This window comes from Salvelinus namaycush, chromosome 15, assembly GCF_016432855.1.
Source record: "Salvelinus namaycush isolate Seneca chromosome 15, SaNama_1.0, whole genome shotgun sequence".
NCBI lineage: Eukaryota > Metazoa > Chordata > Actinopteri > Salmoniformes > Salmonidae > Salvelinus > Salvelinus namaycush.
In genome coordinates this window covers 9,715,843-9,860,021 of record NC_052321.1, presented here as the reverse complement: position 1 = coordinate 9,860,021, position 144,179 = coordinate 9,715,843, and the positions used below count along the sequence as shown (strand labels likewise).

At 43.2% G+C, this 144,179-nt stretch overlaps 6 protein-coding genes and 2 pseudogenes across 11 annotated transcripts; 4 read left to right on the top strand and 4 right to left on the bottom strand.

Annotated features, from left to right (window-relative positions):
- Positions 1-4,215, bottom strand: part of LOC120059757 — an 8,792-nt pseudogene extending 4,577 nt beyond the window's left edge.
- Positions 4,216-17,043: 12,828 nt separating this feature from the next.
- Positions 17,044-25,133, bottom strand: LOC120060178 (heterogeneous nuclear ribonucleoprotein Q). Of its 4 annotated transcripts, none has more exons than XM_039009307.1 (12): positions 24,985-25,133; positions 23,366-23,525; positions 22,625-22,743; positions 22,080-22,187; positions 21,840-21,953; positions 21,427-21,603; positions 21,184-21,319; positions 20,162-20,367; positions 19,801-19,950; positions 19,578-19,699; positions 19,020-19,384; positions 17,044-18,353 (listed from the first exon to the last, which is right to left on the bottom strand). In XM_039009307.1, exons 2-12 carry the CDS (start codon positions 23,511-23,513, stop codon positions 18,328-18,330), a joined length of 1,671 nt encoding a protein of 556 aa, XP_038865235.1. In that variant the 5' UTR covers positions 23,514-23,525; positions 24,985-25,133; the 3' UTR covers positions 17,044-18,327. The 4 variants fall into 4 exon arrangements, with proteins under 4 accessions (XP_038865235.1, XP_038865236.1, XP_038865237.1 ...); XM_039009308.1 differs by having other exon boundaries at positions 19,047-19,384; positions 24,985-25,132; XM_039009309.1 differs by lacking the exon at positions 24,985-25,133 and adding an exon at positions 22,950-23,139 and having other exon boundaries at positions 23,366-23,477.
- Positions 25,134-58,674: 33,541 nt separating this feature from the next.
- LOC120059756 lies at positions 58,675-59,731 on the top strand (annotated as a pseudogene).
- A 6,884-nt stretch (positions 59,732-66,615) lies between these two features.
- LOC120059830 (glycoprotein hormones alpha chain 1) lies at positions 66,616-68,074 on the top strand. Its single transcript, XM_039008882.1, has 4 exons — positions 66,616-66,666; positions 66,794-66,906; positions 67,146-67,333; positions 67,546-68,074. Exons 2-4 carry the CDS (start codon positions 66,813-66,815, stop codon positions 67,618-67,620), a joined length of 357 nt encoding a protein of 118 aa, XP_038864810.1. The 5' UTR covers positions 66,616-66,666; positions 66,794-66,812; the 3' UTR covers positions 67,621-68,074.
- Positions 68,075-75,384: 7,310 nt separating this feature from the next.
- Positions 75,385-87,924, top strand: LOC120059755 (zinc finger protein 292-like). The gene is made up of 8 exons (XM_039008810.1): positions 75,385-75,534; positions 78,574-78,728; positions 79,045-79,123; positions 79,371-79,506; positions 79,638-79,840; positions 80,213-80,349; positions 80,704-80,845; positions 80,947-87,924. The coding sequence occupies exons 1-8, from the start codon at positions 75,385-75,387 to the stop codon at positions 87,079-87,081; spliced, it is 7,137 nt and encodes a 2,378-aa protein (XP_038864738.1). The 3' UTR covers positions 87,082-87,924.
- Positions 87,925-88,259: 335 nt separating this feature from the next.
- orc3 (origin recognition complex, subunit 3) lies at positions 88,260-95,677 on the top strand. Its single transcript, XM_039008881.1, has 20 exons — positions 88,260-88,380; positions 88,595-88,649; positions 88,790-88,887; positions 89,155-89,299; positions 89,562-89,666; positions 89,772-89,929; positions 90,084-90,223; positions 90,565-90,724; positions 90,980-91,093; positions 91,287-91,417; positions 91,529-91,592; positions 91,698-91,814; positions 91,932-92,011; positions 92,178-92,311; positions 92,404-92,495; positions 92,643-92,740; positions 92,890-93,031; positions 93,294-93,410; positions 93,945-94,024; positions 95,501-95,677. The coding sequence occupies exons 1-20, from the start codon at positions 88,360-88,362 to the stop codon at positions 95,604-95,606; spliced, it is 2,157 nt and encodes a 718-aa protein (XP_038864809.1). The 5' UTR covers positions 88,260-88,359; the 3' UTR covers positions 95,607-95,677.
- An 8,079-nt stretch (positions 95,678-103,756) lies between these two features.
- LOC120060177 (akirin-2-like) lies at positions 103,757-106,495 on the bottom strand. 3 transcript variants are annotated; one of them, XM_039009303.1, is made up of 6 exons: positions 106,165-106,495; positions 105,844-106,042; positions 105,214-105,348; positions 104,774-104,923; positions 104,589-104,660; positions 103,757-104,422 (listed from the first exon to the last, which is right to left on the bottom strand). In XM_039009303.1, exons 2-6 carry the CDS (start codon positions 106,016-106,018, stop codon positions 104,412-104,414), a joined length of 543 nt encoding a protein of 180 aa, XP_038865231.1. In that variant the 5' UTR covers positions 106,019-106,042; positions 106,165-106,495; the 3' UTR covers positions 103,757-104,411. The 3 variants fall into 3 exon arrangements, with proteins under 3 accessions (XP_038865231.1, XP_038865233.1, XP_038865234.1); XM_039009305.1 differs by having other exon boundaries at positions 106,287-106,495; XM_039009306.1 differs by having other exon boundaries at positions 106,362-106,494.
- Positions 106,496-110,667: 4,172 nt separating this feature from the next.
- On the bottom strand, positions 110,668-112,065 carry LOC120059754 (cannabinoid receptor type 1A-like). The gene has a single exon (XM_039008808.1). It carries the CDS (start codon positions 112,063-112,065, stop codon positions 110,668-110,670), a length of 1,398 nt encoding a protein of 465 aa, XP_038864736.1.
- Positions 112,066-144,179: the final 32,114 nt, after the last annotated feature.

The following is a 144,179-nucleotide window of genomic DNA, read 5'->3' as shown; positions in this document are numbered from 1 at the left end:
TAAGAGCAACATACTGAGGTTCAAGTCCACTGAGCAATGCTGTGGGAATGATGAGGATGAAATAGTCAGAGGAAGCAGGGCAGTGGTCTCTGCCAATGAATCACACATTTGATCACACAACATTACATATTTTCTTAGCAGATACCCTTAAATGATAATCCTGCTTGAAATTAATAACAGCAAACCCAGTAACTTTGACAACTTTGTAAGTTCACTAATGATCTTGAAAGGAGTTAGTCTCAGGGCTCCTTTGAATGGATATTTCTGAATATTTTCCCCATTCACCTTATTACAAAGAAAGAAACAAATCATGGTATTGAATAAGCAAATATATAGGCCAGTAAATCAACATACGTTGTACACAACAGATCTTGAATCACTAAATTTACTGAGTGTGCCTTCCTAACTAATCCTGGATCCACACTGCCACCCAGGGGCCCCACACTGTACAACCTATCATGTCGTCCTCTGCCTCCACCAGGCCGTAGGAGGGCAACATGGCTCCCTCCATGGTGGTGGGCTTGAACAGGGTACCCCCCCCACCACCGCCCCCCCCTCCCCCGGCTGCACATTTTAGTTTTTGCCGTAGCACTACACAGCTGATTCAAATAACCAACTCCTCATCAAGCTTTGATTATTTGAATTAGCTGTGTAGTGCTAGGGTGTGTGTCCTAACCTCGTCGTTTTGGCAGAACATGGGGGTGAAGACGTTGTCCAGCAGGAACAGGAAGTGCTCGTAGGCCTTGTACAGGCAGCGTACGGTCTGCAGCTTCACCACCTGCCTGTTTGGCCCTGTCCGGGGGTATTGTCAGATGGGGCCACAGTGTCTCCCGACCACTCGTCTCAACATCCAGCATTTATGCTGCAGTAGTTTATGTGTCGGGGGGCTAGGGTCAGTCTGTTATATCTGGAGTATTTCTCCTGTCATATCCGGTGTCCTGTGTGAATTTAAGAATGCTCTCTCTAATTCTCTCTCTCGGAGGACCTGAGCCCTAGGACCATGCCTCAGGACTACCTGGCATGATGACTCCTTGCTGTCCCCAGTCCACCTGGCCGTGCTGCTGCTCCAGTTTCAACTGTTCTGCCTGCGGCTATGGAACCCTGACCTGTTCACTGGACGTGCTACCTGTCCCAGACCTGCAGTTTTCAACTCTTTAGAGACAGCAGGAGCGGTAGAGATACTCTCAATGATCGGCTATGAAAAGCCAACTGACATTTACTCCTGAGGTGCTGACCTGCTGCACCCTCGACAACTACTGTGATTATTATTATTTGATCCTGCTGGTCATCTATGAACATTTGAACATCTTGGCCATGTTCTGTTATAATCTCCACCCGGCACAGCCAGAAGAGAACTGGCCACCCCTCATAGCCTGATTCCTCTCTAGGTTCCTTCCTAGGTTTTGGCCTTTCTAGGGAGTTTTTCCTAGCCACTGTGCTTCTACACTTGCATTGCTTGCTGTTTGGGGTTTTAGGCTAGGTTTCTGTACAGAACTTTGTGACATCAGCTGATGTAACAAGGGCTTTATAAATACATTTCATTGATTGACCACCCCGGCATGAGGACCTCAGCAACTGGAGAGAGAAACGCATATCAGTATGACTTAACAAACCTGCCGTTTGTAAAAATGCTTAGAAAACTGTTCATATGGGGCTCCCGGGTGGCACAGCGGTCTAAGGCACTGCATCTGTGCTAGAGGCGTCACTACAGACCATGGTTCAATTCCAGGCTGTATCACATGATTGGGAGTCCCATAGGGCGGCACACAATTTGCCCAGCGTCGCCCGGGTTAAGGTTTGGCCGGGGTAGGCCGTCATTGTAAATAAGAATTTGTTCTTAACTGACTTGCCTAGTGAAATAAAGGTTCAATCAAATAAATAAACAGGAAGGGATTACCTGTACTTCAAAACCCATTCTTTTTTTTGCCGTTGCATAACAGTTTAAAATAACATGACCCCAGGCCTTACCAGCAGCAGACAGGCTGCTCTAGCAGACTTGTTGCACCATGTAAACCCTTCAACTTCACAGACATGTGCTCTCAGTGCCACTTGACACCAATTGACATTTTCATAAGTGTCACTTGGTGATAAGTAAGTCACCACAGACAGAGGAAGACAAGAGTGGTGAATGAGAGGGAGGAACTACAACCAGTGCTATAGCTAATTAAGGAATGTGTATACAGTGTGAAATAAATACATCTTTAATTAGCCTATTAGTGGACTAGGTGAACTCAGTACCTTATTTCCTATGTAATGAAGGGCAGAAGGGAGGGGAATCAAGACTTGGACCTGGTCCAGAAACAACCCTTCCCCCTTCGGTAAACAACCCCTTCCCATTCGGTGACTGCAGTTCTTAAGCCTTCCATTTTGACTGGAGAGTTTCTGCCATATTGCTTTCACTTATCCATTTCCTTCAGATTTCTAAACACCGAAAGAATAGAGGCTAGGGGGGTTGTTTCTGGGCCAGGACATAGTTGTCAGTCTATTGTATCTCTATCTGGGATATAGGGGAATGGCCAAAGCCTACTTACCCTCAGTGAGGCAGAACTGGATCATGTGCACTGCCCCCTCCAGCATGAGGGAGTTCATGAAGCAGAAGAGCAGGTCCTGCTGCTCCCTGATCTTCTTCAGCTCTAGCTTCAGCACTTGAGACTTGCTTTGGCAATGTAAACATGTTTCCCATGACAATAAAGCCCTTTCAATTCAAATGAATTGAGAGAGGGTTATCAGACCTAGGAGGAAATGAATTGTAGGGAAGTGCAGTATTTGGGAGAAGAGGGGAAGGAGGGAAGGGTTACTAGGCTACTTACAGAGGGCTTCTTGTCGGAAACGTCACAGTACTTGTGCAGGAAGGGAACCAAGGTTGAGCTAGGCTCTATGGCGGCCTCGGGAGGAGAGTTGTCTATGAATATGAGAAGCAAATGGTTCACGGTATCCTAAAATGGGAATGAGCATTGATTTACAATTGTCCATTTTGGCTTGTTTAAGTCCTGGGAGAGACAGCAAATCGAATCAAGCCTGAAAACAACCTTTTTCTATGTGAATCAGAATATAAATAATATCTGATGTGTCAATGAAGCATGTTACATGTTAAATATTATTAAGGTAAAAAATCTGATCACTAGAATAGCCTAAAGCCTGTTTTATCTTTTGAGTTCGCCGTACAGGCACAGCAGCAACAAAACGCAGAGTCACTCAGCTCATCCTCAAACGCCTCATCATCTGTAATATCCCTTCACTGGTGAAACCAACCAGGTCATATGTCTATGCATACATATATTTAATGCAATATGAAGCACTGCTTGCGAGGAATACAGTAACACACCTGAGGTGCGTTTAACAAGGTAAATAGTTAGCTAACATATTCCATTTGTTTTGTGTTAGCCGTTAAGTCTGAAGGGCATAGAAGATAGTGTGTGGCGAACAATGGTGTGTTCGTAAATTCACTCTGGATTGTCAGATTAAGCTCAGAGTGTGCTCTGGGTGTTTGTAAATTCACTGCGTTGTCAAATTGTCCTCAGAGGTTTTGGCTCTCAGAGTGTTCCGAACGTGCACTGGACCCTCTAGCCAAAGAGTGGGGTTGATCCGAGCATTCTGACCTCACAACGGCAGTCAATCACCCAATATAACCGGCTAAAGTTAGCTAGCTATTTCCAGACATAAATGAGAGAACACCCCACTCTGGCCATTTTTCTCACCCTAGCAGAGCTGGTTAGGCTGTTTTCATGTTATCTAATGAGTTGGTGACTGTAACTGTGCTGCTGGAAACAATTGAATTACTGTTTTTTTGCCAGAAGTTTATTGACACTGGTCATATTCAACAGGTATTGCGCATTCGTAAATTCAGTTATTGTGTACTCTTGCACACAGACGAGAGTCCTCTGAAATCGGAATAGATAGCTAGAGGGAATTTACAAACACACCCTAGTGTCTGGTTCGGGCCTAAACTTGGACTGTTCATTCAAATCATTCAACTGAAATTGTTACTCTGGCAACATGTTCACTGCAAACAGAAGCCTTTTTTAACTCGCCAGTGATCCTCTGTACCAGGGATACACAACTTTTGAAGAACCAGTTCCAGAACCTTGAAACAGAGCAAAGAAATATCACATCTTAGAACAGAACCACTTAAGAATGCACAAAATAAGGAGATTTTTTTCAATGTCCCATACCTCTGAGAGGCACACACTTGAGGGAATTTTCAAGTCCAGCCATGGTTGATAGTTCTCTAGTAGTAAGGTTGGTCTGTCAATAGATAATTATTAAGATAAATAATGCCAATTAACTCTACTTTCTGTTTTTTTAAAGTCTGTTAAATATTGATAAAACCATTAGTCCACCCTTTTGTCACATATAGCCAAATTAATAAAAGTGCTCAAGTGGGACCCTTTCAATTCCATGATTTGGCCATTGGTAGGCAGTAAAACATAAGACTGATGGTACTTTATTTATTTATTACTGTAATGCGAGAATCGATTAAAATGAACCGTAAACTCAGAGGCCTAACAGTAGGAACAATACATTCTTCATTCTCAAACTCACAGAAATACAATATGACCAACATCCTAATAGACATTCAGTCACACACTTCTTTTGTAGCAGCGGACTTACCTGTGCCTTTTATATCTTAACTAATCTCAGACTGCACAGCTACGACCAAAGGGAAACAACTCCTGCTGGTTCTGCTGTAAAGACAAATAGAAAACCACACTCAATCAACCTGGACTATAAGCATATACAGTTGAAGTCGGAAGTTTACATACACTTAGGTTGGAGTCTTTAAAACTAGTTTTTTAACCACTCCACAAATTTCCTGTTATCAAACTATTGTTTTGGCAAGTCGATTAGGACATCTACTTTGTGAATGATACAAGTAATTTTTCCAACAAATGTTTACAGACAGTTTATTTCACTGTATCACAATTCCAGTGGGTCAGAAGTTTACATACAATAAGTTGACTTTGCCTTTAAACAGCTTGGAAAATTACAGAAAATTATGTAATGGCTTTAGAAGCTTCTGATAGGCAATTGACATCATTTGAGTCAATTGGAGGTGTACCTGTGGATTTATTTCAAGGCCTACCTTCAAACTCAGAGCCTCTTTGCTTGACATCATGGGAAAGTAAAAAGAAATCAGCCAAATCTGGTTCATCCTTGGGAGCAATTTCCAAACGCCTGAAGGTACCACGTTCATCTGTACAAACAATACTACGCAAGTATAAACACCATGGGACCACGCAGCTATCATACCGCTCAGGAAGGAGACGCATTCTGTCTCCTAGAGATGAATGTACTGTGGTGCGAAAAGTGCAAATAAATCCCAGAACAGCAGCAAAGGACCTTGTGAAGATGCTGGAGGAAACAGATACAAAAGTATCTATATCCACAGTAAAACTAGTCCTATATCGACATAACCTGAAAGGCCGCTCAGCAAGGAAGAAGCCACTGCTCCAAAACCGTCTTAAAAATGCCAGACTACGATTTGCAATTGCACATGGGGCCAAAGATCGTACTTTCTGGAGAAATGTCCTCTGGTCTGATGAAACAAAAATATACCAGTTTGGCCATAATGACCATCGTTTATGTTTGGAGGAAAAAGGGGGAGGCTCGTAAGCCGAAGAATTTTCAAATGTATTTATATAGCCCTTCTTACATCAGCTGATATATCAAAGTGCTGTACAGAAACCCAGGCTAAAACCCCAAAATGCAAGCAATGCAGGTGTAGAAGCACGGTGGCTAGGAAAAACTCCCTAGAAAGGCCAAAACCTAGGAAGAAACCTAGAGAGGAACCAGGCTATGAGGGGTGGCCAGTCGTCTTCTGGCTGTGCCGGGTGGAGATTATAACAGAACATGGCCAAGATGTTCAAATGCTCATAAATGACCAGCATGGTCAAATAATAATAATCACAGTAGTTGTCGAGGGTGCAACAGGTCAGCACCTCAGGAGTAAATGTCAGTTGGCTTTTCATAGCCTATCATTGAGAGTATCTCTACCGCTCCTGCTGTCTCTAAAGAGTTGAAAACAGCAGGTCTGGAACAGGTCAGGGTTCCATAGCCGCAGGCAGAACAGTTGAAACTGGAGCAGCAGCACAGCCAGGTGGACTGGGGACAGCAAGGAGTCATCATGCCAGGTAGTCCTGAGGCATGGTCCTAGGGCTCAGGTCCTCCGAGAGAGAGAAAGAAAGAAAGAGAGAAAGAGAGAATTAGAGAGAGCATACTTAAATTCACACAGGACACCGGGTAAGACAGGAGAAATACTCCAGATATAACAGACTGACCCTAGCCCCCCGACAAATAAACTACTGCAGCATAAATACTGGAGGCTGAGACAGGAGGGGTCAGGAGACACTGTGGCCCCATCCGATGATACCCCCGGACAGGGCCAAACAGGCAGGATATAACCCCACCCACTTTGCCAAAGCACAGCCCCCACACCACTAGAGGGATATCTTCAACCACCAACTTACCATCCTGAGACAAGGTCAAGTATAGCCCACAAAGATCTCCGCCACGGCACAACCCAAGGGGGGGCACCAACCCAGACAGGAAGACCACGTCAGCGACTCAACCCACTCAAGTGATGCACCCCACCTAGGGACGGCATGGAAGAGCACCAGTAAGCCAGTGACTCAACCCCTGTAATAGGGTTAGAGGCAGAGAATCCAAGTGGAGAGAGGGGAACCGGTCAGGCAGAGACAGCAAGGGCGGTTCGATGCTCCAGAGCCTTTCCGTTCACCTTCACACTCCTGGGCCAGACTACACTCAATCATAGGACCTACTGAAGAGATGAGTCTTCAGTAAAGACTTAAAGGTTGAGACCGAGTATGCGTCTCTCACATGGGTAGGCAGACCATTCCATAAAAATGGAGCTCTATAGGATTAAGCCCTGCCTCCAGCTGTTTGCTTAGAAATTCTAGGGACAATGAGGCCTGCGTCTTGTGACCGTAGCGTACGCATGTACGGCAGGACCAAATCGGAAAGATAGGTAGGAGCAAGCCCATGTAATGCTTTGTAGGTTAGCAGTAAAACCTTGAAATCAGCCCTTGTCTTAACAGGAAGTCAGTGAAGGGAGGCTAGCACTGGAGTAATATGATAACATTTTTGGGTTAGAGTCAGGATAACTGAAGTTTATTTAGTGCTTTATCCGGGTAGCCGAAAGTAGAGCATTGCCGAGGTCCTTCAAAGTTTTATTTGAGACGACTGTACAACCATCAAGATTAATTGTCAGATTCAACAGAAGATCTCTTTGTTTCTTGGGACCTAGAACAAGCATCTCTGTTTTGTCCGAGTTTAAAAGTAGAAGGTTTGCAGCCATCCACTTCCTTATGCCTGAAACACAGGCTTCTAGGGAGGGCAATTTTGGGGCTTCACCATGTTTCATTGAAATATACAGCTGTGTGTCATCCGCATAGCAGTGAAAGTTAACATTATGTTTCTGAATGAAATCACCAAGAGGTAAAATATAGTGAAAACAATAGTGGTCCTAAAATGGAACCTTGAGGAACACCGAAATGTACAGTTGATTTGTCAGAGGACAAACCATTCAGAGACAAATTGATATCTTTCCGACAGATAAGATCTAAACCAGGCCAGAACCTGTCCGTGTAGACCAATTTGGGTTTCCAATCTCTCCAAAAGAAGAGAATGGAAAGAACACCATCCCCACCGTGAAGCACGGGGGTGGCAGCATCATTTTGTGGGGGTGCTTTGCTGCAGGAGGGACTGGTGCACTTCAAAATAAATGACATCATTAAGATGGAAAATTATGTGGATATATTGAAGCAACATCTCAAGACATCAGTCAGGAAGTTAAAGCTTGGTCGCAAATGGGTCTTCCAAATGGACAATGACCCCAAGCATACTTCCAAAGTTGTGGCAAAATGGCTTAAGGACAACAAAGTCAAGGTATTGGAGTGGCCATCACAAAGCCCTGACCTCAATCCTATAGAACATTTGTGGGCAGAACTGAAAAAGCGTATGCAAGCAAGGAGGCCTACAAACCTGATTCAGTTACACCAGCTCTGTCAGGAGGAATGGGCCAAAATTCACCCAACTTAGTGGGCAGCTTGTGGAAGGCTACCCAAAACATTGGACCCAAGTTAAACAATTTAAAAGGCAATGCTACCAAATACTAATTATGTGTATGTTAACTTCTGACCCACTGGGAATGTGATGAAATAAAACCTGAATTAAATTGTTCTCTTTACTATTATTCTGACATTTCACATTCTTAAAATATAGTGGTGATCCTAACTGACCTAAGAGAGAAAATTTTAACTAGGATTAAATGTCAGGAATTGTGAAAAGCTGAGTTTAAATGTATTTGGCTAAGGTGTATGTAAACTTCCGACTTCAACTACACTAAATGTCTTTGGCTTGAAAGACTGTTTCTTTACTGAGTTTCTGGGCCTAAATAGTATTCCTGCACCTGTCTCCAATCATTTATACAACGTGACAAACAAGGTTAGCAAGCTTACAGTTGCTAGCTCGCGTAAAAACACTAATTAGCATAACAAAGGAGTGCGTCCACAACACATGAATAGTAAGAAATAGGAACTCACATTTCTGAAAGACGCACACTGGCATTGGCTAAAACAAAGAATGCTAACTTAGGGGAATCACAGGAGATGGCTGGAACTTGTCACTTCCTTCTCCTCAGTTAGAGATCGCCCAGCATGCTCTGCTCCACATCAACAGTGGGTGGAGCAACAGTGCTCTTATGATTAACTCATATTTACTCTCAAGTCTTTTGTACAAGTAGTTAAAGTTGCTCAAATGCTAAAGTTCCGTGTTGAGATTTGTATTCGCAACCTTTTGGTTGCTAGACGTTTGCGTTATGTCCACCCATCCACCCCGACCAACTATCCTACGTTTGTTTTTGCCTTAAGTAACCATCTGTCTTATGTAACCATACCAAACGTAACATATTATACTAATTTGAGTGTCCCGGATACAAGTTTACTATGTTATGTCTAGTCTGAGACCAGGCTGCGGTATATCACCTTCCTATCCAACTTATTTGTCCCAGTGTTATCATGGAATGCCCTCCAATGCACTTAAAGTGCAACATAATCAACTTGGTTATAATTACTGGTGTACATGGTCAAACCTGACAATGGGATTGATCAATGTCTACCTGCAGATGAACAGGATAAAGCTGGACCTATTCAGAGCCAGTATCCAGACTGTTTCCTTCTACTTGTCTTGCTCTTATCCACTATTTTGTTGAACGAGTAGGTGCCAAATATGCCTATTGTATGTTTACAATGTCGGCAAATTATAGGCCTGTCTACAATAAAAGACTACTTGCCATTGCATGATGCAGGCAGCAGCATCACAACTAGGCAATATTTGCATCAGCTGAGTTTGCGTATCAATTTAGGAGTTCAAAGACCAATGACAGTCAAAAATGGGACATATTGTTACACAATGTAAGCGTATATCTTGACATGTCACATTTTTATTGAATCCACAGATATCTGCACATCATTATGGTTTTCTGGTTGTTCATGGCAGGAGTTGTTATTTCCTACTACCTAATAGGGGGTTTTAATACTCTACGCAAAAATACAACATGCCAGGAATAGGTATGGGGGAGGAGGCCCAAAACAAACATGTATACAAAAACACAGGCATGTAACCCAAACAAAAGAGCAAGGTTAGACCTCTAATAAATACACAGAATGAGACCTGTAATAACAATACACGGGACGAGACCCGAATGACAAGTGCACAACAATACACGGGACCCGTAATAACAAGTACACGCAGCACAAAAACCCGACACAATAAAGCACAGGTACTCACAAGACCAACAGACATGGGAACAATAACTGACAAAACAATGGTGAACAGAGGGCACATATATACAATTACTAATCGGGGGAATTGGAATCAGGTGTGCGTAATGAGACAGTTCAGCGATGCCTAGAGGCCGGTGACAGCAGCAGTACCGTGGGAATCCGTGACAGTTTCTGTCATCTCATTTCAGACATTTTGCATTTCAGTGTCTAGTCTTATATGCCTTGTGGTTTTATGGATGTATACTGTATAGATTATGTGGATATTTTGTTAGCTATGAGCCTTGTGGATGTAGTAATATACATTCAAGTTCATACAGTTGTGTAAGGATGATGGTGCTGCTCGGTGGTGCTGTGTAGTTGCACTTTTCTGATCATTCATTAGTGAAGTCACAGCCATGTTGTTAGGTTGTATTGCCCTGTGCAGCAGATAATCTATTCAAATCAAATAAATTGTAGCTATTGTAACCATATTAGTTATAGCTGATGTAATAGGAGGTTGCATTAACATTATAGCTGCCATTTACTATTGTATTTAATTTCCCACTTTTCAGAACCACACCCACTCTTGGTTAACACAATTGTCAAGCCATATGTTGTGCTGTGCTGTGCCATTCCTGCTCTATGTGGATCAGCATCATTAAACTACCTCAACTGGAATCCTACCGGTCTGTCATCTGTGCCCTTACAAGCACCTGGGAGAGAACACATAGTGTTAAGAAAATATACAGTCCAACAGGTCCTCTACTACACAACTACTTAGCATGTTAGCTAACACTTCCCCTAACCCTAACCTTTAACCTAACCCCTAACCTTAACCCTAACCCTTAACCCCTAACCCCTTTGCCTTGCTAATGTTAGCCACCTGGCTAGAATTCGTAACACATCATACATTTTTCTAATATGTAACATACAGTTGAGGTCGGAAGTTTACATACACCTTAGCCAAATACATTTAAACTCAGTTTTTCACAATTCCTGACATTTAATCCTCGTAAAAATTCCCTGTCTTAGGTCAGTTAGGATCACCACTTTATTTTAAGAATGTGAAATGTCAGAATAATGGTAGAGTGAATGATTTATTTCAGCTTTTATTTCTTTCATCACATTCTCAGTGGGTCAGAAGTTTACATACACTCAATTAGTATTTGGTAGCATTGCCTTTAAATTGTTTAACTTGGGTCAAACATTTTGGGTAGACTTCCACAAGCTTCCCACAATAAGTTGGGTGAATTTTGACGCATTCCTCCTGACAGAGCTGGTGTAACTGTGTCAGGTTTGTAGACCTCCTTGCTCACACATGCTTTTTCAGTTCTGCGCACACATTTTCTATGGGATTGAGGTCAGGGCTTTGTGATGGCCACTCCAATACCTTGACTTTGTTGTCCTTAAGCCATTTTGCCACAACTTTGGAAGTATGCTTGGGGTCATTGTCCATTTGGAAGACCCATTTGCGACCAAGCTTTAACTTCCTGACTGATGTCTTGAGATGTTGCTTCAATATATCCACATAAATTTCCGTCCTCATGATGCCATCTTTTTTATGAAATGCACCAGCCCCTCCTCCACCAATGCACACCCACAACATGATGCTGCCACCCCCGTGCTTCACGGTGGGGATGGTGTTCTTCGGCTTGCAAGCCTCCCCCTTTTACCTCCAAACATAACGATGGTCATTATGGGCAAACAGTTCTATTTTTGTTTTATCAGACCAGAGGACATTTCTCCAAAAAGTACAATATTTGTCCCCATGTGCAGTTGCAAACCGTAGTCTGGATTTTTTATGGCGGTTTTGGAGCAGTGGCTTCTTCCTTGCTGAGCGGCCTTTCAGGTTATGTCGATATAGGACTCGTTTTACTGTGGATATAGATACCTTTGTACCTGTTTCCTCCAGCATCTTCACAAGGTCCTTTGCTGTTGTTCTGGGATTGATTTGCACATTTCGTACCAAAGTACGTTCATCTCTAGGAGACATAACACGTCTCCATCCTGAGCGGTATGACGGCTGTGTGGTCCCATGGTATACTTGTGTAATATTGTTTGTACAGATGAACGTGGTACCTTCAGGCTTTGGTTTAGGTACTACCTTCAGGCGTTGGAAATAGACCTTGTGGAGGTCTACAATATTTTTCTGAGGTCTTGGTTGATTTCTTTTGATTTTCCCTTGATGTCAATCAAAGAGACACTGAGTTTGAAGGTAGGCCTTGAAATACATCCACAGGTACACCTCCAATTGACATCAAATCATATCAATTAGCCTATCAGAATCTTCTAAAGCCATGACATAATTTTCTGGAATTTTCCAAGCTGTTTGAAGGTGCAGTCAACTTAGTGTATGTAAACTTCTGACTCACTGGAATTGTGATATAGTGAATTATAATTGAAATAATCTGTCTGTAAACAACTGTTGGAAAAATGACTTGTGTCATGCACAAAGTGGATGTCCTAACCAACTTACCAGAACTATCGTTTGTTTACAAGAAATGTGTGGAGCGGTTGAAAAACAAGTTTTAATGCCTCCAACCTAAGTGTATGTAAACTTACGACTTCAACTGTAATACGAATTGTAATTTATAACATATGATACAAAATGGTTGATGGACATCGACAAATTATTACGTACCACACGAAACATAACATATCATACTAAATGGAGTGTCTCCGATTTACATACAGAATACGAATAAATGCTCTGAGACCAGGTTGCAGCCCAAGGCTAAGCAGGAAAAAGGTGCAAATGGATCATTTGTTGTCTATACTCACCACAATCAAAGCTGCAGAATGAGTCAAGCTAGTTGATGGAGGAATACCTACTTATCATGATAGCCAAACGTCAACATCCCCTCAGGGAAACACTATTTTCAAGCCATTTTTCGTAGCAGGTTAGGAAAACTTATGCAGCAGGTTCGGAGAATTAACGTAGCACGTTAGGATACTAAGGTTAAGGTTAGGGAAAGAGTTCGCAAAAATACTCTCCTAACCTGCGACAAAAGCGCAGCCATGGGTGGGCCTGAGAGGTCATAGGCGCACCCACTGGGTAGCCAGGCCCAGTCAATCAGAATGAGTTTTTCCCCACAAAAGGGCTTTATTACCGACATAAATAGTCCTGTTTCATCGTCTGTCCGGGTGGTTGGTCTCAGACGATCCCACAGGTGAAGAAGCTGGATTTGGAGGTCCTGGGCTGGCATGGTCTGCGGTTGTGAGGCCTGTTGGACGTATCACTAAATTCTCTAAAACCACATTGGAGGCAGCTTATGGGAGAGAAATTAACAAATTCTCTGGCAACAGCTCTAGTGGACATTCTTGCAGTCAGCATGCCAATTACATGCTCCCTCAAAACTTTAGACATCTGTGGCATTGTGTTGTGTGACAAAACTGCACATTTTAGAATGGCATTTTACTGTCCCCAGCACAAGGTGTAATGTGTAATGATTATGCTGTTTAATCAGCTTCTTGATATGCCACACCTGTCAGGTGGATGGTTTATCTTAGCAAAGAAGACTTGCTTACTAGCAGGGATGTAAACAAATGTGTGCACAACATTTTAGAGAAATAAGCTTTTTGTGCATATGGAACATTTCTGAGATCGTTTATTTCAGCACATGAAACATGGGACCAACACTTTACATGTTGTGTTTATGTTTTTGTTCAGTATACAATAAAAGAGGAAAAAAAGCTCAACCTCCAGATGAGTACGAGGTGGGAGTTTAAGTACTATTGTTACAAGCTGTTTGGCTGTTAGCTTATTCTTTAGATGTTTGGGGCTGCTGGTGAACCATGATGTGCAGACATAATCAAAGTGACACTTGACTAGTGCACTTGCCAGAGTCTTTAGGGTGTCTAAGTTCCCATCCAATTGACGACAGATTTTCATGTGAATATTCTGAAACAATATGCCATTTCAGTTCCTTTTAGAAAAATTTGGCACCGAACATGACAGGGAAGATTTTAATTTACCAGACATTTAAGAAATTTTACAGACATCCATATGCATTCAGAGTCAACCTGGCACAGCCAGCACCATCAATAAACGCAGGATGTTGGCCAAACGAGCCACATTTACATGTTCTTAAAAACAGCCTATAACAACTTACAAAAATACTCACTGTTTCTTGTGTTTCAGTGTAGCATTTGTAAAACTTTATAGCCTATTTAGGAGGGGGGGGGGGGGGGGCCTTTAGGCTACTTTTCTAATGACCTATAGGCTTAGGTGTCCACTGTATGATTGTCACAAACTTTCTCGTAGTCCGTAACAAAAAGCAAGACAATGCAGAGATCAAGGAATAACAAAAATATATTTATTAACTAAAGTGAACAATATACAATTAACAATGGTGTGTGTAGTCAGTAATCAGTAGGGTAGATGAGTGGTTGTGTGCATAGATGTGATAATGAGGGGTGTTGAGAGGGGCCAAAACAAACAAGCCACAACCAAAAATGCAGTGTGTCTGCGTGGAGAGTCTCCTCAATGAATGGGGGAAAGGTGTATTTATCCCCGGGACACACCCGAGCCCATGTATCCCATTTCGCTGACGACCCTCTTGGCTCCGCCCACCGACATCCTATTAAGGAAAAGAGCGAAGAGAAAGAATTCGGCAGAGTGGGAGGGTCGTCACCCCCCCCCCTCCCCATAAAACCGGGGACCACCAAGGACACTACACTAACCTAACATAAACAAAATACTACCCTGGTTAATACTATCCCATGGCCCAGCCAACCTCGTCCTCCCCAGACCTCAGCAGCCTTTGCGCACAGGAAGCAAACTTTTAAGAGGAAAGAAGAAAACGAGGACAGCAGCGAATAGAAAGCTATAGGACAAAATAAACAGTGGCCAGTCACGTGACTCTTTTAAGGCGGTGTCACAGTTGTGTATTGATTAGATCGGAGCGGGGCACAGATAACGGGATCACAGGAAAATACTGACAGATTTCTTTGTAACATCGTTAGCCGGTGCAGCGACCAGGTCGCCACAGCTCATGGAACGCCTCACCGCGCACGCAGAGAACACCTCTGGGAAACTGCGCGCGCTCATCCGTTCAAACGACGGCTAAGCGGAAACCACTAGAGGTGGAGACAATAGGCCAAACACGCTCACCGGCCAAGTTATTCCCCGAATCAGTCTCAGCAGAGAAGGGTAACACAGACTAACACAAACGACTCAGAGGCACCGGTGTCCCTCAGGATCGTCACTTCTTAACAGAGACAGAACACCCTCTGTAACGAAAGGTATACAATCTGGGTCAATTGGGACCTTCACTGCTGGTGAAATGGAGTGATAGGAGTGAACGGATGTGGGACCGGCGCTGCTAATGCTGTAGGCTTAGGTTTAACTTTAGCGCAAGTACTGAATTTACCCGTAGCCCTGAGAACAGGACATTCGTTTTTCCAATGACCTGAACAATGACAGTAGTGACACTTGACTTAAGTAAGCTTTACCACAGGAGCCAGGCTCAACCCTAGATGAATGAAGCGCTGCTCGTAAACCAGAGGGTCTCATTGGGCCAGGCTCAAATCTCTGAACGTCCACACTCACTCCGAATACGGGGCTCTGCAAAGCCACTTGTGTCAAAACATACTCATCCGCCAAAACCGCAGCTTCGGAGACAGTCTAAATTTTTCGATCTTTAATGTACGTGGCTATACGATCAGGGATTGTGTCCTTAAATTGCTCTAGCATAATCAGATCACACAGCCCCTGGAAAGTCGTAACCGCAGAGGCGGAACACAAGCATTTAAACTGAAGATAACTCTCGCGCAAACTCAACATGTCTGTTTATCAGCCTTTTTTATAGTTCTAAATCGTTGACGTAAGCCTCAGGAACCAATTCATAAATCTGTAACAGCCATTTTAACCTTATCATAGCTGACACTGTCAGAGATCACGGAATAACAAAAATATATTTATTAACTAAAGTAAACTATATACAATTAACAATGGTGAGTGGTTGCATGCATAGACAGTGCCAAAACAAACAAACCGCAAAATTCCACAAACAAATATACAATGTCTGCATGGAATCTCCTCAAAGAATGAGGGAAAGGTGTATTTATCCCCGGGACACGCCCGGGCCCAGGTGTGTCCCATTTCGCTGACGACCCTCCCGGCTCCGCCCACCGACATCCTATTATGAAAAAACAAGAGCAAAGAGAAAGAATTAGGCAGACAGCGTGGGAGGGGCGTCACAATGATATTATTTTAATTTATATAAGGAAGATAAACTTAATTAAGACTAACCCCAGACAGAAAGATGCCGGTGGCATGCTATGACACAGACATGCATTTCTTGTCAGATGGTTACTGGGTCTGCTATACAGATATAGGACTTACAGGAGGGTAATTTGTTAACTTTTAATCAAAATATTTGTATAGAAGTAACTCTGTCAAGTCTTAAAGAGTCTTCCTCACCTCAAGTTCAACTGTCAGAGTCAGTTGGAGAGCCAGGGCGCACTGCCTTCCTATCATAGGCCTGCAGTAACTAAAGCTTAATAATAGCCACGCCATACCAAACCTTCACAAATGTTTCTAAAATGTATTATGGTAATATCAAAAGTCAAGCTATTGTTTATAGGGAAAGTATGAGCAGAAGAGTGAATTTAAACCAGTGGGGAAAAAAACACTACCCTCCCCTGTGCCGCATCCAAAAAAGACAACCTTCCCCAAAGAAAATAAAGAAAGAAAACTCACCCCTATTTTGGAACACCCATCTCCCTTCATTAAATTTCGAGCTGTCCCTTAGCGGAAGACTTGCTTGTGTCAACAATGGCTTCACTGTCTTTATATTTATGAATATCAATCATACACCCAACATGTGTTTTCGTCATCAAAATAACGGGAGTCGGTCTTCGCCATGCTTGTCACCTCCGGTTCATTATGGGATCACGCAACATTGTTGGCCGTTATTTTTATAGCCTATATGTAGATATCACCTGCCATCACAACGATGAAGATACACACTATTCTAAAAGCAAAGCATATATTAATCTCTACAACGCTCATTTCATGTTGCAGCAGGCTGACGACAAAACCGATGTTAGTCCACTGCCAAGTACTGATCAACGTAATGGTTCAATTGAAATCACAGGACAGTACACATGTGCCTCTGGTTGAAGAATTCCTGGGATTGAGAAAATAGTGCTTACTGTGTGGTGTGAATCAGAAAGGATATGTTACAATTCTATGCTATAATCAGTGCATAACTTTGAGATGGTTCAACAGGAAGTCATACAGAGAGTAAGACACAGATAGAAATCAAAAACTTTATTACAAAAATAAGTTACACTCACCTCCATTTTACAGTATAAAACAATTTATTTGCAGGAATGCAAAAAACGTTGTTGGCCACCAACAATGGTTTAAAACTGCTAACATCTTTTCAAAAGGTGGTTGTAATGATTTTATTGAGAGGGAGTTAACTGTGTACAAAACCGGATGAATAGTTCGGTATCCTTTTTGCTATACATGGAATACAAATCATAGCTGCAGTATCCCTTTGACCACTATGACAACGATCCCCCACCCCCCTGAAACAGCTACAGGCACACATGCTCACTTTCAGGGCATTATGGCAATTCATTTCAATCAAGTGGCTTGACTAAATAGTAGCTGGCTTAGAGTTAGAGGGGGACCGTTCAAGATTTCACATGATTGGGACATTTCTTTTAAACTAAAATGGGGGGGGGGGGGGGGGTACTGATCATAATTATGTTCCATTCTTTTTTATCCATTGGAGTGGCAAAGGGACACTGCAGGGCTTTTTCAAAGGCAGTTGATGCCTTCGTTGATGTTCAAGCCTTTACAAAAGTAACATTTTCCAAACTATACAACCAGTAACTACAATAATCTGAATAAGCAAGGCAGCTAATTCAGTTGAAAATAGGATAAAAGCAGGGCTTGTTCAGGCTCATCATATGCAATTATTTTGCATGGCCAGTTTGACTGTTTGCAGTGTCAGAACTGCAACAAAATTACTATATTACATTAAGTACTTTCGGTTGTTCTGCTGCTCTTGTGCATATTTTGTAGGAAACAAGCCCTGCTTTCATCAATATAGTTTCCCTATTTACAGTACAGGCAGGGTAGTTTAATCCTCTGTACTGAGGTAGTTAACCAACCCTTTAAAAGACAAGTTCTGAAAAGAACCACTTTCCTGGAATGCCTGATTTATCCATGCCTGGTGGTTACACCCAAAACCTGCAGATGTTCTCTTCAAACATCCAAATCAAACGATTAAGATTAACATGGATATTCCGACAATAAAAATTCCAATTAGCACAAAAATATACAATAGCATCAAGCTCCTTTGAGCCACTTCAAACTAAAACTTAAAAAGTGCAAATTCTTCAATAATTATCTAAAATGGCATTGGGGGGGGTGTATCTAAATAATCTGGTGATTGTTTAGGTGGCAGTTTGGGGGAGATGCTTCTGTAAGGCTGGAATATTGGACCATTTCGCTGACTTATCCATCCGTATCCGTTGCCGCTTCTGGTGTAACCCAACACAGTAGATCAGTCTTCATAGTGACAGGTCAGGATCGGCCTCGAGTCCTTTTCCCTGTTGGCCAAGCAACAGAGACAGAATATAAACATCACTAATGACATTCAATCATTTAACATGATATAAAACTAGTTTTAGGGTAATCCTAATATATATATGCGGATCTAAATATATGCTAATCTAAATATGCAGAGGAACAGACCTTTCAGAGTTGGTGCTCTGAAAGGTGACATCAGTCAAGGCAGTTGTCTTCAAATGTTGAGAATAAGCATACTTGCCCATCAATGGACACAAATCTGAGGAAGTCTTCTAGTCATGTATATAATAACCTAAAATGTCCAATCAGATCTTAGCGGTAAACTATCAGCGTAACCAGAGTTACTCCAGGATAGAATATAAGTATTTCATCATTTGGACATAAAGCTAAACACATTTGCATACATAACATTTTTCCAATTCAATGTGAGGGACATCTAGCCCAGCTTTCAAAAGTAAAAATAAAACAGGCCCATCTGTATGACTGATTCCTTACTTTCTAGGCATAGGACTTGGGTCAATTTATGCCAAATAAGGAAGACAAATGCAGGAAAAAAATAATATTTGTTTAAAAAGGTAATTCAAGTTATGGGGGAAAAATTCCTGTCCAAATAGTATGTTTGCATTTAACGTATAGCTGATGGCAAAGATTTGCTTTGACTATTAACACAGCTAGTCCACATTTACCCAGTGCCCCATTGGTCCCCTGCACACCTCTGCTTGATCCAGGGCCACTCCCTCCTCTCTGGGAGAAACCCCCTAGTCTGCCCCTGGGCGTGACAGCTCCACGGCCCCGGGAGGATAGGGCACCACCACCACGGGCTCCGCCTCGGGATCGTCCTCGGCTGGGAGATTGGAAGTCCTCATAGCCGTAGTAGGGGTCTTCATAGCCGCCCCGGTAGTTGTGGTAGTCGTAGCCATAGTAATCGTAGTAATCCTCATAGCCGTAGTAGTCAGGGGGGTAGGAATAGCCACCACGGCCGCCGCCTCGTCCTCTGCCTCTTGTGGGAGGTGGCATCTGGGGTGGGCCATAGTAATAGTAATCGTCATACCTGTGAAGAATGGGTAGGCGAGAGGATATGCACTTGTTTAGTAACCATAAAGGACACAAGAGAATTTTATCTAGTTAGATCATGTTTTATACTTCTCTGTTCAATCACTCAAGAGAACTCAATGATGAAAGGCCGCCCAACAATGTAACTATAATGAAGGTCTCGAATAACTGCAAATCAATGGTTTGCTTACATTTGTGTTTTAGCCGCTTGCCTCTGGGCTTTGCGTTCTTTCCTCTTCTGATCAGGTGGCTTGGCGAAGACTATTTCAATGTGCTCTCCCTCCAGGTCTTTCCCATTCAGGTCGGCCAAGGCCTGTCAAGATACAAGTTTAATAACTATTCAAAAAAATGTGCGATTTTTACCACAATTTCGTGATACTCTCGTTAGAGAAATATAAAGACTCCAGCCTGTACCTTGACTGCTCCGTCTCTCTCCTCAAAGTGGATAAAGGCATAGTCTTTCAGCTTCTTCACCCGCTCCAACTTGCCAAACTGACTGAACGCCTTTTCAAGTATTTCCTCCGTTACAGTACTCGCAAGGTTCCGGACAAACAGCACTTTCACCTGGAAGGGGAAAAGTAGTGGTGGGTTATCAATCCCGTAAATCTGTTTCTGGCTCTCTCAGACATGGCTGGTTACCTCTATTCTTACTCCTTGGTCAACAGCCTCCAACACAAATCAGTGTTCTTCTACAAGTTTATGGATAGACAGAACAAAGATCAAATCACAATTTATTCACAGGCAAAATGAGCCATGTTATCTCTGCTCCCCATACCTTGGCCATGACTTCAGGATCAGGGTCTTCTATGGGGTCGGCCCACTCCACAGTCACCACATTCCCCCACACCTTGACCTTGCCACTCATCAGCCTGCGGCGGGCCTGAGCGGCAGTTTTGTGGTCTTCGTATTCCAAGAAGCAAAAGCCTCTGTTCTTTTTCTTGTCATCTGGCTGATGGTACAGTATGACATCATTAAGACCCTCTGTTGAAAGAGGGGTAGAAGGGGAAAGGCATAAAGGGTATCCTAGCTGAACAGTGACCAGTGCACCAGACAGCTCGCTCTAGCTCCATATGCAATGCCAAGTTAAAAATTGAACTCTGAGTACCTTACTGAAATGCATACAACAGTTGGCACCAGAAGAGAATATTTCACATTCAAGACTTTATGCAATCAAAGAATGTTCCCTTCAGTTTACTCAAAACATTTAGTGTCTCCTTTATTTGACACAGCTGTTCTCTTTGGACATCAGTCTCAAGAGACCATTGATTTGTGCCCAGTTAAGTGTCCAGTCAGATCTTAGCGGTAAACTATCAGCGTAACCAGAGTTACTCCATGGTAGAATATATCCATTTCATCATTTGGACACAGAACCATCACATTGGGAATTAACTATTAAATGACAAAATATAGCCCAGCTTTACATAGCATACCTCACATAACCCTTAACTCAGACTAAAAACGCAATCTAACACACTAGTGCAGGCCTGCCAATCCTTGTCCTTGAGGGCCAAAGCACTGTTTTTCATCCTCCTCAAATCAGGGACAAATTCAGACCTGGGACACCAGGTGAGTGCAATTAACTGCCAGGTAGAGACAAAAATCAGAGTTGTTTTGGCCCCCCAGGACCAGGATTGGGCAGCCCTGCTCTAGTGCTTGATCATGATTGGTGCATTCAGTAATAGTAAGGCAACGTCTACAGACGGTTGTCAAAGTTACTGCCAAGCCAAGGAAACGATCACTTTTGCCAAGACAACATGACTGGCCCTTCAAAATGTCCAGAGGATCATTCAACCTCACCTGTGACTTTAGCAAACTCTTCCACAATCTGATCTTTTGTTTTACTCTTGGGGATGGAACCAACGAACAGTCTATTATTGGCCACGGAGATGCACACGCCAATATGTTTGCCGGGCCGAATTTCATTGTTGTTACACTGTGGGGAGAGGATAAGAGAGTTCATGACATGTCATGGTTGGGCGGGCTTAAATTCTCCATTCCTACAGTTCTGTCAGGAGAGAAGTTACCACAAGTGTTTCATACCAGCTTGACAGCCTCCTGTGCCGCCTCTTTAGTGCAGAAAGTGACAAAGGCGTAACCTCTGTTGAGGCCACTGAGTGGATCCATCATCAGACGCAGGTCCCAAATGGGCCCAGCTTTCTCAAACAGAGGTACCAGCTCATCCTCAAATAGATCTCTGGGGATCTTGCCAACAAAAATCTGAGATGATAGCAAAATGGAGGTTATCTTGGTGTGAAAGGAACATTGTTAAAATAAATCTCCAAAATACAGAATTAATGTGTCCAGTCAGATCTTAGCGGTAAACCATCAGTGCAACTGAAGTCACTCCAGGAAAAAGTACATGATTTCATCATTTGGACACAGAATGCAGAAACACCATCCACACGGAGGAAAACTATTACACACTAATCAAACTATTTATTGTAGAGACATACCTCTGTACCGATCGTGGGCTGTGTCCCTGAGTGATCCGACTCCGGAGGGGGGCCTCCATACTTCCGCTGACCTGTTGTCACATCAAGTGTGTAGCCAGTTCTCTCCAGCAGGGCCTGTTCATTTAATTAACATAATAATTCAGGTCAAACACCTTTCAGAGAACTGCACATCATAAAATAACGATACCTTTATAAAATCTCTACGATCGCTTATATCAAGAATGTTTGTTAAAACTGTACTTTGATTTTGGCCTCATCTGGTCCTTTGCTGGAGTCTGAGACTTTGGTCCCCTGTTTCTCCCTCTGTCTGTATGTCTTCATAACTCCACAAAGAAAGGCACTTTTGTTCTGTTGAGTAAAAAAATACAAAAATGTAACAAAATAAAAAAGAACAATCAATACATATACTTTATAGCAGTGTTTCCCAACCCTGGTCCTCAAGTACCCACAACAGTACACATTTTCATTGTAGCCTGGACAAACACACCTCATTTAGCTCATTCAGGGCATGATGATTAGTTGAGAAGTTGAATCAGGTGTGCTACTTCAGGGTTACAATAAAAATGTGTACTGTTGGAAGTACTCAAGGACCAGGGTTGGGAAACACTGCTTTAGAGGGTGAAATGGTAGCATTTCATTTAAAGACGCACAGTGCAGTCTAATCATTTACATTTGAGTCATTTAGCAGACGCTCTTAACCAGAGCGACACAGTAGTGAGCATACATTTTCATACTAATCATGCAGCTGACCCAACTTCTACTACGCCGTCCCCCTCCAAACATACCTGGACATGTGAGAGGTCGCTGTCCTTGAACTGCAACAGAACTTGCAGAGCACCTTCTTCGTTGAACTCTTTCAGAGCCTCGATCGCTCTATCATCTAAGTCACTGTGAGATACTAAACCTGAGGAGACACCAGAAAACATCCGTTACTAGCAGGAATAGAACTACGGGATATCTTCTCAAACGGATCTAGCCACAACGCATGTTTGGAGGTATCAAAGTTCTTATTTTTAATAAGAACTGTTACTAATCACAACAGATGTGATGTAACAGTCCTCTGCACTCCTAATAAGCTTGTCCACATTCTGCTCTTGGAAGACCCATCACCTGTCCCAGCCACCGACAGCTGCTGCCATTGTTCCTGCATGCGCCCATCTGGCTGAATTCTCTGCCTGAGACTGTACAGAGAGACCTCCGCCGAACTGTGGCCTAACTCGCCGCTCATCTGTGCTGATATACTTGAATTCTTAAACACAACACTGGCCGTGTCGCCAGTGGTCTCTGCCCAGATGTACCTCTAAGACAATGGAAATGTAGACATGACATTTATTTTACCGATATTGGTGGTGTCCAAATTCTCTTTTTTCATAACACTGCAGTACCCATTTTGGTAGGAAACCACAAAAAGTTGCTTGAGGATCCCAATTCCCACATTCAAAATGTAATGCAATACATGACAGCACATGCAATAGCAAAAATTTAAATTATGTATACAAATATGCTGGGTATTCAGTGTGCCTTACCTGCTATGTAAATTTCATCTAGTTTTTCAGCAACTTTCTGTGGTAAACCAGCTTCTAATAAAGTCTGGAAGTGTTCAGAATGGGTAACTGCAGCAGTGGTATCCATTGGTTCTTCTGGACCATTTCCATTAATATGTTCTGTGGCCATGTCTCCAGAAATCTGTGCAAATGCAATGAGCCAAATTAATGCTGGGTCAAGTGCAAGGCTGTTGAGAGCTTTTGGGGGATGTCATGTGCAACAGGCACACGTGGGTCCATGTGGTCCCTTACAGTGGAATCAGGTCACATTGTAATTACAATATTTGATTTTGCATGTCTATCAAATTTGATAATGCTGACACTTATAAATACCAATGATTTTTTAAATTTTAACTGCATACGTTAATGTCATTTCCATTTGTGAGGACAGTTAGCTAGGCTACATGGTAAAATGTGTGTACACGCAATTACATATTTCCCGCCTTTGACTGGGTTTGAAGAACACGCTAGCTAACATTTACAAGGGCTTGGCCTGATTGCTAAATGATAAATTAGTCTACTGATGGCGGACTTCAGCACTAGTTAACTAACGTTAGAGTTGATACACGTGTTCCTTCGGCAGAGTGTAACTACCACCAGTTTCCGGTAGCTAGCAAGCCGGTCAACAAGCATGTGTACAGGAGTATACTACATGGTCGACTAACTATTAACAATGGTTATAACACATTTTTGATACGTTGTCTCAAGCCACTGACACTGTATTAACTAGTAAGCAAACTTAGCGAGCGTAAATGTAAGTCAAATTGAACTCCCGTTATTTCAGTTCATGCCAAGTCTTCATTGCAGCCAATATCTAACTAACGTTAATCCATTTAGCTGGGTTGCTAAGTAGTTACCTATATCAACCAAAAACCCATAGCTAGCATTGTGGCCTAACGTTAGCCAACGTCAACTAGCTAGCTGCGTTATCCAAATACTGTATATAGCCCAACAACTTAACGTTAGCTAGCTAACCAACGTTAGCTAAATAATAGCATGCGGTACTAGCTAGCTAATGATAGTACTCACGCTGTCAAGTCGCAATAACAAACCTTACTAGCTATGCATGCCAGTTTGCTACGTTGGCGGGATGATATTAAATGTTTTATTATCCAACATTGGTTAACTAAAGAACTAGCTCACGAGTTGCATGAAAACTGGCAGAAGGCAATCCTCGAAGTTTGCACGCTCACGCGTTACTAATAGCTCCTTGGCTGGCAGGGTTAGCTAACTAGCCCGTGACAATGAACATGTGTCATTCCTGATCTGACAGAATTAGCTCACTTGGCTAAATTCGCTATCTAGCAACATTAAAACCATGATAGCTCATATGTAACTTGCTTGTTGACATAATTTGGCTCGAATTTCATAGGTTGATGTTACCAGCATATTTGGTTTAACAGAGGCCTTCTTGTAGTATGCTAGCTAGCTTCGTGGTTTGTCAACGTGCCGCCACATAGGGAGAGTCCATTTTCAAAAAGCCGGTCTGTAGAACCCGTCCCAACCACCAGTTTCCACATTGTTTGAAACACCACAAGCTCACAGACTTTAGCTATACATTGTACTATGATCACGTGACCAGTTAGTAGTATTCATCATACCTGCCGATGGATCACCAACTTGTATGGTGTTGATTGTTTCGGAAGGAAAATGTGAGAATTAAAAGAGGAAAAAGTGTAAAACTCCCGGCACTGGTCCGGCTCCACTCATTCACTCTTGAGGATGTAAAATGGCTGCCACGTTCACGCGGTTTACACTAGTTACCACAGCCACAAAGTCAAAAAAAATGTCTTTCGTAAACATTAATTAAAACAAAAAAAAGATTTTTGGGCTTAATTTAAGTTTAGGGTTACACATCCGGTTAGCACTGGGGTTAGGTTTAGGTTCAAAATAACAGTTAAGATAAATTATAGAACAAGGCGGGGTTTATGACTTTGTGGCAGTGGTAACTAGTGACGACCCGTTCACGCCGCGAGTTGTGTTTCATCGATGGGGTTTCTTAGACACCCATGCACGGGCTTGCCTAGTAGAGTGGCAGATGATCAAGGTTTTGTATGGAAGGATATTCCCGCCACGATTTTTTAAAACGTCGATAGCTACTGTCTAAACATTGACATACTAACTAAAAATGTCGAGATCATTTGTAGCATTATGTGGCGATTTCCATCTATCCATGCTGCAGATATCAACACAGCAGGGCTGCCAGCAAACGAGCTGGCATATGCCCCAACACTTTGGATTCAGTTTAATACAAAATATTGACAAGCGTTGATTAAAGGGACAAACGACTGTTGAGACTGATTTGCCACATGATTTGTCAACTCGTGCACAATTAATCTGTGCTTCAGTCAATTAGCCTACTGAGAACAATCAAAGCTGCAGGTAGGCAAGAAAAGCCTTTTCGCTCCGATTGCCTCTGCCCAGGGTAAGCAAAGCAGTAACATGTATTTATAGCCCAAACGTGTATTTACAGCCTAAAATCGGCCCATTTATTTGTGTTAAGAGAAAATGTGAATGTGATCAAATTTTGTTTTGTATTCAAATGTATCAATCCGGGGCCTAGTGTTTAGAGCGTTGGGCCAGTAACCGAAAGGTTGCTGGATCGAATTCCCCGAGCTGACGAGGTAAAAATCTGTCGTTCTGCCCCTGAACAAGGCACTGTTCCCCGATATGCCATCATTGTAAATAATAATTTTTCTTAACTGACTTGCCTAGTTAAATAAAAGGTAATATTAAAAAAAATAAAAAAATGATTGGGATTAAATAAACAATAGTGATGACATACTGTGTGTAACGGATGTGAAATGGCTAGCTAGTTAGCGGGTACGCGCTAGTAGCGTTTCAATCAGTTACGTCACTTGCTCTGAAACCTAGAAGTAGTGTTGCCCCTTGCTCTGCAAGGGCCGTGGTTTTTGTGGAGCGATGGGTAACGACGCTTCGTGGGTGACTGTTGTTGATGTGTGCAGAGGGTCCCTGGTTCGCGCCCGTGTCGGGGCGAGGGGACGGTTTAAAGTTATACTGTTACATGTGTGAGCAATTTACAGCAACAAAGGCCTACAGGACTCTAACCTGCATAAAGCAAACTCGGCCATGTTAGGTCTATTTTCCAATCAGTTGTTGACAAAAATGTTTTAAACAATATGACCTGGTCAGAAATAATCTGGTCCCATCATAGCCCATATAAAACTGTTTTACAGCTGATTTATTACTATGTCCAACTTGGGTCCAGAGTTTTACTTGTTTAGGTTAGCCCAGTGCTTTTCAAATCTCTTCTCGGGGACCCCCAGACATTTCACAATTTTGTGTTAGATGTTCACCTGATTCACCTTATCAAGGGTTAGCTGACAAGTTGAATCAGGTGTGCTAGTTCTGGAATAGATCAAATACATGAACTGGCTGAGGATGCCCGAGGAGAGGTTTGAGAACCACTGGGTTAGCCTACCAGATCAGGAAAAACTCTGGGCCCCAGGACCCCCCTGTCTGCACAACACATATTGCAGGAACTATAAAATGTGAGATGATGTATCCTGACTGTTTATTGAAATACCCTCCTCCCCCACCATATCTTGGACCTCTGAAATCACACAATGTTACAAATGAAGAAACATATTCTATAAGTATGCTCTACCACCCTCAAATTCAACTCTGGACCTTGAAACCAGTTGTACCCCACTAATTAGGGACTGATTTAGACCTGGGACAACAGGTGGGTGCAATTCATTATCAGGTAAAACAGAAAACCAGCAGGCTTTGGCCCTGGTAGGGTAAGAGTTGAATACCCCTGCTTTACTCTTTCGAAATTTCAACTTAGTATCTCAACATTTTGAGATAGTATCCTGAAATGTTGACTCACGTATCTTCAAATTTCTACTTAGTATCTTGAAATGTTGAGATTGTATCGACCTAAAAAAACGACATAAAAAAAAAAGTGCTGGGAATGGGCTTCCATAGTTCTGTCTAAAAGGGATGCAGCTTTTGTCAAAATTGACTTTTCGTAGCAGGTTTAAGAGAACTTACACAGCAGGTTAGGAGAATTAACGTAGCAGATTTGGTTAGGAAAAGGGTTAGGGTTAGCTAAAAGCCCACATAAATCTATTTACGATGTCAATTTGACAAAATCTGTACCCCAAATCAAATACAAATCAAATTTTATTTGTCACATGGTGTAGACAAAAAGTGAAATGCTTACTTACAATTCCTTTTCCAACAATGCAGAGTTAAAGATAAATATAGAAAAACATTGAAATAGTGAGACTAAGAATAAATACACAGTGAATAACAAATAACAATAATGAGTAAAAATAACATGGCTACCGAGTCGATGTGCAGGGGTACGAGGTAATTGAGGTAACTATGTACGTATAGATATGGGTAAAGTGACTAGGCAACAGGATAGATAATACCCAGTAGCAGCAGCATATATAGTGAGTGTGAAAGTCTGTGTGTGTGTGTCATCTAGACATGACCGATTATCAACAGTAAATTGACCAATCCCATTACTGAAATGCATGAATTTAATAATTTAATAATCCCAATAGTTTGATACTATTGGGATGTGCTATTTTCAATTTAAATACACTTTTTTAGACATCATAGTAACTAGTGTGTGTCAGTCAGGTTTTTAAGCTACACAGTTCAGATCCTATTGAATTTCACTCAATATTTTTTTGAAGAATAAATCAGACACACTGATTTCTGCAAACCTCTGAGGTGTCGAGGCCGATATTGTTGTCTCAGTCTAACTGTCCTGGTAATGCAGGGTTGTATTCACTAGTGCAAAACTTTTTAAAAAATGTTTCGCAACAGAAAATAAAAACAATTGATTCTTATTGGACAAGTTCAGGTAAATACCTCCTGGTTTCAGTCTGTTTTCATCTATTTGGTGCCTAATGAATTACAATCCTGCTTCTAGGGAGGAGTTGAAATCATCCTTGGTTGACAGGAGAGAGAACCGTAGTAAAACATCCTTGACAATTCCCTTTTCCACCAAAGCATGTCACCCTCTTCATTGGCTTGTTCTCACAAACATCCGATGTAAACAAAGAAGTTCAACCAAACAAGCGATCAGGCAAACAGTGTTCATTCTAGAGACCGCCACTCTTATCACGAAATCCTGTATAGTTTGACTGTTTAATTCGATTTGTTGATAAATAGCTGTGATAGTCGTTGGCCCTAAAAAAGTTGGAAACAAAAGTTGCTATTCTTCTGACAACAGTCAATCAAGACAACTTGTGGTTTGGTTTTTTAAAGATTGTGCTGCTAAACCGGCAATTGTGAGCACACTTATGCTTTTAAATCCTCTTACTGAGACCTTTTCTCAGTAGGCTAATGGCTGGCTGTATCACATTTGTATCATAGCCCCTATATACTGTCATGATCACATGACATCCTCCACCACAAGCTGATCACAAACCATGAGAAGTTGACTTGAATGCCCAGAGTTCCATATTTTGCCAGAGCCATTTGAGCATGCCCTTTTCTTATTCATAAGGTGTGGAGCCTGAGCAAAGGGCATGACCAATGTCATTGTGCAGGGCCCTTGTCATTTATGAGCTCTAGGCTCACCATGAGACAGGACCCTAAGAATGATGGGTTTGTAACTAATTAATTCACTTGGCAGACGGAAGCCGGACATGCTGCATTAATTAAGCAAGCCATCTTTGTAAAATATGCTATTCTTTCTGCATATATCACCCATGGATGACTCATAATCAATTTGCGTAGCTTGAAAGGGTGGTTGGAAGAAGTTTCTGAACTTCCTAAATATGCACATAGGGCCACTGTATGTCTCCACATCTCAGTGGTAAATCTATAGGCAGGTAAAGCTGACCTTGACAGTGACCTGACTCTACAACACACGTATCTACTCAATCTCCCATTCAAGGGTCTGATTTCCACTGTCCCTCGGGAATAGGGATCCTTGCACGAATGGAGCTAAACATATGTTTGTACTACTTTAGTTATGTTTAATACTCTAGTTATTATAAAGCATTGGTACCTATGACCTAGTCATCTGTGTAGAGAAAGTGAGAGATTAACTATTTTAAAGTATTGTAGGATAAGTAGATTTGATTAATATGTTTCCCTCCAAAAATCATGATATTCTGTGTTAATAACTAGCTAGATCATTACTCTCCTTAACTTACAGTTTAGGCTGTGCATTTGTCATTTAAATGAAGATTTGGAAGAAGGGCTCTAGCTAGTTCTTTTGGTTTCTTTTCAAGTGCCCTTCGATCTTTTACATTACATTCAAAAACATAGTAGCCTGAAAGTCAAAGAGCTCAGCTCTATTACATTGAATGAATGTGTTAGCTCTGATCAGGAGCTGGGGAGGTTCCTGAGGGCCCGATTCCTTCTTCGGGCTGAAAACACCCAGAATTCATTGCCACACTCCTCCACCGGGCTGACTCCCGTGCAGTGTGTTCTGGGTTATCAGCCAGCCCTGGCTCCGTTGACTCCGAGCCAAACCGAAGCTCCTGCGGTGGATGATTGGTTCAGGCGCACAGAAGAGGTATGGAACGATACCCACGTGACTCCAGCGCGCCGTCCGCCATCAGAAGGAGCAGGCGGATTGCCACTGCAGTGAGGCTCCCATGTTTCATCCTGGTGATTGCGTCTGGCTCTCCACCAGGAACCTTCCTCTCTTCTCCTGCCCTGTAAGAAGCTGAGTCCCCGGGTTTGTGGGGCCGTTCAAAGTCCTCTGGAGGGTCAGCGAGGTAATTTACAGATTACAACTCCCCACTAACTACCGGATCTTTCATGTTTCACTCCTCAGGCCGGTGGTTCCTCATCCCCGACGACACCCCCGCACCTCCCTTGGACATCAAGGGGAGTCCCACCTATGCCATCAGATCACTCCTGGACTCCCGACGTCGTGGGGGTCGGCTCCAGTACCTGGTGGAATGGGAGGGGTACAGTCCAGAGGAGCGGTGTTGGGTTCTGGTGGACGACATTCTAGATCCCAACATCAGCCGAGATTTCCACCTTTGTCGTCCGGACCGGCCCGCTCCTCGCTCTCTGGCCCGTCCTCCTGGCCGGTGTCGTCCTGCGCCTGGAGCCGCGTGTCGGGGGGGTACTGTCACGTCCACTCCTCCGCTCCGGCGCTCGCTGTCACCGGTCTACTAACCACCGGTCCTGGCAAGCCATCTTTACACACACCTGGCAACCGTCATTATGCACACCTGCGTCACATCATCAGTCACACATCTTCATTACTCCCTTGTTTACCTACCCTTTATATTGCACTCTTTTGGTATCAATCATCACCTAGTATTGTTTGTTTCCATGTCAGATGCAATCGGCCAATATTGAGAAGTTAAAAGCCTGGCTGATAAAACATAATTGAGTCATGAGTTAATTTGGCCAAGGAAGGGGAACCCGTTTTGGGAGTGTAAGATTATAATATGGAACATATTTGGAATAGAAATTGACCAACCAGTCGGGAAAAAAATAATGTCTGGAGCAAAATAATAATCACATGCAATTATGGGGAGAGTGCATCTAGGATTTTGCATAATGACAACATAGCCAGGGGTGGACTGGCCATCTGGCATTTCGGGCAAATGCTAGATGGGCCTGTCTAACTTGGGTTTTTGAGCAAAATTATAATGGTGGTCTCAAGGAAATAAATGGGCTGTGTAGGGGCCTCAAGGGGAAAAAAATGCCAGTGTAGGGCCAATTTTTTTGTCCCAGTTTCCACTGAACATAGCCCATTGCATGTGTTTTGGACCAGATACAAGGCAGTTGTATGAATCACCAACCCCAAGCTGTCTGCTGCCTTCTGAGGCTCTGTGGGGGCATTTACTTTACAGAGCTGTGAGACTGGGAACATGGCGGAGCAGGATTTATCTAAGGTTAAAGAACCCTGTGTCAGAGGTGTGTACGGGAGGCGAAGTCAGATGCAGGAGAGCAGAGTGTAATAAACAGGCGCAGTTTAATTCCGGTCCAAAAATGACAGCACATAAGAACAATAACGTGCCAAAAACACGGAACATAGCAAAAGTATAGCGCCTGACAAAATCCACATAACAATAAACAATTACACACAAAGACATGGTGGGGAACAGAGGACTAAATACATGCAGTAATTATGGAATGAAAACCAGGTGTGTAATGGAACAAGACAAAACAAATGGATATATGAGAAATGGAGCGGCGATGGCTAGAAAGCCGGTGACGTCGATCGCCGAACGCTGCCCGAACAAGGAGAAGAGCCGACTTCGGTGGAAGTCGTGACAGTGTCCCCCCCTTTGACGCGCGGTCGACACCGGCCTCGAGGAAGACCCGGAGGGCGAGGCGACGGTGAAACTCCCGCAGCAGTTCGGGGTTCAAAACATCCGCAACCGGAACCCAGCACCTCTCCTCCGGACCGTACCCCTCCCACTCCACGAGGTACTGAAGGCCCCCTGCCTGACGCCTCGAATCCAGGATAGAACGAATGGAGTACGCCGGGACCTCCTTGATGTCCAGAGGGGGCGGAGGGACCTCCCGCACCTCAGATTCCTGGAGCGGACCAGCCACCACCGGCCTGAGGAGAGACACATGGAGCGAGGGGTTCATACGGTAATCAGAGGGAAGCTGTAATCTGTAACACACCTCGTTCACCCTCCTCAGGAATTTGAATGGCCCCACAAACCGCGGACCCAGCTTCCGACAGGGCAGGCGGGGGGGCAGGTTTCGGGTCGAGAGCCAGACCCGGTCCACCGGGGTCTCACTACGGTGACGGTCTGAATATGGGCGGCCTCCCATGTCTCCTCCGCGCGCCTGAACCAGTCGTCCACCGCAGGAGCCTCGGTCTGACCCTGATGCCACGGCGCCAGAACCGGCTGGTACCCCAATACGCACTGAAAAGGGGAGAGGTTAGTGGAGGAGTGGCAAAGCGAGTTCTGTGCCATCTCGGCCCAGGGAACGAACGCCGCCCACTCCCCCTGCCGGTCCTGGCAATAGGACCGCAGAAAATCTGCCCACATCCTGGTTGACTCTCTCTACCTGAAAACCGGAGGTAAGGCTGATCGAGACCCCCAGACGTTCCATGAACGCCTTCCAGACTCTCGAAGTGAATTGGGAACCCCGATCAGACACTATATCCTCAGGTACCCTATAGTGCCGGAAGACGTGCGTAAACAGGGCTTCCGCAGTCTGTAGGGCCGTAGGAAGACCGGGCAGAGGGAGGAGACAACAGAACTTAGAGAAACGATCCACAACGACCAGGATAGTAGTGTTTCCCTGTGAAAGAGGTAGATCGGTTAAAAAAATCTAGACAGGTGTGACCAAGGTCGTTGTGGAACGGGTAAGGGGTGTAGCTTACGTCTGGGCAGGTGTCTCAGAGCCTTACACTGGGCACACACCGAGCAGGAGGAAACATAAACCCTCACGTCCTGAGCCAAGGTGGGCCACCAGTACTTCCCAGTCAGACAGCGCACCGTCCGACCGATCCCCGGATGACCAGAGGAGGGTGACGTGTGGGCCCAATAGATCAACTGGTCACGGACAGCAGACGGAACGTACATACGCCCGACAGGACACTGGAGGGGAGCAGGCTCTGTACGCAACGCCTGCTCAATGTCTGCGTCCAGCTCCCACACGACCGGCGCTACCAGGCAAGAGGCTGGGAGTATGGGAGTCTGATCCATGGGCCGCTCCTCTGTGTCATACAGCCGGGACAGTGCGTCTGCCTTCGTATTCTGGGAACCTGGTCTGTAGGACAGGGTAAACACAAAACGGGTAAAGAACATGGCCCACCTTGCCTGACGAGGATTCAGTCTCCTCACTGCCCGGATGTACTCCAGGTTGCGGTGGTCAGTCCAGATGAGAAAAGGGTGTTTAGCCCCCTCAAGTCAATGTCTCCACGCCTTCAACACTTTAACCACAGCCAACAGCTCCCGGTCCCCCACATCATAGTTACGCTCCGCTGGGCCGAGCTTCTTCGAGAAGAAATCACAGGGGCGGAGTTTTGGTGGCTTACCCGAGCGCTGTGAGAGCACGGCTCCTATCCCAGCCTCGGACGCGTCCACCTCCACTATGAACTTCAAAGAGGGATCCGGATGGGCCAGCACGGGAGCCGAAGTAAACAGAGCTCTTAGCTGCCCAAAAGCTCTGTCCGCCTCAGCCAACCACTGAAACCGTACGGGACCCCCCTTCAGCAGTGAGGTAATGGGAGCAGCCACCTGGCCAAAACCCCGGATAAATCTCCGGTAGTAATTGGCAAACCCTAAAAATCGCTGCACCGCCTTTACCGTGGTGGGAGTCAGCCAATTACACACGGCTGCAATGCGGTCACTCTCCATCTCCACCCCTGATGTGGGAATGCGATACCCTAGGAAGGAGACGACCTGCTGAAAGAACAGGCATTTCTCGGCCTTGACGTACAGGTCATGCTCCAACAGTCGTCCAAGTACCTTGCGTACCAAGGACACATGCTCGGCGTGTGTAGCGGAGTATATCAGAATGTCATCGATATACACCACTACACCCTGCCCGTGCGGGTAACTGAAAATCTAATCTACAAAGGATTGGAAAACTGATGGCGCATTCATCAACCCGCACGGCATGACTAAGTACTCATAATGCCCTGAGGTGGTACTAAACACTGTCTTCCACTCGTCCCCCTCCCGGATACGCACCAGGTTATACGCACTCCTGAGATCCAGTTTCGTGAAGAAGCGTGCCCCATGCATTGACTCAATCGCCGTGGCGATAAGAGGTAGCGGGTAACTGTACCTCACTGTGATTTGATTGAGACCTCTATAATCAATGCACGGGCGTAGACCTCCATCCTTCTTCTATACAAAAAGAAACTTGAGGAGGCGGGTGAAGTAGAGGACCGAATGTACCCCTGACGCAGGGATTCAGAAACATATGTCTCCATAGCCACCGCCTCCGCTTGCGACAGGGGATACACGTGACTCCTGGGAAGCGCAGCGTCTGCCAGGAGATTTATCGCACAATCCCCCTGTTGATGAGGTGGTAAATGAGTCACCTTCTTTTTACAGAAGGCGAGAGCCAGATCTGCATATTCTTGGGGGATGCGCACGGTGGAGATCTGGTCTGGACTTTTCCGTAGCACCAACGGAAACCCCTACACACCTCCCCGAGCACTCTCGCGACCACCCCGTGAGAGCCCTCTGTTGCCAGGAGATAGTGGAGTTATGCTGAGCTAACCAGGGAAGGCCTAGGACCACGGGAAACGCAGGAGAGTCAATGAGGAAGAGACTGATTCTCTCCTTGTGACCCCCCTGCGTCACCATGCCCAAGGAGATGGTGGCTGCCCTGATTAGCCCGGATCCTAATGGTCGACTATCCAGAGAGTGAACCGGGAAAGGTCTAACTACAGGAATAATGGGGATCCCTAAACTAAGGGCTAACGCTCTGTCGATAAAATTCCCAGCTGCGCCTGAATCGACGAGCACCTTATGCGGGGGAAAATCAGGGAAACAAACAGGTACAAACAGGTGGTCAACAGAGGACTCTGGATGAGTGTGGTGCAGACTCACCTGGGGTGACGCCAGAGTGCCCTGCCTGTTGCCTCTACTCCCAGAGGAACCGACACGGCCCCGACCAGCAGTGTGCCCTCTGCGGCCACATATGCTGCACGTGATGGTTCCTCCTCCAGTCTCCCTACGTGCAGCCCCTCCCAACTCCATGGGCACCGGAGCGGGGTTGCTAGAAGATGGCACCGACAGAGCCCCCTCTGGACTTCCGCGGTTGACTGGATGGACAAATCCACCAGTTGGTCAAAGGAGATGGTGGCATCCCTGCAGGCATCCCTGCAGGCTGCAGTTGGACGTCCTCGCGCAGGCTGCACCGATAGTGGTCAATGAGGGCCCTGTCGTTCCAGCCTGCTCCGGCGGCCAAGGAATTCCATGGCGCTCCTCGTCCCCTGCCTCAAATGAAAGAGCGGTTCCCCCGCCGCTCTACCTTCGGGCGGATGGTCAAAGACGGCCCGGAAGCGACGGGTGAACTCCCCGAGAGGCATGAGACGAGGGCAGACACTCTCTCCCTCTCTGAGGGAGCTGGGTGCACAGTGGCCAGGTAGAGGTTCAGTTGTAACAGGAATCCCTGGCACTGTGCTGCCGTCCCATCATACTCTCTGGAAAGAGAGGGACGCATTCCACTGGGACTGGTTCCGGACGGGACGGGTAGAGGTAACCCCGGTTGCACTGGTCGAGGCACCGGGGAGACTTCCTGTCTCTCCCAGCGGTCCATAGTCTGGTCAACGCGATCCATCATGGCACCAAGATGATGTAACATAGCCGAATGTTCCTGGACGCGCTCCTCGACTCCTCTAACCGGGGTCCCTGCTCCTGCTGACTCCATGGTTCGGTGTGTAATTCTGTCAGAGGTGTAATAAACAAGCGCACTTTAATTCCGGTCCAAAAATGACAGCACATAACAATAACGTGCCAAAAACACGGAACATAGCAAAAGTATAGCGCCTGACAAAATCCACATAACAATAAACAATTACGCACAAAGACATGGTGGGGAACAGAGGACTAAATACATACAGTAGTTATGAAATGAAAACCAGGTGTGTAATGGAACAAGACAAAACAAATGGATATATGAGAAATGGAGCGGCGATGGCTAGAAAGCCGGTGACATTGATCGCCGAACGCCGCCCCGAACAAGGAGAGAAGCCGACTTCGGTGGAAGTCGTGACACCCTGGTCCATGATGCAAAAAACACCTCTTAAAAGAAGAGCTCTAACAGCGATCGAAGACATCAGGGTTTAGTTCCAGCAATTCCAAAAGCTCTGCCTACTGCTGGGCATATTAAGTTGAGGGATGACAGAGCCTGTCCTGCTTCATACTGGCAGTACCTCACTGATCAAAGAAAGTCTTTGGAAGTCTGGGAAGCCAGAGGCAGTGCTGTTGTCTCCATGTCAGGACCAGACGTTTACCCTTGCTAATGGCCAGTCCCAGGGGGGGGCACTTGTGTAATCACAGGTGACCTTAGAATTTCTTCCCAGGTGACCTTCGAATGAAAGCTCCTGGTACTTTGATGTCGATGTAATGGCCAACTGCCATCCACTATTAAATGGCACCTGGCTTTACAGGTACGAACACAACTCAAACTAGATTTCATCAGGAACAGGCTGTTCCTGGCAAGGGAAGCATATTCTCTTCTTTATCTAAAGAGGCTCTCCATGTGCTGGCAGAAAGATAGGCCACGTCATAACTCTATACTGTGTCTCCTCCACCAGTACTCAGACTCACTGGATAACATTTGGGATGTAGGGAACCATGTGTTCAACAGAACGAAGCTAAACCAGATCCATTCATCTAGCATTACTTTCACACCTCTGATGATGTCCCTGTGAGTTGGGCTGTCTTTGTATCCTTCTCCAAGCACAACATTAGCAAGCAACAAAGTTGAAGCATACCTTGTTTAGGCGATTAAAGCCTTTTTAAGATACAAGATGCGTGGTCGTGCTAATGTCCACTTCACAGTTATAGGATAAAGAGAATTTGTTCTCCATGACTTTGGCAAATATACCAATAATCCATACATGTAATTACTAATTTCATTCAGACCCAATGAGGTGAAACATGAGTAGACACTATCATTGAGCTTAGTGAAAGCTGTGATGTAGGGGACAAAAGCTTCCCTTAATTGAATTAATCACAACTCTACTTATCATCTGAAAGGACGTATGGAATTTGAGGCAAAGGCTGTTGAAACAGTTTGATGTATGAGATTTCGAATTTGAGTCCTCTACTCTCTGGCTGGAGGTGATGTAAAATTAGAGAGGTTAGCTATTTTCCCCTAACACTGACAGCCTCAATCAAGCATGGTCAAGTACATGGACACGCTATGCAGCCAACGCCTTGGAGACCTACAGATATAGGATCTTAATTTGATTACTATTTTGTTTCTGAGAATTTTCCTGTACAGCAGGAAATGGAGACTTGTAGTGTATTTGAGCTTTAAAACATTTTCTAAAGTTTGTCATTTCCACTTTGAAATTTCAAACTTGATTTGCCCTAACGAAAAATGGATCAACCCCTACAAAAATGTCCGTTAATTATAATCCACATAATCATTCAAATTTCCTGTTGCTGCAGGATTATTTTCCTACTGTCACAAAATATCTCAAATTAAGATCCTACATATGAAGCCAATGAATGAGGCCTTGGGAGAAAATCTTCGGGACGGGCAGGAGTAATCACAACATGATGATGCAGAGAGACAGGGTTTTGTAATGTTCATCATCACAATTAGCCTCATAGTAGGTGTTTATGACATGAAAGCAGACCGCGTTGAAAGTTCTCCATTTAGTCTGTTTGTTGATACTATTTATTTTCATTGAGAGGTTTATAGAACTGGGTCATTCTACAAATAGAGTGCCTTTTTGGTAGCCAAGTGTAAAAAAAAAATCTATATCATAATACCGTAAGCCTCTCACCTGCGGCAGTTTGAACTTCTAATTTTAAAAATGTACCTCTCCAGAAATAAGTCTCTCACTGTTGCCGCCTGCTATCGACCCCCCTCCGCTCCCAGCTGTGCCCTGGACACCATTTGTGAATGGATCGCCCCCCATCTAGCTTCAGAGTTCGTTCTGTTAGGTGACCTAAACTGGGATATGCTTAACACCCCGGCAGTCCTACAATCTAAGCTAGATGCCCTCAATCTCACAGAAATCATCAAGGAACTCACCAGGTACAACCCTAAATCCAACATGGGCACCCTCATAGACATTATCCTGACCAACTCGTCCTCCAAATACACCTCCGCTGTTTTCAATCAGGATCTCAGCGATCACTGCCTCATTGCCTGTATCCGCTATGGGTCCGCGGTCAAACGACCAACCCTCATCACTGTCAAACGCTCCCTAAAACACTTCTGCGAGAAGGCCTTTCTAATCGACCTGGCCCGGGTATCCTGGAAGGATATTGACCTCATCCCGTCAGTCAAGGATGCCTGGTCATTCTTTAAAAGTAATTTCCTCACCATCTTAGATAAGCATGCCCCGTTCAAAAAATGCCGAACTAAGAACAGATATAGCCCTTGGTTCACTCCAGACCTGACTGCTCTTGACCAGCACAAAAACATCCTGTGGCAGACTGCAATAGCATCGAATAGTCCCCGCGATATGCAACTGTTCAGGGAAGTCAGGAACCAATACACGCAGTCAGTCAGGAAAGCAAAGGCTAGCTTTTTTCAAGCAGAAATTCGCATCCTGTAGCTCTAACTCCAAAAAGTTTTGGGACACTGTAAAGTCCATGGAGAACAAGAGCACCTCCTCCCAGCTGCCCATTGCACTGAGGCTAGGTAACACGGTCACCACTGATAAATCCAGAATAATCGACAATTTCAATAAGCATTTCTCAACGGCTGGCCATGCCTTCCTCCTGGCTACTCCAACCCCGGCCAACAGCTTTGCCCTCCCCGCAGCTACTCGCCCAAGCCTCCCCAGCTTCTCCTTCACCCAAATCCAGACAGCAGATGTTCTGAAAGAGCTGCAAAACCTGGACCCGTTCAAATCAGCTGGGCTAGACAATCTGGACCCTCTCTTTCTAAAGCTATCCGCCGCCATTGTTGCAACCCCTATTACCAGCCTGTTCAACCTCTCTTTTGTATCATCCGAGATCCCTAAAGATTGGAAAGCTGCCGCGGTCATCCCCCTCTTCAAAGGGGGTGACACCCTAGACCCAAACTGTTACAGACCTATATCCAACCTGCCCTGCCTATCTAAAGTCTTCGAAAGCCAAGTTAATAAACAGATCACTGACCATTTCGAATCCCACCGTACCTTCTCCCCTGTGCAATCCGGTTTCCGAGCCGGTCACGGGTGCACCTCAGCCGCGCTCAAGGTACTAAACGATATCATAACCGCCATCGATAAAAGACAGTACTGTGCAGCTGTCTTCATCGACCTGGCCAAGGCTTTCGACCCTGTCAATCACCGTATTCTTATCGGCAGACTCAATAGCCTTGGCTTTTCTAATGACTGCCTCGGCTGGTTCACTAACTACTTTGCAGACAGAGTTCAGTGTGTCAAATCGGAGGGCATGTTGTCTGGACCTCTGGCAGTCTCTATGGGGTTACCACAGGGTTCAATTCTCGGGCCGACTCTTTTCTCTGTATATATCAATGATGTCGCTCTTGCTGCGGGCGATTCCCTGATCCACCTCTACGCAGATGACACCATTCTGTATACTTCTGGCCCTTCCTTGGACACTGTGCTAACTAACCTCCAAACGAGCTTCAATGCCATACAACACTCCTTCCGTGGCCTCCAACTGCTCTTAAACGCTAGTAAAACCAAATGCATGCTTTTCAACCGTTCGCTGCCCGCACCCGCCAGCCCGACTAGCATCACCACCCTGGACGGTTCCGACCTAGAATATGTGGACAACTATAAATACCTAGGTGTCTGGCTAGACTGTAAACTCTCCTTCCAGACTCATATTAAACATCTCCAATCCAAAATCAAATCTAGAATCGGCTTTCTATTTCGCAACAAAGCCTCCTTCATTCACGCTGCCAAACTTACCCTAGTAAAACTGACTATTCTACCGATCCTCGACTTCGGCGATGTCATCTACAAAATATCTTCCAATACTCTACTCAGCAAACTGGATGCAGTCTATCACAGTGCTATCTGTTTTGTTACCAAACCCCCTTATACCACCCACCACTGCAACCTGTATGCTCTAGTCGGCTGGCCCTCGCTACATATTCGTCGCCAGACCCACTGGCTCCAGGACATCTATAAGTCTATGCTAGGTAAAGCTCCGCCTTATCTCAGTTCACTGGTCACGATAACAACACCCACCCGTAGCACACGTTCCAGCAGGTATATCTCACTGATCATCCCCAAAGCCAACACCTCATTTGGCTGCCTTTCCTTCCAGTTCTCTGCTGCCTGTGACTGGAACGAATTGCAAAATTTGCTGAAGTTGGAGACTTTTATTTCCCTCACCAACTTTAAACATCAACTATCTGAGCAGCTAACCGATCGCTGCAGCTGTACATAGTCCATCTGTAAATAGCCCACCCAATCTACCTACCTCATCCCCATACTGTTTTTATTTTATTTACTTTTCTGCTCTTTTGCACACCAGTATCTCTACTTGCACATCATCATCTGCTCATTTATCACTCCAGTGTTAATCTGCTAAATTGTAATTATTAGCTCCTATGGCCTATTTCTTGCCTACCTCCTCATGCCTTTTGCACACACTGTATATAGACTTTCTTTTTTCTAATGTGTCATTGACTTGTTAATTGTGTTATTGGCTTGTTTATTGTTTACTCCATATGTAACTCTGTGTTGTTGTCTGTGTCACAATGCTTTGCTTTATCTTGGCCAGGTCGCAGTTGCAAATGAGAACTTGTTCTCAACTAGCCTACCTGGTTAAATAAAGGTGAAATATATATATATTTTTTTAAAGGATCGATTTTCTTCATTTTAGGTTCAAAAGAAGCGAGTCGTCCTCTCACATGGTACTGGCAACTTTACATTCCACTGTGTTTTGTATAATTATTGTTGTTGTTGTTGTTGTTGTTGTGTTTTGGAATGTCCGGTATCCCTGGGATACCATGCTGTCACAAAGTAAGTGATGTAAAACACATCTGTAGAATGACTTCATTACATACCTTAAGGGAACTCTGAGACGGGAGCCGTATGGTTAGTGAAGAAAGTCCCATTGCAAATGTACGGTCCCTTACCTGACGTCTTAATACGTCGCAGAAAATCGCGGACGGCGTCGGGCCGTGGGCGGCGGAGAGCTCTTTCAGGAAGTCACTCAAAAAAACGTTTCGGAATTTCGGTTTCCGTTTTATAAAAATGACAAATTTTTGACTTTTTTCTGCATTCTCGAAAATTCCCACAAGAGGGAAAATAAATCATATTGCAGGCGCACGAGCACGTGGCAAACGAGCGCGGCCTTTTCTCCTAAACTGAAAATATTTCGAAGACGAAACTCGGCGAGCGTAGGTTTGGAGTAATGGGCAGTTGGCCCCGAACAAGATGGCGTCGAGACCTCGGCGCTTTTTGAGTTATGGCCATTTTTCTGGGATTAAAGGGTTAAAACGCAAGTAGGGTGCTAATTTGACCGCTTCATGTCAAAGTACATAAGCATACGGTGTCAGGAAAAAAAGAACCAGCCATTTATCTATCGTAATTTAAGAGAAATCGTACATTGACCGTTTGGTGATGTTCACAAAGAGGATTTTTTTTTTCCAAAAAATCACAGATCCAGTTGCAGTGTGTTCAGACGTACATTTTTAAAGTGGGTCTCGAAGCTCTGCGAGAATCCTGTGATTTTATATGATTTTATGAAATAACACACACTCATTTAACCCTCTTTAAATAAGTCAGTTCTTAACATAAAGACTTAAAACTCAATATTATATAAGAGCCTACACCAAGGAGGGTATGTGTTCAATTTCAGCTTCCTATGTCAACTGGAAGTACCTTAAAATGGTGCCACAGGGTCAGGTTTGAAGGGTAATAAAGGTCAGATCTTTTCAAAACTTCACTTGTGTGATTAGACAACCCTCATGAACTGTAATCAGTCATTTTTCCCAACAGATGTCAAAGAAAATCTCTCTCACACAATCACACACACACAAAAAGGAAAGATGGAGTAAAAAAGTACGGTGCTTAACGACACACAAAGCCCACAATGGCATTACTATTATCTCTAGGCCGTGCCGAGTTCAACGAGATGCCCCGCTTGACCGTAGCTCGCTCGGTTTGAGCACAGCGACCGTTACAAGAGAACGGACACAAATGACCTTTTGACCTCAATGTCAATTTCATTTGCTTTTGGGACACAGAGAGAGAACCGTTAAGGTTAGAAACACAATTTCACCTCAGGAGTGTTCTTAAGGTCCTCCCGATCTGTGCAAGCCTAACCCTGACCTTGTGGCATTAACCCTTCACAGTTAAAAGAAGGTGTTTACATCAAATAGTTTACAATGAAATGTCTCCCCATTGGAATACATTGACTGCACCTCTAAATTCAACCTAAAGCCTATGTGGGTTATGATTGTCTTATGAACCTGTCTTTGATGTCAGTCCATCAGGCCACCATGAGGTCTACCTGTGTCGATTCTAAGCTTCCTGGAGCAACCGGAAGTGGTTAAATCACCCTAAAAGTGTTTGCCATACCCAACCTGCAGTTTGAGAGAAATAGTGCATTCAACCCTATGTAAATCAGTCAATTTTTAACATACAGACTTAAAACTCAGGATTCTGTAACAGCATACTCCAGTGATGATATGTGTTTATTTTCAGCTTCCTGTGCCAACCGGAAGTGCCATAATTGGTGTCAAATGGGCTGTTTCAAAGGGTTAAAAATGTCAAATCTTTCCAAAACTTGATATATGTGAATAGACAACCCTCCTGAACTGTAAATCAGTCATTCATCCCATCAGATTAAAAAAAAAAAATACACACCCACACAGAAATGGAGGGACACACTGAGGGGCTAAGAGGCAGACAGTGCCTGCAGTAGTTACTTTTGTTCCAACTTTTAAAGAACCGTCAGACCTAGAGTTCTGAAAATTTACAAACCTGTTCTAGACCTCAGGTCGATTGTGCACGGTGAATTATATGACTCTAGAAGGTTCTCGGATCGATAAAAAGCCTCGTGTATTTGCCATGTTTTCAATTCATTTTGACCTCAACGAAACGGACGACCTTTAGAAAAGTCCCAGAGTCTCAAGACTAGGTGCGTTGAAACCGGCTCGGCCCATAGAGACAGACCCCAACGAGCCTGTTTGATTGCTCATTCAAGGACCCCGTAGCAAGGCAATGAAAAAAGTGGAATTTCAGCACCAATTAGGGTTTTGCTCGGGCACCGAATGACCTATCGAGCCGAAACTTGGGATTCGAGGTCGCTTCACATAGGGCTAAACATAATGTGTGAACTGGACCCGCAGCTAGAACATAACTACGTATTATTTGTTTTATTATGGTTTAAATGGAAGGCGCTGTGAATTTTGGGCCTGCTCTGAAATATGTTATAGTTGGCATCTAAAGGAGTTGGAAAAAGTGAGTTTGGAGTCAGATGGTATCAGTTTGGTGTCTGAAAATATCTATTTGACTGATGGACACTGACTTGCTCGTTGACTTTTGTACATTTGCAATATGTTTCAACGGGGAGGTACCATGAGGAAAAAGCGACATGATGAAATTTCACGAAACGAGCGATGGAGAGGAACCACTATCACTGCCCGGCCATCCTGAGGTCATCAGACCGTTGACTTTTGCATTTCTAAAGTATTTAAGAGAATGTACGTTACATTTGCAATATGATTCAACATCACATCATATTGCAAATGCACGTTAGATTTGCAATATGATGTGATGTTGAATCATATTGCAAATGTAACGTGCATTCTTTAAATACTTTAGAAATACAAAAGTCAACGTCCTGATGACCTCAGGATGGCCGGGCAGTGATAGTGGTTCCTCTCCAACGCTCGTTGCGTGAAATTTCATCATGTCGATTTTGGTGATGGTACCCCCGCGTTGAAACATATTGCAAATGTACAAAAGTCGACTAGCAAGTCAACTAGCAAGTGTCAACAAAAGTCAACTAGCAAGTGTCCATCAGTCAATTGGATATTTTCAGACACCAAACTGATACCATCTGACTCCAAACTCACTTTTTACAACTCCTTTAGAAGCCAACTATCACATATTTCAGAGCAGGCCCAAAATTCACAGCGCCTTCCATGAATGCACCAAAATAGCATTCTGAAATCACCACTAAAATGACATCGCCATATTCTCCAGGCCGTGCCGAGTTCAACGGGATGCCCCGCTTGACCGTAGCTCGCTCGGTCTGAGCGCAGCGACCGTTACAAGAGAACGGACACAAATGACCTTTTGACCTCAATGTCAATTTCATTTGCTTTTGGGAGACAGAGAGAGAACCGTTAAGGTTAGAAGCACAATTTCACCTCAGGAACAATCCTAAGGTCCTCCCGATCTGTGCAAGCCTAACCTTGACCTTGTGGCATTAACCCTTCACAGTTAAAAGAAGGCGTTTACATCAAACATTTTACAATGACATTTCGCCCCATAGGAATACATTGACTGCTCCTCTAAATTCAACCTGAAGCCTATGTGGGTTATGAATGTCTTATGAACCTGTCTTTGATAACAATCCATCAGGCTACTATGAGGTCTACCTGTGTTGATTTTAAGCTACCTGGAGCAACCGGAAGTGGTTAAAATCACCCTAAAAAGTGTCCAGATATACATGACTTGCAATTTTGAAAATCACTGCATTCAACCCTATGTAGATCAGTCAATTCTTAACGTATAGACTTAAAACTCAGGATTCTGTAACAGCATACCCCAGTCAAGATATGTGTTTACCTATAGCTTCCTGTGCCAACCGGAAGTGCCTTAAAATGGTGTCATGGTGCTGTTTCGAAGGGTTAAAAAGGTCAGAACTTTTCAAAACTTCATTTGTGTGATTAGACAAGCCTCATGAACTGTAAATCAGTCATTTCCCTAAGCAGATGTCAAAGGAAAGCTCTCTCTCACACAAAAACACACACACAAAGCAATGATGGAGTGAAAAAGTACGGTGCTTAAAGACACACAAAGCCGGCAATGGCATTCCCATTATCCCTAGGCCGTGCCGAGTTCAACGAGATGCCCCGCTTGACCGTAGCTCACTTGGTCTGAGCGCAGCGACCGTTACAAGAGAACGGACACGAATGACCTTTTGACCTCAATGTCAATTTTATTTGCTTTTGGGAGACAGAGAGAGAACCGTTAAGGTTAGAAACACAATTTCACCTCAGGAATGTTCTTAAGGTCCTCCCGATCTGTGCAAGCCTATCCTTGAGCTTGTGGCATTAACCCTTCACAGTTAAAAGAAGGTGTTTACATCAAACAGTTTACAATGACATTTCGCCCCATAGGAATACATTGACTGCTCCACCAAATTCAACCTGAAGCCTATGTGGGTTATGAATGTCTTATGAACCTGTCTTTGATGACAGTCCATTAGGCCACCATGAGGTCTACCTGTGTCGATTCTAAGCTTCCTGGAGCAACCGGAAGTGGTTAAAATCACCCTAAAAGTGTTTGCAATAAGCACCCTGCAATTTGAGAGAAATAGTGCATTCAGCCCTATGTAAATCAGTCAATTTTTAACATATAGACTTAAAACTCAGGATTCTGTAACAGCATACTCCAGTGAGTATATGTCTTTACTTTCAGCTTCCTGTGCCAACCGGAAGTGCCATAATTGGTGTCAAATGGGCTGTTTTGAAGGGTTAAAAATGTCAAATCTTTCCAAAACTTCATAATTGTGATTAGGCAACCCTCCTGAACTGTAAATCAGTCATTAGTCCCATCAGATTTCAAAGAAAAATTTACACACCCAAACAGAAATGATGGAGGGACACACTGAGGGGCTAAGAGGCAGACAGTGCCTGTAGTAGTTACTTTTGTTCCAACTTTTAAAGAACCGTCAGACTTAGAGTTCTGAAACTTTACAAACCTGTTCTAGACCTCAGGTCGATTGTGCACGGTGAGTTATGTGGCTCTAGAAGGTTCTCAGACCGATAAACAGCCTCGTGTATTTGCTATGTTTTCAATTCATTTTCAGCTCAACGAAACGGACGACATTTAGAAAAGTCCCAGAGTCTCAAGACTAGGTGCATTGAAACCGGCTCGGCCCATAGAGTCAGACCCCAACGAGCCTGTTTGATTGCTCATTCAAGGACCCCGTAGCAAGGCAATGAAAAAAGTGGATTTTCAGCACCAATTAAGGTATTGCTCGGGCACCGAATGACCTATCGAGCCGAAACTTGGGATTCGAGGTCGCCTCACATAGGGCTAAACATAATGTGAGAACTGGACCCGCAGCTAGAACATAACTACGTATTATTTGTTTTATTATGGTTTAAATGGAAGGCGCTGTGAATTTTGGGCCTGCTCTGAAATATGTTATAGTTGGCTTCTAAAGGAGTTGGAAAAAGTGAGTTTAGTGTCAGATGGTATCAGTTTGGTGTCTGACAATATCCAATTGACTGATGGACACTGACTTGCTAGTTGACTTTTGTGCATTTGCAATATGTTTCAACGGGGGGGGTACCATCACCAAAATCGACATGATGAAATTACCACGCAACGAGCGATGGAGAGGAACCACTAACACTGCCCGGCCATCCTGAGGTCATCAGGACGTTCAATTTTGTATTTCTAAAGTATTTAAAGAATGCACGTTACATTTGCAATATGATTCAACACATCATATTGCAAATGTAACACTGTGTGTTATGTTTGCAATATGATTCAACACATCATATTACAAATGTAACACTGTGTGTTATGTTTGCAATATGATTCAACACATCATATTACAAATGTAACACTGTGTGTTATGTTTGCAATATGATTCAACACATCATATTGCAAATGTAACAGTGTGTGTTTGCAATATGATTCAACAGTGTGTTATGTTTGCAATATGATGTGATGTTTTTCACTGTTGAATCATATGCAAATGTAACGTGCATTCTTTAAATAAACCCTATGTGGGTTATGAATGTCTTATGAACCTGTCTTCAATGACAATCCATCAAGCCACTATGAGGTCTACCTGTGTTGATTCTAAGCTTCCTGGAGCAACCGGAAGTGATAAAATCACCCTAAAAGTGTTTTACCCAACCAGCAGTTTGTGATATATAGTGCATTCAACCCTGTGTAAATCAGTCAGTTCTTAACGTATAGACTTAAAACTCAGGATTCTGTAAAAGCATACCCCGATCAGGATAGGTCTTTACTTATAGCTTCCTGTGCCAACCGGAAGTGCCTTAAAATGGGGTCATAGGTGCTGTTTCAAAGGGTTAAAAAAGTCAGATCTCTCCAAAACTTTAAGTGTGTGATTAGGCAACCTTCATGCACTGTAAATCAGTCATTTCTCTAAACAGATGTCAAAGAAAAGCTCACATACACACACACACAGACACACACAGCAAGGATGGAATGAAAAAGTATGGTGCTTAAAGACACACAGAGCCTTAAATGCTTTTAGGGGGGATCCAGACTTCCATACCCGCTCTGGGAGCACTATACTACGGGCAAAAATCAATGGGTGCTGGCCTGAGTGATTTATGGAGGTTTTCAAAAAAAGTCAAAAAATATTGTTTTTTTTTCTTGAAAATATTTTATGTTTTTTCTTCTCGAGTCAATGACCTGAGTGATTTATGGAGTTTTTCCAAAAAACTCAAAAAATATTCTAAGTCCAAACTTTTCGTGCACCTGGTATTTTTTTTGGGTTACCAGGTGCCATGGTTGAAATTGCTTTTAGGGGGCATCCAGAATTCCATACCCGCTCTGGGAGCACTATTCTACGGACAAAAATCAATGTGTGCTGGCCTGAGTGATTTATGGAGGTTTTCAAAAAAAGTCAGAAAATATTCTATGTTTTTTCTTCTGGAATTTTTGTTTTGTTTTTTCTTCTCGAGTCAATGGGGGTCCGGCCTGAGTGATTTAAGGAGGTTTCCAAAAAAAGTCAAAAAATATTCTATGTTTTGGGTTACCAGGCGTCATTTTTCAAAACGGTTTTAAATGCTTCATTTTGGCCTTTTAAAAACAAAATGTTATTTTCGACTATGAAATCCAAAAAGCACTTTTTTAAAGGGGTTGATAAGTTTTTTCTAATTTATTCACATTTTTGACTTCATATTAAATCAGATTGCAAATGCACAAAACATATTCCTTAAGTACAAGTAAACATTTCAAAAAAAATTATGATAAAAAAATGTGACTAAAGTATTTTCATACAGTTCTTACACATGTGTAATTGACATAAAAATCGAAAGAATTTCAAAAAACGGTCCAGAAAGCACTTTTTTAAAGGAGGTTATACGTTTTTTCCAAATTTTTGACATTTTTGACTTTTGACTTTTGACTTCCTATGAAATCACATTGCAAATGCACAAAACATATTCCTTAAGTTCAAATAAACATTTACAAAAAATTATGATAATAAAATGTGACTAATGTATTTTCATACAGTTCTTATACATGTGTAATTGACCTAAAAATCGAAAGAATTTCGAAAAACGGTCCAGAAAGCACTTTTTTAAAGGGGGTGATACGTTTTTTCCAAATTTTTGACATTTTTGACTTTTGACTTTTGACTTCCTATGAAATCACATTCCAAATGCACAAAACATATACCTTAAGTGCAAATAAAATTTCAAAAAAAATTATGTTAATAAAATTTGAAAAAAGTATTTTCATATAGTTCTTACACATGTGTAATTGACATAAAACTCGAAAGAATTTCGAAAAACGGTCCAGAAAGCACTTTTTTAAGGGGGTGATAAGTTTTTGCCAAAACTTTCAAAATCTCAAAATTTTACTCTTGGGTCTTGACTTGCGTTACATAAAGCCTATGAAAAATTTAGATAGAACAAACTCGCCCACTATAGGAATTTTGGAGTGTTACACAGCTCATTTGCAATATGGCATTTGCCATCAACTTTGGATGAAACACCGCCAGAAGTAGTGTATTTGTCCATCGTGTATATGCTGCGCTCGGTGCCAATAACTTGCCATGTTATTTTGTACAATTGGGGGGGGACTTCCCTTACACCCATAATGCTCATTGACTGGACCTTCCAAGTAACCTTAGGAATTATGCATCACAATCAGTGGAGGCTGCTGAGGGGAGGACGGCTCACAATAATGGCTGGAACAGAGCAAATGGATTAGCATCAAACACATGGAAACCATGTGTTTGTTGTATTTTCTACCATTCCAGCTATTCTACTCCAATCAATCAAATTTCAATCAAATGTATTTATGAAGCCCTATTTACATCAGCCGATGTCACGTGCTATACAGAAACCCAGCCTAAAACCCCAAACAGCAAGCAATGCAGATGTACGACTGCATGGCCAAACACAACTCCAACACCATCATTAAGTTTGCTGACGACACAACAGTGATAGGCCTGATCACCGACAACGATGAGACGGCCTATAGGGAGGTCAGAGAACTGGCAGTGTGGTACCAGGACAACAACCTCTCCCTCAATGTGAGCAAGACAAAAGAGCTGATTGTGGACTACAGGAAAAGGCGGGCCGAATAGGCCCCCATTAACATCAACGGGGTTGCAGTGGAGCGGGTCGAGAGTTTCAAGTTCCTTGGTGTCCACATCACCATCGATCTATCATGGTCGGAACATACCAAGACAGTTGTGACGAGGGCACATCAAAACCTTTTCCCCCTCAGGAGGCTGAAAAGATTTGGCATGGGTCCCCAGATCCTCAAAAGGTTCTACAGCTGCACCATCGAGAGCATCCTGAATGGTTGTATTACCGCCTGGTATGGCAACTGCTCGGCATCTGACCTTAAGGCGCTACTTCGTTGGTAGTGCGAACAGCCCAGTACATCACTGGGGCCAAGCTTCCTGCCATCCAGGACTTATATAATAGGCGGTGTCAAAGGAAAGCCCATAAAATTGTCAGAGACTCCAGTCAGAGACTCCACGCACGGCAAGCGGTACCAGAGTGCCAAGTCTAGGACCAAAAGGCTCCTCAACAGCTTCTACCCCCAATCCATGAGACTGCTGAACAACAACATAAAATCGCCACCGGACAATTTACATTGACCCCCTCCCTTTTGTACACTGCTTCTACTCGCTGTTTGTTTGTTACCTATGCATAGTCACTTCGCCCCCACCTACATGTACAGATTACCTCAACTAGCCTGTACCCCCGCACACTGACTCTGTACCAGTGCCCCCTGTATATAGCCTCGTTATTCTTATTGTGTTACTTTTTATTTTAGTAAATATTTTCTTCTTTTTGAATTGCACTGTTGGTTAAGGGCTTGTAAGTAAGCATTTCATGGTAATGTCTACACTTGTTGTATTCGGCGCATGTGACAAATAAAGTTTGATTTGATTTGATGTAGAAGCACGGTGGCTAAGAAAAACCTCTTCTGGCTGTGCCGGATGGAGATTATAACAGTACATGGCCAAGATGTTCAAATGTTCATAGATGACCAGCAGGGTCAAATAATAATAATCCCTCCAGCCATTACCACAAACCCATCCTCCCCAATTAAGGTGTCACCAACCTCCTGTGATCAGAATATATAAAATTGCAACATGCAGCAATCCACGGTATCCAAGGCACAGTCATAGAAATATAATGATTATATTTCTATGGGCAGAGTAATATCCTCTCATCTGCCTTATAGCAGCCTATAGGCAGATCTCACGATCCGCTGCCGTGTTAACCCCAACTCTTAAACTAACCCTTACATCCTTTCAAATAATGCTCTCTGCATCACAATAGTAATTCTATTTCTATTGTAGGCTACTTTTCTTTTTTTTTTTTTGAGATATGGAAAAGATGGGTTCATGGTAGGTCTATCAAAACATGCACCACCAATACAGGCTGCAGCAAGCGGGCATATCGCACATATCGATTAAGTTCTGGGTCCATATATGTTAAGAGAAGAGATCAGAACCGGAACGAAGAGCTCCACTCTCTCTCTTTGCAAGTTACGGGCAAGTCTATGGGTCAAATGTCTCCTCCCCTTTCGAAATATGCTAACACCTGCGAAATTGTGATTTGTCCAATGCACCGGAACTAATGCTGCTTGTTATTTCACGCATCCTGATGTATCATGACAGATCTACGGTACCATTTATGTTTATGTAGTCTGTCCATGAGATATTACACATCTCGCTAACCTTAGTAGCGGTCCAGAAAGTCCCATGATCCCACAGGAAATATGGAATTTTTTTTAAATGCTGCAGAGTTTAAGTTAAGAATGTTGGTAGCCTATCCAGAGACCAAAAAGCTGAACAGATAAACACATATTTGATTCGCAGGAGGGTTACATTTAAGAATTACATTTAATCAAATAATACATTTCCAACGATTTACACACGTAAGGGCGAGGTGCAGCTAGTAATGATTTATTTCACTTAATTAACATTCTGTCATAAAGAGCACATGTTCAACATAACAACAAACATATTTTCCAATCTCAAGAGGTTAAATTACGAAAAATGACTATAAAAGTGACAATAAAGTGACAGGGTTGACCGTAACAGGGTTGACTGTAACAGGGTTGATGATTCATCTTATATCAGCCGTTACTCCCCTTGTGACAAGGGGACTGGAATCTTGTTGTGTGCAACAGGTAGGGGAAATTGAATGCAAGCTTAACAACAATATTTGAACCATATTAAAATGAGAGTTCAGTTCCGGTAACAGGGTTGACCTTAAACCTGAGGGGACAAATGTAAATAAATCACTGATCACATTAAACCAATATGAATCTTCAGAAATAACTTTTTCAAAGCAACAACATTTCTAGGGCTTTACAATGATGGTGAAAACTTAAACTAGGTTAAGTGTGGGTTAAAATCGTCCAATAAGTTTACATGTCAAAATGGGGATCTTCTGAGAAAACAACTAATTTATTTGAATGAAAACACATTACTTTTGGAATTGTATCATGGTTTAGTTAGATCGTAGATGTATGTGATCTAACTGTTAAATGTAACGTTTTATCAAAATGTACATAATGTCAGAGGGACATGAAAGTCACTCTATTTCTGGAACAACCCAACTGTAAGCTTACAACAGGATTTTCACTGACAATCAAATCAAATCTTATTTGTTACATGCGACGAATACAACAAGTGTAGACCTTACAGTGTAATGCTAACTTACAAGCCCTTAAACAACAATGCAGTTAAGAAAAACAAGTTAAGTAAAAAATAGATATCTAAAAAATAGAAAAGAAAAGTAACAAATAATTAAACAGCAGCAGTAAAATAAGATAATTGTGGTAATATGTACATGTAGGTAGAGTTAAAGTGACTATGCAAAGATAAACAGAGTAGCAGCAGTGTAAAAGAGGGGTCTGGGTAGCCCTTTGATTATCTGATCAGGAGTCTTATGGGTTGGGGGTAGAAGATGTTAAGCCTTTTGGACCTAGACTTGGCGCTCCGGTACTGCTTGCCATGCGGTAGCAGAGAAAACAGTCTATGACACCGCCCGGTATAGAGGTCCAGGATGGTAGGACGCTTGGCCCCAGTGGTGTACTGGGCCGTACGCACTACCCTCTGTAGTGCCTTGCGGTCGCAGGCCGAGCAGTTGCCATACCAGGCAGTGATGCAACCAGTCAGGATGCTCTCGATGGTGAAGCTGAAGAACCTTTTGAGGATCCGAGGACCGATGCCAAATCTTTTCCGTCTCCTGAGGGGGAATAGGCTTTGTCGTGCCCTCTTCACAACTGTCTTGGTGTGTTTGGACCATGATAGTTTGTTGGTGATGTGAACACCAAGGAACTTGAAGCTCTCAACCTGCTCCACTACAGCCCCGTCGATGAGACCATATGTACCAAAGTGTGAAAGACCGGGAGCTGTAGACTGGCACAGTAAACAAGTACTTTTTAGTACAATAGTTGTGTTGTTCCACCAATTAGGTCCCTTTTGAGTAGGGGGAAAACAACATTTGAACATTCTGTCATAAAGAGCACATGTTCAATTTAATAAAACATTTATAAAATAAAACCTTTTTCCACATCTCAAGAGGTTAAATAAAAAAAGGACTCTAGTAAGTGCCTATTAAGTGCCAAATAAAGTAACAGAGTTGACCCTAACACTTTATCTTAAATCAGCCATAAATCCCCTCATGACAGAGGGAATGGAAGCTGGCCGTGTGCAAGAGGGAGGGACAATTGAATGCTAGCTTCATAAACAAGTTTTTTATTGTTAAAACAATTCTAGCCTGTTGATCTATAGGTAATAGGGTTGACGTGTTATGCTCGACCTGCTCAGTTTTCCACAACAAAACACCAGAAAATTGCCAAAAAGAGTAGAACAGGCTCACCTGCTTTTACACTATGATTTGACTATTAGATGTTCAATGTCTCTTTTGAAAAAATATTTAAAAGGAATAGTTTTACCATATTAAAATAAGAGTTCAGTTGACATTTTTTTTAACCTTAAAATGAATCACTAACAACATGAAATAAATAAGAATCTTCAGAAATTACTTTGTCAAAGCAACAAAATAACTAGGGCTTTACAGTGATAGTGAAAATGAAGAAATGTTAGGGTTAAGTGGGTTAAAATCTGAATGTCAAAATGAATGTTAAATGTCAAAATGCTGAATTGTGGCACTTTATAAGTCTTTATTCATATTAAAATCTGATTTATTGAATTTTCCATGATTATATTAAAGGGAACTTAATTTAATATAACATGCTTTTATAATTCAATATTTGTGCACAATTTCTACAAACAATATCAAAGGGACGCTAAAGGCACTCATTTCGTGGAATGATCCATAAATAAGATTGATTAATGGACAGACACTTAAAGCGTCCAATCAAAATGGACAATGTTCAAAAAGGCCCCACATTTAACTACTGTATCCTCCTGACCACCAATGAGACAAGAGACAAAGATGTAAATAGATTGTATCATGTAAGGGGATGGATGTAATTATTTATCATCCTAGAGCATCTGATCGAAAACCAAGTAAAGGCTTTCAGACCCAGTGCTTATTTATGAAACACAAAAATGTATTTATTTTCGACCATATCAACATGTTTACTATTGCATTCTCTGTGACCTGACCACACACAAATCTCCCAGTGTTCATAAAAACCACAACTCTGGTCCTGTGCGTGGAAGTAAACTGGCATTCATCTGGCAAGGGAAAGTAACTACATGTAGAGGAATGATTGGGCATGCAAGACAAAAATGGCACCCTATCATGTTAGAGTGATGAATCACTAATCTCACTTGCCCTCTGGCTGTTCATGCTAATCAAGTTTTGAGTTTCAATGTCACATGCACAAGTACAATGAAATGCCTTTCTTGCAAGCTCTAACCCCAACAATGACAGAATGTTAAAACATTGTTTTCAATAACAATGTAACACTAAAAATAACAAGGTAGAACAAAAACACACAAGATATAAAAATAAGAAGAACACGATAAAGTAAGTAAGCATACTATATACAGGGTCAGTCAGTTTCAGTACCATATTTACAATGTTCAGGAATACCGGAGTGATAAAGATAGATACACTATATATACAAAGGTATGTGGACACCCCTTCAAATGAGTGGATTTGCCTATTTCAGGCACACCCGTTGCTGACAGGTGTATAAAATCGAGCAATGACATTCTAGACGATTCTGTGCTTCTAACTTTGTGGCAACAGTTTGGTGAAGGCCCTTTCCTGTTTTAACATGGCAATGCCACCGTGCACAAAGCGAGGTCCATACAGAAATGGTTTGTCGAGATCGGTGTGGAAGAACTTGACTGGCCTGCACAGAGCCCTGACCTCAACCGCATCAAATACATTTGGCATGAATCTGAACGCAGACTGCAAGCCAGGCCTAATCGCCCAACATCAGTGCCGGCCTCACTAATGCTCTTATTGCTGAATGGAAGCAAGTCCCTTCAGGAATGTTCCAACATCTAGTGGAGGCTGTTATAGCAGCAGAGGGGGACCAACTAAATATTAATACCCAATACCCACATACATTTGGTCATGAAGTGTATGTCACTTTATATTTTATGATGACTTTTTTGGGTGGCGGTACCCCCTAAACCCACTGGGCTCTGTACAGGGCACAAAACACCCACTCAGAGTTTTACAGGTTAAGAAGAGATGCTGGACTGTTCTGGAGTGGCCATCGAAGAGTCTAGGTCTGAATCACATCCATAACCTATGGCGAGATCTGAAAACAGCATTTGGGGTAGGGAACCCCTCAAATATTGAAGAGCAGTTTGTGGCTGAAAAGTGGGTCAAATTGTCAGTAGAAAGACGTACCAAGCTCATTGGTGGCTGTTTGTCTGCAGTTCTCTTGGCTAAAGGCTGTGCAACCAAGTACTAGCTCTGGGGTGCCAATCATTTCGTCCATGCAATTTGTCTTAAAAATGTAAACTCAGTTTAGACATTTATTGGTTCTGAAATTTTGAAAAATCCAGTAACAAGGTGTGGTGCCCAAAATATATATATTTTTAAATTTCAACTTATTTTAGAAGAAATGGGGAAACTCTATTCATCAAATATCCTCAGAAAACCCACATTGCAAAGAATCCCACACAAATAGGCTACTCATCCAGGGACAATTTATATCTCATTAGTGGTCGCCATATTCATTTATACAGTAGGATGCTTACTCAGGCAATTCAGACTAAGTACCTTAGCTCAAGGATACCATCTGGGAATGGAACCGCTATATCCTCTTCAACACTCCGATGTTCTGCTGACTAAGGTGGAAATGTTTTGGAAACGGACTTTCCAGGGATAGGAAAATGTATCCAATCATGTCTCCTAGCTATTAGGGAACATTAAGCATCCAGAAAGAGCCTGAATGATGGCAAGCATGAGTTCAGTGATGGCATTTATGTCATACGGAGGCAGAGGTCAAAAAAGCTAAATGTTATGTTGCTTACTGGACTCAGATATAGCGACCTCACACAGCAACATTATTTGGGGCATTGCAAAAGTACGATAATGTAGGCACTCACTATGGTAAGTGGCTCTGGATAAGATCATCTGGTAAATTACTAAAATGTAAAAATGTAAATGACGGTGACCTGAAGGGAGAAGTGTGCAATTGTGGCCTGCAATTTGGGGTGTTCCCGCATGTGGGCATTACTGCATATGCAGGAACCCCTTTTTATACTTCGTCCCTGCCTGTCCAGCACTGTTAAGGACGGTAAGGGCAGGTGTTCATGGAAGAACCAATGGGATGCTCGAGGGGGGGGGGGGGGGGGGGTTCTGCAGATGTAGGAATGCCCACATGCAGGAACACCCCAAATTTCAGGCTGCAGTTGACTGAAGAGGTTGAATCTCTTTTCTACTGCTGGGCAATAGCCAATGTGTGTTTTCATCTGAATTAGCCTGTGGGGAGTCTTTGTATGGTCATTTATAGTAATTCCATGCATGTGCGTGCACTGCGCAAAGGAACACATAGGTTACTGTATTATGCATATACTTGTATGGCATGGCGGGAAAGTTCTGTCTTTCCCCAATGCGCAAACGTGCCCATGTTGCTAACCTCCCACGCTATGGAGGAATGTCACCTTTAATTCTCCAGGAGAGAGAGAGAGAGAAAGCCTACTGTCACTCCAATCGATAAATTGCCTTCCTTATTGGCGTGCGGGCAGCAATTGGACAGTGCCAAACTCCCGCGCCGTGCGCACTCGTGCATTCCTCTGAAGCGATGGAGGTCCATCTGACCTGTCCTTAGACGATATTGCCGACTTCAGACACATTTGAGAGTTCCATCACAAAAAAACTAACATTTATTTGGATACTTTCAAAGGATGAGACGAAATGTGTTGTGATGGATAAACGATGATTGAACAATTCAGAAGGTATGTGCCCACATTTATAGCCTGATATATGTTGGTTGCCCTTTCATTATATTTGGTAGCATACCATAGGCTATAACCTATTTTGTATGTGTTTTTTTAAAGGATAGTTTCATTTTATCATACCGAGGCGATGATAGGCTATCATATTACCAAATAACATGTTGGTCATTAATAGGGACCAGCTTCCATTTTAATGCTTTTGTTTTGCTTCTTCATCTAATCTTTGAATGCATTATGGCATTGCAAGAGGAAAATTGTAACTAATAACCTCTACAAAATTAGTTTCTTGAGTTTAATGAGAGATATCAGGACACCAGGTACAGGTGCTGCAGGTGTTGCAAAGTCTATAATTGAAAAACAAGGGATGCATGCCCCAAACGTAAACTTTAAGACTATAACAAGTCAAAACAACTGTATGTTCAATATGTGCAAATGAAAAATAGTTGAGGAAAGGTCAAATAACACCCAGCACAAATATTTCATATTTATCAATGGGAGTGGGTGAACAGTGGAATAACGGACAACAGGATGAAGGGTGATGGCCTTGTATGACTGATCCCTTTAGCACAGGAATGGCTGAGTCACATGCCAGTCACTTATGGACACAATGCTCCACAGAGTATGTGGCACAGTATTACCATTATTGTTATCCCACAGACAGGTTTTGATTGATTTCCAAACTGAAACTATTTTGGTGTATAACTCAGCTCAGCCGCTACCTTGACAAAGCGAAAGTTTAAGCCACAGTATGTGATGACAGCACAGGTAGGCTATTTCTAGTCAGCTGGGTGGTTAAACTTGAAGAGCCACTAGTTGAAATGACAAAGTTATAGAAAGACACCATTAAATGATTTGAAGAACCACTGATTGCATGTGACAGATATAAATACTTAATTTGAAAAGGAAATTGCTGAACATGAAACTATTTGAATATTGTTCATATTAGGCTTCCTTCTCTCAATGGATGCACACACATCACACTAGACATTTACATTCGAGATATTTACATTTAGAAATGCTTATAATTGCCTTTCCAATGAAAAACTGTGACAGACCCGTCCCTGTGTTGTGGTTTGAGCAGGGATGGCCATGGAAGTAATGAAAAGAATGCTTTTTGTATTTCATTCCACATACATTGTATGTCCGTTGTTCAAGCATGACAAAGCCATAATACCATTTGCATAAGTAATGTAATCTGCAGCCATTTAAATAAGCCAGATTCTAGATATGTTTGTCAATTGAATTTTCTTTACATCATTTTTTTTGTATCAACAGCTGTTTGAAAGTGTCACTGACTGAAATTGGTCCTTTTTAACATGGCCTTGATGAAAAACCAATTTTCCCCTGTATGCAAAACATCCAGCTACTCCCTAGTAGGCAATAATAAAGTCTTGAGTGTTCCCTGTGCTCCTAAATTGAATTTAGGGGCAAAAGGATTACATTCAGGATTACATTTAGAGCTTCATGCTGAGTATTGACTTGATATTGATGTCATGGGGCTGCAATGACACAGTTAGAATACTATGCTGAGCATAACAGCCTCCAATATGACCGTGAATCACTGATTCCCTGATCACTTCTGCCACCGTGTGGAGAAGTTATCTACTCATTGAGAAAATTTGTCATTTTGAATACAAATAACGAAAACCTGTATCATGTTATAATATTCTCTAATCAATGTTTTGTCACACAAAAATAATAAACCAGAAATTATGTTTTATTCCCCCTTCGCAGTGGCTCCAAATATAAGGGAAAGCACAGTAGGGGTAGCATGGTAGGGAAAGTATGGTAGTAAGAGAGAGAAAAGGATCTGGATTAGGGACACAGACAACTGTAATGGAGAACGAGGAGTATGGTAGATAGTTCTGGAGCCTAAGAGTTTAAATAAACTGCATGTCAGGACCAGAAGGCTCCTTCAAAATGGAACCAGAGACTGATATGGTGTTGGTAGTGATCTTTCTCAGCATTGTGACCCTGATCACTGCCTTAATGAACAGTGCAGTCATATTGACGATCATTAACACAAAAAAACTCCACCTGCCCGCCAACTACCTGATCTGCTCTCTGGCTGTCACTGACTTCCTGGTGGCCATCTTGGTGATGCCCCTTAGCGTCCTCTACATCGCCACAAAGAAGTGGCTGCTGGGATGTGTCGTCTGTGAGGCATGGCTGAGCGTGGACATGACCTGCTGCACCTGCTCCATCCTGCATCTGTGTGCCATCGCACTGGACCGCCACTGGGCCATCACCAACGCCCTGGAATACGCCTGCAAGAGAACCCCGTGCCACGTCGCCATCATGGTTACCATCGCGTGGACCATCTCTGTCCTCATTTCAGTGCCGCCTCTGTTACGGAGGCACAGCGGGGATGACAACTTCGGCAATTACACCAAGTGTCTCATCGAGCATGACCACATCGGCTACACCATCTACTCCACCTTTGGGGCCTTCTACATCCCAATGGCCATCATCCTCATCCTCTACTACCGGATCTTCATCGCAGCCTGGACCTTGTACCACAAACGGAGCTCCTCGGGAGCCCAGTGTAAGAGGAGAGCCAGCAGCCACAACTGCCTCAGTAGCTGCCGTGTCTCTCTGTGCGTCTGAGCAGTCTGCCTCGGACCCCGCGCTAAACACAGAGCTAAATATACTCAATGGCTCCAACCTGCATAAGTCAGACAGTGGGGGACCGGGGGGGACCTGTGATGAGAGGACCCAGATCTGTGCCTCTAGAGAGAGGAAGGCTGCCCGCACACTGGGCCTCATCCTGGGGGCTTTTATCCTATGCTGGCTGCCTTTCTTTGTTAAGGAGTTACTGGTGGGCCTCCGGGTGTTTCATGCATCAGCACAGGTGTCAGACTTTCTCACGTGGCTGGGATACGTTAACTCACTCATCAACCCCCTGCTCTACACTAGCTTCAATGAGGACTTCAAGCAGGCCTTTAAGAAACTGCTCCGATGTAAAGAGTGCAAATAGCACTGCTTTCTTGGAAATGTCTGGGCTGATTGTTGATTGGCTGTAAACAATATATTAAAGAAGCCATATGTTTTTATACATGAAGAATACATTTTCTTTTGGAATAAAAGCTGGTTTCATTCTAACTGAGATAATTGTATTGTTCCTTTATCCAGAAGAGTTCTAAACAGATAATTTACAACAAGTACATACAGTGCATTTAGTTGACAATATGTTAATAAAAACATAAGTGTCACGTTCCTGACCTATTGTTCCTTTTTCTGTTATTTATTTAGTTGGTCAGGGCGTGAGTTGGGGTGGGTTGTCTTTGTGTGTTTTGTCTAGTCTAGGGGTGTTGTATGTGTATGGGGTAGAGAAGAGTGAGGTTGTCTAGTTATGTCTATGGCTGCCTAGATTGGGTCTCAATCAGAGACAGCTGTCATTCATTGTCTCTGATTGGGAGCCATATTTAAGGCAGCCATAGGCAGTAGGCTTTTGTGGGTAGTTGTCTATGTTGAACGTTTGTTGCTTGTCTGTGCACTTACGTTATTTAGCTTCACGGTCGTTTGTGGTTTTGTTAGTTTGTGTATAGTGTTCGTTTTGTGTTTTCTCTCTTCTCAATAAAAGAAGATGTATTTTCCACACGCTGCGCCTTGGTCCTCTATCTCACCCAAAGACGATCGTGACAGAACTACCCACCAAAAATGGATCAAGCAGCGTGAGCGGAACCAACAACAGCGGCAAAGTAACCAGGACTCGTGGACATGGGAGGATGTATTGGACGGCAAGGGTTGCTACACATGGGAGGAGATCCGAGCTGGAAGAGATCGCCTCCCATGGGAACAGCTGGAGGCGATTAGGAGAGCAGAGGCAACCGGAGAGAGGAACCGGAGCTATGAGGGTACGCGACTAGCAAGGAAGCCTGTGAGTAAACCCCAAAAATTTCTTGGGGGGGGGCTAAGAGGGAGAGTGGCGAAGTCAGGTAGGAAACCTGCGCCTACTCTCTGTACTTACCGTGGAGAGCGAGAGTACGGGCAGACACCGTGTTACGCAGTTGAGCGCACGGTGTCTCCTGTACGTGTGCATAGCCCGGTGAGGGTTATTCCACCTCCCCGCACTGGCAGGGCTAGATTGAGCGTTTAACCTCGATGTCATGAAGCCGGCTTTACACATCTGGCCACCAGTGCGTCTTCTCGGGCCGGCTTACATGGCACCAGCCTTACGCATGGTGTCCCCGGTTCGCCTACATAGCCCGGTGCGGGTTATTCCACCTCCCCGCACTGGTCAGGCGACGGGGAGCATACAACCAGGTAAGGTTGGGCAGGCTCAGTGCTCAAGGGAGCCAGTACGCCTGCACGGTCCGGTATTTCCGGCGCCACCTCCCCGCTCCAGCCCAGTACCACCAGTGCCTACACCACGCACCAGGCTTCCAGTGCGTCTCCAGAGCCCTGTTCCTCCTCCACGCACTCTCCCTGTGGTGCGTGTCTCCAGCCCGGTACCTCCAGTTCCGGCACCACGCACCAGGCTTTCAGGGCGTCTCCAGAGCCCTGTACGCACTGTTCCTTCTCCCCGTACTCGCTCTGATGTGCGTGCCCTCAGCCCGGTACCACCAGTGCCGGTACCACGCACCAGGCCTATAGTACGCCTTGAGAGTCCAGTGTGCCCTGTTGTTGTTCCCCGCACTAGCCTGAAGGTGCGTGTCCTTAGCCCGGTACCTCCAGTTCCGGCACCACGCACCAGGCCTACAGTGCGACTCAGCCGGCCAGAGTCTGCCGTCTGCCCAGCGGCGCCTGAACTGCCCGTCTGCCCAGCGGCGCCTGAACTGCCCGTCTGCCCAACGGCGCCTGAACTGCCCGTCTGCCCAACGGCGCCTGAACTGCCCGTCTGCCCAACAGCGCCTGAACTGCCCGTCTGCCCAAAGCCGTCTGAACTGCCCGTCTGCCCAACGGCGCCTGAACTGCCCGTCTGCCCAAAGCCGTCTGAACTGTCCGTCTGCCAAGCGCCGCATGAACTGCCCGTCTGTATTGAGCCTTCAAAGCCGCCCGTCTGCCATGAGCCTGCAAAGCCGCCCGTCTGCCATGAGCCGCTAGAGCCGTCCGCCAGACAGGAGCCGCTAGAGCCTTCCGCCAGACAGGAGCCGCTAGAGCCTTCCGCCAGACAGGAGCAGCCAAAGCCTTCCGCCAGACCGGATCAGCCAGAGCCTTCCGCCAGACCGGATCAGCCAGAGCCTTCCGCCAGACCGGATCAGCCAGAGCCTTCCGCCAGACCGGATCAGCCAGAGCCTTCCGCCAGACCGGATCAGCCAGAGCCGTCAGCGAGTCATGACCTGCCAGAGCCGTCAGCGAGCCATGACCAGCCAGAGCCGTCAGCGAGCCATGACCAGCCAGAGCCGTCAGCGAGCCATGACCAGCCAGAGCCGTCAGCGAGCCATGACCAGCCAGAGCCGTCAGCGAGCCATGACCAGCCAGAGCCGTCAGCGAGCCATGACCAGCCAGAGCCGTCAGCGAGCCATGACCAGCCAGAGCCGTCAGCGAGCCATGACCAGCCAGAGCCGTCAGCGAGCCATGACCAGCCAGAGCCGTCAGCGAGCCATGACCAGCCAGAGCCGTCATCCAGCCATGACCAGCCAGAGCCGTCATCCAGCCAGGATCCGCCAGAACCGTCATCCAGCCAGGATCCGCCAGAGCCGTCATCCAGCCAGGATCCGCCAGAGCCGTCATCCAGCCAGGATCCGCCAGAGCCGTCATCCAGCCAGGATCCGCCAGAGCCAGCCAGCCAGGATCCGCCAGAGCCAGCCAGCCAGGATCCGCCAGAGCCAGCCAGCCAGGATCCGCCAGAGCCAGCCAGCCAGGATCCGCCAGCCAGTCCGGTGCTGTCCCTCAGTCCGGAGCTGCCGTCCCTCAGTCCGGTGCTGCCCCTTATCCTGGTGCTGCCCCTTATCCTGGTGCTGCCCCTTATCCTGGTGCTGCCCCTTATCCTGGTGCTGCCCCTTATCCTGGTGCTGCCCCTTAGTCCGGTGCTGCCCCTTAGTCCGGTGCTGCCCCTTAGTCCGGTGCTGCCCCTTAGTCCAGTGGGGTTAATTTGGAGGGTGGCCATTTGGAGGAGGCTACGAAAGCGGGTAGTGACTATGGTGGGGTGGGGACCACGACCAGCGCCAGAGCCGCCACCGTGGACAGACGCCCACCCAGACCCTCCCCTAGACTTTATGCTGGTGCGCCCGGAGTTCGCACCTTAAGGGGGGGGGTTATGTCACGTTCCTGACCTATTGTTCCTTTTTCTGTTATTTATTTAGTTGGTCAGGGCGTGAGTTGGGGTGGGTTGTCTTTGTGTGTTTTGTCTAGTCTAGGGGTGTTGTATGTGTATGGGGTAGAGAAGAGTGAGGTTGTCTAGTTATGTCTATGGCTGCCTAGATTGGGTCTCAATCAGAGACAGTTGTCATTCATTGTCTCTGATTGGGAGCCATATTTAAGGCAGCCATAGGCAGTAGGCTTTTGTGGGTAGTTGTCTATGTTGAACGTTTGTTGCTTGTCTGTGCACTTACGTTATTTAGCTTCACGGTCGTTTGTGGTTTTGTTAGTTTGTGTATAGTGTTCGTTTTGTGTTTTCTCTCTTCTCAATAAAAGAAGATGTATTTTCCACACGCTGCGCCTTGGTCCTCTATCTCACCCAAAGACGATCGTGACAATAAGTAATAAAATACTAAAAGCAATTAGTCTTAATGCTTTACAGTAGCTTATAGAATTAACATTTTGAACCCAATAATACAATTACTGAGTGGAGTACAGTTATGACTCATGACATTGTTGCTGAGCTAAAAAGAGCCTTTAATGCTCAGAGATTTCATGTGCCATCCTCCATGCTTATTGAGTTACATCTGCCAGGGCCTAGTGTCCAACGCAACCAAGGCTGGGAGACTTAAAAACACAGGTAAACGGAAAGATGAAGAGATACTACCGCAACTTAAAGGGGCAATCTGCAATTTAAACAATAACAAAGCCTCACCCCACCACTGTTTCAGTAAACAGCTAAAGCTAAAGGATGGTGCTGGAGAAATGTAACCACTCAAATTCATAAACAGCAATAGATGCAAGGACTGACCATACATGATAAACATTATAGTTTTATCTATGTTTTTAGGCCATAAAGTGTTTGTTTACAATTACATTGTTAACAAACAATGGAGTATAACAAGCTTATATTTTGGGTTCTGAGTGGGTACGAAAAGTTGAGCTAAGCTCATGAGGCATGTATAAGTTATAGTCTTCAAGAATCAATGGGTATATATAATTCATTTAAAAGTCCACAATTATTTTAGCAATCACAGATTGCTCCTTTGATATACATCCTTGACATTTCCAACGTTCAGAGGTGGATAGATTGATATATTCCTGATTGTTCTTCAAGCATTCATGCATTGTCATCACCTATTGTAATTACAGTTGAAGTCGGAAGTTTACATACACTTAGTTTCTCAACCACTCCACAAATTTCTTGTTAACAAACTATAGTTTTGGCAAGTCGGTTAGGACACCTACTTTGTGCATGACACAAGTAATTTTTCCAACGATTGTTCACAGACAGATTATTTCACTGTATCACAATTCCAGTGGGTCAGAAGTTTACATACACTAAGTTGACTGTGCCTTTCAACAGCTTGGAAAATTCCAGAAAATGATGTCATGGCTTTAGAAGCTTCTGATAGGCTAATTGACATCATTTGAGTCAAGTGCAGGTGTACCTGTGGATGTATTTCAAGGCCTACCTTCAAACTCAGTGCCTCTTTGTTTGGCATCATGGGAAAATCAAAAGAAATCAGCCAAGAACTCAGAAAAAAATTGTAGACCTCCACAAGTCTGGTTCATCCTTGGGAGCAATTTCCAAACGCCTGAAGGTACCACGTTCATCTGTACAAACAATACTACGCAAGTATAAACACCATGGGACCACGCAGCCGTCATACCGCTCAGGAAGGAGACACGTTCTGTCTCCTAGAGATGAACGTACTTTTGTGCGAAAAGTGCAAATCAATCCCAGAACAACAGCAAAGGACCTTGTAAAGATGCTGGAGGAAACGGGTACAAAAGTATCTATATCCACAGTAAAACAAGTCCTATATCGACATAACCTGAAAGGCCGCTCAGCAAGGAAGATGCCACTGCTCCAAAACCGCCATAAAATATCCAGACTACGATTTGCAACTGCACATGGGGACAAAGATCGTACTTTTTGGAGAACTGTCCTATGGTCTGATTAAACAAAAATAGAACTGTTTGGCCATAATGACCATTGTTATGTTTGGAGGAAAAAGGGGGAGGCTTGCAAGCCGAAGAACACCTTCCCAACCGTGAAGCACAGGAGTGGCAGCATCATGTTGTGGGGGTGCTATGCTGCAGGAGGGGCTGGTGCACTTCACAACATAGATGGCATCATGAGGATGGAAAATTATGTGGATATATTGAAGCAACATCTCAAGACATCAGTCAGGAAGTTAAAGCTTGGTCGCAAATGGGTCTTCCAAATGGACAATGACCCCAAGCATACTTCCAAAGTTGTGGCAAAATGGCTTAAGGACAACAAAGTCAAGGTATTGGAGTGGCCATCACAAAGACCTGACCTCAATCCCATAGAAAATTTGTGGACAGAACTGAAAAAGCGTGTGCGAGCAAGGAGGCCTTACAAACCTGACTCAGTTACACCAGCTCTGTCAGGAGGAATGGGCCAAATTTCACCCAACTTATTGTGGGAAGGTTGTGGAAGGCTACCCGAAACGTTTGACCCAAGTTAAACAATTTAAAGGCAATGCTACCAAATACTAATTGAGGGTATGTAAACTTCTGACTCACTGGGAATGTGATGAAAGAAATAAAAGCTGAAATAAATCATTCTCTCTAATATTATTCTGACATTTCACATTCTTAAAATAAAATGGTGATCCTAACTGACCTAAAACAGGGAATTTTTACTAGGATTAAATGTCAGGAATTGTGAAAAATTTTGTTTAAATTTATTTGGCTAAGGTGTATGTAAACTTCTGACTTCAACTGTACCTATTTGGAAGGAAATGAAAGGTTTGTTGTTGACAAGTCAACCTGGGACAATTTGGAAGAATTACATGCATTTAGCTTTGCTTTACGTTGCCTTGAATTGAGTTCATAGAAAGTTCTAAGCAGTAACCACAATATAACCTTAATGTAGAGCACAGATGCATTAGCATACATCTAATTTAATTGAGGATACACTGAACTATATGATTCTTCACTGAATAATTAATGTAATTACATGAATATAAGCATGTAACAATAAACTGAGTTTCTGATGTAAATATCTATTTGGCTCTCTGGGAGGGTAAAATTATTTCACATACAGTATTCATTGCTTGCACACATGTTAGCACTGCCGCAGAGGATTATAGATCAGGGCCAGGGTCTAGCCCTCATGGTTTATTTTAGAAACCCTGTTTATTTCATGAGAAATCTTTCACTTTTGTGTGTACATATTTACACATTTTTGGGGTTATAATCCAGCATCAAAAGATTAATCAGATATTCAAAGTATTAAAAATGACCTTAGATGTAATGATTTACAAAGCAAAAGACCATGAACATAAGGTAAACTAATGAACCAATGATCCCGCCTCGCCCCCAATTGCATAACAACAGTTACCTAGTAACATCCCATCTGTTTAAGGGATTAGAAGCTCCCATCCATAGTCAGGATGGAAGTTTGTTTTGTCTGTCTTGTCTTTCGACGGCAGTGCAGTTTCTTTTTTCATTTCAAGGATTATGAGGCATGTAGCTAAGTGGACAATGACTCGCACAAAGAGATCACTGATAAGGTTGGAGGGGTTTACCTAATCCCAGTTGAGCACATGGACAGCAGTATAAAAGTTCATGCTGGGAGCAGTAGGCTCTTCACTGAGCACTGAACAGGCTTCCACCAAGAGACACATACAACAGGTAATGCTTTTTCCATTCAGTATGTTGTGTTTCCAATGTATATTTTACAGTTTTTTTGTGTTTATCAGTTATTAACTTCTGATATTAATATGTTGGTTTCGAATGATTTGTTAATTTTTCTTGTCAGATAATTGCCACCCGCCACTATGATGTACTTGTTGAAATCAATTGGAGTATCCCTCATCCTGTCCATACTTCTGTACATGGCAGATTCTTATCCAAACAGTGACATGACAAACGGTAAACTTTCGTTACATTACTATGAAAGTACTGTTTTTGTCCAAATGACCAGTGAGTTGTTCATGGAGATGGCCTACTGTTGTCATTAGAGAATATAAATCGGTACATAACCTCCTTTTTGCCAAAGTGTGTGTTTACAAGGATGAGAGACACACATTGGCGGTACAAGGTGCATAAAGTTTACAGATCAGATTGTTCATTCGATTTTCAATTAATTTATGTCTTCACTATCTTCACAGTGGGCTGTGAGGAATGCAAACTGAAGGAGAACAAAGTATTCTCAAACCCGGGCGCCCCTGTCTACCAGTGTACAGGCTGCTGCTTTTCCAGAGCTTATCCAACCCCACTGCAGTCTAAGAAAACCATGTTGGTCCCAAAGAACATCACCTCTGAAGCCACATGCTGCGTTGCAAAAGAAGGGAAAAGGGTAAGACAATATATTTAGCTAATTAAGTGTTGGAGTTGGAATTGATATCCTCAGCTCCAGAAAGTTTGATCATCTGACATGACGACATTCCTAGTGTCATGCACATAACGTGTAAATGTAACATTTATAAAGAACTAGAATGAACCCGAATGTGGTTTTTCAAACCATCTCTCTTTCTCTTGATTCTTCTTCTCCTTCTCCTCCTCTCTCAGGTGGTGGTGGACAACATCAAGCTGACGAACCACACAGAGTGTTGGTGCAACACCTGTTATCACCATAAGTCATAAACTGTCTGTGAGGCCAGAAATATCCTTATCGCAGAAGTTAAAGCTTAGCAACAGATACTAGGCATTTTGCACAACTTATTCCTTAAGTGTTTTAAGAGAAATCACATATTAAGAGATCATTGGCTGCGTTTAAACAAGCAGCCCAATTCTGATATTTTTTCCATTAATTGGTCTTTTGACCAAACACGTCAACTCTTTTCACATCAGATATTTTTCCAGAGTTGATCTGATTAATCAAAAGACCAATTAGTGAAAAAAATATCAGAATTGGGCTGCCTGCGTAAACCCAGCCAATGTCATCCACAAAAGGTGATAGTCTGCTGAGAATATTTATAGTGCTCTTAATATATTACTGTCACAATTATGAAGTTGTATTCCTGTAGCTTACTGTGTTGATCAAATGTAGACTTTACTATATGAATTGAATACTGATTAAAATGTTTTTCAGTATTTTACCACATGTTGTGCCCTCTGCTTCTTTTTTTGAGCAACTGATGCCCTGAAGTAAAACCAATGTTTATGGGTTTACGAAAAATAAATAAAAATTGTTTCTCTCCCAAGCCACTCAGGATTTATCTTCACACAGCTGCCTCAGGTAGGCTTAGAAGGCTGTGTTACACAGGCAGCCCAATTCTGATATTATTTTGTATTATTAATTTGTCTTTTGACCAATCAGATCAGCCCTGAAAAAGATATGATGTGAAAAGATCTGATGTGATTGGTCAAAAGATAAATTAGTGGGGGGAAAAAATAACAGAATTCGACTTTAACTGCTGTCTGTTCTTCTTCCGTGGCTTAACCCAACAAGAGAAGGTCACAAGTGTTTCCTTAAAAGCTGTCTGGGTTTAAACACCTTCTATTGTACAGAAAGTGAATAGCTTAATCAATTGATAGAGACAGAATTAGATTACTTCGCAAGCAAAGTACATTTTTTGTCTCCTCAGCTATGAAAGGTTGTAGCTCAGCTTCTGAATGTCAAAGAAACTAAACAATGATATCCTTGTTTCCAGCATAAAGCATAGTGGATCAAAGCGCTGTTATAGGTCCCTTTATATAATCAGATCCGTTTAATTTACTTCAAAATCTTAAGCTAACAAGGGGTGAGTCTGTGTTTTCTGCCATTTTCTTTAATAAAATGTAGGCCAATGGCATACCATCTCATACCCCCTCAATTCGAGTCTTGGTTTTAATTTAACAGCCCTGACACAGAGGTAGGCTATTTAAAGAGTGCATGGTGGGTGGAGGCATTGACCGCCAAATTTATGGATATAACAGCCTATAGCCTAATTTTGTCTGTCAAACAGGTAGGCCTACCTCTTATTTCTTAAATAGGAAGAGAATGGCTCCAACACAAAGACCTCTTTTTGTTAGTAAAAACTAATTAAAATGGAGATGGTTGAAATGAATAATGCCTACTGGAATTTGACAAGTTTCAGCAGCATGAACTGGCCATTTCTGATTGATTTTACGGCAGCTCCTGCTTCAAGATTGACCACCACCAGTGGCACACCGTCATTCAGGGACGGTGGGGCGGAGCCCCACCTGTTGTGAGCCCCACATTTTTAGCAATTGTTTTTACAAAAAAAAAAAAAAAAAAAGCTCTGGCCCACCTTCCCTGAATGACAGTCTGCCATTGGTGGTGGTCAATCTTGAAGCAGGAGCCGCAGCAAAATCAATCAGAAATGGGCAGTTCATGCTGCTGAAACTTGCCTGTTTTGCATGTTATTTTGACACGAATAAGTGCCATATATCAGTTGATTGGCCACAGATAAAATTACGTCAAATTGGATTCCCCCCTGCCAGTTGCAATGTGGCTATCAGAAGTTAATAGTTGTATCCCACTGGAGAAAATTACTTACCGCTTGAGGAATAAGTTAAATACATTTTACAGAATTTGGCAACCTTTTATTGACTATATGGAGAATCTCCCCCCACATCACATTGAATGAATCTCTATATTATCCTTATATAATGTTTCACACGTAACGTATAATATGTAGCCTACGGCAGGTGACCATATGATCCAATGTCTCATTATAATTTTTTTTTTTATTGTATGTCTGTATATATAATTATAATTTGTTTTATTTTTTCTTTCTTTGTTATGCTCATCTGTTATTGTCACTTTGTGCTATTGTTGTCTAATATCTTTTCACGTTTGTCTTGAATGTTGTTAATTGGAAAATGCAAAAATAAAATATATAAAAAAATAAATTAAAAAAATGACGTCAAATCACATTATATCTTCAGTAGCTTTCAAAATCTTAGCTAGCGGTCATCATCATGAATCAAGTCGACAATCTACTGGCAAATCCCTTTTAATCCTTGTCATATGAAGAGAAATTATAGATAAAACATATGCTCATCAGCCATTGGACATAAATATTACACAACAAGTTGGAAATCTCAAATTCAACAATGAGTGGTTTGGAAGGGATCAGTGGCCAACTGCAAGCATTGCAAAGCTATCATTAGCCTGCTATTCAGTGGAGTGGCTGTGTGGTCCCAAATCTTAGATTAAGGATCTGTTTTCCTAGTTTAAAATGATAAACATTCAACATTGGCCAAGCTGTCCTGAAGCATGATTTGTGCTGTGCTCAAAACAACTGTTAACTCGGAACTGCAAAATCTGACTTTAGTGAGTTCAAGACATCTGGGAACTTAGGAAAAACGAGCTACGACTGGGAAAATAGGTTTTGAACTTTCATCCAACTCGGATTGTAAATCAGGAACTCGGGCCTCTTTCTCAAGCTACGACCTGAAGATCCCTGACGTCATCATGATCCAACCTTTTTTTCCCCCTGAGTTCCCAGTTGTCTTGAAAGCACCATAAATCCAGAGAATGACAGACTTTGATGACAAAATTTTCCCACGAAGGACCGCCACGCCACCTGCTGCTGCATTAATGACGTAATATGCATACTGTTGCTAAGAAAGTAATATTAAGTGTAGTAAGCTGTTAGCAGCCCATGTGCCTCACCCTAATAATTGGGTCTATTTTCACCTCAGAACCTACTGTTCTGACTTTTTTATTTAACTAGGCAAGTCAGTTAAGAACAAATTATTATTTATAATGACAGCCTACCAGGGAACAGTAGGTTAACTTGTTCAGGGGCAGAACAACATATTTTTTACCTTGACAGCTCAGGGATTCGATCCAGCAACCTTTCATTTACTGGTCCAACACTCTAACCACTAGGCTACCTGCTGCCCCAAACTTGGTGGTGCACATGTAGCCTATAACCTGCTTTTGAGAAACGTAATCATTGACTATTGTAAGAGCTTTCATTGTCTGCTTATATGCCGCCCTTTATTTATCCTACGTCCGTCCTAGCTCGCTCATTAATGTCTTAATAGAAATTACAGATAGCCTCTTATCCGCTTGTCGTCCCCTTATGCCAGGACTGGGCAATTATTTTCTATGGAGAGCCACATTAGAATATATATTTGCCTTCGCGGGCCAGAATCATATTACAGGATTATACATCATGTGTATGACTGTGTTGACAGATATATATACTGTAAATCACATCCAGATATGCTACTTAATTTTACTTTTTTAACATGGCAAGAAATGAACCACATCCATGTTCTCCTTTTGGTAGGTATTTTCATTAAACATTCAATGAACTACACGGAGGGAAAATTACACTGTGCATTCAGCACCACGGACAGAACTCTTGTTTTAACGGGTATGCACAAAAACCCAAGAAAGAGAGAGAGCTCAACATCACATTTAATCTACGCCATCAGTGTGAGGAGTGAATTCTCTGATGGGCATTGACTAGAGCAGTGAAGTCAGGTAAAGTTTCTGAGGACACTATGTGTAACAGTATAACTTTAAACCGTCCCCTCGCCCCGACACGGGCGCGAACCAGGGACCTTCTGCACACATCAACAACAGTCACCCACGAAGCGTCGTTACCCATCGCTCCACAAAAGCCGCGGCCCTTGGAGAGCAAGGGGCAACACTACTTCTAGGTTTCAGAGCAAGTGACGTAACTGATTGAAACGCTAGTAGCGCGTACCCGCTAACTGGCTAGCCATTTCACATCCGTTACACTTGCGCAGGAAATCTGAGAGGTGAGTCAGTAAGAGATGATCTGTGCCTTGACTTGTTATATTTCATCACTGAAAATGTCTGTTCACATACATAGGTTGACCCAAACAGTACAGACATCTTCTGAGCATGACTCCTAATCTTTGGAAAGTTTTGTTCATCGAGAGATGCATAGAACCTCGTCAGTGACATTGTTTTGAATAGTTCTCCAATCACTGCATCAGACTGAAGATCAATAAGCTCAATTTGCAGGTCAGTGGGAGTGTTATCCACATTGAAGGTGAAAGGAGAGGAAACCAACAGTGTGTAATTTTCCAACACTTTGAAATCCTCAAAACGACCAGAAAACTCACCGTTCAAAGCACACAGCAGCGATGTATACTTCTCCCGCTGGTCATCTGATAGGGAACAGACTAGTAGTGTCGGAAGGTGGGTGAGATTGTTGGCTTCTACTTGGCTGGTCAGGAGGAGTAATTTTGCCTTGAAGGCTTTGACAAGGCTGTACATCTGATGTGCAAAAAGGCCCTTCCCTTGTAGTTTGGAATTCAGTTCATTCATGAAGGCCATGATGTCCACGGTGAAGGCAAAATCAGCCAATCATTCTTTATCTTGCAGTTGAGGGAAATCCACATATTTTCCTTTCATTTGCAAAAACTCAGCAATCCCTTCAGGTCCCACACCCTTTGAAGTACCTTCCCCAAACTCAGCCATCTCACCACGTTTGTGTGGTAGGGGAGATCTGCATGACCCGACTCTGTCTCTTCCAACAGTGAGACAAACTGCCTGTGGTGTAAAGATTTTGCTCTTCTGAAGTTTACCACTTTAGTGACTGTATTCACAATATGGTTCATTTTCAGAACACATTAACAGAGCACCTCCTGATGAATAATGCAATGCAGGAAAATTATTTTCTGATCTGGGTTCAGCTCAGCTACTTGATCTTGTATCCTTTTCAAAAGGCCAACGTTTTTTACTGTCAAGTTTGGGCACCCATCAGTGATCACACTGGATAACTTTTCAAAACTCAGTACCAGCTTTACCATTAACCTCCTCCAATAAATCTTTCCCTGTGGTTGTGCTCTTCATTGACTGCACTGAAGCTCCTCTCTAATTTCAAAGTCTGGGGTTATGTCTCGTCAGAATATCAACAACTGTGCCGTTTCACGGGCATCACTGCTCTCATCCAGGGCCAAGGAGAAATCCTTTACCTTGTCTCTCAATTGCTGTTCCATATTCTCTGCGATGTTCCCAACATGCCGTGTCACTGTTCGTCTTGACAGGGAACATTTTTCAAACAGCTCTTTCTTGTCGGGGCAAAGTATTGCTGCAGAGTCAATTAAACATGATTTAATGAATTCGCCCTCTCAGCAAATGGCTTACTATGTTTAGCAATTTTGTGGGACAGTACATAGCTAGCTCTCACAATTCCGTTGTTTGCTGAATGCAGTTTTGTGAAAAGTCCATGCTGCTTTTGCAACTGAGAAAGCAACTCTTTCGATGCACTTGCCCTCTGCTCAGAAGACATATTCCTATATTTCTCTGCATGCTTCGTCTGTAAATGTCTTCGTCTGGAAATGTCTGGACAAGTTGTAGTCTTTCAAGACAGCGATGCTCTCTTTGCACACTAAGCACACAGCTTTCCCTGATACCTTAATAAATAAATATTTCGATGTCCACTCTTGCTGGAACACCCTACATTCATTGTCTACTTTCCTTTTCTTTAAAATCTTCTAAAAACATTTTTTTGCGCAATTTCGAGCTAGCTACTATTTATAACTGTGACTGTGTCAGCCTGTCAGTCACTATCTGTCCTCGTGCAGTTGTTATTTATACGTGCCTTCAAAATAAATGTCCCCCAGGCGGTGGGAGTTAAATCATTGCATAAAGGCGAGTATTCATTGGGCTTTTAATTTAAATAACAAATACATTTTTCAAAATTTTTCAATCTCAAATTCTTTATGTGATCTGAGCATAATTCCACAGGCCGCATTGAATCAAGTCGCGGGCCGCGTATCGCCCCCGGACCGGCCTTTGCCCAGGCCTGCCTTATGCCATAGTTTGTACATCTCAATTGTCAGTAGAAACCACATTTGTTTAAGCAAGTCAGCCATCTCAGCTATGTTTTTTTGAAAGGTAGTAAATGAGACTGAATGAACTGTTTCGCTGCCATACAAGGCTCGGCTGATAGCCAGGTGTAGCAGTGGTAAGGTGTTGGGACTGCTGTTGGGACAGCTTTATGTAGGCCCTAACAGTTTGTGGGCACGTTTGTCACCGTTATAGTGTAATTAATGTATTGTTTAGTGTTGTGTTGTGTGTAGTGGCTTTGCTGGCATGCATCTAACATATATATATTTTTTGCCTCACCAAGATTTACATGCTAAAATTGCAACTGACCACCACAATTACAGTTACTTGAATCTGGCTTATTGTGAGGTCAATAACTGATAAATACATCATAGGCAATACACATATTGTTTTTAATAAAATAAATTATAGTAGTAGCAAGCTATCAAAGTTGACATCCAGTCTTCAGCAGCATACCACCCTGCATCCCACTGCTGGCTTGCTTCTAAAGCTAAGCAGAGTTGGTCCTGGTCAGTCCCTGGATGGGAGACCAGATGCTGCTGGAAGTGGTGTTGGAGGGATGGTAAAGAAGCACTCTTTCATCTAGACTAAAAAAATATCCCAACACCCTAGGGCAATGATTGGGGATATTGCCCTGTGTAGGCAGCTGTCTTTTGGATGGGATGATAAACAGGTGTCCTGACTCTCTGTGGTCACTAAAGATCCCATGGCATTTATTGTAAGAGTTAACCCCAGTGTCCTGGCTAAATTCCCAGTCTGGCCTTCATGGCCAGCTAACCATCCCCAGTTTACAAGTAGCTCATTCATCCTCCTGTAACTATTCCCCAGGTTGTTGCTGTTAATGAGAATGTGTTCTCAGTCAATTTACCTGGTAAAATAAGTGTTATATAAAAAATTGCTTCATGCTCTCCTCAAATTTAACAGAATATAGGCTATTTTGGGTATTAGGCCGAATCAACAACAAACAATTCTGAAGAAGCATTTGAACTGCCACCGTAGACTACACAGCCAATGGTTAGGCAGAATACAACGTTTTTGATCAGCAAGAGCAGAGCAGGCAGGGGCTCAGGGTTGGAACATCCATTGCAGTGTATAATGCAGCCCAGTTGTATTTACCAGCCTCTATCTTGGAAATATAACTTTTCACTGTGCTTCTCCAAGCATGCACTTCGTAGCTTTTGGCTATGAATCATTTGATTGAGACCACACCAATCAATAGCCTATAGGCGCAATTAATATTGCGGCCCAGTGCAGAATCAGAGGGGCAGCACCAGGCACACATCCATAAATAGCCTAATAAGCAACTCATTGTAAAACGCTGAGAAAAATCGACATTTCATCAATTACAAATGACATGACCCTCCCTTGGACAAGATTTAAAAAATAATAATACTAAACCCTCCCCTTGACTGAAAAGGAAAAAGTATGACCCTCCCCCATTTTCCTAACGGTAACCATTCGGTAAATTTCGATCCATCTCTTAGGGTTGGCGAAAAGTCACTTCGAAGTGGCGTGTTTTTAGGCAGTCCCTCGTCTCTCCCTTCCCCCCCTTTGCGTGTGCGTGTGCGATTCTGGCAGCGTAACATCTGTGCGTACGCGGTCGTGATTGTGTTGTGAAGATGGCGGAGGGAGAGACAGAGAAGGAATATGCCACAAGAAAAGCTATCGAGCGGCTCCGAGAACGGTTCCAGGAATTGACTACAACACTTAAAGAAAGCCCAGAATCACCGTCGGACGCCTCTTTGCGTTTCTGCCAGGAATTCTGCCAGGTCCGCATGTTTTTCCAACTACCCATCCTAGCTAGTTTGCAGCCTTCCATCCAGCTTCCTGGCTGATGATGCGCGTGTACGTTAGCTACAACAATGTAGCTAGCTAGCCACATCAGAACAGATATATAAACACACACCATTACTCCCTGTTTTACCGTTTGATTATTGTAGTTAGTTAAATATATACGTTAGTTTTTTCCGATATGTAGTTTAATCTATTACTTTGGCATGATATCTTATCATCACTCATTTTCCCCTGCTAGTTGACGTTAGCTAGCTGCTAGATGAATGTTGGCTAGTTAGCTAGTTGATCAGGCTCCTTCATGCTGAGAAGAGCTAGCTTGGTTTTTGTGCGGATTTGTATTCAAATGCACCGGTGTTTTAGGTTTGCACGACACGAAACGTCTTTCATCCGTGTAAATGTGCATATTTAAACTAGAAATTAAGGCCAATTAACGTTTTTCCATTCGTCCATTGTGTTAGTGGATCAATATTGAGTGTGCCTGTAAAAGTCTAATGTATAGGCCTGGCCTACCAAATAGCTAGGTAGTATTTATTTTCATGCAACTCATAGGTTAACTACGTGTGTATGGTTTTAATTGTTAGAAAAGCAATATTAACTCATCAGCCTGTCAGTGGGTAGGTTTATTCGGTTCTGTGTATTGTATGACAAACCTGCTGGGCCTAGTTTGAAACCCCTCCTGTGCGAAGTGATGAATTTATTGATTTATTTTACCAGGTAAGTTGACAGAACTCATTCTTATTTACAGCAACGACCTGGGGAATAGTTACGGGGGGACGAATCAGCCAATTGGAAGCTGGGGATGATTATGTTAGTGATGATGCATGAAGCCCAATCTCATACTATCAGGTCAAATTTGGAGTTAAAACTGCAATGGTGATTAATCATCTGACACAGATTAGTAACAATATACAACTAAGATAGCCTTGTACCCTATGTTTTCTTACTAAGAAATTTTAGACAGTTGCAGAGAAAATACTTAGTCACTTCAAGATTGTTTGTTATCAAGTGTTTATTTTTTACATGTGTTGTGCAATGCATTGAAATACCATGTTAAGTTACATTTAGCCTACATTTAGCAATAGCCACACTTTGATGGCCTAGCTACAATTTGAAAGGACGGTTATATGTGAATGCTTCCATACAGCTGTTATAGGTAGTGTTAAGCAGGGTTTCCCAAACTCGGTCCAGGGTTCTCACCTGGGTGCACGTTTTTGTTTTTTACCCTATCACTACACAGCTGATTCAAATAACCAACTCATTGTCAAGCTTTGATTATTTGAATCAGTTGCATAGTGCTAGGGTGAAAACTAAAAAGTGCAGCACCGAGTTGGTGAAACCCTGATGTTAAGCATAGTACAGAGAATTTTGGACCAACCGTGGCGATACTTTCTCAATTCCCGACATGGAAGACAATACATCTTCTAAAGTTCTATGTTTTGTTTTAAATTTAGAAAATTATTAAATTAAATAGATTTTTTTTGCTCCATGAAGTAATCCAACTGCAATGTGTATGCCGCCATCGTGTCTATTTCAAATCTTCTCACATTGATTGAGACAGGTGGGTGTCCACCCCGAAGTGCTTCATGTCATGATTACATTCGTCTGTCTCAATCAATGTGAGAAGATTTGAAATAGACATGATGGCGGCATACACATTACATTCATTTAATTTAATAACGGAGCCTCTTCTAAATTCAAATGAACCCACTGCAACTAGACATGGACGTTTAGAAGATGTGTTGTCTTCCAAGTCAGGAAGTTAGAAAGTATCGCCACGCAAAGGTTGGTCAAATTCTCTGTGCTATGCTTTACACTATCTACCTTGTAACAACTGTATGGAAGCGGTCACATATCGCCAACTTTTCAAAGAGTAGCTATAGAAGAGCCACACTCATTTGCGCAGAGATTAGGCTTCCCCTTGACTGGGAGAAGGGATGACAGACAAGGAAAATATTGTCAGTACTTGTAGTATTCAAGCTTGTCTCACTCAACTGTGAATATTAGGCCTGCATCCTACATGGGTAGCCTACTCACTACTCGGTGTGGTTTAGCCTATTATAGGCTACTGCATGGCTTCCAATTGGCACTCACTAGAGCCTTGATTCAGCAGCCCGACTTATAGAATTTAAAGCAGCGTCCCGTATACTGCTCGTCTGGCAGTGGTGGAAAAAGTACCCAATTGTCATACTTGAGTAAAAGTAAAGAAACCTTTAATAGAAAATGACTCAAGTAAAGGTCACCCAGTAAAATTTTACTTGAGTAAAAGTATTTGGTTTTAAATATACTTAAGTATCAAAAGTAAAATTATTAATAATTTCATATTCCTTCTATTAAGCAAACCAGACTGCACCATTTTCTAGTTTTTTTAAATTTATGGATAGCCAGGGGCACACAACAACATTCAGACATCATTTACAAACAAAGCATGTGTGTTTAGTGAGTCCGCCAGATCAGAGGCACTAGGGATGACCAGGGATGTTCTGTTGCTAAGTGTGTGAATTGGACCATTTTCCTGTCCTGCTAAGCATTCAACATTTTACGAGTACTTTTGGGTGTCAAGGAAAACGTATGGAGTAAAAAGTACAATATTTTCTTAATGAATGTAGTCAAATATAAATAGTAAACTACAGATACCCCCCAAAAATAACTTTAGTACTTTAAAGTATTTTTTACTTACGTACTTTACACCAGTGTCGTCTAGCTATGTTGGTTCATCTGACTTTTTTGGGGAAAAATCACAGATATAAAGAGGTTGTTAGCAGTCTAACAGTCTTCATTACATTGGTGATTGACATAAATATTCCTACCAGGAGACTGCACTAGGATTTGTATTATTAGCTGTTCTCAATTTGATATTTTAATGGAATGTAGCGTAATTTACCTAGAAGGACTAATAATTAATGCAATTGTGCAATTACACTATTTGTATGGTAAATGTTAAGGAGTTAGTTAGTTGAAAAAATACATTCATTTAACAGCAGGCACTAATCAGCTTGCCATGCTTTTGTTTGCAGATCCTTGTGGAACATGCAGGTCGATGGAAGGCTGAGGAGGAGCCACTGCCTTTACTGGAGGTGTACACAGTGGCCATACTCAGTTATGCAAAGGCCATCACCTGTCTCTCCTCCGAATGTGAAAATGTGCCACTCGTACTTGAAAACCTAGGACTGTGAGTACTCAAAGATAAAACGTCAATATCTGATTTATATGCATGAATGCTTCATGGAACCAGCTGTGCAGTTTTTCAGATGGTACTAGGCCTATGTTGTTAAATGACAGTGAGCATTCCAGTTTGATTAGCGCTAGTGACCAATACAACTGTACCTTGCCCCACTAATTTGACAAGATAAATAAATTAGGCTTCCCGTATATGAGCTGCGGCAGAAGGGGGTAGTGCTTCTTTAATTTTAGTAATCTGCACACAACTGTAGCATCATTAGCATTAACCAAAACAAACTCATTGAATGACCCTGTGTTACTTGCAGGAGCTGTGTGGAGCTCCTGCTCTCATTGCCTGAGAGTGTCCCTGGTGCCTTATGGGAGGAGTTCCAATCCTGTGTCAAGGTTAGTCTCCAGTGCTGCTCTATTTTTCTTTTGCTCTTAGAACAGCAATGTTTGTAATGAGCCTATTATGCCAATTATCTTTTGAAAAATAATGACTAGGTGACCCAATCAAAGTAAAAATATATGATATGCACATATCACAAACCCTGTTTGACATAATTAGTTAATCTAGGCCTATGTTTTGAAAAGTTTTTTTGTTTTGTTTTGTATAGCTCTAAAGTATTAAGTTATATGCTCTCCTTTACAGTCGGCACACAGCCTTCTGCAAGGACATGGGAACACACAGCTTCACATGCTATCAGCTATGGCACAGGAGCCTGGCGTGTGGACCAACACCACTCTGTGCAGCATTCTGTCTAATGAGATACCTGAAATTGACAGAGGTTCGTTTTAGCCTACCTGTGTAGTTTTTTGTTGTAAGAACATTGTACACATGAGATGACTGATTTCTAAATGTTGTGGTGACTGCTCAGTAGTGTTATCTGTAATCGTGTTCCCTTTTTCTACTCCCCAGTTCATGAGTTCCTGCAAATGGAAGGTCCCACACTCCTTAATATGCGAATAAAGCACCTTATCAAACAGAATCGAGCAGAGAAAGCAGCTGTCTTAGCGAAGATGTGCTCAGAGTATCCAGAGTACGAAGGAAAGGGGAACTTCAAGCAGACGTACCTTGTTTGCCTGTGTATGACAAAAACACAAGAACAGCTCATGCAAGAGGTGAGTGGATAGCATTTACATCAAGTCGTTTAACAGACTAGTGCCTTCAAAAAAGGGGGTTGAGCAAAGGCTTGTCTTTTTATTTTAAAAAAACAACATTTGAGTCATTTAGCAGACGCTCTTATCCAGAGCGACTTACAGTAGTGAGTGCATACAGTTTCGTGCTGGTCCCTAGTGGGAATCGAACCCGCAACCCTGGTGTTGCGAGCGCCATGCTCTACCAACTGAGCCAACCTGATGGAGATTTGATGAAGAAATGAAATGACGAACTCCAGTTGGATAATGATGAATGAAAATAACCCTGATGGAAATTCATCAACTGTGGGTGACCGTAGAATACCATAATTATGACACATGTTATCTCTGGGCCAGATCGTGCAGGTAGACTGTAAGGATGGATTGGAGATGATTTGTAACCTGGAGTCGGATGGGGATGAAAAAGGAGCCCTTTGTTTGTGCTCTGCATTCCTCGAGCGGCAGCTTCTCCAGGGAGATGTGTATTGTGCCTGGTGAGTACTGCCCTCTAATTTCCATTTTCCACTTGCTCGGTTTAATGTGGGTGTGACGTAATTTGTATTTAGTTATTTTTTCTGTGGGGGGGGGGGGGGGGGGGGGGTTACAGGTACAATATACATTTCTCTAAATATTTTTCTTGAAATTATATGAAAGGTACATATACTAAGTATTGATCATTATGATCATATTACAGAGTTAGAAAAGTAGTAATACATTTAGTATGTAAAGGAGATAAAAAGAAGTGAGCCAACCTCCTAATGGATGTCGTATGTTGACGACAAACTGTTATCTCTTGTAAAGCCCTTCATGTGTGACAGACCAACGATGATATACTTTTCTTTTTACAGGGAGCTCACACTATTCTGGAGCAAGCTTTTAATGCGGTCAGAGTCTTCAGCTGATGCATTTCTTGGTCAATGCAGAAAGTTGGTCCTGCTTTCCAGGAGCGTCTGTCATATCCTCTTCCTCATCAAGGTTATCCAATCGGAGGTGAAATTCTTGAATGTGTAAAATTGTATAGGTTACTGCTTGGATATACCATGTAGCGATTTATATTCTCATGACTGACTTTGGCTTTATTTTTTTCTCAGGTTGGAGAAGTGGGACTGCCGGTGTGCATTGAAATGTGCATTCAAGCTCTACAAATGGCATCCAGTGACAACACGGACAGCAGGACCACCATCTGCAAAACTATTTCCTGCCTTTTGCCCACTGATTTTGAGGTGAAACGGGCATGCCAACTAACAGAGTTCCTCTTTCAGCCAACTGTGGACTCATATTATGCTGTTGAAGCACTCTATAATGAACCTGATGAAAAGCGTGAGGACGAGAATCTTCCAGTACCCAACTCACTACGCTGTGAGTTACTGTTGGCCTTGAAGACACAGTGGCCTTTTGATCCAGAGTTCTGGGACTGGAGAACCTTGAAGCGCAATTGTTTGGCATTGATGGGTGAGGAGGGATCCATTGTGTCATCTATCGACACTCTCAATGACGCAGATGAGGGACTTGAGGATGATGCAGCAGAAAAAGGTCCAGAATTCAAAGACCTTGAGGACTTTATTTTGAATACTACAAATGAATTGAATGAAATTGCAGATGAAAAAGAGAAAAATAGGGAAGCTAAGAAATTAAGGGAGAAAGGGTTTGTATCTGCAAGATTTAGGAATTGGCGAGCCTATATGCAGTATTGTGTTCTATGTGATAAAGAGTTCCTTGGCCACAGGATAGTCCGCCATGCACAGAAGCATTTTAAAGATGGGGTCTACACCTGTCCAATTTGTGCTGACAGCTTTGACACTAAGGAGATTCTTGAGCCACATGTAGCATCCCACGTGAAGCAGTCTTGCAAAGAGCGACTTGCTGCTATGAAAGCAACAAGGAAATTGCCCAAGCCAACGCAATCTACCAGTAGTCATTGTAATAATTTTAAAGACGGAGCTGTGGTGAAGCTTGAGGCAGAGACCATTGTCAGTCCAAATGATGCTTATTCTTTGGATGGAAATTGCAACAGTGCTGAAACAGTCAAAGTCAGTCCTCCAAAGCCTGTACAAACTAAGGTCAGTCCTCAAAAGCCTGTACCAGCTAGACATGAAGCAGAATTTACTGAGGATTGTGTCTGCCCTGTTACATACTGTCAGAAGGTATTCAAGTTTTTTCGGAGTCTTGTAACGCATGTAAAAGCCCACAAAAATGACGAGGAAGCAACACGTTTTCTGGAGATACAACGACAGAAGGTTGTGTGTCAGTATTGCCGTCGGCAGTTTGTGAATGCCAGACATCTCAATGATCATTTGCAAATGCACTGTGGCGCTAAGCCATACTATTGCATACAGCTGAATTGCACAGCCAGCTTTCACTGCAATTCGGAACTTCTCATGCACAAAAAACAACACACTGACTTTAAGTCACAGTGTATGTTTCCTAATTGTGGAAGGATTTTCAACGAGGCCTACCTGTTGTATGATCATGAGGCACAACATTACCTTACATTCACTTGCAAAATAGCTAATTGTGGGAATATTTTCTATTCACAGTCCCAGCTAAATTTGCATCAGCAGAACCATGACACTAATGAAATGCCCGTCGCAAGTGAGAACAATCCTATACCTGAAATAGAACCTTCCACCCAGTGCTCCGCTAAGCAAGAGGAAACCTGCTCTGCCTCTGTCAATCTAGATCAGGAGACGGCACAGGATTATGTGACGGAAGAAGTGGTTAAATCAGGTTCGTCAACAGTTCCTGAGAACCCAAAAGGCCCAATGAAAATAAAACATTCAGTCGAGAGCATGTTGAGCAGTTCTGTTGTCAATCCCAGAAAGGAGTTTCGGAAGTGTTATGTTCCACTGATCAAAACTAAGCTGGGATTGGAGAATGCAAAACTATCTCCTGTCGTCACACGCCAAGAAATGATAGCAAATCATGTGGATCCCCAATATCACTGTGGAACAAATCCTTTGAAAGGGTGCCCAAAAGAGGAGCAGAATAACAGACCAACTGAAGCTGTTCAGAAAGTGTTACCACAGGCCTTTCCTCCACCAGAAATTAAGAGTGAACCCCCATTTATTCTACATCCATATCAAAACACTCCTGCAATAACTGGTAGAGATGAGGATGAGTATAGTTGTCCACTTGAAGCATGTGACCGCAAATACAGTACCTCCAAAAGTCTCTCCCGACATGTAAAGAAAAACCATCAAGACATTTTTGAAGACTGGAAACTGGCTAAGAAGTACAAGAAAGTTGTCAAAATAACTTCGAGAAAGGTTCCATCAGTGAACAAGACTTCACAGGACCCAGAGGACAAAACATTACTTCATCAAGCACCACTATGCAGAAATAGTGGATTACAGCAGTTTGAATATCCAGTGGCATGTTCAAATTTACCTGCAATTTGCCCCGTTTGGGAAACCCCCCCAAACCAGACTGGTCTAATGCAGTCCGAGATGGGTGACTCATGGACATCTACATTGAACGATTGCTATGCAGAGGTCTTCCATCTGAATGAATACCCCAATAAGAGCATAACTCCTTGGCAATCAGAACCGTATCAACTGTTAGAAAGGGGCAGAGAACATACACCAGCAAATATGCATGATAGTGCCATCCAACCCATTAAATCAGAGTCAAGTCTGATGAATCAGATGTCGGAATATGTGTCAAGCTCTCTTATGCTGGATAATGGAGGACAACACTATGGGATAACTAATTCTGGGGATAATGTTGATGTTTCCCTAATGGGAAAAAACTATTCCAGTATGTCTGCCCCAGAAAGTAACAATTTGTCAGCTGGGGGTTCCCATGCTTCATATGTTCCAAATGAATATGTCCTTAATTCAAGGGCATCAATAGACATTCCAAGCAATGCAGTGAGCCATGATGGCCAAGTAGCACCAAGAAACACAGTGGAGATGACCAACATGGAGGACGTAACTCATCTTACATCACCCAATTATGAGAATCAGATGAGCAGCTCTGTAGATGAAATGCTTCTTAGTCCGCATGCTTCTATCCAAAAAGGTTTCTCGTACAATGAGGACACTCATGCAGAATCTGAAGCTCTCCCTGCAGACGAGAAAATTGCTGATCATGATACACAGAAAGTAAAACGCTGCAGACTCAGCAAGAGAACGAAATGGCCTGCTATCATAAAGGATGGCAAAGTCATCTGCCGAAGATGCTTTAGAGAATTCTCAAGCACAAAGTCTCTCGGAGGTCATCTTTCAAAACGCTCCCAGTGCAAGCCATTAGTTGAAATGGACTTAACGGCTGATTTGCCTACGTCATTTCTCGACTTTCTCAATGACCCAAATGTTCCTGAAACTGGATCAATATACAACATACTAAATGGTGAATTCCAACAGGAAGTTGTTGGTAATCTCTCCACACCAAATCCTTCCAGTTTGTCACAAAAGGAAACCCAAAAACCACTGGATTCTCAATCATCAAACACCTTTCCTTCAGTTTCGGCCGGTAGACAATCCAAACTAGGCCCAAATAAAACAGTGTGGATAGAATTGAAAGAGTCAAAGAATTATGCTGGCAGTCAGCCGGATGGGGAGTCAAAAGGCAGTCTTGCTGAAAAAATGTCAAGTGCAACTTCCTTTGCGGCATGTCAAGATGACAAGGTTATAGAAATTCAAAATGCCCTACAAATGTTGGATTTAGTTGAAGCTGCACATGAGAAAAGTTTGCAGGAAAATTGTTCCTCAAAGTACAGTGGCAGCCAAAGCAATGCAATCTCAAGCTATAATGTCATGCAAAAAGATAATGTTCAAAGCACGACAACAAAAACGATTGTCAAGAAGGAAGACCAGATTCGTGACAATGGCCCCAAGCCGTTCAAGTGTGAAATGGATTATTGTGAATATGGGTTCATGACAAAAGAGGCATTATTCAGACACCTTGGTAGAGTTCATGATTACACCATTGAGATGATTGAGGAACTCAAGAAAACCCCAGTCAAATTCTCTCCATATCCTTGTTACATTTGCCCGAAAACATTTACCAGAACCACAGGCCTAAGAATTCATTATGAAAAAGTCCACCACCTGACGCAGGCAGAGATGAACAAGTTAAAGGTCGGAAATCGCAAAAAAAGGTCAAGCAACCCCAATATTGAAACCGAGGTAGAGAGTAGTCATGGAACTGAATCTTCAGTTGTGTCAACTTTCATCAAACAAGAGCCACTTGATATTGACACTGGCTGTCCAATTCAAAGCACAAATCAAGACGGTCATGCACAATCCTCTGAGATCATTACAGCTGGAGATGCAGTTCAAGAGGATTCCATGCATCAATTAACAGTTGAGAGAGTGCAATCACCACAAGATACCTTGGATGACTTGGACAAGTCATTTTATGAATTAGAATCACCATCAAAGACCAGATATACCAAGAATGAGACATTAATGACAGCCCCACAAATTAACCACACTCCAGTGTTGAAGCAAAAATTAGGTCAAGGTGACACTGCGGAAAGGCCAGAAGCACGTTCCGACGCCAGATCTTTTAGCCATGCAACAGAGGTGGCATCCAGTCAGGCTGTGAAACCCACACCAGAAAAAGCAAGTTGTTCAAAAAACACAATATCCAAAGACGAGGTTCATTTCCAAAGGAAAGAAAAAGTTCAGAAAAGGTTGGGGCTTCAACTTTGTGACGCTGACAATTCTTTCAGCCCATATAGGCCCTACCGTTGTGTTCATGAAGGATGCGCTGCAGCCTTTACCATCCAGCAAAATCTGATCCTTCACTCTAGGGCTATGCATCAGTCATCCCTTCCCCTGTCTTCAGGAGACCTTGATACCGAAAAGGCTGTCACTGGTGAACAAGCTGCTGAAGTTGAGAATAATGAAATCCGATGTCAAGTGAAAGACTGTTCAAGGATATTTCCAGGGATTACAACCTTGGTGCAGCATTACCTCTTGCTTCATAAATTCACCCGAGATAAAACCACTGCAATGATGTCCAGCCTCAATATAGGGACATTCCTGTGTGACCGGTCAGAATGTACACTCTCCTTCACCTCTGTGGAGAAATACATTGACCACATCAAAAACTTTCACAAGGAAATAAACATCTCTGAGAGAGGCAGTGTGGATCAGACTTTTAAGTGTGGGTATGATGGCTGTGACCGGGTCTACACTACAAAGTCAAACCTTCTTCGTCATGAGATGAAAAAGCATGATTTAATTTATATTCCCAGAACACAGCAACAGAGAACAACATGCGTCAAGCCCAACAATGGCAAAGAGAACATTGAAAACGCAGTCAAATTGAACAAGAAAAACACTAAGAAAGATGACGGATCGCTCGATCACTGGACTAACTTTGGAAAACCCTCTCTGAAATCTATGGATGAGGCATCTGCCATCTGCACCCAAAAATTATCTTTGCAATATCCATGCATGATAAAAGGCTGCGACACAGTTGAACGGATTGAACGGAATATATTCAAACATTACACCACACATGGCCTCACCGAGAAATATATAGAGGATCAGAGAAGCCAGTTTATATTCTGTAAAAAGTACCCACGATCAAGAGTCAAAGATGCAAACAAATCCGAGGGTATGTCAACAGACTCCTCTGAGGAGACGGACGCTGACGAGTGTGAGCCTGAGACTTCAGAGACCAACTGTCAGAGGCAAGAAGTGTTGGATGGTGATATTCAAGCAGAGGCTAAACTTTCAACTGATGAGATTTCTGAATCCCAGTATTTAACTTCAGAGGTCAAAAAGAGGGGTTGCCCCCGAAAATCAGAGCGGAGAGTATTAGCTTGTCCTGACAGAAGGTTGACTCTGAGAAATCGTCCGGCAGATAAAGTTCACCAGTTGACAGAGGCATTGGACCAGGGCTCCACTGCTTCTCAAGAGGAAGAAAGCAAGGGTGGTGTTGCACTGGACAGTTTCCTGAAGTTCCTGGATACTTCACCATCGACCCACACTCCCAAAAGAAAAATGAGTGGAGGTTCAAGGAGTGAGTTGCCATTAAAACGGCAGCGTACCCTTAAGCAGAAGACTGCTAATATTATGTCCGCAACACCTGATGAAGTTATTGGAGCCTGTCAAAACCTTGTAGACTTCAGAAATCCTCAAAATCTTCAATCCGTGAACAATGTGAAGATTGTAATGGACAAAACCTTTTCCGATGGTGCTGATCTTTTGCTAAAGCAACTTCAAGATATGCGACCCATGGTTATAATACAAAAGTGGCTTTATAGTTGATGGATTGCTCACAGCCTGATGCTTTTATTTTCGACTAACTCAGGATTAGAAAAGTAACATGCTGCAAACAGATCTGTTAATATTGTATCAGATATCCAATGGTAAACAGTTTTGACCATTAGACAATTGAAGATGGAGTATTTTCTACTTATGACATGTTATTGTTGATTTTAAGTTTGGATAATGTATGTTACTCATATAAGAACCAGGTAATCTGTAGGGAACATAGACTTTAGAACATGTTTGTATTTATTAGGCTTCTAGTACTAAAATTGTTTTTTGCTAAATTGATAATTTTAAGGAAAAACAAAAGTTTTTTATATCCCTATGGGATTTTATTTTTTGTTTGTATTTATTTTATTTTTTAAACACTATCTGTAATATTTACATGTCTTCCACAAAGTGTTCAATAAAATGTAACTGTTTGCTTTTATAAAAGTTGATGTACAGAACTTTGTTTTGCAAGTTTATTTATTTACATTCATTCATTATTATAAAGCAACTCTGTGGAGAGCCTATTTGGTGTTAAATGTAGCAGGTGGTTTTAAGACACATCAAGTTGAAGACCGCCATAACCCTTACTGAATCCGTAAGAGCTGACTTTTAATTTGTCATTGATGTATTTATTCAGTCACACCTGTTTTAGTTTGAACCCTGACGCATTTTGGTGTAATTTTGTTATTTTACTATCCCCTCTTGTCTCATAAACTAGCAGCCTCTACATGTTTTTCAGCGTCTTATTGTTATAAATTGTGGGCCAAATTGGGCGATCCTCTCCCCCTATCGGTCTCCTTGCAACCTGTTCAAGTTCCGCAATATATTGCAACTCACTGTTGGAAAATTGTGAGCAACATATCCCAACCGGCCGGCAGATGGCGATATTATTCATTTTACGTCTTGTCAACAATGGCAAACGATGTAAAATGAATAACAGCGCCATCTGCCGGCCGGTTGGGATATGTTGCTCACAATTTACGCAGTTCATTTGTTTGGTTTTTAATACAAAATAACTCTTAGACAGTACACCCTTGTTTGTTGGCTTGTTTTACCGATGTCCCGTCACATGAATCTTTAAACACTCAGCCAAGAATAAAATTATAATTGAATGAACTCGGTCTGTACACAAATTCATAAACGTCACAATGGCGGGAAAATAAAGGAAGTGTGGAATGGTTACATCCGGTTAACAAAGTTTTTGTTACTCTCAATCGTTAGGTCAAAGAAGAAATATATTTTACTGAAGAAAGTTTATATGGGATTGTCACATTTCTGCTGGAAATGACTTCATCGGTGTCAAAGGTAGGCTAACGACTGTAAATTGTTGAAATGCGATTTCCTTAGCGTCTTTGGAGTGAGTACTGCATTTATAATATTACCACGATGGAAGCTAGCTGGGGAGGGGCGTTCCAAGGATGCCTAATAGCAAATAACATAGTTTAAGTAATTGCTGCTGGCATGTTCATTTAAGTGTTCCAATGATCGCGTCATTATAATCTGTATATTTCCCGTTTAGGGTTGCTTTGTGTTCAAGCCCAGTGCCAAAAGGAGAAGGAATACTCCAACAGTGGGTGAGTGATCTTATAGATAACTATCTGGGTCGCTGGTCATATTTAAACAGTAATCATTAATCATATCTATACTTTGAATATTCCGTTTCAAGAAATAAAGTATCGGGTAGCATTGACTATCAGTATCGTGTGTTCTCCAGAGGATTATTTCATTCATGGCAGTGAGGACACGGAGAACAGCAAACTACGTTTCAGAAACTGTCAGACATTATGGGAGAAAATGAAGGCAGACACCGAGGTGAGAGCCTATCTGCACCCTGTTCATCATCCTCCCAACTTTGGGCATTGCAATCATTGTGCTTATGCTAGGATGCTACGGAATGTTCAGACAGACCACTGTATCGGTTTAATAATATTCTGTTTGTCATGCAGAATAGGGGATTGTGCTTGTTTTACTTGCAACATTTATCTAACGTTGTGAACATTTCACTTCAACGAATACACCCCAGATCAAAGTTACGAGCTTTTGTCAGGCATGACAGTTTACATTGTTTACTTTCTACAGCTTCTGCAGGATGAGCTGAACAGGAAAATCTTAGACAGCCTCTTGGCGTTTATCAGAAAGAGTGTCTCCACTTTTCAGCGTGGCACGGATGACTGGGCGTCGCGTATGAGAGCCCACGAGATTCCGACAGCAGCCCTAGTGCTTGGTATGTGGCTCAAAAGACGATGCACATGCAAAAATATTTTGGTATGACCTGGGCCCATGATATAGGCCTAAATGAGTATATTTTCATAAATGCCACAGTACAGACTGAGAGATGCCACTAGTATAGAGCGTTTTGGCTGGAGGGGAAAAAAAGTATAAGGCATATTTGTAACATTCTCTTTTTTTATTTAACTAGGCAAGTCAGTTAAGAACAAATTCTTATTTACAATGACGGCCTTAACTAACTAACTCTACCTGTGTAGGAGTGAATGTGCCAGATCATGATATGACCTTCCAGTGCCTCGCTGACCAGTTACAGCAGTCGGTGACTCCCTTTGTGGTCTCTGTACAAGCCACAGAGTGTGCAGGTCAGTCCTGTGTGTGTGGTACTCGAGAAATTTCCCTAATTGCTATTAGCCTTTTTGTTTTATGACGCCTTCGAATCATAATATTTTAATTTGTTCTGTCCTCAGCCCTGAATCACATGATGCAGAGGGTTCTAGAGAGACTGATAGGTACTAGTGTGTCTGTGGATAATGAAGAGCCTGAGCAGCGCAGTACCAATGTAAACCAGAAGAGGGTGCACTGCTCCCTCATCACACTCTGTAACTGGTACAAGACTGTGACAAAGGTATGTAGCTACAACAGAGAAGTAAGGACTATTATGATGCTTTTATGTACAACTGTCAAATGTATAGATGTTGACCTTACAATTTCTGCATTCTGTAAATCCTCATTACAAATCATGAATCCTGTGTAAAAAATAATTTGTTTGTACCTCTCAGAAAGCTGCCTCCGGCACCCCAAGGAAAAAGCGTACTTCCGTTGGCAAAGACATGCAACAACATCCTCCTATTGTAGTGATCTTCAAAGACCTAGAGGCTTTCAACCCTAAAGTGCTGCAAGATTTCATCCTCATCTGCAGGTAAGAGTTCTGACCTCCATCTCTGTTAGGGGCGGCAGGTAGCCTTGTAGTTAGAGCGTTGGGCCAGTAACTGAAAGGTTGCTGGATTGAATCCCCAAGCTGACAAGGTCAAAATCTATCTTTCTGACCCTGAAAAAGGCAGTTGACCCACTGTTCCCTGGTAGGCCGTCATTGTAAATAAGAATTTGTTCTTAACGGACTTGCCTAGTTAAATTAAAAAAAATATATATTGATTGAATATATACATCATCTGAAAGTACACTTGTAGTTGTGTGATGGCACCTCACATGAAAACTTTTCATGCATTACATGCTGCATAATCTCCCCGTTCTCTTCAACAGTCGGTACGTTGAACAGCTTCCGCTGATGTTCGTCTTTGGCATTGCCACATCTCCCAGCACCATTCAACACATGCTGCCCCACTCTGTGTCCTCTCTGCTGGGCATCGAGCTCTTCCAGTCCCTGTCCTGCACCCAGCACCTGGCTTCTGTCATAGACAAGGTAGGTACTTAAAAACGAGTCTGTAGCCACCATTGATCCATCCATTCAGTTGTATTGGACACATAGTGAGTATGCTTGGCTGTGCCCTTTTCCTAAAACCCAATAGGGTTCTGAAGTTGCCGTTTGCAACTTGAGATAAACGGACATTTTCACTCAAGACCCCCATTGATGATGACATGTCTTGAGTAACTGATGTTTATTTCAAGTTAGGATTCAGACTTTAGTTTGAGTATTGCTTTCCCTCTCTTTCTCCAGGTGATCCTAACTTCCCAGTTTCCCTTCAAGCCCAGTGGCAAGGTGCTGCAAGTGCTGGTCAGCATCTTCCTCTACCACGACTTCTCTGTACGCAACTTCATCAAAGGCCTGCAGGTGAGGACTGCCCTCTGATTGTTGGGGTGACTGTGTCAAATGTGTTGAAAGGGCATTCTCCTTTTAACTGATGTTTAACCCACAATGTTGGTTGTGCTCTGTACCTGCTTTCAAAGACTAACTGAGATACGCTTGCTGGATGTATTATGTTGGACTGTGAATTTGTGTGTTGATCTTGGTGGGCCCCCCTCAGTTGGCTCTGCTGGAGCACTTCCACAGCCAGCCTCTGAGCGTGCTGTGCTGTAAGAAGGAGGCCCTGGTACACGCCACTGAGCTCAGCCACAGGAATGTAGAGCGGCTCCAACAGCTGCCCTCCTTCATGAGGTGACTGTCACTCACACTCTTCTACCCATAGGATGGTGGAGAATGTTATCAGAATGTTGTGTGATTTGTCTGTATAAAAACTTGTTGGTGTTTACCTCACCTTTCACCCAGGTACGTAGAGGAGCAGGGTCCCCAGGAGCAAGTGGAGCTGTTGACCAGTGATGACCATGTGAAGGTAAATATTGAGTGCTGTTGAGAGGTTCTGAACAGTATATTGACATGAGTTATGAGCTTACCAAAAATGGTCTTGAGTGATTGCGTGTCCTGCCCATTATTTTAGGAAGTGTGTCAGAAACTACTGAAAGATCTTCGCAAATACCACAAGAACTACTACCCCATTCTGAGGTGTCTCCACATTCTGACGGCTTCTCTACCCAAATACCCTCTGGGAAAACAGGTTGGAACATTTTGTTCGTCAAGGTTGCCATTGAAATAATACATCATACGTTAAGAATGGAATTGTAGAGCATGGCACGGACTGTCTCACCTGTTCCACATATGCCTCTATTTTTAGATAAGAGAGCTGCACATATCCTGTCTGGAGAAGAATGTGTGGGAGAATGAAGAGTATGCGTCTGCCATGCAGCTTCTGAGGTGATAAAGGAGATTATGAATTTATTAGTTCCAAAATCGTTGATATAAAGGATAAACATTGCTTAGCAAAACAGTTTTATATTCAAGCTGTCATACTCTTTTACCTGCTAAGATGAAGTTCAGTTTGTTTGCTCTCCTTTTGTCAACACTCAACTTTTCACCCCAGGATGATGGCTAAAGACGAGCTCACCTCAGCGCTGCAAAAGTGTGCTGAGATCCTGAAATCTGTCAAGACAAAGAAAATGAGGGCTGCACTGCTCCAACTGGACAATTTACTCGCCAAATTTGACCAGCCAGGCGGTAAGTAGCGATGATGGCTGTAACAGTTTCCCATTTCACCAAATGCTTTTCAGACCCATTGAAATGTGCTTCTCTTGCTTCTGCACAATCAGATCTTGCTGCTGATGAGAATGCAGCAGGGGAGGACCTCACTTCTCCAGGGAAAGGCCTCCAGAAGAAAACAGACTTGTTCCAACTGCAAAAGGTAACAATTTTCTGCTATAACGGATAGTTATTTTACTCAAACGGTTTCATACACTTCTGATGTATAATGGATCTACGACTCTCTAAAAAAGGATATGTAGTGCTTGTGATATGAAGGGCCTCAGCATTTACTGTCCTCTCTGTTTAGACTCTACTGGAGATGAAGAAATCTCGAAGAACCAAGACAATGAGCCCGTTTGAGATACTCCGAGACCAAGCCCTGGAGTTCATTGACAGCCTTGTGAGGTGAGAGGTGAAGTAGTATACAGTAATGATACAACCCAATCGACTGACTCAACAGTGGCTGGATAGATTACGTTCATTCTTTTAGATGAGCTCGGTGTAAATGAATGGCACAGTATTTGACGGTGCTGCTCACCTTTGTGTGTTCTCAGATCCCACCTGGCCCCACCCGAATCCCAACCACTGTATGAGGTATGCTACTACAGCTCCTCTGCTGTCCTGAGACGCCACCTCAACGCCACGCCACGCACCTCCATCCAGACCGCCCTCAGCAACCCCTACCACTACCTGAAAGTAAATAGCTACCACTGAGAGGCAGGCTGTCTCAATAGTGTCTAGTGAACGCTGTTCTTTGTATCCTAATCTGCACCAATCTGGAAAGATTTGATGGGTGTAAACAATATGGTGGACTGCCATTATTGGCCTTTTACCTGTTCACAATTGTTTCAGATCAGTGCAGACAAAAGAAAGGGAATGCGATAAGTCTGTCTTTAGACAACTCAGCCAAAGTTTATAGTGTTAAACAGTAGCTCATACTGATGCTAATCTGGTTCAGAATGAAAATCTGCGGGCTGAGGACGGGACAGTCTCCAATGCTGCTCCTGACATCTGCATTGTGTACAAGCTACATCTGGAGTGTGGGAGACTCATCAACCTGTATGACTGGCTGGAGGTAGGTTTAATAAAGAATTCATTGAAATACTATTATTGGTATCATATTCACTGCGTGTACAAAACATTACGAACACACCTGCTCTTTCCATGAGACTGGCCAGGTGAAAGCTATGATCCTGTATTGATGTCACTTATTAAATCCTCTTCAGTCAGTGTAGATGAAGGGGAAAAGACAGGTTAAATAATACTTTTTAAGCCTTGAGACATGGATTGTGCATGTGTGCCATTGAGGGTAAAAGGGCAAGACTTGGAATTGTGATACAGTGAAATAATCTGTCTAAACAATTGTTGGAAAATGTACTTGTGTCATGAACAAAGTAGATGTCCTAACCGACTTGCCAAAACTATAGTTTGTTTACAAGAAATTTGTGGAGTGGTTGAAAAACGACTTTTAATGACTCCAACCTAAGTGTATGTAAACTTCTGACTTCAACTGTATCTATTTGGGTTTATACCTCTGTAGAAACACATGCCTTGCCTGCTGGTATATTGAATGAGAAACGGAGTGAGTTAACTTTTCATGTATTTGCAGGCTTATGCTACTGTGGTCTCGGCTGCAGAGGGCAAGGATCCTGACTCTGCGGACTTTGGCAAAGTGGACGAACTCAAACAGTATCCTTTAATTGTTGGATGTCTTAATGCTTCATGGTGACTACTTTTGAATATGTGGTAAGATGTTTAATAAACAAGTACTGCATGGGGGCGGTAGAAAAAAAATATGATTTTGCCCTTGAGCAAGGCACTTAACCCTAGTTGGATAAGAGCATCTGCTAAATGGCTAATGTAAAATACTCTGAATAGACAAGTATCCTATCATAAGCACTTTCAATTTAACTGGTATGCAACTTAATATTAGGAAGATGTTAATGTTTTGTACAGTGTATTTTCACACCAGACTATTCTCAATTTTCAATTTAATATTATTAGTAAAGACATGATATTTTATTTAGAATGTCCCGTTATCAAATGGGCAGGAACAGTGGCAGGGGGGAAAATACATGTCGTCCATATGCACTTGAATAGTGAATGGAGGCTGTCTTCCCGGTTCCTTTTTCAATCATGCCAGGTATGCTACTCTGGTTTTACAGTGGAACAATGTGTTTAATTCACAGGACGGTTGAGCTAATGTGATTAGCATGAGGTTGTAAATAACAAGAACAATTCCCAGGACATAGACAATTCTGATATTGGCAGAAAGCTTAAATTCTTGTTAATCTAACTGCACTGTTTAATTTAAAGTAGCTATTAGTGAAATAATGCCATGCTATTGAGTGCACAGTTTTGAATTTGAAAATGTATTAATAAAACAATTAGACACGTTTGGGCAGTCTTAATATAAAATTCTTAACAGAAAGCCAATGGTTCATTGGATCAGTCTAAAATTTTGCGCATACACTGCTGTCATCTAGTGGCAAATCTAAATTGCACCTGGGCTGGAATAATACATTATGGCCTTTTTTCTTGCATTTCAAAGATACAAAAACATTCGTTTTTTTTCTTGGTATTATCTTTTACCAGATCTGTGTTATTTTCCTACATTCCGTTCACATTTCTACAAACTTAAGTGTTTCCTTTCAAATGGTATCAAGAATATGCATATCCTTGCTTCAGGGCCTGAGCTACAGGCAGTTAGATCTGGGTATGTCATTTTAGGTGAAAATTGAAAAAAAGGGGCAGATCATTTTAGTAGTAGCTGAGAAATGAATATAGTAGCAACTGGGATCCTCTTTTTAGTGGCAACCATCAACTCTACTTTCACAAGTGATTGCATATAGAAATGTCTGGGCTTATAAGAACCCTTATTTCACTCAAACCACTGTTTGAGCAGCAGCCAGCCTCTTGCTGTGCGACAGGTGATATTCTATATGTCATGGGCTCTCCAACCCTGTTCCTGCAGCTACCCAATGATTAGTTTTGGAAACCAAGTGAAATCTGTCCGGGAACATCGATAGTAACATCGTTTTCACAAATTGTATTAAACTGTTGACAGCCCCTCTGTGCTCGAAAGGAATAGAAATATGTGTATGCATGTTTTGATACATTTTTTAAATATGCTTTTTCACATTGTTGTTCCTCAACTCCTACAAGTGCTCGTTTTATCCAGGCTGTTTCTGAGCTGGAGTTCCTGGGATTCATCAAATCCACCAAGCAGAAGACGGACCATGTGTCACGACTGACCTGGGGAGGCTGCTGATTCACTGTCCGGGAGCTTGTGTTGTATAGTACATGTCAATTGTTTTTGAATAAAATGTGATTTCAATTGAGTACCATTATTTGCTCATCATTGTGCTCTTAAAAGGTGTGGAAAATGCAAGTAGCTTACTCCAATAACAAACACTCTCAAAGAAGTGTATACAATATTATATGAAACACCATCAGTCTTATCAAGTAGCCAGGGGTGCATTCATTTGTAAAGATGCAGTGGGAACAGATGGGTCCTCATGGGTGACAACTGCTGTGAGGCGATCATTCCACCACTTCAGGGCTAAATCAAAGATGAAGTGTTAACTGGGACTTGGTAACTGCATAGTGCTGGCAGGGAGCCAAGTTGTGGCGCAATGCCAGAATTGACTTGAGTTGACATCTCATTGATATAGGAATTTTATCTACTTGAATACTCATATTAGCTTTTTAACATCAAATCAAACTTTATTTGCCACATGTGTTGAATACAAGTGTAGACTACTATGAAATGCTTGCAAGCCCTTAACCAACAATGCAGTTCAAGAAGAAAATAAAAAGTAAGAATAACAATATACAGGGGGCACCGGTACCGAGTCAGTGTGCAGGTGTACAGGCTAGTTGAGGTAATCTGTACATGTAGGTGAAGTGACTATGCATAGGTAACAAACAAACAGCGAGTAGCAGTAGTGTACAAGAGGGGGGTCAATGTAAATTGTCCGGTGGCGATTTTTATGAATTGTTCAGCAGTCACTGCTTGGGGGTAGAAGCTGTTGAGGAGCCTTTTGGTCCTAGACTTGGCGCTCCGGTACTGCTTGCTGTGCGGTAGCAGAGAAAACAGTCTATAACTTGGGTGACTGGAGTCTCTGACAATTTTATGGGCTTTCCTCTGACACTGCCTATTTTATAGGTCCTGGATGGCAGGAAGCTTGGCCCCAGTGATGTACTGGGCCGTTCGCACTACCTTCTGTAGCGCCTTACGGTCAGATGCCGAGCAGTTGCCATACCAGGCGGTGATGCAACCGGTCAGGATGCTCTCGATGGTGTAGCAGTAGAACCTTTTGAGGATCTGGGGGCCCATGACAAATCTTTTCAGTGTCCTGGGGGGGAAAAGGTTTTGTCGTGCCCTCTTCGCGACTGTTTTGGTATGTTTGGACCATGATAGTTTGTTGGTTATGTGGACACCAAGGAACTTGAAACTCTCGACCTGCTCCACTACAGCCCCGTCGATGTTAATGGGGGCCTGTTCGGCCCGCCTTTTCCTGTAGTCCAACATCAGCTCCTTTGTCTTGCTCACATTGAGGGAGAGGTTGTTGTCCTGGCACTACACTGCCAGTTCTCTGACCTCCTCCCTATAGGCCATCTCATCGTTGTCAGTGATCAGGCCTATCACTTTTGTATCGTCAGCAAACTTAATGATGGTGTTGGAGTCGTGTTTGGCCACGCAGTCGTGGGTGAACAAGGAATACAGGAGGGGACTAAGTACACACCCCCGAGGGGCCCCAGTGTTAAGGATCAGCGTGGCAGACATGTTGTTGCCTACTCTTACCACCTGGGGGCAGCCCGTCAGGAAGTCCATGATCCAGTTGCAGAGGGAAGTGTTTAGTCCCAGAGTCCTGAGCTTCGTGGGCACTATGGTGTTGAACGCTGAGCTGTAGTCGATGAACAGCATTCTCACATAGGTGTTCCTTTTGTCCAGGTGAGAAAGGGTGGTGTGGAGTGTGATTGAGATTGCGTCATCTGTGGATCTGTTGGGGCGGTATGTGAATTGGAGTGGGTCTAGGGTGTCCGGGAGGATGCTGTTGATGTGAGCTATGACCAGCCTTTCAAAGCACATAATGGCTACCGACGTGAGTGCTACAGGGCAGTAATCATTTAGGCAGGTTACCTTCGCTTCCTTGGGCACATGGACTATGATGTTCTGCTTGAAACATGTTGGTATTACAGACTCGGTCAGGGAGCGGGATAGGCGTCCCGCTAGCGGGACACAAGCCGGCAACATCCAGTGAAATTGGTTGGCGCGCAATTCAAGTAAATAATTGTAATATTAAACATTCATGAACATACAAATATCTTATATCATTTAAAAGCTTAAATTCTTGATACTCTAACTGCGTTGTCTGATTTACAATAGGCTTTACGGCGAAAGCATACAATGCAATTGTCTGAGGACGGCGCCCCACATCAACATATTTTTCAAGCAGTACAGGCTTTATAAAATCACAAATAGCGATTAAATAAATCTCTTACTTTTGACGATCTTCCTTTGTTTGCAATCCCAAGGGTCCCAGCTACAACATGAATGGTCATTTTGTTAGATAAAATCCTTTCTATCCCAAAATGTCAGTTTAGTTGGCACCATCGATTTCAGTAATCCACTCGTTCAATATGCAGACAAAGGAGTCCAAAAACCTACTGCTAAACTTTGTCCAAACAAGTCAAACAACGTTTCTAATTAATCCTCAGGTACTCTAAAATGTAAAAAACTATAATATTTCATACAGAAAGTAGTATGTTCAATAGGAAAGCAAAATTAGTAAGTGCGCGCACTCTCCCTCACGCGCCAAAAGACTGATATTGTTCCGGTGCTCTTCTCACCAAAACTCAAAATTCTTGCTTCTTTTTCAAAAAACAAGCCTGAAACCTTGAATAAAGACTGTTGACATCTAGTGGAAGCCATAGGAATTGCAATCTGGGAGACGCATTTACATAGTAACAATAGGTTTCCATTATAAGAGCCTGGGACCTCAAAAAAAAAAAAAATTCCGGTTGGTTTTTCTTCGGATTTTATTCTGCCATATCAATTCTGTTATAGTCTCAGACATTATTTTTAACAGTTTTAGAAACTTCAAATTGTTTTCTATCCAATGCTACCAATTATATGCATATCCTGGCTTCTGGGCCTGAGTAACAGGCAGTTTACTTTGGGCACGTCAGTCAGGCGGAAACTAGACTATCGCTAAGAAGTGTTAACAGTTGGTCCGCCATGCTATGTGTACACGTCCTGGTAATCTGTCTGGCCTAGCGGATTTGTGAATGTTGACCTTTTTAAAGGTTTTGTTCATATCGGCTACCTAGAGCGTTATCACACAGTCATCCAGAACAGCTAGTGCTCTCGTGCATGCTTCAGTGTTGCTTGCCTCGAAGCGAACATAAAGGCATCATAAAATTAGCTCGTTTGGTAGGCTCGTGTCATTCGGCAGCTCGCGTCTGGGTTTCCCTTTGTAGTCCTTAATAGTTTTCAAGCCCTGCAATGTCCGACGAGCGTCAGAGCCGGTGTAGTAGGATTCAATCTTAATCCTGTATTGGCGCTTTGCTTGTTTGATGGTTCGTTTGATGGTTCATCTCAGGGCATAGCGGGATTTCTTATAAACGTCCGCATTAGTCTCCCGCTCCTTGAAAGCGGCAGCTCTAGCCTTTAGCTCGATGTGGATGTTGCCTGTAATCCATGGCTTCTGGTTGGGGTATGTACGTACAGTCACTGTGGGGACAACGTCATCGATGCACTTATTGAAGAAGCCGATGACTGAGGTGGTGTATTCCTCAATGTCATTGGATGAATCCTAGAACATATTCCAGTCTGTGCTAGCAAAACAGTCCTGTAGTGTAGCATCCGCGTATTCTGACCACTTCCGTATTGAGCTAGTCACTGGTACTTCCTGCTTTAGTTTGTGCTTGTAAGCAGGAATCAGGAGGATAGAATTGTGGTCTGATTTGCCAAATGGAGGGCGGGGAGAGCTTTGTATGCATCTGGAATAAAGGTGGTCTAGGATTTTTTTTCCACCTGGTTGCACATGTGACAAGTTAATTGCAGTTTCAAAGCTAATTTCCTGCAATTCTACACATTTTGCCATGGGGCAGAGAGAACATATGCAGTTTTAAAGCAAATTTCCTGCAATTATACACATTTAGCCTTGTTCTTATGCTATATTAGTGACTCAAACATAACAATCAATGGGGGCCCCATGCCATTTTTTGGTGATTGTCAGTTCTCAAAAATGTTGTTCCATTTAAAAATAATTGCTCCATTATCTGTTCTACATATTTTATCTGGTTTTAGTCGTTTAAGTTTACACTGAAAACATTTTACCATCCCAAAAATGTTTTCAACAATTAAATGTTGTATTGCTTTGTCCCCTTTTCTTTAAAGAGCCGCTGCACATGTCGATTGGCGTGTTTTTCTGTTGCTCATTAGAAAAAAACGAGATGTCAGTCTTGAAGGTGTGTTTCCTGACCGATTCCATGTTTGGTTAATGAGGTTTCACCTCAAATGTTATTGGTCACATACACATTTTTAGCAGATGTTATTGCGGGTGTTATTGTAGTGAAATGCTTGTGTTCCTAGCTCTAACAGTGCAGTAGTATCTAACAATTCACAACAATACACACATCTAAAAGTAAAATAATGGAATTAAGAAATAATACGGTACCAGTCAAAAGTTTGGACACACCTACTCATTCAAGGGTTTTTCTTAATTTTGTCTATTTTCTACATTGTAGAAGACATCAACACTATGAAATAACACATGGAATCATGTAGTAAACAAAAAGGTGTTTAACAAATCAAAATATTTGATATTCTTAAAAGTAGCCACCCTTTTCCTTGATGACAGCTTTGCACACTCTTGGCATTCTCTAAACCAGCTTCATGAGGTAGTCACCTGGAATGCTTTTCCAACAGTCTTCGAGTTCCACATATGCTGAGCACTTGTTGGCTGCTTTTCCTTCACTCTGCTGTCCAACTCATCCTGAACCATCTCAATTGGGTTGAGGTTTGGTGATTGTGGATGCCAGGTCATCTGATGCAGTGCTCCATCACTCTCCTTCTTGGTCAAATAGCCCTTACACAGCCCGAAGGTGTGTTTTGGGGTCAATGTCCTGTTGAAAAACAAATTATAGTCCCACTAAGCGCAAACCAGATAGGATGGCGTATCGCTGCAGAATGCTGTTCAAGTGTTCAAGTGTTCAAGTGTGCCTTGAATTCTAAATAAATCACTGACAGTGTCACCAGCAAAGCACCATCACACCTCCATGCTTCACGGTGGGAGCCACACATGCAGAGATCATCTGTTCACCTACTCTGCGTCTCACAAAGACAAGGCTGTTGAACCAGAAATTTGGAATCATCAGACCAAAGGACAGATTTCCACCGGTCTAATGTCCATTGCTCGTGTTTCTTATTGGTGTTTTTTAGTAGTGGTTACTTTGCAGAAATTTGACCACGAAGGCCTGATTCACGCAGTCTCCTCTGAACAGTTGATGTTGAGATGTGTCTGTTACTTGAACTCTGTGAAATGTTTATTTGGGCTGCAATCTGAGGTGCAGTTAATTGCTGATTTCTGAGGCTGGTAACAAATGAACTTATCCTCTGCAGCAGAGGTAACTCTGGGTCTTCCTTTCCTGTGGCGGTCCTCATGAGAGCCAGTTTCATCATAGCGCTTGATGGTTTTTGCAACTGCACTTGAAGTTCTTGACATTTTCCAGATTGACTGACCTTCATGTCTTATAGTAATGATGGACTGTCGTTTCTCTTTGCTTATTTGAGCTGTTCTTGCCATAATATGGACTTGGTATTTTACCAAATAGGGCTATCTTCTGTATACAACCCCTACCATGTCACAACACAACAGATTGGCTCAAACACATTAAGGAAAGAAATTCCACAAATTAACAAGGCACACCTGTTAATTGGAATGCATTCCAGGTGACTGCCTCATGAAGCTGGTTGAGAGAATGCCAAGAGTGTGCAAAGCTGACATCAAGGCAAAGGGTGGCTACATTGAATAATCTCAAATATAAAATATATTTTGATTATTTGTTTAACACCTTTGGTTTACTACATGATTCCATATGTGTTATTTCATAGTTTTGATGTCTTCAATATTATTCTACAATGTAGAAAATTGTACAAATAAAGAAAAACCCTTGAATGAGTAGGTGTGTCCGAACTTTTGACCGATACTGTATATATTAGGACAAGCAATGTCGGAGTGGCATTGACTAAAATACAGTAGAATAGAATACAGTATATACATATGAGATGAGAAAAGTAGTATGTAAACATTATTAAAGTAACTAGTGTTACATTATTAAAGTGACCAGTGATTCGATGTCTATGTATATGTATATAGAGCAACAGCCTCTAAGGTGCAGGGTGGAGTGACCGGGTGGTAGCTGGCTAGTGTTGGCTATTTAAGTGTCTGATGACCTTGAGATAGAAGCTGTTTTTCAGTCTCTCGGTCCCAGCTTTGATGCACCTGTACTGACTTTGCCTTCTGGATAATGGCGGGGTGAACAGGCTGTGGCTCGGGTGAGGGATGTCCTTGATGATCTTTTTGGCCTTCCTGAGACATTAGGTTCTGTGGGTGTCCTGGAGGGAAGACAGTGTGCCACCGGTGATGCGTTGGGCAGACCGCACCACCCTCTGGAGAGCCCTGCAGTTGTGGGAAGTGCAGTTGCCTTAACAGTCTGTGATACAGCCTGACAGGATGCTCTCAATTGTGCATCTGTTAAAGTTCGTGAGGGCCTTAGGGGCCAAGACAAATTTCTTCAGCTTCCTGAGATTGAAGAGCCGCTGTTGTGCCTTCTTCACCACACTGTGTGGGTGGACCATTTCAGATGGTCAGTGATGTGTACGCTGAGGAACTTGAAGCTTTCCACCTTCTCCACTGCAGTCCCGTCGATGTGGATAGGGACGTGCTCCCTCTGCTGTTTCATGAAGTCAACAATCAGCTCCTTCATTTTGTTGACGTTGAGTGAGAGGTTATTTTCCTGTTACCACTCCGCCAGGGCCCTCACCTCCTCCCTGTAGGCTGTCTCGTCATTGTTGGTAATCAGGCCTACTACTGTTGTGTCGTCTGCAAACTTGATGATTGAGTTGGAGGCGTGCGTGGCCAAGGAGTCTTGGGTGAACAGGGAGTACAGGAGGGGGCTCAGCATGTACACTTGTGGGGTCCCTGTGTTGAGGATCAGCGAAGTGGGTGGTGTTGTTTTCTACCTTCACCACCTGGGGGCAGCCCATCAGGAAGTCCAGGACCCAGTTGCACAGGGCAGGGTTCAGACCCATTGCCCTCTAGCTTGGTGGGTACTATGGTGTTGAAGACTGAGCTATATTAAATTAACTGCATTCTTACGTAGGTATTCCTCTTGTCCAGATGGGTTAGGGTAGTGTGCAGTGCGATTGCATCGTCTGTGGATCTATTGGGGCGGTAAGCAAATTGCAGTGGGTCTAGGGTGTCAGGTAAGGTAGAGGTGATATGATCCTTACTAGCCTCTTAAAGCACTTCATGGTGACAGAAGTGAGTGCTACAGAGCAATAGTCATTTAGTTCAGTTACCTTTGCTTTCTTGGGTACAGGAACAATGGTGGACATATTGAAGCAAGTGGGGACAGCAGACTGGGATAGGGAGAGATTGAATATGTCTGTAAACACTCCAGCCAGATGGTCTGCGCATGCTCTGAGGACGCTGCTAGGGATGCCATCTGCCTGGCGAGGGTTAACACGCTTAAAATGTCTTAGGTCGGCCACTGAGAATGAGAACCCACAGACCTTGGGAGCAGGCCGCGTCAGTGGCACCGTGTTATCCTCAAAGCGGGCGAAGGGAGCAAGACGTCAGTGTCTGACCCCCAGAATGAATTTAAGAGAACTCAATCTGTAATTAATTTTGACATTTTAGTAGCACAATTTTACATTAACTAAGGTGTTTGGTGCAGTATTTCTCAAGTAAAAAAAGTGTGCAACATGTTGTCTTATGTAAACAGTTGGAGCTGCTGTGCAGGTCTTTCATACTGTCTATGCTATTGGATAGAGAGCCATTAACACAACTGTTCACCCCATGTTAGTGGGCAAATAGACATCGTCAAATCAAAACCTAACCTTAATTTACCCGGTGTGGCGCACAGATGTTCCAAACTCCCGTTTTAGACGAGACTTTATGACCAAATGATCCTATTTACACGTAGTCTTTGGATCTAGAATAACGGTTTCTGATTAATTTCGAGGCCACGTTGGCCGTTTTCAAAGGCATTCATGGTTTTAAAGACAGTTGCACTTTAATTTGCAGTGGCGTCACAATTTAGCAGCGGCGGTGGGCCGTATAGGGGAAACACTGGTAGTACTTGACTTAGAGCATTACCCTGTTGTGACAGCATGAAACTTTGAAATCATAAGCCTTAAAACATTTTATTGTTTGCTTTTCCACTAAGTACATAGGTTTGAAAGTAATACCAGGAAAACAAAAATGATAAAATAAACATTGAGAGAAAAAAAACAAAAAACATTTGTATAGGACTTTACAAAGTGTGACTGGTGCATCCGCATATTCTCTCCAAACTGTACTAACCTGCATCTTCCACCAGCTCATAGATTGACCAGCAAACCTTACATGGATTTCTACATTGCTTTATCATATATATATATATATATATATATATATATATATATATATATATATATATATATATATATATATATATATATATATATATATATATATACATACATACATACATGTAACAAAGAAATAAAACGATGAATAAAGCTTGGAAATCCTTGTAAGAGTGAGGCCTTATCAATACAAGTACAGCAGGAGAAACGTAGGCCACTGGTAGAGGGCCTATACATTTACATTAGGAAGCACCTAGCTGCTTGCGAGGGAGAGTGATAACCACTGACAACGGCTTATAAACCTTTGCCCAAAGGAGAAATATGGCACAGTAAGAAAAGTTTCAATAAACCAAATTAATCTCTTGTGGTGATTTCCCAAGATTTAAACTCGATAGCTTGCAGCAACAGGTCACCTGGCAGACTGGGACGCTTTCAGGAAACATCTGGTAAAGAAGGGATAAAAATAGATAAAAACAGAAAAGCAGCCATGTTACCATAACCTTTAGAGGTTTTCCATTCAGGTGTAACGGTAGCCTTCTTGCATTCAACAATGGGATGGTACATGCACTGAGAATCTTATATAAAAAAGGAGAGAAAAATAAAACTCACAGCTTGCAGGTTGCTCTCCAAATCTTCGCATCAACTGGTCATGTGTAAACTTCACAAAAGTGTCATATTGTTCTGTAATAGAAACGTGGGAGGAAAGGGAGGGAGGGGTTTAATAAGTCTAACTGTAAAAATCACATACCACCTTATGTTGCACTTTCTGAATCCTGTATTTTGACAGTCCACACCTGCCAACTTGGAAGTCATGGTCTCCTCATATTCCTCCCGAACTTTATCTTCACGCTCCTTCAGTAGACGTTCACAAATAATTCCAACTTGTCTAAGAGTAAATAAGGGCTGTTCTTTCCTTGATGGAGAAGAACCTCCAGCCGATGTGCCTGCAGAGGACACAAGGTGAGAAATTAGGTCATTTGCATGTTGAGGGGGGAGGTCTAGTTCATCCTGCACTCTGGGTCTCCCCTCCTCACCAAGGTTTAGGGTCTGATCTGTTCAATTCCAGTCCTGGAGGGCCAAAACACTTCTGTTTTTTGTTTCTACCTGGTAGTTAATTGGACTCACCTGGTGTCCCAGGTCTGAATTAGTCCCTCAGAAGCAGAAGATGAAAACAAGAAGTGTTTTTGGCCACCGACATTGAACCTGGCTAGGCTAACAGTACACTACAACAAACCTGGCATACTGGATCCACCGAGAGGGGGTGGAGACTCTGGGGAGTAGCAACCCTCTGTCTGTTGGTAAACTCCATCGATGTGTTTTCTCTTCTGAATGCGCTTGTACTCCTGCTTGATGTTGTTCAGAATTTGCTCTTGAATGAGATAGTACACAGCATGAGTCAAAATCATTCAGGGTCGAAGTTAGTCAAACAACTTGTCACATCTAATGGAGGCCTCACGTTATAGTGCAATCCTTATAGCTCCTCTTATGGTGTGTAACACAAAAAGGGCCAAGATGACACCATGAGAAGATCTCACTTGCATACACCTAGCGTCCTCTCTCCTCAAAACCCATTGGATGAGAAAGTCTGCGGTTTCAGAGGTTGCAAGAAGTATGCAATTGACATCTTCCCAATGTCAACATCATGTTATCTTTTCAAGATAGTTACTCATGTTATTGCAGCATGTTATTGCAGCATATCTACCTAACTATTGGCTAACATCTAGTGTGGTCTTGGAAAATAGTATGCTAAGTTAAGGGTTAGCTGGCAATGCAGAAAGCTAGCACACTGGCCTGGGTAGCTAACATTAGATGTATGGTACCAAATTGGGTTTATCCGGTAAATTAGTTAACTAACGTTAATTACCAGCTGATAGTCTTGACGACACCTCTCCAAATGGTGACGGTTCCATGCGAAGGTATTTCCGTGGGGATGAGGAGGATGATGGGGAAACCGGGATACACCTTCTCCTTTTAGGCGACGTCGGACTCATCAATGGATCAAACTCCATGGTTCTTTTCAGGGTCGCTCCACACGCCATGATTTTAATTTAAGGAGGGTCCAGCTACAAAGAACGAACGAGTAACAGTGTATAGTAGCTAATGCGAAACACAAAAGAAAATGGCTTTCGAGATAGGAAGGAGCTTATTATTCTGATTATGTCTTTTCAGCTAGCTGGCTAGTTACCTAGCTTTGCAACTTCGACAAGTCCAGGAAGGAGTCTTGCGACTGTTGTTGGCTAACGTACAGTAACGTTATTAGGTTAAGCTAGCGTTAGCCAACCAAATCAAATGAAAACAAATCCCCACCTTTCCGGGAAAAGTTGCCCTCCGTTCCTATCCGACGCTCGTGTATCTTTGACGTTTGTTTCACTTATATCTTACCTCTATTTTAATGTCCTTCGCTACGTTATAAATTCAGACGAAGCTATAACAACCTGTCTACCAGCTTGAAAGCCAGCTAGCTTCTTGTTTTTGATCTCCGAGCCGTCTGGTTCTAGGGTTGAAGACGTCAAAAAAATTAGAGCTCATGCCGGTGGGCATGCGCTGATGATGGTGGGATTTGTAGTGCAGTCAAGACAGAATTGGTAGTTTGTGTGGTTCGGAATAACATTTCATCATTTTCGCTGCTATAATTTTTTGGTGCTGCCATGATTTTGCGCTGCTATATCTATATACATTAGCAGTAGGCCTGTTCTTCATTCACATTATTGTTACATTCTTGGAAATTAATGTATTATGTTAGCCTTTGCCACTTTATTTTGTTCTGCAAATGCATGGGCCCATAATGTAAAATTGATTGTTACACTTATACGTTTTTTGCCTTTTCTGTTACAGTTTTTTCACTTGGGGTAAAAATGTTGTGGTTTTTACCTTTCCAACCAGCCCCATCATACTATACTCTGATTCCACAAGAGGGCAGTACACAACACACGGCACATCGTCCCATGTGCCACTGCCACCTCTTTCTCCTCCTCCAGAGACTTAAAAACCTACCACCAAAGCCCATATCTGATATAAGGGAAAGGGGGATCCTAGTCAGTTGTACAACTGAATGCCTTCAATTGAAATGTGTCTTCCACATTTAACCCAACCCCTCTGAATCAGAGAGGTGCGGGGTTGCCTTAATCAACATCCACGTCTTCGGCGCCCGGGGAACAGTGGGTTAACTCATGGGCAGAACGACAGATTTTTACCTTGTCAGCTCGGGGTTATCCTACATGCCTTATGAGTATTGTGAAAATTTGACTTTATTCAGAAGCTTGGAAACCAAACCACACACAGATGTTTGAATGGGGAAACCACAATACCTTTCAATATAAATTATACATGCAATATTTGCTCATTTTAATCTTAGCAGCGACAACTGAAAAATTCCAATTCCTCTGGTTCTATACTTACTTAGAGATCTTCTGTTGATTTGACAGTTCTTGTTTGGTGAAACACTATATATACAAAAGTATGTGGACACCCTTTCAAATTAGTGGATTTGGCTATTTCAGCCACACCAGTTGCTGACAGGTGTATACAATCAAAGAGCTCAGTGATTTTCAACGTGGCACCATCACAGGATGCCACCTTTCTAGCAAGTCAGTTTGTCAAATTTCTGCCCTGCTAGAGCTGCCCTGGTCAAGTCTAGGAGAAACAACGAGAAGTGGTAGGCCACACAAGCTCACAGAACAGGACCACCAAGTGCTGAAGCGTGTAGCGTGTAAAAATCATCTGTCCCCTGTAAATTGTCTGTCCTCGGTTGGATCAGAAGCAACATCAGCACAATAACTGTTTGTCGGGAGTTTCATGAAATGGGTTTCCATGGCCGAGCAGCTCCACACACAAGCCTAAGATCACCATGCGCAAAGCGTTGGCTGGAGTGGTGTAACGCTCACCGCCATTGGACTCTGGAGCAGTGGAAACCCATTCTCGTTCTCTGGAGTGATGAATCATGCTTCACCATCTGACAGTTCAAAGGATGTATCTGGGTTTGGCGGATGCCAGGAGAACGCTACCTGCCCGAATGCATAGTGCCAGCTGTAAATGTTGGTGGAAGAGGAATAATGGTCTGGGGATGTTTTTCATGGTTCGGGCTAGGCCCCTAAGTTCCAGTGATGGGAAATCTTTACACTACAATAAAATTCTAGACGATTCTGTGCTTCCAACTTTGTGGCATCAGTTTGGGGAAGGCTCTTTCCTATTTCAGCAAGACAATGCCCCCATGCACAAATCGAGGTCCATACAGAAATGGTTTGTCGAGATCGGTGTGGAAGAGCTTGACTGGCCTGCACAAAGTCCTGACCTCAACCCGATCGAACACCTTTGGGATAAATTGTAACGCCAACTGCAAGCCAGGCCTAATCGCCCAACATCAGTGCCGACCTCATTAATGCTCTTATTGCTGAATGGAAGCAAGTCCCCTCAGGAATGTTCCAACATCTAGTGGAGGCTGTTATAGCAGCAGAGCCCCCCGACCAACTAAATATTAATACCCATGATTTTGGAATGAGATGTTCGAAGAGCAGTTGTCCACATACTTTTGGCAATGTAGTGTAGATGATGCCATTTTTGCTGTAAGTACAGCTGCAATAGAAGACAATGGCTATTGTTTTTCTATTTATGTGTCCAGATGAAAGCATTTGTGTACATGATATACATACATTTCTTATTGCTAAATTAGTCTGGTCTTAAATAAGATGAGTAGCTACACAAATACAATATGTTTTTTCTCTCTCTGGAGATTTATGAGATAAGTTCACAAGGTGCTTTCCTGAATATTTTTATTTAATTAAAACAGAAATTAAGATGTTCATTCACAGAAAAATACTTAACATATATGAAGAGATGGAGGGGGGGATGTATTTAATACATTACATGTCTTTAGGGTTGCTGTTCTTCTTTGGGGAAATCTGTCTCCCCGTTAGTTGAAATAATGTGAATCATTGAAAAGATGTACATTATCTACTCTTGTATGGAATAACATGACCCTCAATTATACATCATTCAAAAAATAAGGCAATCAAAACAGTTTCACAAAACATACTTTATGACAAGAGCTACAAACCATCACAATGTACTAATTTACAGTATAATTTACAGTGGAAAGAGCAGCCAATTTCACCTAGAAGCATTTTAACGGCTCAAACCATACAGTCAGGGCAGATCAGCATGACACTAAACACACAACTGTACAGTTTAACAATGCGTATTGTCACTATTTCCCTATGAAAATAAATTAATGAAGTGGTTCTGAAAACATTGAATTACGCTGAACAAAAATATAAATACAACATACAACAATTTCAAAGATATTACTAAGTTACAGGTCATATAAGTAAATCAGTCAATTGAAATAAATAAATTAGGCCCTAATCTATGGACTTCACATGACTGGGAATACAGATATGCATCTGTTGGTCACAGATGCTTTAAAAAAAAGGAAGGGGTGTGGATCCGAAAACCAGTCCGTATCTGCTTTGACCACCATTTGCCTCATGTAGAGCGACACATCTCCTTCGCGTAGAGTTTGTCAGGCTGTTGATTGTGTCCTGTGGAATGTTGTCTCACTCCTCTTCAATGGCTGTGCGAAGTTGCTGGATATTGGCAGGAACTTGAACATGCTGTCGATCCAGAGCGTCCCAAACATGCTCAATGGGTGACATGTCTGGTGAGTATGCAGGCCATGGAAGAACTGGGACATTTTCAGCTTCCAGGAATTGTGTACAGATCCTTGCGACATGGGGCCGTGCATTATCATGCTGAAACATGAGGTGATGATGACTGGCATGACAATGGGCCTCAGGATCTCGTCACGGTATCTCTGTGCATTGAAATTGGCTTCGATAAAATGCCATTGTGTTCGTTGTCCGTAGCGTATGCCTGCCCATACCATAACCCCACCACCACCATGGGGCACTCTGTTCACAACGTTGACATCAGCAAACCGCTCTCTCACACAATGCCATACATGCTGTCTGCCATCTGCCTGATAAAGTTGAAACCGGGATTCATCCGCGAAGAGCACACTTCTCCAGCGTGCCAGTGGCCATCAAAGAAGCCGGATGTGGTGGTCCTGGGCTTGCGTGGTTACACGTGGTCTGCGGTTGTGAGGCTGTTGGAAGTACTGCCAAATTCTCTAAAACAACGTTGGAGGCAGCTTACTGGCAACAGCTCTGGTGGACATTCCTGCAGTCAGAATGCCAATTGCACGCTTCCTCAAAACTTGAGACATCTGTGGCATTGTGTTGTGTGACAAAACTGAACATTTTAGAGTGGGCTTTTATTGTCGCCAGTACAAGGCGCACTTGTGTAATGATCATGCTGTTTAATCAGCTTCTTGATATGCCACACCTATCAGGTGGATGGATTATCTTGGCAATGGAGAAATGCTTACTAACAGGGATGTAAACAAATTTGTGCACAAAATTTGAGAGAAATAAGGTTTTTGTGTGTATGGAAAATGTCTGGGATTTTTATTTCAGCTCATGAAACATGGGGCCAACACTTTACATGTTGCATTTATATTTTTGTTCAGTATAATAATCCACATTATTTTATGCTACAGCTACATAGACTTCAAAGCTCAATTTAAAGTTCATGGTTGGCAAAATTTCTGGGCAGCGCTAATTGGGCTAGTGTCTATTCTAGATTAATTCTTCACAGTCGATACCTTCACAGACACATGATGGCAGACAGCTTCTCAGACCATCTCTGCGGAGACCGACAGGGTGACTTTGGCCACTTTTACAGTGGTGTTTGCACAGCTAGCCGTGGATTTGTAGGCTGTGCCTTTGATGCTCCTGCTATGGCAATCGGACTCAGCGCTGTTGTCCAGTGGTTGAGAAGTTCCCCTGCACGTCCGGCAGATGTTAAGGAAGGCCCGGCGCAGGTCCTTACTCCTCAGTGCATAGATGACGGGGTTGACGGTGGAGTTGAGCAGGCAGAGCATGCTGCAGAAGGCAAAGACCGTCTTGATAAAGTTGTTCATCTTCCAGAAGAGGTCGTAGACCATGATGGCTAGCACAGGGCCCCAGCAGATGATGAGGACCACCAGGATCAGCACCAAGGTCTTGGCCAGGCGGATGTCCATGCGGGTCTGCTCAGGTCGCATGGTTTGCGCCTTGGTGCCGTCTGCCGTGTAGACAATGATGCTCTTCTGGGAGCTGCGGCTCATCATGCGCACAGTGTGGTGGTGGGCCTTCCACAGGATGAACATGTAGGCGTAGATGATGAACAGAAGCAGCACACTGGTCATCCCTATCCAGAACATCAGGTACTTCTCGTCGATGAGCGGGAAAATGTCTGAGCACACCGAGTTCAGTTGCTTACAGTTCCAGCCCAGTAGGGGGAGAATCGCAATGACGATGGAGATAGTCCACATCATGCAGAAGGCAATGACAGCCTTGTTCTTGGTGACGATCCGCTTGTAAGCCATCGGCCTGTGGATAGAGATATAGCGGTCGATGGCCGTGAGAAAGAGACTGCCCACAGAGGCAGTGAAAGAGGCAATAACTCCACTGAGTTTAAATAGAAACACATTGGGGCTGTCCTTCCGGTGCAGAACATGGAAGTCCAAGAAACTGTACACAAATATGACACTGCCCAGAAGGTCGGCTACAGCCAGGCTTCCTATGAAGTGGTATGAGGGCCGACAGCGCAGGATGTGGGAGTGGAGGATCACACACAATACGATAAGGTTCTCCAGCACTGTGAAGGTTCCCAGGGTGAGTGCCATGACCGCTACTACTAACTGCTGACTGGGGGTCAGAATCATGAAGCACTCCATGTCCACAATGTTCTCCCCGCATTGGAGAGAACCCCCGCCCTCCCATCGGGTCCCATTGCCAAGCATTTCAGAGAAGTTGGTCGGGTAAATGGAGTTGCCATTATAGATGAGCTCCTTGTCCCCAGGTACTTGTACAGGGAAGGAGTTACTAAGTGGGGCAGAGTGAGTCTTATGTAAGTGGAATCCAGTCTTGGCGAAGCCAGAATCAATGGATGGGTCATCATAGCTCACATCGTTGGAGCCAAGATACTGCAAACCAGTAGTCATTGTTCGGAAAGTGGTGTCAGCTATTCCATCCAGAGCAGACTTCATGGCTACTCAGCTGACTGGTAAAGGATGTAGCATTAGATGCGTGTCTAGACAGAAAAGAGAGTTCAAGAACATTTTGAAATCGTTAATACTTTCTTTTATTTGGTCAGTTTAATTGTGACAGATGTGGGGGTAGGCAAATGTGTATTTATTTAACTGTGGGGGATTTTAACTGTGGGTGATATGGGAATGTTGCTGGGTGATATTATTGGCATCCCTGTACCAGCCAGCTGACTCTACAGCAGATGTGTCTCAGACAATAGTGAGAGAATTAACAGTCAATGACAAATGATTGAGACCCATATCTAACCTTCTGTGCTGCCCCCAGGACAAAAACATTGCATTAAGTAGCCAATGTAGGTCAATCTTTCCTATTAATTAAGGGGTAATACAGGATTAGGTTAAAACAATAAGGATTAAATGAATGATGCATCAAAGGAGGTAGTTATATTCTCTCAAGAGAAGAGTGAATTGATTTTGTAGAATCAATCTATAGATTTTTACATGAGTATTTTTTTCTCTCAGACTCTTATTATATGGCTCAGTTTATACACTGCCCCCCATCCCCAATACAAGAGTAAATATTGGACTATAACTTGTGCCTTCCTGTAGTCTATTATACGTATGCTAAAATGTTTATCCTATTCTACTGAGCTATTTACTTTTTGTTCGTATTCTTATCTTTTATTATTTCTTATTGTTTTTGCATTGTCGAAAGGGAACCTGCAAGTAAGCATTTCGTTGGACGTTGTATACCATGCGTATCCCGTTCATACGACTAACGACACGTAAAACACATAGATAAGCGGCACATAACCCTGCCATTTGATCATGAATAGGACTAGATCTGTACATTTCGTTAAGAAAAATGACAATAACCTACATATGTTTTTTATTAATGAAAACAAGTAGACTAATGAGAATATTTGATAAAACGTTGTCATGCAGATGTTTATTGATAAGCAAAAAATGTACTGGTAGTGATGTAGGCTATACAACAATGTGACGATGCCCCTTGTCCCATTTATGAATGAATAAAACACACCAACAACAAGGAAGGTTATGGAGAGGCTGCAAGCAAGTAATTAGACTCGATAAACTCTCACTAAGGTTACAGCAAAATCAACAAAGAAATAGATTATGCATTAATGGAACATTTGCATTCCATTTGAGTAAAAAAAAATATGTTCTTACCTTCATATTCTTTGCACAAAGAATTTGCCTGGGTCCATATGCCAGATTTAATTTATGACATAAAGACAAGAGGAAGTGTGTCCACTAATCCAATCTCAGGAATTGTATTCTATTGATGTCAACAGTTGCTTTAATCAAAGTGTATCAAGTCGTTTTTAATTATTTTTAGCAGAGTGAATTTGTCATAATGAGCCTCGCATCCCTGTATAGTAACAGCGATGTGTCTGTCTGTCTGAGCTACGCAATTATTTTTTATAAGGATTCGCTTTGTGCGCTTCTGTGTCACGTGCGCCGAGGTGCCACAGCGCCTTGGACCAGTGTAGTGCGCTCGCGTCGCATCCTACATTCACGCTCACTCAGTAACGAGACACTCCATCATTTTGAACCCACACCCCATCATCATCGACCAGCTTGATTCAGGAAAACGAAACAATTATTCTATTCAATGTTAAAACACTATAATTTAATTCGTAGACGTATTTTCATTACTATTGTAGTTTAGACTCTCACTTCAACCTATAAGCAATTATGACCTCCTGCCAGCTTCCCAGGGTTAGGCTGTGTGTGTATGTATGATGTACGTATGTTATTGTATGCATGCAAATGTCACTGATGTGAGAGTATACCAATTACTTTGACTGGCAGAAATGCATGATGTCTAAATAGCCTGGAAGGAAAGGTAACCATTAATGGTTAAACAATATCCAGACAATTTTATTATATTTAACCACATGTAGCATAGGATGAAATGCCTTGTATATCTTGCCAGTGTATAGAAATAGTAGGAGCTGCAGAGGTGTCAAATGAAGGTGGGTGAGGTGTGTAGTGGGACAATAGCAGAGAATAGGCTATGTTTTTGGTAAATGGGTTACTTGAGTCAGCTGCCCATCATCATGTGCCCAATTCCGATTTAGGAAATGATGCCTTTCCTTATTCACGCCTTTCCTACAGACTTCTCAGTAGTTGGTATTCAGACTTACCTTATGAAGGTGCATAAAGGGCTTTGCAGGCGTGGTTTCCTTGGCGCTCTGAATCAATTTAATTCAACTGCTGAAAACCCTCCCACTCCCCTCCCACAGGCCAACATATTTATCCTTCAGTAGGGTTTTTAGTACATTTATCTTAAGCCATCCCTTTAAATATTGTGTACTTTTTAGTTTGAATTTTGAAGACAGACTGAATAGAATATATCAATGAAACAGGTTCAGAATATTAGGTAGGGATCAATGAAAGAAAGACATCTGTCTCCTTTTCAGCACCAATTTGTAGGTTTTAAAATACTCTGTAATCTTGTAGATTATTTAGGGTTAGGAAAGTATTTATGAATCATAAAAACTGGTTTGGAAAGCCTTTACGGTGGTTTGAGTCACTTAGATTCACTTGTCACATTCAGTTATTTAACCCCCCATGGTAATGTTGGAAGATTAGTGTTCATAGAATTATAATAGACAGAATAGTGTAGGCTATACCCTCATATATTGCCTGCACTAACCATGGAACTGTGTGATGACACAGCCAAGTATTGTATTATGTGTCGGGTTGCGGCTTGGTCTGCGCTAGGCTCCATAACGATTTATTAATTAGCCTACATGTCTTTTTTTATATTATCAACTGTTACTAATGATCCTCAGCAACAACCACATGGCCGTGACTGCGTTTACAGAGGGAGCATATTCAGGTTAAAGAAACAATGGAATTAAATGGAATGATAATGTTGGCTATTCCAAATGAAGGGAACTAACAGTAAATTGGCCGTTGAAAATGTGTTGTTATTAGGCCTACTGATGGTCGATGCTGAGAGTGGCTAAAATGAATCATGATAGAAATAAGAAACAGAGACAGTCAGGGTAGCTTATAATTAAGACAATCCAGAGTGCCTATCCCTGCTAGTTAAAAGGCCAAACAATTTAATATCTGCATATGTCATTTCATAAACCTTACTGTGTTGATATGCTTCAGTTATGCTGCTATATGGATTGTTTTGTCTCCAGCGATTATAAGGTAAATTATATCTCAACAAGTGTCATTTATAATTTACATTTCCCTTATCCAAAAGGATTGCTCATTTACCTAGCTCTTATCCATAGGTCTTATCAAGTGGTAAATTGCAGTGCATGCAGAATGTTTCTTCAGATAGAATTAACACCAAAGTAGATGATTTTTCCTCTTTATTCATGGTTTCCTCATGTGTAATGGTGGTGGAATTATGAGGGAATTAAGTCAAGGTCAGAATATGGTTTATCTGTAGACACACCTCCACCTCTGCTTCATTTATTCCATCTCCACCCAAAATGAATAGCATGCTATTCTCCTGCTTAAGTTCAAGGTCAGAATACGCATAGAGAGAAAAGTGCATAAAAAAAGGAATAATGTTCCATTTATGCATGCTTAACTCGGGTCGGAATCGGGCCCCATGTGGATTCAGTCTGAGGAGGACTTTGCAATGAAGAAGTCAATTAATGAAATTAGAGTGACTCTGGCTCTACCATGGTCATACAGGTCCTGCTGGACCAGTCTATGTTTACACAGGGTTTTATGTATTTTGTTATGGTGGCTATTTTTGCTAGTATTATTTGTGTGTTTTGTGTGCCTTTTCTCACATTTCACCCATAAAAATAATGAAATAATATGTGAAGACTGGAGTAGTTCCTCTATGTGTTGCGCAGCTGCAAAATTACTTCCACCTCCATGCAACCCAAATACCCCCCGCACCAAATTACAAACATATTTTAGGGATAATAACATGCTATTTTGTGACCTCTCCAATACAGCAAAGGTGGAATTCAGCACTTACTCTTGGACTGGCACATAAAATGTGTCCAAAGGCAACACTGTATTCAGATGCCAATGATAATGTAATCAAAACACTTTATCAGGTCCATTAAGTATCCTCTGTTCCATGTCTCTGTATTTTTAGACTGTAAAAGTTCAGGTGTTATGAATGTAGGAATGCATTAATTTATAGTTTCTGCTTGTCTTTTTTTGCTTCATGTATAAGCCTATTAGACATAGAGAAACAGTGGAGTAACAGTGTTGATGAAACGTGCTCTCTCCCGTCATATGAAACATTATGAGACACAACATGCCAGTCTTTCCATCTAGCTCAATTATGGCCATCATTTGAGGTGTCATCAACAAAGAAAAAGCACCAAAATGCAGAGGGACTTCAAACAAACAGAGTGCTTTCTGTGATGCTCCCAAATTACAAAGGGCTCATACAGATGGCTGTCATGACAACAAGTGCCATTTCTTCAATAGAAAAGCTATCATACCACACAAATAGCCTCCGTTGTAGACATGGTTAGATGTGAGACGTTTGCTGTTTTTGATGTGTGCAAGTTCTGAGTGATCTGTGAGGTATTCATTTTCCATTGTTTTCCAGTGTTAGTGAGTGATATTGTATATTTGCAGGGGCACAACACTCTTTCCCGTCTCAGGTATTTCGTGGCTGACCGTAAATTTGGCAGGTTGAAGTTTATTGGGATGAGCAGAGTACATTTGTTAGGTGAACGTTTATTGGGACGAACAGGGCCGGGCTCTAGCCTTTTGGTGGCCCTAAGCAAGATTTGGTTGGGGGGCCCCCCACCTCACGCCAAAACATTTCAGTGTTTTGACAGTTGAGAGAAAAATGTAATTTTTAAGTTAATTTCCTGCAATTCTACACATTTTGCCATGGGGAGGGGTAGAGAAAATATTGCAGTTTTAAAGCAATTTTTCAGCACATCTACTCTTTTTGCCATGGGGCAGAGAGAAAACGTTGAAATTGTTTATCAGATTTCATGCAATTCTACAAATTTTGCCATGAGGCAGAGAGAAAAAAATCTGCAGTTTTACAGCTAATTCTACCCATTTTTACATGGGGTAAAGAGACGTTTCCTGCAATTCTACACATTTTGTACTGACTTATGCCATGTTAATATGATAGCTGACTAACAAAATGTATGAGTTCCCTGGAGGTCGGGGCCCCTGGACACGTGCCCTGCAAGCCCGGTAGGTATTCGGCCATGATTACTGCAAGTTTAGATAGTCTAGTCAGCTAACTACCAATCTAAAAATTGTTAGCTGACACAGCTTATTGAATGACTGACATAACAAGAGAAAAACTGCTGATGCACAGCCAAATATGGAAATTGCACCTGGTTACACCTCTAGCTGCCAGGGGCTCTGCAGCAGCCAGGGGGCCCTAAGCAACTGCTTATGTTGGTTATGCTTGGAACCGGCCCTGGGGATGAGTCTTGTCCTGGAGGCAGAACTGAAAGATTTCCATTAGATGGGCCAGCTGAAAATTGTAAAATTGCTTTTTAGTCTTAATTTAAGATTAGGGTAAGGCATTAGGGTTAGCAATGTGGTTAGGGTTAGGTTTAAAATCAGATTTTATGACTTGGTTTCTGTGCCAGCTAGTGACCACTCTGCAGAGCTGGCTCCAGAACAAGATTCACGAGTTATAACGTTAACCTGCATAATTTTCTTGGTCCATCTCAATGTACCTGCAGATATTTTCTGTCTTAAATGGATTATAGGGTGATAGAGCTGGAAATGTTTCCATTTATTATTAGTTATGAGAAAATGTTGACGTAAACATAAAAAAACACTTTATTGTCTTCATAGCCCAAATAGGGATGCCTTAGGAGGACAGTTTCAAAGGACTCAATGGAGGATATAAAAGTCATCAATGTTGCCTCTGACACCCATTCTATGTATATCATTAGCTATCCTATTTGTATTGGGCTCATTTCCTTTGTACGACAATTGGAAACAGGCAGCACAGGACAAAAGATGATTGATGATTATTGCCATGAAAACGCTTGTCTTTAGCTAGTAGGCTAATGGTTCCAGTGGCAGGTTGCTTGTGGAAGGCCAGGGGACAAGGGGAGGAAAATAATCCTACCACTACATATCTGTACGGTGAGAATGTCGACAGGGGACTGGGAGCTTCTATGCACAATATAAAAAAAAGCCCACAGCGAAACATTTATTATTAATTTTCTGGTCTCACATTACAATTAATCTCTCTGTGCACACCAAACAGATATTATCTCCCTGGGCTGACAGAAGAGGTGACAGAGACAGGCACAGTCTGTGGACGGTGATGTTCGGTCCTAAGCAGCGTGCACATCATGAGTTATGTTTCACCAGAGAATTGTTATCTTTGAGAAATTTTGGCCAAATGAAAGCAAATGGGTAAACAATTTGGGTAAACAAGTTGGGCAAAGAAGTTGTTGAAACGATGGGGGTATACTTATCATATTGTAAAACAACTAATCAGCACTGTGTCTTAAATAACATCATTAACATCGTTTTCAGATGGAGGAAGAGGAAGTAAGGAGGGAGAGGGAGGAGAGGGAGTAAGGAGGGAGAGGGAGGAAGAGGAAGTAAGGAGGGAGAGGGAGGCAGAGGGAGTAAGGAGGGAGAGGGAGGCAGAGGGAGTAAGGAGGGAGAGGGAGGAGAGGGAGGAAGGAGGGAGAGGGAGGAGGGGGAGTAAGGAGGGAGAGGGAGGAGAGGGAGTAAGGAGGGAGAGGGAGGAGAGGGAGGAAGGACGGAGAGGGAGGAAGGAGGGAGAGGGAGGAGGGGGAGGAAGGAGGGGGAGTAAGGAGGGAGAGGGAGGAGAGGGAGGAAGGAGGGAGAGGGAGGGAGTAAAGAGGGAGAGGGAGAAAGGGGGAGGGGGGAGGAGAGGAGGAGGAAGATGGAGGAAGGGGGAAGAAGGAAAGGAGGAGGAAGATGGTGGAAGGAGGGAGGCACCCCCCTCGAGTTCGTGCCGTGGAGGAGATCTTTGTGGGCTATACTCGGCCTTGTCTCAGGGTAGTAAATTGGTGGTTGAAGATGTCCTTCAAGTGGGTGGGGTAATATCCTGCCTGGTTGGCCCTCTCCGGGGGTATCGTCGGACGGGGCCATAGTGTCTCCCGACCCCTCCTGTCTCAGCCTCCAGTATTTATGCTGCAATAGTTTATGTGTTCGGGGGGCTAGGGTCAGTCTGTTATATCTGGAGTATTTCTCCTGTCTTATCCGGTGTCCTGTGTGAATTTAAGTATGCTTCCTCTAATTCTATCTTTTTCTTTCTCTCGGAGGACCTGAGCCCTAGTACCATGCCTCAGTCCACCTGGTCGTGCTGCTGCTCCAGTTTCAACTGTTCTGCCTGCGACTATGGAACCCTGACCTGTTCACCGGACCTGCTGTTTTCGACTCTCTCTCTCTACCGCACCTGCTGTCTCTAACTCTGAATGATCGGCTATGAAAAGCCAACTGACATTTACTCCTGAGGTGCTGACCTGTTGCACCCTCTACAACCCCTGTGATTATTATTATTTGGCCCTGCTTGTCATCTATGAATGTTTGAACATCTTGGCCATGTTCTGTTATAATCTCCACCCGACACAGCTAGAAGAGGACTGGCCACCCCCCAGAGCCTGGTTCCTCTCTAGGTTTCTTCCTAGGTTCCTGCCTTTCTATGGAGTTTTTCCTAGCCAGCGTGATTCTACATCTGCATTGCTTTCTGTTTGGGGTTTTAGGGTTTCTGTATAGCACTTTGTGACATCGGCTGATGTAAAAAGGGCTTCATTAATACATTTGATTGATTGAGGGGGAGAGGAAGGAGAGGAGGAGGAAGAGGGAGGAAGGAGGGAGAGGAGGAATACTGTTAAATCTGTGACCTGGACCTAAGAAAAACATGTATTTTAGATTATGAGGTAATACTATCATGCAATAATTACGAGCAATGGGTTGAATAAGCTCATTTCAAGGATCCATCTAGCACTCATACATTTTTTCTGCCCTAAAACCTACGCATGATCGACCATCCAGTCTCATCATCCACTTCAGAGACCAATTATGTGACTCAACCTGAGCCACTGGCTTCATTAGGCTAATTAGAGGTGTTTGTCAGTCATGACCTACTTCTGTGGGCCCTGGACTGAACAACCAACTCTGGCTTTTCACTCAGAGCAGCATTCTGAGCCTGCTTTGTCTGATCAAATGAATGCCATTATGATAATAGTCATGACTTTGTGCAAACTATAGTTCTATAAAGGCGATCATAGTAAATAAGAATTTGTTCTTAACTGACTTGCCTAGTTAAATAAAGGTTAAATATTTCTGGTTGATGTTTTCAGTAGCTATAAATGCATTACAAAGTTGAAATCACAGGGAGTTCTCTGTCAGTTGTTACACTCGACATAACACATAGGTATGGGGTATTCCTTGTCCCTACAGTTTGGCTGAAGTGACAGTATAGTCACCACGATATGCTTAAGAGTCGTGTCATTCCTAGGATTAATCTGAGCCTCCCAGAGGGTGCCGTAGAAACCCCCTGCGACATGGCACTACATCCGTTTCCTTATCCCTTTTTCCTATACCAGCAGAAGAGTACTATTGCTATTTAAGATAATTAGCTAAAGGATCATTGCTTTTCCTACATAGGTTAGTAGTCTATTTCTCTTGTCCCTCAGTAATGGAGAAGCCACATTTGCCTCAGAGAGGTAGAAATGGCACAAATGTTATTAGTGTCATACTGTACAGCATTACTGCTATCTCACATACCCTGAAGAACATCAGTAATCTACTCAGTGTATCGTTGTGTAAATCACCTCGTGTCATCATGAGGTGTCCCCAAATCACAAAATTTTGACAGGTTATAACTGTACATCGGGGTAGTATGTGTAACAAGCAGAGTTGGGGTCAATTCCATTTCAATCCATTCATTCCAACCCTGGTAACAAGTGTGTAGCAGAAATATACTCTTTCCATCTTCATACAGAAACAAGCAAATTAATGCAACGTGACAATGTCATAGTAACACGAAGCGAGTGAAGACTTTCATCTGACTAAACTGCTCCCACTTACAATGTGTGATCAACATCACACATGATCATTTTGTGGGAGTAATTTCTGTCTCAAGTGCTCCCTGCAGTTTTAGTTGGCATGTGACTTACATAACGATCAATACATTCACTGCCATCACTCTGTAAAACAGTGCTGTTTGATCCCACTTGATACAATTCATCATGGGGATCTCAGACAAAGGAGGCTTGAGGGTGTAAAAACATGTTCCTTGATGTGATACAATATAAAACTAGTGGGCAGGCTGATACTTTGCGAAACAGTGGGGAAGATGACATGGAGTGTGGCGCAACGCCACAACATCGATGCATGCTAGGACTGAACCACCTGCTGAGCACTTTAATAAGGCGACTGCTCCAGCTATGACACATTGTATAATGAAACCTGATGCAGTGAATCACACAGAGATTTGACTAGATTAGGAGGACAGGTATGTCCCTGAAAACTACCAATACAAACACCTGAAAATAGATTTCGATTTTTGATACATTTAAATGAAAAGCAAAAGAACTGGACTTTTTTTTCAACTTCCTGTAGACATTGTTGATGACCAACATTTGCAATATCTCCTTATTCTATGTGAACGTTCCTTTCATCACTGGATGACAATAAACCTGCTGTTTATTATCTATGCATAGTCACTTTACCCCTACCTACATGTACATATTACCTCAATTACCTCGACTAACCTGTACCCCCACACATTGACTCTGTACCGGTACCCCCTGTACATAGCCTCGTTATTGTTACTCTTTTATTTTTTTCTTTAGTTTATTTAGTAAATATTTTTCTTAACTCTTATTTTTCTTAAAACTGCATTGTTGATTAATAAAGGCTTGTAGTAAGCATTTCACGGTAAGGTCTACACCTGTTGTATTCGGCGCATGTGACAAATTTAATCTGATTTGCTTTTGATTTGATTTGATTTGGAGTAAAACCACATATTCAATTAATCTGAAATAACAATTTGTGAATTTACCCTCTACCTAGTAGTGTTATGCTGGTGAAAGAGGACCCAAAAGCGACGTAATAGAAACAGAGTCTTTATTCCAGTATTAAACAAACAATGATTCTCCTGGATATTATCAAAGGTAAATCCAAAACAGGAAACTGAAATCCTCTCGTCAGTAGAGAGGAACGACTGGAGACGCGACCACAGACTGCAGGTCGCTTCAGGAAGGCACAGGCCGTAGCTGACATAGACACCTGCTCACACGCAGCATCTGAAGAAGGCAAAAACACGACAGGGCGGAACAAGGACACAGAACAGCAAACATAAAACAAGAATCCGACAAGGACAGAAGCGGAAAACAGAGGAAGAAATAGGGACTCTAATCAGAGGGCAAAATAGGGGACAGGTGTGAAAGAGTAAATGAGGTCGTTAGGAGAATGAGAAACAGCTGGGAGCAGGAACGGAACGATAGAGAGAGAGAGCGAGAGAGGGAGAGAGGGAGGGGGAGAGAGAGGGATAGAAAGAGGGAAAGAACCTAATAAGACCAGCAGAGGGAAGCACAGGGACAAGACATAATGATCAAAGACAAAACATGACAGTACCCCCCCACTCACCGAGCGCCTCCTGGCGCACTCGAGGAGGAACCCTGGCGGCAACGAAGGAAATCATCAATCAACGAACGGTCCAGCACGTCCCGAGATGGAACCCAACTCCTCTCCTCAGGACCGTAACCCTCCCAATCCACTAAGTACTGGTGACCACGTCCCCGAGAACGCATGTCCATGATCCTCCGTACCTTGTAAATAGGTGCGCCCTCGACAAGGACGGGGGGGGGGGAGGGAAGACGAACGGGGGCGCGAAGAAAAGGCTTGACACAGGAGACATGGAAGACAGGGTGGACGCGACGAAGATGTCGCGGAAGAAGCAGTCGCACAGCGACAGGATTAACGACCTGAGAGACACGGAACGGACCAATGAACCGCGGAGTCAACTTGCGAGAAGCTGTCGTAAGGGGAAGGTTACGAGTGGAAAGCCACACTCTCTGACCGCGACAATACCTAGGACTCTTAATCCTACGTTTATTGGCGGCTCTCACAGTCTGCGCCCTGTAACGGCAAAGTGCAGACCTGACCCTCCTCCAGGTGCGCTCACAACGTTGGACAAAAGCCTGGGCGGAGGGAACGCTGGACTCGGCGAGCTGAGACGAGAACAGAGGAGGCTGGTACCCAAGACTACTCTGAAACGGAGATAGCCCGGTAGCAGACGAAGGAAGCGAGTTGTGAGCGTACTCAGCCCAGGGGAGCTGTTCTGCCCAAGACGCAGGGTTTCGAAACGAAAGGCTGCGTAATATGCGACCAATCGACTGATTGGCCCTTTCTGCTTGACCGTTAGACTGGGGATGAAACCCGGAAGAGAGACTGACGGAAGCACCAATCAAACGACAGAACTCCCTCCAAAACTGTGACGTGAATTGCGGGCCTCTGTCTGAAACGGCGTCTAACGGGAGGCCATGAATTCTGAACACATTCTCAATGATGATTTGTGCCGTCTCCTTAGCGGAAGGAAGCTTAGCGAGGGGAATGAAATGTGCCGCCTTAGAGAACCTATCGATAACCGTAAGAATCACTGTCTTCCCCGCAGACGAAGGCAGACCGGTAATAAAGTCTAAGGCGATGTGAGACCATGGTCGAGAAGGAATGGGAAGCGGTCTGAGACGACCGGCAGGAGGAGAGTTACCTGACTTAGTCTGCGCGCAGTCCGAACAAGCAGCCACGAAACGGCGCGTGTCCCGCTCCTGAGTAGGCCACCAAAACCGCTGGCGAATAGAAGCAAGCGTACCCCGAACGCCGGGGTGGCCAGCTAACTTGGCAGAATGAGCCCACTGAAGAACAGCCAGACGAGTAGAGACAGGAACGAACAGAAGGTTACTAGGACAAGCGCGCGGCGACGCAGTGTGAGTGAGTGCTTGCTTTACCTGTCTCTCAATTCCCCAGACAGTCAACCCGACAACACGCCCTTCCGGGAGAATCCCCTCGGGGTCGGTAGAAGCCACAGAAGAACTAAAGAGACGAGATAAGGCATCAGGCTTGGTGTTCTTATTTCCCGGGCGATAGGAAATCACGAACTCGAAACGAGCGAAAAACAACGCCCAACGAGCTTGACGTGCATTAAGTCGTTTGGCAGAACGGATGTACTCAAGGTTCTTATGGTCAGTCCAAACGACAAAAGGGACGGTCGCCCCCTCCAACCACTGTCGCCATTCGCCTATGGCTAAGCGGATGGCGAGCAGTTCGCGGTTACCCACATCATAGTTGCGTTCCGATGGCGACAGGCGATGAGAAAAGTAAGCGCAAGGATGGACCTTATCGTCAGACTGGAAGCGCTGGGACAGAATGGCTCCGACGCCCACCTCTGAAGCGTCAACCTCTACAATGAATTGTTTAGTGACGTCAGGAGTAACAAGGATAGGGGCGGATGTAAAACGCTTCTTGAGGAGATCAAAAGCTCCCTGGGCGGAACCGGACCACTTAAAGCAAGTCTTGACAGAAGTCAGAGCAGTGAGAGGGGCAGCCACTTGACCGAAATTACGAATGAAACGCCGATAGAAATTAGCGAAACCGAGAAAGCGCTGCAACTCGACACGTGACTTAGGAACGGGCCAATCGCTGACAGCCTGGACCTTAGCGGGATCCATCTGAATGCCTTCAGCGGAAATAACAGAACCGAGAAATGTGACAGAGGAGACATGAAAGGCGCACTTCTCAGCCTTCACGTAGAGACAATTCTCTAAAAGGCGCTGGAGTACACGTCGAACGTGCTGAACATGAATCTCGAGTGACGGTGAAAAAATCAGGATATCGTCAAGGTAAACGAAAACAAAGATGTTCAGCATGTCTCTCAGTACATCATTAACTAATGCCTGAAAGACAGCTGGAGCATTAGCGAGACCGAACGGCAGAACCCGGTATTCAAAATGCCCTAACGGAGTGTTAAACGCCGTTTTCCACTCGTCCCCCTCTCTGATGCGTACGAGATGGTAAGCGTTACGAAGGTCCAACTTAGTAAAGCACCTGGCTCCCTGCAGAATCTCGAAGGCTGACGACATAAGGGGAAGCGGATAACGATTCTTAACCGTTATGTCATTCAACCCTCGATAATCCACGCAGGGGCGCAGAGTACCGTCCTTCTTCTTAACAAAGAAAAACCCCGCACCGGCGGGAGAGGAAGAAGGCACCACGGTACCGGCGTCGAGAGAAACAGACAGATAATCCTCGAGAGCCTTACGTTCGGGAGCCGACAGAGAGTATAGTCTACCCCGAGGGGGAGTGGTCCCCGGAAGGAGATCAATACAACAATCATACGACCGGTGAGGAGGAAGAGAGTTGGCTCTGGACCGACTGAAGACCGTGCGTAGATCATGATATTCCTCCGGCACTCCTGTCAAATCACCAGGTTCCTCCTGAGTAGAGGGGACAGAAGAAACAGGAGGGATAGCAGACATTAAACACTTCACATGACAAGAAACGTTCCAGGATAGGATAGAATTACTAGACCAATTAATAGAAGGATTATGACATACTAGCCAGGGATGACCCAAAACAACAGGTGTAAAAGGTGAACGAAAAATCAAAAAGGAAATGGTCTCACTGTGGTTACCAGATACTGTGAGGGTTAAAGGTAGTGTCTCACATCTGATACTGGGGAGAAGACTACCATCTAAGGCGAACATGGGCGTGGGCTTCCCTAACTGTCTGAGAGGAATGTCATGTTTCCGAGCCCATGCTTCGTCCATAAAACAACCCTCAGCCCCAGAGTCTATCAAAGCACTGCAGGAAGCAGCCGAACCGGTCCAGCGTAGATGGACCGACAAGGTAGTACAGGATCTTGATGGAGAGACTTGAGTAGTAGCGCTCACCAGTAGCCCTCCGCTTACTGATGAGCTCTGGCTTTTACTGGACATGACATGACAAAATGTCCAGCAGAACCGCAATAGAGGCAAAGGCGGTTGGTGATTCTCCGTTCCCTCTCCATAGTCGAGATGCGAATACCTCCCAGCTGCATGGGCTCAGTCTCTGAGCCGGTGGGAGGAGATGGTTGAGATGCGGAGAGGGGAAGCACCGTTAACGCGAGCTCTCTTCCACGAGCTCGGTGACGAAGATCTATCCGTCGTTCTATGCGGATGGCGAGTGCAATCAAAGAGTCCACGCTGGAAGGAACCTCCCGGGAGAGAATCTCATCCTTAACCTCAGCGTGAAGTCCCTCCAGAAAACGAGCGAGCAACGCCGGCTCGTTCCAGTCACTGGAGGCAGCAAGAGTGCGAAACTCTATAGAGTAATCCGTTATGGATCGATCACCTTGACATAGGGAAGCCAGGGCCCTGGAAGCCTCCTTCCCAAAAACTGAACGATCAAAAACCCGTATCATCTCCTCTTTAAAGTTCTGATAATCGTTAGAACACTCAGCCCTTGCCTCCCAGATAGCTGTGCCCCACTCCCGAGCCCGACCAGTAAGGAGTGATATGACGTAAGCGATCCGAGCTCTCTCTCTTGAGTACGTGTTGGGCTGGAGAGAGAACACAATATCACACTGGGTGAGAAAGGAGCGACACTCAGTGGGCTACCCAGAGTAACATGGTGGGTTATTAACCCTAGGTTCCGGAGACTCGGAAGACCAGGAAGTAGCTGGTGGCACGAGACGAAGACTCTGAAACTGTCCAGAGAGATCGGAGACCTGAGCGGCCAGGGTCTCAACGGCATGACGAGCAGCAAACAATTCCTGCTCGTGTCTGCCGAGCATTGCTCCCTGGAACTCGACGGCAGTGTTGAGAGAATCCATAGTCGCTGGGTCCATCTTGGTCGGATTCTTCTGTTATGCTGGTGAAAGAGGACCCAAAAGCGACGTAATAGAAACAGAGTCTTTATTCCAGTATTAAACAAACAATGATTCTCCTGGATATTATCAAAGGTAAATCCAAAACAGGAAACTGAAATCCTCTCGTCAGTAGAGAGGAACGACTGGAGACGCGACCACAGACTGCAGGTCGCTTCAGGAAGGCACAGGCCGTAGCTGACATAGACACCTGCTCACACGCAGCATCTGAAGAAGGCAAAAACACGACAGGGCGGAACAAGGACACAGAACAGCAAACATAAAACAAGAATCCGACAAGGACAGAAGCGGAAAACAGAGGAAGAAATAGGGACTCTAATCAGAGGGCAAAATAGGGGACAGGTGTGAAAGAGTAAATGAGGTCGTTAGGAGAATGAGAAACAGCTGGGAGCAGGAACGGAACGATAGAGAGAGAGAGCGAGAGAGGGAGAGAGGGAGGGGGAGAGAGAGGGATAGAAAGAGGGAAAGAACCTAATAAGACCAGCAGAGGGAAGCACAGGGACAAGACATAATGATCAAAGACAAAACATGACAAGTAGATTATGTTTATTAGAAAGAGTTCATGTGAAACTTGGTGGAGTGGGATGGGATGGGTTTGGGTGAGGGTTTAAAGAGATGGAAACAGGTTTGGTCAGCAGCAGACATTTTAGTCATCTCGGGTCTCCAGACGCTCTTGACTTAGATTTCTTGACTCCACAAAGCCCCACACTTTTCTTCTTCTGCTGCTGCTTTTTCTTCTTCTCTGGGGCTGGAAGAGTCCATAGAAATGTTTGGCTTATTGATTCATGACATCAAAATGACCTATATGGTATTATCTGTTAAGTTGACAGATCAAGAAGTCCCACATTGTCAATTGTCTATGTCCGCATTCCTGGGCTTCTCAGCAATGGGCTGTAAACAGAGTAGATCTGAGGTAACTTTTATAAACAGCTGTTGCACTTGACACACTGGTAGAAGTTCTTTGCAGTACTTTGTGAGATATATATAGCCATAGAAGTGTGATGGTTATAGAAGCACCAGTATATACTTCAACTAGTGGTGATTTAATAGCGCCTCTTACCGTAGGGGAGGGTGGGGTAAGTTGAGCCAAAGGGTTAGTTGAGTCCCCCCTTTTTTCTAGGCAACCACACAAGAATGAGAGGTAAACACAATAAAAAATATAACAAAAACAAAGGTAGTTATATTACCAAGTTTCAAGTTTTTATTGTCACGTGCAGTGAAATAGCTATATATAGGGTCAGTTCCAGGGTCAGTAGCTATATACAGGGTCAGTTCCAGGGTCAGTAGCTATATACAGGGTCAGTTCCAGGGTCGTCATGCGATCGAGGGCGGTGCAGTTGCCATACCAAGCAGTGATAAAGCCAGTGATGATGCTCTCAATGGTGCAGCTGTATAACTTTCTGAGGATTTGAGGGCCTGGCATGCCAAATAGTGTCCCCCTGCCAAATAGTGTACCCCGCCGCGTCACAATGGGATTTGATGAGCTCTAGTTTCCATTGCCAGGGCTGTTGCTAGAACTTGCACAATTCTGACCGGTCTACGTAATGAACCAAAGCGTCCGTTGCTATGCTGATTGCTTGGCTCTATTTTACCTCGTAGCGGTCGTAGAGGACAGAGGACACAGGCAGTTCTAGTTCTAGTTCACCTCATAAGCGCTCGCTCAGGCAGTGCAAATGTAATACCTCAGAATCAAGAAGCTCTCAATGGTGCAGCTGTAGAACTTTGAGGATTTAAGGGCCCGTGCCAAAGTTTCTCAACCTCCTGAGGGGGAAGAGGCGCTATCGCGCTTTCTTCACGACTGTGCGCATGTGTGTGGACAGCCCCATTGATGTGGATGGGGACTAAGCACACACCCCTGTGGGGCCCCAGTGTTGAGAGTCAGCATGGCGGAGGTAATGTTGCCTACCCTCACCACCTGGGGTCGGCCCTTTAGGAAGTCCAGGATCTAGCGGCAGAGGGAGGTATTCAGTCCCAGTGTCCCAAGCTTGGTGACGAGATTGGAGGGGACTATGGTGTTGAATGCAGAGCTGTATTCAATGAACAGCGTTCTCACATAGGTATTTCTATTATGTAGGTGGGTGAGGGCAGTGTGGAGTGCAATTGAGATTGTATCGTCCATGGATCTGTTGAGACGGTATGCAAATTGGAGTGGGTCTAGGGTGTCTGTGATGATGTAGAATGTGTGTGCCATAACGAGTCTTTCAAAGCACTTAATGATTACAGATGTGAGTGCTACAGGGCGGTAGTCATTGTGGCAGGTAGCCTTACAGACTGGGACAGGTTACAGACTGGGACAAGGAGTGATTGAAAATGACCGTGACTATGCCTGCCAGCTGTTTTGCACATGCTCTGAGAACGCGACCTGGAATATCGTCCGGCCCCGTGGCCTTACGTGTGTTGACCTGATTAAACACCTTTCTCACGGCCTCAGAAAGTCAGCTCAACAAGTCCACTAGGTCAGCGGGGGCCCTCGTGTAGGGCTCGGTGTTGTTTTGTCAAAGAGTGCATAAAATGCACTAAGTTCGTCTGGTAGAGAGGCATCGTTAAGCGGATCACAGCTGGGTCTTCCTTTGTAATCTGTAATGGACTATAGCCTCTACCACATGCGGAGGGCGTTGGAGCCTGTGTAATAGGATTCATTCCACCGTGATCCTATATTGTCCATTTGCTTGTCTGACGGCTCTGTGGAGGTCGTTGCTGGAATTCTTGTACTTGTTTGTGTCCTCAACCGTAGCCTCAGGGTTGGCTGCGATAGCCCTGTGTACGGTAGCCCTGTCCTTTAGTTTAGCGCCAACCTCTGTGTTCATCCAGGGCTTTTGATTGGGGAAGCAGTGAACCTTCACTGTGGGGACAACTTCGGTGATGCATTTCCTACTATAAGTGAGTGAGAGATGCATGGGAAGTTGCTCCAGACCGAGGACTCAGCTCTTAGCTAATAACCCCAGAGATGAGGCTCTGACAGCAGGGACAGTGATGAAGTGAGAGAGCCTCCCTGAGCTCCTGTCTAGGAGGTTGCTATATCCTCATCCAGCAGAACAGGAATGGCCTGGGTCTCATGATGTATCACCCTGAGTCAGGGTGAGACACCACTTCCTGCTTGTGTCAGACTTGACAGACAGTGTGAATGCTGGCAGTGGGGTGATATTGCTGGTCTGCTCAACCGAGCTGCATGATAACACATAACACTATGCCGAAAATCTCCACAATCCATTTGAGCAGACTGTCCATTCTTTGAATCAGCCAAGTTAAAGGAAAAATCCACCCAAAACCGTTAACATTCAAAATAGGTGAATCTTTCCTTTAATGTTTTTCTTCTACAGAGACAAATACATCTCTCTCTCAGACATATTCTTCTGTGTTACACTTTGCAGACACCAATGGTTTTCCCAATGACTACACTCAGCTTATACACTGTCTCTGAGTCCCTCATGTACTGGAAGTGTATCACAGACTTTAGGCTAAACAGCAGATGACAGGAGATATACAACTGTAAACAGTAGCAGATTTCTGTGTAACCCAGACTCCTGAGAGCTTAGAGAGCGAGAGTGCTCCCGACAGGGCCTGAGCCCAGGGAGGAGACAGTATTGTGGACATCACTAGAGCCGACAGGTTGATGGAATGTTCTGAAACATGCTGTTAGAATCTCCTCCAGAGAGAAAGAGCTCTGAGCATACAGGACAGTGAGCAGAGAAATGGAGAGTGCCTTGAGTCTCTCTAGTTTCATGTTGGAGGGCAAACTATATGTGTCATGTAAGCGGAGAGGCATATCATATGAAATATCTAACTATGTTGCCGCCACATACAATACTGTACATCATAACCCAAACTAAAGCAAATCTAGTGCAATGCCAAGAAGTCCCTTGGAGTTGTTCAAACTGAGCTTACAGTTTTACCTGTCAGGTAATATACACTGAGTGTACAAAACATTACATAGACTGACCAGGTGAATCCAGGTGAAAGCTATGATCCCTTATTGATTTCACTTGTTAAATCCGCTTCAATCGGTGTAAATGAAGGGGAGGAGACAGTTTAAAGAAGGATTTTTAAGCCTTGAGACAATTGAGACATGAATTGTGTATGTGTGCCATTCAGAGTGTACATGTACTGTATGTGCCTTTGAACGTGGTGTTAGTAAGTGCCAAGAGCACCGGTTTGTGTCAAGAACTGCAAAGCTGCTGGGTTTTTCACGCTCAACAGTTTCCCATGTGTATTAAGAATGGTCCACCACACAAAGGAAATCCAGCCAACAACTGTGAGAGGCATTGGAATCAACTTGGGCCAGCATCCCTGTGTAACGCTTTTGACACCTTGTAGAGTCCATGCCCCGACGAATTGAGGGTGTTCTGAGGGCAAAAGGGTGTGGGGAGGGTGGGGGGGGTGTGCAACTTAATATTAGGAAAGTGTTCCTAATGTTTTGTAAACTCAGTGCATACACAGGTCACGACAGTTAATATAATTATCCAAACACACCCAGAGGGTTTGTGCATATTGTAATTTTCTTTCACGCCTTGCAGGCCACTGATTCACAGGTTCAGATTTATTCATTAGCTCCACACCCAGCTGTAAGGTTGGAAAGATTGACTGCGAACCAAATGGCCTTGACTGGCATAATGTTCAAAAAGTAATTTTTACGTCCAATCACTTGCCCCTGTCTGCGGAATGAGTAGTTGTGAAATTGGATTAATTTTTAGCTTTTTACACCGTTTTCAGCAACTGAATATGAATAATTTAATGATTTTGTGTGTCATGTGGAAAAGGGGAAATTTGTCAGTCTAAAATGTAATCAATTTAATGACTTTGAAACCCCTTGAATGTATTAGTAATGCACAAAGAACAAAATATATTGGGAGAGAGCAGAAGTTTTAACAATTAACAATTAACATTTCCCAATATATTACTTTTGCAGTGTTTTGGGCAGAAATGTGAACAGCAGAGCATAAACTCTGTCACTAGCAGTTGAGAGACATTCGATGAGCTGTGAGACATTTCTAAAACTTTGCCTGGTGTCTGATGAGGAATGAAAATTTACACTAGCATAGACAAAAACAGTTTGAACTTATAAAAAAGGCAACTGCTTGACCACCTATGGAAAACTATGACCTTTACCTACAGCTTTTTAATGTAATCTTTCATATCAAATATACATTTAGAAATAAAACATTATTTTACAAATTATGCATATGACAAAGAATTTTGTATCATAGCTCACCAGCGACAGAATAGGTCAAATTATAAACAAAGACTTACTAGAGACTTACTAACCATGCTGTTCCTTGCTGGGGGTCCTTCGGTATCTTCTTTCTGATGCAATGACCTGCCATATGACTATGGCAATGCATTATGGTCTGTCTGTTATACTGAATGACATTGTATGAAATCCCAATGTAGGGACAAAAGTTCTTGAAGCATTAAAATGTAATGTCACAATATTTGTTATATTGATGCAAACACCCACACAATTATGCCCAAGGGGTTGACTTGTCACACCCTCATCTGTTTCACCTGTCTTTGTGATTGTCTCCACCCCCCTCCAGCTGTCGCCCATCTTCCCCATTATCCCCTGTGTATTTATACCTGTGTTTTCTGTCTGTTGGTGCCAGTTCGTCTTGTTTGTTCAAGTCAACTGGCGTTTTGTGTCTCAGCTCCTGCTTTTTCCAGTCTCTCTTTTCTCAACCTCCCAGTTTTGACCCTTGCCTGTCCTGACTCCGAGCCCGCATGCCTGACCACTGTACCTGTCCCTGCCGACTGGTACCTTTGCCCCCCTCTGGATTACCGATCTCTGCCTTACCCTGAGCCTGCCTGCCGTCCGCTACCGTTGCCCCACCTCTGGTTTTCTGATCACTGCCTGCCTTGACCTGTCTTTTGCCTGCCACTGTTTGGAACATTAAACTATTGTTTATTCGATGTGGTCTGCATCTGAGTCTTCCCTTCATACCTGATAGCACAAACTGGCCATGACTGACCCAGCAGACCCGGGCCAGCTGCGCAACGCCATCTCCTCCTAAAGAGCCTCCATTGGCAGGCACGAGGAGTTTGTTTGTGGGCTGATGGAGAGGGTCCAAACGTTGGTTGAGCACCATGACCAGGCATTGGACATGCTGCTGGAGCAAATCTGCGGGTCGTCTGGGGGGCAGCCTGCCACGGTGCTAACCCCACCGTCCCTTAGCAACTCGGCGGTTAGCAGCATCGCCCCACCGGCCACTCCACCTTCCGGGAGCCCCAATTACCTCCTCTGGAATGCTTCAATGGAGAGCTGAGCACCTGTCGGGCGTTTTTAGCTCAGTGTGTCCTCATTTTCGAGCTTCAGCCCTCCTTCTCAGATTGCTCCAAAATAGCCTATCTCATCACGCTAATGTCTGGAAGGGGCTAACGCTTTATGGGAACAGCAGCCATCCATATGCGTGAGCCGGGAGGGGCTCATGGGAGAGGTGAGGAAAGTTTTTGATGCCCCGTTCTCCGGGAGAGAAGCTGCCCGGAAGTTAATCCAGCTCCGGCAGGACTCATGCACTGTGGCCGACTATGCGGTGGATTTCCGTATGTTGGTAGCGGAGAGTGCATGGAACCCGGAAGCACTGTTCGACATGTTCCTGCACGGCGTCTCGGAGGAGGTTAAGGACGGGCTTACGGCTCGGGAGTTACCCAAGAATTTTGACTCCCTCATCGCTCTGACCATCCACATCGATGGGCGATTGTGGGAACGACAACTGGAGTTTATTTTATTTCCCCCGCGCTTCCAGGGATTCCACCTCGCCTCCGGGTCACCCAAAACACCACTTTCATCAACCAACGTGTGTCAGGGAATCACAGCGAGACTAGTTTCTGCTCATCAAGTTTCTGCTCATCAAGTTCCCCCAGATTCCCGTGGTTTTGTGAGTCTCCTAGCTCCAGCGACACAACTTATCAACTGGTCATGGGCTGGAGTCCGTTCTGCCTCACCCATTGTCTGAAGTCGGCACAACCTGTCCCGGGACATCTTCCTGGGTCCTCGGAGGTGGTTCTGGATCTCTCCACCGTTCCTGCAGAGTATCAGGATCTCTGGGAGGTGGTCAGCAAGTCCTGGGCCACTTCCCTTCCGCCGCACCATCCCTATGACTGCGGGATTGACCTTCTCCCTAGCACCACGCCGCCCAGGGGCGTCTGTCCTTGCTGTTGGGACCTGAAACCAAGGCTATGGAGGACTACATTGGGGAATCCCTAGCTACTATATTTATCCATCCCTCTCCCGCTGGTGCAGGGTTCTTCTTCTTGGAGAAGAAGGACAAGACCCTGCGCCCATGCATTGACTACCGGGGATTCAATGACATCATGGTAAACAACCGTTATCCGCTACCACTCATTTCCTCTGCCTTCGAGCCGCTCCAGGGGGCCACTGTGTTCTCCAAGCTGGATCTACGCAGCGCCTAGCACCTGGTGCAGATATGAGAGGGGGACGAGTAGAAGACCGCCTTCAACACAGCCAGAGGACACTACGAATATCTGGTCATGCCCTTTGGCCTCACCAACGCCCCTGCCGTGTTCCAGTCTCTGGTGAATGACGTTCTCCGCGACATGCTGAACGGATTCATCTTCGTCTACTTTGACGACATCCTCGTCTTCTCCCGCTCCCCGCAAGAACACATGCTCCATGTCCGGCAGGCTCTCCAGCGCCTTCTGGAGAATCAGCTGTTCATTATGGCGGAAAAGTACGAGTTCCATCGCTCCACCAATCCCTTTCTGGGCTACATCATCTCTGCTGGGAGCGTCAAGATGGATCCAGAGAAGGTCCAGGGTGCAGCTGCAACGCTTCTTGGGGTTCACCAACTTCTATTGATGCTTTTTCTGGGGTTACAGCACCCTGGCCGCCCCCGTCTGACCTCAGCTCTACCAAGGTTCTGTTTATGTGGTTCACGGCCGCTGATCGGGCGTTCCGGGACCTTAAACACCGTTCACCACGGCTCCGATCCTGGTTCATCCGGACCCTTCCGTCAGTTTGTGGTGGAAGCCGATGCTTCGGATGTCGGAATGGGGGCTGTTCTGTCCCAAAATTCTGCCCTGGACCTTAAATATAACATTGTATGGGAGTAGGGGGGAGCTTTGCTATGCTATGGGGGGAACTTTGCTATGCTATGGGGGAGGCTTTGCTATGCTATGGGGGAAGCTTTGCTATGCTATGGGGGGAGCTTTGCTATGCTATGGGGGAGCTTTGCTATGCTATGGGGGAGCTTTGCTATGCTATGGGGGGAGCTTTGCTATGCTATGGGGGGAGCTTTGCTATGTATGTACAGTATGTGTATATGTTCATGTTTTTTCCTGCGGTAGTGGATGGACGCAGATGTCCAGACTGGTAAATTAATAGAATGAATGAATGATGATCCGAGTATTGTTAACTTCTTATGGCTGCAGCCCGACGCCGGTACACTTATGACAACAGCCAGCTCAAGTGGAGGGCGCGAAATTCAAAATATATTTTTTTTAAATATTTAACTTTCACACATTAACAAGTCCAATACAGCATATGAAAGGTACACATCTTGTGAATCCATCCAACATGTCCGATTTTTTAAATGTTTTACAGGGAAGACACAATATGTAAATCTATTAGCTAACCACGTTAGCAAAAGACACCACTTTTTTTACTCCAACAGTTTTTTACTCCATCAGTAGCTATCACAAATTCGACCAAATAAAGATATAAATAGCCACTAACCAAGAAACAACTTCATCAGATGACAGTCTGATAACATATTTATTGTATAGCATATGTTTTGTTAGAAAAATGTGCATATTTCAGGTATAAATCATAGTTTACATTGCAGCTACAGTCAGAAATTACACCGAAAGCAGCCATAAAACTTAGACACCAACGTCAAATAACTAATTACTCATCATAAAACATTTCTGAAAAATACATAGTGTACAGCAAATGAAAGACAGGCATCTTGTGATTCCAGACAATATTTCCGATTTATTAAGTGTTTTACAGCGAAAAATTTTTTTAGCGTTATATTAGCTTAGCACAATAGCCAGAAACACTTGGGCGCCGGCGACTACGACAGATATATGAAATAACATCATAAATTGGGTCTTACTTTTGCTGATCTTTCATCAGAATGTTGGACAAGGTGTCCTTTGTCCAGAACAGTCGTTGTTTGGATTCAGAACGGACACTTTCCGTCTTCATTTAGCAAGCGCGCTAGCCGGGTGGCACGACACACTCCATGTCAACAAACGGAAGAGAACGGAACACGGCAAAACTCCCGAAAAAATTTCAATAATCTGATGAAACCATATTGAAAAAACATACTTTACGATGATATTGTCACATGTATCAAATAAAATCAAAGCCGGAGATAGTAGTCGCCTATAACGAAAGCTTTTCAGAAGGCAATTCCAGGTCCAACCTCGCGCCTTCCTGAAAACAGGAAATGGGTGACACGTCATTCCAAGACGATTTATTCCAACTCAGACCAAGATAAACACTCCATTTCTTCTCTCACAGCCTCTTGACATCCAGGGGAAGGTGTATGACGTGCATGTATACTAATACGTATCATGCCCATTTATAGGCAGGACCTAGAAGAGAGCATCGATTTCAGATTTTCCACTTCCTGGTCAGGAAGTTTGTGCCAAATGAGTTCTGTTTTACTCACAGATATAATTCAAACGGTTTTAGAAACTAGAGAGTGTTTTCTATCCAATAGTAATAATAATATGCATATTGTACGAGCAAGAATTGAGTACGAGGCCGTTTGAAATGGGCACCTTTTATCTGGCTACTCAATACTGCCCCTGCAGATCCGGGAGCACCCCCATCAAAAAAGCTGACTAGCATAGCCTAGCCTAAAGCCACAGGGATATCATATAATAAAATGTTCATGAAATCACAAGTCCAAGACACCAAATGAAAGATACACATCTTGTGAATCAAGCCATCATTTCTGATTTTTAAAATGTTTTACAGGGAAGACACAATATGTAAATCTATTAGCTAACCACGTTAGCAAAAGACACCACTTCTTTACTCCACCATTTTTTTACTCCATCAGTAGCTATCACAAATTCGACCAAATAAAGATATAAATAGCCACTAACCAAGAAACAACCTCATCAGATGACAGTCTGATAACATATTTATTGTATAGCATATGTTTTGTTAGAAAAATGTGCATATTTCAGGTATAAATCAGAGTTTACCATTGCAGCCACCATCACAACTCTCACCAAAGCGACTAGAATAACTACAGAGACCATCGTGTATTAGCTATTAGCTAATTACTAATTAAACATTTCTTAAAAATACACAGCGTACAGCAGATGAAAGACACAGATCTTGTGAATTCAGCCAATATTTCAGATTTTGTAAGTGTTTTACAGCGAAAACACAATATAGCGTTATATTAGCTTACCACAATAGCAAACATCACAACAGCATTGATTCAAGGCAAAAATAGCGATAACGTATAAACCACCAAAATATATAAATTTTTTCACTAACCTTCTCAGAATTCTTCAGATGACAGTCCTATAACATCATATTACACAATGCATATAGAGTTTGTTCGAAAATGTGCATATTTAGCGGCACAAATCGTGCTTATACAATGAGAATAGTGTCCAAAACCTCAAGCAATCTGTCCGGCGCCATCTTGGAGAGGCACCTATTCTAATCGAAAATTATTCATAAACTTGACAAAAAAAATACAGGTTGGACAGCAATTGAAAGACAAATTAGTTCTTAATGCAATCGCTGGGTTACATTTTTAAAATTAACGTTACTTCAAGCATACAGCGTGCGCTAAAGCGAGACCGCACCATAATTCATGGCGGAATTATTATTTGACATTTGTCAACATAAGTACGAATTAACAGCATAAAGATTGCTTACTATTAGCTGAGCTTCCATCAGAATCTTGGGCAAGGTGTCCTTTCTCCAGAACAATCGTCTTTGGGTTGAAAGATGTCCTCTTGTCCTGTCGAAATAGCCGCTAACGTTAGCCACCCACTGGAGAGGTGTCCAACTCGTGAAAGCGCATCACAAAGAAATCCAGGAAAATCGCAATAAACTGCTATAAACTGCTATAAGTCGGTTTAAATTAACTACCTTATGATGTCTTTAACAACTATAACGAATAAAAACATGACCGGAGATACAGAACTGCTAAAACGAAAGCTTTGCAGGAGGCCATAGTGATGTCCCTGATGCGCCAGGCGCACCGTTGAAAAGGACGGTACTTCCGTTCCACGGTCTTATATAGGGCCCCAGATTGCGCAATCGACTCCATTCAAATTCTCACCGCTTACTGACATCTAGAGGAAGGCGTATGCAGTGCATGTAGCCCGATGGCTTACATGGGGACTTATAAACTGACCTCAGAACAGGGACCTCGATTTCTGAAATCTCACTCCCTGACAGGAAATGTGCTGCAGAATGAGTTCTGTTTCACTCAGAGAAATAATTCAAACGGTTTTAGAAACTAGAGAGTGTTTTCTATCCAATAGTAATAATAATATGCATATTGTACGAGCAAGAATTGAGTACGAGGCAGTTTAATTTGGGAACTAATTTTTACAAAGTCAAAATGGCGCCCCCCCCCCCCTAGTGTCAAGAAGTTAAAGTGGTCCTATAGACAGATACTCTAAGCTTTGCAGATCCTTCAGGGTTATCTTTGTTGCCTCTCTGATTAATGCCCTCCTTGCCTGGTCCGTGAATTTTGGTGGGCGGCCCTCTCTAGCCAGGTTTGTTGTGGTGCCATATTCTTTCCATTTTTTAATAATGGATTTAATGGTGCCCCGTAGGGTGTTCAAAGTTTCAGATATTTATAACCCAACCTTGATCTGTACTTCTCCAAAACATTGTCCCTGACCTGTTTGGAGAGCTCCTTGGTCTTTATGGTGCCTTTTGCTTGGTGATGCCCCTTGCTTAGTGGTCTTGCAGCTGAGCAGTTGTTGCTCCTAGATGTTTCCACAATAACAGCACTTACAGTTGACCGGGGCAGCTCTAGCAGGGCAGAAATTTGACTAACTGACTTGTTGGAAAGGTGGCATCCTTTGACGGTGCCACGTTGAAAGTCACTGAGCTCTTCAGTAAGGCCATTCTACTGCCAATGTTTATTGCATGACTGTGTGCTCGATTTTATACACCTGTCAGCAACGGGTGTGGCTGAAATAGCTCAATCCACAAATTTGAAGTGGTGTCCAAATACATTTACATTTTTACATTTAAGTCATTTAGCAGACGCTCTTATCCAGAGCGACTTACAAGTACATACATTCATACTTTTTTTTTTTTTTTTTTTTTTTTTTTGTACTTTTGTATATATAGTGTATGTGTAATTTTTGTATAGAATTCTGGAATTCTTATTTGGCAAAAAGAATAAAACAATTCCAAATACTTTCAATGGTCTTGTCATCATTGTAATAGTAACATATTGCAGTACATCCTTCATGTCAAAACATGTTTAGCGTTCAAAATCAAAATATTTATTCTGCAGTTTTCCCAAAAATCTATCACAGAATTACATTCATAGAACAAGTGTGTAAGATTTTCACCTTTTTGCAGAAAACCCAGATGTCATCAACATCAACAAATTTGGACAAATGGAATTACATGGATATATCGTAGAATCTTACGTATGAATCTTATGTAGAATCTTAGTGCACTTAAATTTGTTTGGTGCAGACTACTTGTAATGCAACAACCAAGCTTTTCCCCAACAATGTCAGGAATAAACATGTTCTAAAATGTTTGACCTCTAGGCATAAATTGGTTCCTTCAATGGAAAATTTGTCTTATGATTTCTCAAGTCAGACCACGCCTTCCAGGCTGTGTTCTGGATAAGTTCTGTGATCATCATCAAAGCTAAAATCATTTTTCATTAGTGTAGTTAGACCACTGGGAATGGCTTTGATCACAGAAATAAACTCTCTGCAAGGTATTGGAAACTCATTCATTGTTATAAATTGTTCATATGAAAGAATATTATGTTGTCAAATACATCAAGAACAGAATTAATATCATGCCAGCTAGGGTAGAACAGTGACTTATTCCTTACAGTTTTGTCCTATCTCACAAGAGCCTTATGCAGGGAAAAGTTGTGCTGGAAACATTTCCAGGACATTAATGCTTGTTGGTGAAACCTAGCCAATTTAGCGGGTAATCTTTCGGGAAGATAATTACATTTCAGTAAAAATTTAACGTCTCCCAACTTATTAAACACATTGTTTGGAATGAAATATCCAATTTATTCTGTATTGACCAAGCATCTTTTCAACCAATTGATTTTGAAAGTGTTATTTATGTCAACAAAATCCAACACTTCCAGACCTTAAAGATCTTTTATTTGAGAGAATAGACTTTTTTAGTTTGTGAGACTTATTTTTCCAGATGAAGTCAAGAAAGGTCTTGTTGATCTCTTTACAGGTAGAGGGATTTACAAATAAAGATAATGAGGGGTACACAAAGCGAGACAGTCCCTCTGCCTTGGACAGAAGCACTCTCCCAAGTATAGAAATATCGCTTTGTAGCGAATTATTAAATATATTATTGGTTTTCTTAATTTTAGGAGAGAAAATCATATATTGTCTGATTGTGTGATTTTTAGATGTATTCCTAAATATTTAGCACTTTATAGAAATATTTTCTATTTCTTTATTATCTTATTCATATTAACGCAAGATTTCACATTTACAAACATTCAGTTTTAAACCAGACGCAATAGAGAATGCAGTGATGGCATTAAGGGCATGGGCAACCTTGTCTTAAAAAAATTGTAGTTTTGCCAGACAGCTGGAAAATGTAGATTTCTCTGTAAAAACAATTATATGCCATGCAAATTGACATTATTCAGAATATGTAGATAGAAGTTCCACTACAAAAATGAATAGAAAAGGTATAATTGGACATTCCTGTCGTGCACTTCTGTTGATACTGAATCTTTTGGTTGTATTAAGGTTTAGTATCACAGAACTATTTATATATCTGTGAAACACTTTGATACGTTTTCACAATGGGGGTAATGATTCATGTATATGCGCCTCATGCAGTTGCCATTCTAGTCAACTCAGCAAAGACCCAGCATGTAACCAGACGCAAATGGCACAAATGGGAAGTAGTGCTCAATGGGCAGCACTTAACCTTTCACAGAGCAGTGGGACTTTACCCAGCTACACTGATGCCCACGGAAGAGGAAGTGGGTATTCGACAGTAGTGTTTGGCTGCTGATTGGGAGTGCATTAAAAGGCGTTTGACAAATTGAAACAAGCGCTATGTGAAGCTCGCACACTGTGAATAACAGATATAAATAAAGAGTTTGCAATGTTTGTACATGAGGACAGGGGACACTGTAATGCAGTCATCACAAAGAAACATGGGGGAAATGCATGCACTCGCTCGGGATAAGAACGTCTGCTAAATTACAAACAATTGTTACAAAAATGGGAAAGCGATGCTCAGTGATGTATTATAGTACAAAACCTGGTCCAGTAGCGGCAGGAATGTTGTCATGTCAAGGGGGGGGGGGGGGGGGGGGTGGTTTGGGGGGTACAGGCAACGGTTCTGGCAGTAAGCAGTAAGCGGTTCTGGCTGCTGTGACAATGGGGGGAATGATTAATGTACCAGTGGAGGCTTCTCAGAGGAGAAAGGGGAGGACCATCCTCCTCAGTGAATTTCATAAAAATGTAAATTGTAAAACATTAAAAAAGTTATCCTTTTTAGATAAAACTATACTAAATATAATCCCGTCACCAAACAATTGATTAAAACACACTATTTTGCAAAGAAGATCTACAGTAGCCTTAACAGCACTCTGTAGGGTAGCACCATGGTGTAGCCAGAGGACAACTAGCTTCCATCCTCCTCTGGGTACATTGACTTCCATATAAAACCTAGGAGTCTCATGGTTCTCACCCCCTTCCATAGACTTAAACAGTAATTATGACAACTTCCGTAGGACATTCTCCAGCCTATCAGAGCTCTTGCAGCATGAACTGACATGTTGTCTACCCAATCAAAGGATTAGAGAATTAATATAGTACTGAACGCATAAGCTACAGCTAGCTAGCACTGCAGTGTATAAAATGTGGTGAGTAGTTCACTCAAAGAGAGAGAAAGACAATAGTTGAACAGCTTTGAACAAATACATTTTTTCCAAAATGAAAGAGAAGCAAGAGAGAAATAGAGAGAGAGATTGCCATTTTTTTTCACTTTCAGTTTCACTTACTTAGCTAGCAATTGCAGCTAGTTAGTTTAGCCTACTGAAACAGTCTGCTCAAATAGTGGGATGCTATGTTAGCTAGCTGGCTATGACTATCCAACAGCACTGGAACTCTTCCAAGTCAAGGTAAGCTTTTGGTATTTCTAATTTATTGCCACCGGGGCCCGCTGGTGTAACTGCTTACTGACTGCAGACTAACATTACTGCATGATTGTAGCGGGTTTACTAACGCATTAGTTCTATTAGCTATACTGACTATGATGTTACTTCAGGTAATATGGTGACAACGATGTAGGCTGTGTGTAGTGGTTTGGCTTGGAAAGGTTTTTTCGCCTGGTCACATACAGCTGATGTGTTGTGCATTGAGATCCACAAGCAAAGGGACAAGGTGAGAGGAGGAGAGCGCATAGAAGGATTACAACGTGGCTGCTATGAAAGTGAACTATGTTTACACGTGATCAGGGGTGTATTCATTCCGCAGATTCTGTTGAAAAACTTTTCTTAAACGGAAGCAAACGGAGCTAAACGGCAATAAACTTACCTGAATTTGTCCAACAGAAACTCTTGTTTACAACTGTTAGACTAATGATTACACCCTATATCAGCATGAGTGTGCAAGGCGGTATTAAATGTCACTGTCTGTCCATGTGTCACTGTCTGTCGCCTCAAATTTGTCTCTCGATCTGTGTGCACCTACGTTGTAAACCTTCATTCATAGGCTAGGATGTAGCAACCTCATGATGGGTATAGGGAAATTTGAGTATCATGTTGTAGCCTCAACCTATCGCGGTTACACTACATTGAACTGGGTGAATGGAATATGAATGAGAGTCATCCAATATGCTGTAATAGAAAGAAGACCATGCTCATGAATTTTTTGTTGTTGGCCTCCCTCATCTTAAACGGCCCTGACTTCCACTGTCAGTATACAGTATATGCACCTCATGCATTTCACATTCTAGTCAACTTAGCAAAGACCCAGCATGTAACCGCACGCAGATGGCATTAATGGGAAGTAGTGCTGAATGGGGAGCACCTTTCACATAGTAGTGGGGCTTAACCCAGCTACACTGATGCCCATGGAAGAGGAAGTGTGTATTTCACATGAGTGGAATTGGGTGGGTAGAGTGGGTTGCAAAGTACGAAGACACACGGGTACATTGCGGCCGAGTCAGAACAAAATCTGCTGCAGCAGTGTTGGTTGTCAACCACAGGGGAAAGGTGACATGGGTAGCTACAGTTGAAAAGAGGAATAGTAAATTAGACGTGGTATTAGTTTAGACAGTGATATGGAAAGAATCAAATGGAACAGACAGTTTGAAGAACAAAACCAGATTCTTACTTTTGTCTTGGCATAATGTGTTGGGGCTTTCGATTGGAAGAGGGTCAATCATTAACCACAGAGTTTCCGAAAGTTCTGAAACACCTCATGCTAAGGTTGATGAATCAAGGGATAGTGTGGGAGAAGGCTTATCTCGTCGAAGGTGGTATTCCACATGTGTCGTGCCATATAGAACAGTAACTAAGGGAGTGAGGTGGTCAGGGAAGGTTCTGGACAGCAACAGACCCCGGGTCTGGGGGAAAATAGCTTGCCGTGGAAATCATGCGCTGAACACCATTATGCAGAGAGAATATGGTAATCAGAAAGTTCTGTTAGTGAAACATCACGAGGAAGAGGAATGATATGAGCAGATGAAAACCTACCTACAGGCGTGTTTAGGAACCACTCTGGTTTAATGAGACAGAGATCCGTCAGTACAAATGGCATAGTGGGGGAAGCACAGAACAGTCTTATGGTGTGTTAGCGGCAGATTCTGGTAGAACAAATGTAAGTTCAGTCTGTGGGGTTCCAAAAAACAAAAGCTTTAGTTTTAATTAGGACTGGAAATAGTGAAATAAATGTGAAAAAGACAAAGACATGCTTAGCGCATATAATGTAGAAGTCGGTTTTAAGAGTCACACCTCTCTGTAGTTAATACAGGGGATAAATTGCATTAGGGGAGGGGCTGTGACACTAACAGTGTCAAAAGCACTATAAAGATAAGCTGAATGCCACT

Excerpts from the sequence above, each read along its gene's own strand:
- LOC120060178 (XM_039009307.1), bottom strand. The coding sequence starts at position 23,513 with ATGGCCACAGAACATATTAATGGAAATGGTCCAGAAGAACCAATGGAT. Across the intron at positions 20,368-21,183 it reads AGAGTTTGCTAAAGTCACAG|AGGGTCTTAATGATGTCATA; the intron begins GTGAGGTTGAAT and ends CTCTTTCAACAG. Across the intron at positions 19,700-19,800 it reads AGAGAGACGGAGCAGTCAAG|GCCTTGGCCGACCTGAATGG; the intron begins GTACAGGCTGGA and ends GTATCTTGACAG.
- LOC120059830 (XM_039008882.1), top strand. The coding sequence starts at position 66,813 with ATGATGTACTTGTTGAAATCAATTGGAGTATCCCTCATCCTGTCCATA. Across the intron at positions 66,907-67,145 it reads AAACAGTGACATGACAAACG|TGGGCTGTGAGGAATGCAAA; the intron begins GTAAACTTTCGT and ends CTATCTTCACAG. Across the intron at positions 67,334-67,545 it reads TTGCAAAAGAAGGGAAAAGG|GTGGTGGTGGACAACATCAA; the intron begins GTAAGACAATAT and ends CTCCTCTCTCAG.
- LOC120059755 (XM_039008810.1), top strand. The coding sequence starts at position 75,385 with ATGGCGGAGGGAGAGACAGAGAAGGAATATGCCACAAGAAAAGCTATC. Across the intron at positions 75,535-78,573 it reads TCTGCCAGGAATTCTGCCAG|ATCCTTGTGGAACATGCAGG; the intron begins GTCCGCATGTTT and ends TTTTGTTTGCAG. Across the intron at positions 80,846-80,946 it reads TCAAGGTTATCCAATCGGAG|GTTGGAGAAGTGGGACTGCC; the intron begins GTGAAATTCTTG and ends TTTTTTTCTCAG.
- orc3 (XM_039008881.1), top strand. The coding sequence starts at position 88,360 with ATGACTTCATCGGTGTCAAAG. Across the intron at positions 90,725-90,979 it reads TGGCTTCTGTCATAGACAAG|GTGATCCTAACTTCCCAGTT; the intron begins GTAGGTACTTAA and ends CTCTTTCTCCAG. Across the intron at positions 91,593-91,697 it reads CCAGTGATGACCATGTGAAG|GAAGTGTGTCAGAAACTACT; the intron begins GTAAATATTGAG and ends CCATTATTTTAG.
- LOC120060177 (XM_039009303.1), bottom strand. The coding sequence starts at position 106,018 with ATGGCGTGTGGAGCGACCCTGAAAAGAACCATGGAGTTTGATCCATTG. Across the intron at positions 104,924-105,213 it reads CGGTGGATCCAGTATGCCAG|GCACATCGGCTGGAGGTTCT; the intron begins GTTTGTTGTAGT and ends TGTCCTCTGCAG. Across the intron at positions 104,661-104,773 it reads CATGACTTCCAAGTTGGCAG|AACAATATGACACTTTTGTG; the intron begins GTGTGGACTGTC and ends TTTCTATTACAG.
- LOC120059754 (XM_039008808.1), bottom strand. The coding sequence starts at position 112,065 with ATGAAGTCTGCTCTGGATGGAATAGCTGACACCACTTTCCGAACAATG.